The following is a 131,729-nucleotide window of genomic DNA, read 5'->3' on the forward strand; positions in this document are numbered from 1 at the left end:
AACACACAGGAGACACATAAAAGAGAGAGACAGGTAAACGGGTGAATTTCTCCTCTGCCTGAGATGAACAGTTAAACAAACAGTATAATATAAACAAAAATCTGTTGTTTATACCTTTATAATACCAGGATGTAAACAGTTTAAGTTGAAGATTGCTAATTATTTATATAAAAAAAGGCCTCCATTTGCAAACCTTGCATGAAGCATTACTAAATTAGCAGTGTTGAAGAAAACTGATGCATCTCATCACAGAAGCAGTTTTTCACCTTTCCATGTCCATTTTGGGCTGATCTTTCCTTCATAATGTTCAATATGTACCAATATCAATGACTAACAAAATGATGAAACATTTCACTGCACTCTGCATCTTAGCGGAATACATGCAAATAAACAAAAAACAAACATTGAAATGTCTTTCAGGATCCATATTTAGTTGCATTGTGGGTATTTGCACTTACTTTACACTGTAGTGTCTGTTTATTTTATTATTTATTGTCAGTCAGCAGAAATGACTAATTGCAATATCAGATGATGTTTTGCAATGTTTTTCAGCCAATTTATAATATGATTTAAAAAACCAAAACACAGTTTTATTGGCAGTTTTTCATATAGTTATCTACAATACTGTATCTATGTGTTTATCACTATAGATGTAAAAAGACACCTAATTCCACTCATGTAGGCTTTTATCAAAAGTCCAGGTCAAAAGGCAACACACACACCCTCAGTGTGGACGACGGGTGGCACACCAAACTTCGCCGAACAAATCAAATCTTTCCTGCTGACATAACAATCTGTTGATTAACTACAGGTTTGTCCTACTTTAACAGAATACCTGACTTTATGCTGTAATAAAATGTTTGCTTCTCAAAGCCAGGAAGCCTCAAGTTTTAATTTCAGGCCACCGTGAGTGACATTTCTTGTTGCTCATTAAGCTTCTCTGCCATGTAATCAAGAGCTGTGAGAGTTTGTGTGCACTCCTCTATACAGGATGGAGATAAAGGCCATATACATCAGTCATGCAGAGTAATTATATAAGGATATAACCCCAAGGAGCTTGACCTTTTTATCTATTTTTCATTGCTCTTTGACATTTGAGAAATGGGAAATGTGATGGAGGCCACACACTTGTTTGATGGTTACCAGTAAGAGAAGAGATTTTATACAATTTGTATTTCCAAAGGTAAACTACAGGGAAGGACCTGAAGCTTTCTCTGCAGTCAGCTCAGCCAGACGGGCTGACATAATTGATCAATTGGTCAATCAAATGACAATGTGTTTATATTATTTACCTATCGCAAAGATGCAAAAGAAATGTATTGCTTTTTTCCCCCCTGTTTGGGTATACAGAATAACACATTTTAATGAAAGAAATAATGAGTTTTATTTGTAATGCACTTGGTAGCAAGTCTCAACATAAAAAATCTATCAATCAATTAATAGTAGATAAAAGAAGATGAAAAGAGTAACCAATATAAAATAGCTGCTGATATGCTTTCCTAAAGAGGAAAAACCTTTTTCAAAAGCATCCACCATCTGTGGCGCCCTGAGGTGGTCTGACACAGCTTTTCCACAGCTGATGAGCAGCCGCTGCAAAGGTCCTGTTGCCTATAGTCTGGAGGTGAGTCCTGGGAGGCTGCAGTTGGAGCATCTGGACTGACCGGGTTCTGTAACTCGTGTGCGGGGTGAGGAGTTCAATAAGCTATTCGGGGGCATTTCCATGAAGACAGAGGTGAGTGTGGAGGAGGACTTTGTATTCGATGCGGAGGTGGATGTGGGGCCAATGCAGTGTGTAAGGATGGGGGGGGGGGGTGCTCGTATTTCATCATCATCATATCATCACCCTCATCAAGATCCTGGCAGCACAGACAAAGGCATGGATGAGCTTCTCTGCACCAATAACATTTTAACTATTGGTACTTGGTATGTGGACTATTTTATACATATTTCAGTTGTTAATGAAGTACTCAAAAACACAATCAGTAAATCAGATATAACTTGTGGCCTTACTCTGTAAAGTGTGACAGAACTGTAAAAGAATTATTGTTTTTGATTATTATTGTTTTTTTAACTGTATTTTCATCAAAATTGCTTTTTATATTTTTGTATTTTATTTTCCCTTGCAGTATTTTCCTGTACTAAAAGATATTTAACCTAATTTCAGCCTAACAGTGTAAGTTAGCATGGTGTATTCTCACAAACCAGGTTCAGGTCCAACAATATAAAAATATAACAAAACAAATGATCAAAAATTGGATTATTTTATCCAGCCATGTTTAATTGAGAAACATTTATCTAAAATAACTAAATAATAAAATTGATCTGTTAAAATTCATCAACTTCCTGTCACCTGATTGTTAGCTGATAGCTTCTCGAGCCCAGGGGCTTTAGGACCCAGATTCTCCGGCGGAATGGGGAACGCCCCACTCGCATCATCAACATCAACATCATCATCATCCTCCAGCCTCCACCGCTATGATGCTGCATCTCATCCCTCACACAGTAATAATGTGTTTTGTTGCGTTAGTCAGCGCTCAGCTGGAAGAACCCAAACTGACGGAGAGACCCTATGAGGTCCTGCAGAGGCAGAACTTAGGTGAGTCCTGCTGCTGGGCTGTGGAGACCAGTGTGAGGCCTGTTAGTGCAGGCAGAGATGCTGACACATTACTCAGGCTCATTATCAGTCCTACGGTGACAGCAGCTTACTGAAATCATAAACCAGTGACACCAGTCGATCCATGACATCAGGCAGCGTGTTAATCTGTTGTTACTGGCGGATCGGCGCTGTGTGTGCTTTTGTGTGTCCTCACAGTGGTACTGGGCATTGTCCTCGGCGTGCTGCTGCTGCTGCTGATCATCATGGCTGTATGTGTCTACAAACCGCTGCCCCGCCGCTGACACTTCATCGCAAAACCTGGAGGACATAAAGACCGGGAGACAGGCGTGCTGTCCGCCCGGTGCAAAGCTGCACCTGCTCCGCGGAGACCAGCACCGGCACACGGCCATCTACTGACCGGAGCAGGCTGAGGGGAAGTGGACGTCTGCCACCTAGCTGCCAAGAAGCCTCGCTGATGCACAACTCCTGCTGAACTGTTTAATCTGTCATTATCTCAGGTCACTTGAGATTTTTTTTTTTTTATGTTTGATAGGCCTACCCCTGCCCACAGTGGGGTCTGTGTCCAGCTAAACATGATGAGAGTAACATCTCAGCATCAAACCAAAGCTGGACAGGAGAGGACGAGAAGTGACACTGGAAGCACAGAGCAGGGGTGAGGCTGGTGGCAGTAACAGCACCTGACCTCACCCCCGCCCACAAACACATGAAACTCAGTGCTGCTGGGAAAAACATCAAATTCATGTATGTTAGTTATGACTTTATTTATGTTGAAATGCCTGATCCAATCATCTCAGCTACTTTTTTTATTCTTTTGATGGTGAAGAAATGTATTTTATTCTGTATGACAATAAAGGTGTTTACTATATCAGCCATTTTGAAGAGAAGTTTTATTTGAAAGACAATAAAAAGAAATCGAAACAACAAAGTTAGAGAATGGTCATCGCTGTAATTAAACAAGTGTAAAGCAGCTCTGATTGAGTCTTGTGTGGAGACTGAAATCAAGAAAACATCATTCTCTACACATTAAAAATATGCCCCAAGGTACTGAACTATTTTTTTTTATTATAATTTGGACAAGAACACTTTTTAGAAGTGATTCCTGCTGTGTAAAGTAAGTTTTACTTTGTAAAGGTTGACACTAATAAAATAATCTAAGGTGATGAAGACAACCTATACTTCATCAGCTGTATGTTTGTAAAGAAAAAAAAAGCACATGAGCTTTTTATGTAGTCCTTATGGAAATAAAGTGCTTTTATTTTAGAACATTTTGAAACCAACACATTCTCTTAAAATTTTAACATATTAAAAAAAAAATGGTTTGTGTCAAAAACATTAAATTAACCAAAGCTTGCCTTTTTAATGTCAACTGTTCAGCAGTTTGGCAACTTGTTTGTTACAGTTAGTAGCAGAGCTGACGCTACTGACGCAGCGCCGCAGACTGTTCAATGAGCGGCTGGTTGTCAGTGAAATCAACTATAGTGGTTAAAGTACATTAGACAGCATCACTCCATTAAAACTGAAACTTCACTTTGTTTTTTTTGTTACAAAGTCTTTAAAAAAATGTATTCAGAAAATTTAGTTTTAGTGGCACGACATAAAACAGTCCCCACTCCTCCAATTGTAATCAGAGCAAAGCATTCCTTGGCACATGCTGAGGAAACTGATCCTATGTACGGCGGCCATGCTTGACCTGTGCTGTTTTTTCTTCTGCTCAGAGGTTTCGGGTTGTTCGTGGCTACAAAAAGGCAGACTGTCCTCAGGAAGTGGAAGAATCTCTGCAGCAATAGTTGTTGAACTGCACCTAAACTGCAGACTGGTCTCTGCTATTGCATTATGAACTGAGGTGAAGTTGCTTCGAATGTAAAATGCAGGAATCAGGTCAGGAAAATTAAAACTTCCCGTCAATGTTGCAGCAAAGATATGTTACCATGCAGCTAATTTCAATCTTATCTTACAGCAACATGCTCTGTTTGTCCATCTGCAGCGTGTACATTCACAAGAAGTACAAGAAAGATCATTTACATATGAACATCTGACTCCAATCCAACTGTCTGAATGATTGTTGGTGTAGGGTGATATGAAGAATTGGTACCATCCAACCGGCTACAATTTCTGACAGCTTTAGCAAATAAAATCCAAAGTGAAGGGGAAAAAAATCTAAAGTTGGAGCCCTGAGATCCTTATAATTCAGTGAGCCTGTGATTCTTCACAAAGTGTCTCTGTAGGATGACTTTACGGTGAAAATACTCAAGTCTTCTCCAAATTGCTAGTAGCTTCATGTTGTGCTGGGTTGTTTTTTTTATTCTATCAGCATCACCTGTGTGGATCCTAAGGGCCACATTTGAGCGCTAAGTCACCTTGAGGAGCCTTTTGTTCAAAGAGCCTTAATTACACACAAAAAAACTGCTCCAGACCACAATATGATCAACACATGTAGGTTGCAGCTGTGAATCTGAACCAGTAAGGAAACTAAATAAATAATGATCTCTAACAGTCCATTGAAAGCCAGGATAGAAATATATAAAAGAGTATGCTCATACCAAAAATACCTGTAGGAAATGTTTGGATAGCGAGAGTTTGATATTGCCTGTGCAAGAATGATCTGTTACAGAAAGTAATCTGCAGTTGCATAGATGACTAGAGTGGTTAGGAAGGAAAATTGAGGTGCGGTGGTTGCTTCTGGATCTGGAAAATTATTATTTTTATTCCCTCTTATTCCTTTTACTTCTCCGTGAGCGACAGCTGCAATATCCTTTCAAGCTCCTCTTCCTCCTGTTTCCTCATCCGCTCTTCTTCCTCTTGAGCTCGCGCGGAGAGCTCCATGGCCAGGCGGAGGTCTGAGTCTGGGCTAGACACGGAGGGGGACGTCGCAAGGCTGGAGCTGTCTCCAATGTCTACCAGCAGCCCCTCTGGGATACTCCTAGAAGGACAGTGCCAGAGAAAGAGTTTAGTACAGGAACAGATCATCCAAAAAAAATCCCATGTATCAAGCTTCTGTTTGCACAGTTATGTTAACAAGCTGTACCTACCTGTCACTCTGGCTACTTGGCATTACATGACTGAATTCATCATCAGCATCATCCCAGCTTCCCTCCTACAACCACAAAAAAACAAAGTATAAAGGATGGGGTACATAAAGAATAAGGGAGGATGTGTGGAAATAATACCAGCCGAGTGAGAATCTGACCTGGTCCGGGCCTCTGCGAGACTCCAGCAGGCTCTGATGGATGGCATACTGCAAAAGCTCTTCATCATTGTTGGACATGGGTGTGTGGCGGCTGCCTCCTCTTCGGTGATAACTCGCAGGAACCTCAAACACTGAGGGACACACCTGAAATGGAGGTGGTGCTGGGCACACAAAGAGATAAGCCTGTAAGAAAAATTACAGGTTGAATTATAACACAATGGATAAAGTGGGTGACGTCCAACCTGCTGCTTCTTCGTCTTCTCCTGAGGATGTCGGAGTGGCCGCGGTCGGTGTGCCCCCGGTCGGTGTGGCCGCGGTCGGTGTGGCCGCGGTCGGTGTGGCTGCGGCGGGTGTGTCCGCATTCTCTTCAGTCCTGCATTTATTTACATTACCAAAGGTAATCCTGGCATTCAGCACATGGAACAGGGGAATCTCTGCAAGAGAGGAAGCAATATGATGCACAAAAACACAAGAGACAGTGCTGTTTAGCACATAGTGTGGAAATGTCACCGACCTATTTTCACAGGAAACCCAGGAGGAAACTTCAGGGTTACAAAGTCTCGTAGCCGTGCAAAATGGGAACTGGTGCGAGCCATGAGGTCAATAATCGGGGTTACCTGCTCCACCAGGGACAGAGGATGTTCCTCACTCATCCACAGCGTACCTTTGAACCTGTGTATCACAGAACAAACACAGACCATGTTTAATCTTTCAATGTAGATAGATCCAAGCTAAGAAAAACAAAGTATGCTTTACTTCTGCGTTCGAATGCTCAGTTCGATGGGGCGGCCAATGTCTCTGTTCCCCAAGTCAAAGTCAGGATCAAAGTATTCTTCTGGGGTGATTGCAGTGGGGTTGGTGGCAGTTGCATACTCAAGAGTAAGGTCCTACCAAACCAATCAGAAACCAGAACTCAGCTGCTGAGTGTAAACAAACAGCATCATTTTTGAAATTACTGAATTTACAACTTACCCCTTGTGCACTTATATGCTGCTCCACAGTCCCCAGCAGAGACTCCAAGACATTTCTTTCACCTTTGAACAAAAAGTCCAACTTCAGTACTCATGCAGAGTGTAGTTTTGTTGTTACTTCAGAGATGAATTTACTGTTTACATTACAGTTTGTAACGCAATAGGAAATGAGTTGTCGGTGCATGAAGTTGCAGTTTGCACTATTGTGCATAGAGTTTGATATCAACTACCTTTTCTGTTTACCATGATTGAAAATTACAGCACTGAAAAAGGCAGATCAGCCTTTGTACCCAGTGTTCTCAATGTAGGAAGTTCATAAAGACATAATACGTGTAGTGAAGGGCAGAAAAATAACAATGAAGAGGTTCAACCTACTTTTGATCCTGGCTTTCTCCTCGTTTGTGAGGTGTTCTGTCCTTGTCCTGATTACCACGTTTACATTGTTCACACTGAAAACCTGAGAAAACAATCAGGAGCTAGTGTCAGACAGTGTTATTAACACACTTTGCTTACCGTATATTATAAAAAGGGATCATTTCTAAATTCTGTAAACCTTGGCTTCAAATCCATTGACGACTTCTGTTTTGTCACTTCTCCAGCCCCAAATCCCAGACTTATTCCTGTGGAGGGAAAAGACAGTTTATATGCCATCTATAGGTCAAATGATGATTTGATCAAGGAACCTGTTTATATTGTAAAACACAGATGTTCAGCTTGCCTCTCAAAAGCAATATCCTTTGTGTCCAAGTAGGTGTTGACAACAGGAGTAGTCAACCTTTTGGCAACTTCCTGTTCATTTGGCTGCATTGACTCTAGAGTGACATCCTCCATTTCTTGGGATATGTTGAAACGTTCGGTGTCCACTACTTCATCATCATGGTTGATCTCCATTAACTCTGCACATGAATCTGTCAGAAGAGATCCATTTACATGACATTATAACACTGTAACTCAGAGGAGAACCTGTTTCTGTGAAACATAGCTGAAACACACACCATCTCCTCTGAAGATGTAACTTCTGCGCCCTCTAATCCAGGTCATGTTTTCAAAGCCTAGCAGAGTGGCATCCACTCGCAGGCAGGCGCCACTTTTCCAGATGCGACACACATCACTTGGACAAACCCGGGACAGAAGAGGGACTGTGAAGCAACAGCATGTGAATGTCCCACGATGGAAAGAAATGTATCCACACAAGGAAAACAGTATGACTCAAAACTAGGTATGTTGTTTTTCCTGTATGACCTGATAAAACCGGTTGGCTCTGAAAGACTGTAATGTGTGTATATATATATATTCAATATTTTCAACAGCTTTCTTTAATAATACATAACTTACTCCAACTGGTGAATTCCCATTTCATTTCCATATAGAAGTCTGGAGACTGTGGATGAAAACAAGAGCAATTATTTACTTTGCCAGTCAGTGTTTCCATGGACACATGAAGACAATGAAAAAACATTTAGGATAATACATAAAAGGAGCAGAACCTCTCGGATCTTTGACATCAGCTCAGGCACTCCTCCCAGAGCTGTGGAGGCTTTGAGGTAGTCTCTGCGTTGAAGCACTAACTGAACCATCTCTGGATCTCCGGTGCTGACTGCTTCCTGCAGCACTACACACAGACAGAGAAGTATATATAAACAAACCGCCCAGCCTTTTAGTAGCATCTGTTCTGCAGCAGCAGTTTCCCTTTTAAAAACCTCAACAATGATGGTAATAACCAAGGAAGCAGCAAAGGACATGCAATTTTTTACCAGAAGTTCCATTAACAGCCAATGTTAATTAGGCTACAAGGACAAGGACTCTAAGCAAGCGAAAAACCCATAGAATCCAACATCCACATAATAGGAAGGAAACACTGTGATGTCATAGCACTCCCACCTGTCCAATTATAGGCGTTTTCTTTAGTCACTTCAGCACCGTGCCGCAGGAGGACTCTTACCAACTCCAGGTGCCCAAGTGACACTGCCAGGTGCAGAGGTGTCCGACCTCTGGGATCCACAGCCTCAATGTCATTCTGAGGAAAATATTATAAGTGAACACACACACACACAAGCACAGAAATATGTGTACTGACATTTAGACGCTTGTCTAAATTGAATAGTGTAGCACTGCATATAATAAAAATGTATACTGAACTCATGCTGCTCACCTACTAATTTGAACAACTTGATAATGAAACAGAAAGCTAGTACGTGGGCATCGTGTCTGAGTCTCATGCGAGCCACAGAGTTCAGGTAAATGTATTACTAAACGGAAACAACTGAAGTCTCAGATGAAGCCACTGGTTGGCATTAATCAAACAACAATAGATTATAAAAGCTGTAGAACTATTTGTTTCCTTAGTGGCCCCTTATACAGTTATAACATAATTATCTCTAAAAAAAAAAACATTGACTGACACAATAAAACACACTGCGAATTACCAAGCGGACAACACATCTGAAATGTTTAGATTTAACAAGTAAAGCAGTCCTTTGTTATCATCACCTCTATGTTATTATATCCCCTCCATGTCTGGGCTGGCTTCAACTATAAACAGGCGATTGTTTTGTATTGAGACTTTTTTTTAAACAGTACCTGTTGATGTATGGATAGATAACTTTTGCTTTTACAAGTGTTATCAGTGTGTAACTACGGAGCATCTGTCAACACCGCTGGCCTACTTCTGGCTACGGAGATTCAACTGCTCTCTCCCCGCTTCATGCAGCTAGCAAAGCATGCCCGTGTGTGTTAGCAGCATTATCAGCCGTGTTTACTAACCTGTGGTAACTTTATTTGTTCTTCCAGTTTCCTGTAATCGTTCTCCCACACTGCGGAATGCAGAGGGAACTTCTCTCTGATGTCTTCGTTTACGTTAGCCGTGGACATCTTCCTCTTTCTGGAGCCTCTCAGTGCCAAGTTAGCCAGCCAGTGATTACAGCCATGAGAAAAGCTGCGATAGCCACACGCTAGTTAGGCCAACACGTACCATAAATATGACCCATGTCTTCAATATCTGTCAGCAGAGTCGAAATAATAACCAATCTGATCATCAACTTTTCCCCCCGAGCCTTCCCCTAAATAAAACTTTTGAACAAGGAAGTGCCCAGAGAAGTTGCCAGTGGCGACAGGGGTGTCCTACATAACAACAAGCTAGCACTCCGATTGTTACCATGTAACTAACCGCGTTTTCCAGCCGTATTTAAATATGAAACAGATTAGTGTGTAATATCATTAATGTCTTAAGTCGCTATTCGAAAGAATCAAGATTTGAAGATAATGCCATCGCCTTTAGAAAAAAATAGTCAGTTCCAGTGTGGACGCAACCATTCAACAATTCTACACAGGGGTGGCGGAACGCCCAGGTCAAAAAACATTTTCCAAAATTATGTTATTTCCTCCTACAGATTGTTATAAATATGAATAGTCGAAATTTTTCATTATTATAGTCTTCATTAATCAATGAAGAAAAGTTGTTTTTTTAAACAAAACTCTGTACAACACCGAAATGGGATCGGCGCGTTTACTTTCCAAGGAGGGAGGTTGAAAATCTGAATCGGCACCTCCAGTGCGCGCAACAGCGTTAACAGTGAATACCACTAACCTCTCGGTATAAAATGATAGAAAATAACATATTGTAGCTTCTTGTTTCACTCAGCTTAATTCACGTTTGGTGCATAATGTGTGTTTTTTTAACGAATTCAGAACCAATCATTTATTCTAAGCGGCTCATTGAATTTATTATGCCAGTTTTTTATTTATGTATTTTATTTATTAAGTGAAAGACGAGTATAGATACAAAGTTTGTTTTAAAAGAAGACTCGAATTAAAATCCAACAGGGTTGTTCCAGTTTCTGATAAAACATTCGCCTTCTCTACCGTGTCACACGGTGCATAGATCAAACTCACCTCTTGAACTCGCTTTAGATTTGTTCTCAAAGCCCTCAGTTGAGTCTGTCAGGTTGTGTAGCACTCATCCAAACCCCAGATCTCACCAGACATAATGCATTGTATTTGATACTTTATTATAGCTGTATAAAACAGTGTCGCGTTTGAGATTTGCACAGAGACACACGCTGATTAACAGGAAGTCTCCGTTTGTGGAAGTTTATTTCCTGAGAGGTAACACTGCGGGTTTAGGGCAGCCCTCTCAGTAGGTCAGTGTCGCAGCTGCCGTACGGATTGCCCTCGCTCTACGTGCTGCTGTCTACAGGAGGCTGAGGAGTAAACTACCATATGGGCACAGGCTAGTTAGCCAGTCAGGTGGGTGCTAACTCAGCTAACTTGCGGGGAAGCAGCATTGTACTCAGTCCAGGGAGGAAATGTTTTCATGAGTGTAATGCAAACGCTAGCCAAAACCAGACCGCTTGCAATAGTTCAATGAAGTAACGCCGTGGCTCGTTGTTTGGGTTGTTTTTTTCTTAATAAGCTAGGTCTAGACAGAGCAGAAGGCATCTCCACACAGGAATCAATGATTATCTTAACGTATATAATACTCTGCTGATTTTGAAAGGCATTTCTTCCCGATTAAAGGATGTCTAAACGTCTACGAAACACAGAGGTTTGCGCAGATTGCAGTCTTCCAGGTAAGCAAATTCACACCCATCTGCAGTGCTTAGCTGGTATCTATGTACTGACGTTTGGTGCTTCAATCTTCAAAGCTGGTTTCAATCAGATTACCAGATCTGGCCCACACTTCTTATTTTAAATGTAAGGTGCCCTGTTGCCTGGGTTGGCCAAGTCAACATTACAGCCTCGCTTGCGGCTGATTTTTAAACAGTTTTTTGTGGCTGTAATATAAGTGCACTGTTGACATACAGAGGAAGCTTTATCCTCTCTGATCTCTTTGTCATGTCTGAAGTGACATTAAAATGACTGCACCATTCATGAAGAGTCAGTGGGCCTGTTGGTAAAAGAGCCCTGCTTCATCTGCATCAAATGCCAAGGCCCCTTCCTCCTTTTCTCCTGTAGTTTGACCAAAGTTACTACAAAAAACTCCATGCTGACATCCTAAATCCAGATATATTTTTGTCATATTAACAGTTACTCCGTCATATCTGCTGCAGATTTATTTTCTTTTATAAGTTGTAGTTATACAGACATGACGTGATGTTTTTCAGCAGGCACCGGAAGCAAAACAGGATGCTGAGTGAATTGACTGCATACTCTCAATGCAGAAGAGATTTTTTTTTCTATTGTAGCACCCGGATGTGTTGTAAATGTGATTAACTAACAGTAGGATGTTGATTGTATTTTTAAATAAATTGTGAAAAGCCCCAAAAAGGAGAGATCTATGTAAGCATCTCGTCTCTCATCATGTCATTTAAATTACCTTGATGTCTCCACAGCAGCTGGCCTGGATTGCCCTGCCATATGACTGTTACCATTTGTTGGGTGTGAATATTTTTAGAGTTTCAAGATGTGGTATTAAATTTAGCAGCACTTCTTGAGGAAAGGGGTAAAAGAGGTATGTCAGCACTAACACAGAGTTGTCAGCGCTAACACAGAGTTGTTAGGAGGAGATTTAAAAAAAAATGTGTCTGGAACCAGGAGGCAGAATATGACCAGCAGCTCCTGCAGCTGTTGCTTCTGAACCTCAGCTGTTGTTCAGACATCTCCAGTCTGGATCAGGGTTTGTCAGTGCACCAGTTTACTGGCTGAATTTACAGTGTTTTTGTTCTTGAGATGTTTCCTGTCGCTACAGCTTGAGACATTTGTGTTAGATGAAGTGTACGAACTAGGTCAAGGTTAAGTAAACATATTTATTTGGGTCGTGGAGTATACTGTAACTTACACCACGTCTCTGTTTCTAACACCATGCTTTACCTACACATGCGGCTTTAAATTCTTTATTTATTTGTCATATTGTCTGCAAAGTTTTGAAAGAGGAAGCTGCTGCGTTAGAAGGTACTTCAGCCTACAATTGTCTTCACTTCCTTATTACACAATCTATGACCTCCGCCTAAATTTTCACTGATGAAGACATAAAAAACTATTGAAGCTGCATTTATTGATGAATTACCTGAAATTTGCAGTTATCATTAAAATATTTGTGTTATTGTTTGTGATATAAAAGCCTACACAGTGCCTCCTGTGATCAGAGCTAGGCACTGGGACTAAGAGGATAAAACCAACAATAACTTTTTTGTAACCCCTCAGGGGTTATTAGCTTTCAGCAAATGTTACCCAAAGCAGTAATGAATATTTTGGGACTTTTATACACAGTTGCTTCTCATATGCATATTTCAGGCTGCAGCATAATGTGTGTAGAGCTGACAGCAGTATAGTGCAGCAAGTTGACACTACTGTCTTTCCAGTAATTATTGGAACTGTCAAAGTCTGTGTAAACACATCCATATATCATATCCTATCTGTTATAGTACGTTTATGCCACCATAAAATGGATGCAGATTGTTAGAGTACCGTACAAGAAAGAAAAAGAGGCGTACCTCTCTTCTAGCTGCTCCTTCATTTAAATCATACATCTGTTGCAATTTAGCATTAGGATCACTCCAAGTGTCCGTATGCTGACATTGTGGTTTGTCTTGTGTGTCAGACCCTCGCTGGGCCTCTGTGAACAGGGGGGTGTTGATTTGTGACGAATGCTGCAGTGTTCATCGAAGTCTGGGCAGGCACAGCTCACAAGTCCGCCACCTGACGCACACACCATGGCCTCCTACGCAGTTACAGGTAAACAACCCTGTATTTATGTTCATCTTTGCTGCATATCTCTACTCTTTGGGCTGTGGATATTTTTTTTTGTAGGTTATCGGCAGTCTCCTGATATGCCTTCAGATTATGTTACACCTGCAGAAGATATATGTTGACAGCAGCTGTGTGTATCAGATCCATCTGAGGTGTATTGATTTGGTTTAAATATAGCAAGTGCTGTTCAGGATGGGAATTGTTAACAGCCGGTCAGCATTCTACAGTCTGCATCAATGGAGGATGCATTTTCAGGATGCCTTTTCATTTCACCTAGATGGTTCAGGCACTATACAGCAATGGTGCAAATTCAATATGGGAACACACTCTGCTGGACCCGGCGTCTGTGATGAGTGGAAAACGCAAGGCCAACCCTCAGGACAAAATTCAGTGAGTTATTGTTGGGGAGTAGTTGGATGTTGTTTTAACAAGAACAAAAAAAAGATTGTTGCTGTGTTCCACTGATTTATTTTGGACACTTTGTGTTTCACACTCCAAAGCCCAAACAAATCAGAATTCATAAAAGCCAAATATCAGATGCTGGCGTTTGTGCATCGCTTGCCTTGCCGAGAGGATGACAGCTCAACGGCCAAGGATTTGAGTAAGGTGAGGCGAAATTGCTCCTTGTATTTAGTTGAATAGCTTGTTGCATTTAACCTGATCTTTGGTGTTATGTCAAACTGTAATATTTCCTTTGTTTTCAGCAACTGCACTCAAGTGTACGCACCGGTAATCTGGAGACATGTTTGAGGCTGCTATCCCTCGGAGCACAAGCAAATTTCTTTCACCCAGTAAGACTTAACCATCTACTATTCAAAACCAGCAGTTTCCTTTTTGCCTTTACTTTGCTATGGGTTTAAGGACATAATTGCTAACTGTGTTGATCACTGTCTCCTCCAGGAAAAAGGAAACACTCCCTTGCATGTAGCAGCAAAGGCAGGACAAGTATCTCAGGCTGAACTATTAACTGTTTATGGAGCAGATCCTGGAGCACCAGACAGCAATGGCAAAACTCCCATTGACTATGCAAGGTAAGCCTACACAATCCATAGTTTTTGTCATCTAAAACGTTGTCTTCTAATTTCACTTTATAAAGTGCTAAATTATATTTGTATTTGTGTATTTTTTTTAGAGAATCTGGTCACCACGACCTGGCAGACCGGCTGGTGGAGATTCAGTATGAACTGACTGATCGACTGGCGTTTTATTTGTGTGGAAGAAAACCAGGTACTCGGTTAGAGGGCAGTTAAAATGGTTGTCTGTCTGCATTTCCTATAATCATGAACTTCTTTCTGTTACTTTCAGATCATAAAAACGGTCAGCACTTCATTGTTCCACAAATGGCTGACAGGTAAGAAAGCAGAAGTCACCATAATGCACCATATGTTAGCTGCCTTTGAATTAACATAAGCCCAACTGAATGACTTAAATTGAGCCGACAAAGTGGATGCAGAGAGTCAGTTTGTTGTTGTACTGTTACTCTGCGGCTTGTTCTGACATGCTGCTGAGCTCGGTACAGTATCGGTTATCTGTTAAAGAAAACAGACCCAAGAACTGTCTGAATGCGGAAATGATTAAAACGTACTAAACAAACTGGAACTGAAACATTTGATCTTTTTTTAACTGCTATCTTGTATCGGATCAGAAACATGTAAGTATCACTTGAGATTAAGTAAGCGTGATGTGAACCTACACAAAGAATTCATCAGCATATGTTTACAAAGGTTATTTTCTGTTTGTAGCAGTTTAGATCTGTCAGAACTGGCAAAGGCAGCAAAGAAGAAACTGCAGTCTGTAAGTTTATTTTGTTTTCTACAAAGAACTCTACCGAGTTCTCCTTTCTCGCCTCACTTAGGTCTTGACAAAGCATGATTCTCTTATTTTCCTGCAGCTCAGTAATCATTTGTTTGAGGAACTGGCCATGGATGTGTACGATGAAGTGGACAGACGAGAGACGGACGCAGGTACAGACAGATGCGGTGGCCTGAACTCACCGTCTCATGCTTTATTCACACCTGTAAATGCCACTCATCCCGTGCATATATTATTATTTTGCAGTGTGGTTGGCTACACAGAACCACAGCACGCTGGTTACAGAGTCGACCGTGGTTCCTTTCCTCCCTGTGAATCCAGAGTATTCATCAACACGAAACCAGGCGAGTACTCAACTTGACTTACAAACACTTTTCCTTATGACCGCACTGCTGATGTGTGTTTGTGTTTCTTATTCAGGGACGTCAGAAGCTTGCAAGATTTAATGCACATGAATTTGCTACTCTGGTGATTGACATATTAAGTGATGCTAAGCGCAGACAGCAGGGCAGTTCAGTAGCCAGTCCCAAAGGTCTGTATCGTCTATTGCAAGTGACTCTGAAGTGTAGCACAGATACACATTAACCGTGTTAACTGTTCTGTGCCTCTTTGTTCCAGACAATGTCGAACTTATCCTGAAGAGTGTGGCTGTCAGACACTGCAGTGACAGCCAGGACAATGATCAGCCTGACTATGATAGTGTTGCGTCTGATGAGGATACAGATCAAGAGCTCCCATCTAGCAAAGGAGATAGGACCAAGGTATTTTGGTGAATATTTACTCAAACTAAAACCCCGAAAGGCGCATCCTCTGTCTTGGAATTTTCACCTCTTTGGTGTGTTCCCACAGAGCCTGGACTCTGATCTCTCTGATGGCCCTGTTACTATGCAGGAGTACATGGAGATGAAACACGCGCTTACTGCCTCTGAAGCTAAGATCCAGCACCTCATGAAAGCCAACAACAACTTGAGTGATGAACTGAGGCTGATGCAAAAAAAGGTATCCACTGCGATCCGTCCATAAGATCACTAACACCTGAGGGGGGGGTGGACCAGACTGGGGTTGTGGCCTGGAGGGGGTGCACAGCGGTCAGCAGAGCACTTCTCCTGCCCAGTGTAAAAGCTTTCTGGTGTGGAGGCCCAGCAATGAGAGGCTGATCTGCCAAAATGAGGCTGCTCTGTTACAAGACGAGGCTGCTGTGACACCCTGCCGGTCCACCCTCTGTCTCGGTCGGCATGTTCAATGTTCGGGCTTGAATGTCAACTGGAGACTTTTATGTGTCTATGGTTTGTTTTTTTTGTGTTGATTGTAGTAGAGATAATGCACTCCCTTCCATTTCATAACATAACAGTCAGTTTTTTAATATATTTAAATTAGAGTGGAAGCTGTGCTGTCTGTTACTAACACGCATGTGTTAAGAAAAGGCATGTTTTTTTGAAAAATTCCCTTACAATACATAGTGACTAATCATATAATCATAATTGTATGTGTGCCTTGCTTCATCACATATATTGTGTTTACTGTGTAGAATGTTTTTGAACCATTTCCAGCAGTTTTTTGACATTTTATAGAAACTTTATTGAAAGTATACTTCTTAGCTGATGCAAACTTGGAATACTGGATTTATTGATTTGTCTTGCTAAATCCAAACTTGAAGAGGTTTATAATTTTTTTTTCTTATGATTATTGCATGTGTTAGAGTGACAATCATGGTTGCTCTCACTCCACAGCAGTAATGTAGATTAGCAACAGGCTACATTTGGTTGGAGAAAGCATGCAGAACACTTTGCTTGTTGTGACCTGTTACGATGACAACATTAGAGAGGAAGGTTGTAGTTAAACCATAGTGCATTTCCTCATCTGCTGACAGGACACAAGGTCTCACATTCTCTCTGTACTGAATGCAAAAAAAATTGCATTATCTGAAGGCAGTTCAGTGTTGACAAAAACTTTTTTTAGTTTTTGTTAAAGTCTTGAATGCCTCTTATCTTTTGTTATTCTCTGTCCTGCAGCTACACTTTACTTGACATGCACCTGTGTTGCTTACCTGTGCAACAGTCTTTTGCTTGCTTATCACTTGCTTTGCATTTTTGTAGACTAAAATAGAATCCTTCAACAAAACAGAATTTCTGTTGACTAGGCACGTGAAGTGTTTCAGGCAAGGCCTTGTCCATATGACAGGCCGTTGTCAGTAGTATAGTTTACCTAATCTGGAGCAGCTCCTTTAAGAAGTATTCTTGACAAATTAAATTCCAGCATGCTATCAAAGTGTACTATAAATGTGAATGCAAAGATGAAGTGATATGCTTGTGTATAATAGGTCAGAACAGGGAACACAGCTTGCTTTGCAGAGATGCACCTCTTAGTATGTCGCTGACCGTCTCTTCCAGCTGCACTCTCTGCAAAGCGAGAACACCTCTCTCAGGCGGCAGGTCACAGCCAATATCTATCAGATCCCCAGCGGTACAGAATACCCCGACCCCTCCAGCCCCTCAGCCCTGAAACGCCGGCAGTCCGCTCGGGCCAGTCGGCCCATGTCTATGTATGAGACTGGCTCAGGCCTGAAGCCCTATCTCCCTAAGGGTGAAACTCCCTACCCAGAAGAAGGTATCCCCACCCTGCAACCCTTCCCACCTCATGTAAGTAAGACCTGTTCCCTGCTCTCCTCTGCCACCTCCTCTCCACAGCCCTGTCTCCATGACTCTCCCTCATGTCTTCTCCTTGTCTGCAAACATTTCCCTCTCTGCCTTTTTGTGTGTCTTTTCTCACTCGTTCACCACTGGGTAGTTTTTCTGATTTAGGAGCATAGACACATGATCTGCATAGTATAGCTGCTGTTTACAGGAGTGCTTTGTTGGAGAAGATGCTGTGATTGTGATACAAGGTTTGTACTGTGTTTTTCTTATGTTGATGAAGCATTAAAACTACCATACAAATACTCTGTGTTTTTGTAATGCATGATAAATTCACACACTCACATTAACTCATCCGTGTCACTTCTCTTTAATTCAAATGAAATTTCTATGTTTATAAACTTGTGAATTATGTCTGTTGGTGCCTTTCATTGAATTATCTGCCAGGCTCTATAGTTGCATTGGGAAGTCATTTGGAGCTTAGGGAATAAATGTCAGAGGATTTTTTTACAGTCATTTCACAGCTTTCCATCAACTTTATTCAAGCAACTGGCTGGAATAGACTTGTGGGACTTCTAATATCCATGCAGAGGTTTTAGTTTATACAATCTGTGTCCTTAAAATGTGATTTGAACCCTGTCTTTAGACGGAAAGGGGCGTTTTTGTGACCACCTCTTCATCCCTCCCCTCATTTCCATCCACCTTGTCATGGTCGAAGGACGACAGTACCCTAAAGGTTAAGTACTCATCCTCAGTCGGCCCATGTATTGTGGGGCGCAGCAAACTTACACAGAGCCCATTATTCTACCTCTCTTTCTCTACTGCTACTTATCTGCCCTCCTGCTGCATGAGCCACCCCCTGCCCGTCCACTGGCTGCCCCACCATCAGACACCTGACTTCATCATCATCATCATTGTGTCGCTAAAGAAACAGAAAAGTGGATGTAAAGACAAAACCTCTGCCTGACTGAAAGTGAAAGCTGCGCTTGTAATGCGGCACTAATTTTAACATCTTCCTGTGCTCCCGCAGATGATGATGAAAGAGTTGCCTGTTAGACAAAGGGAAAAATGCACATTCTGTGATGTGATTTTATTGTTAAATGTATATGTATTTTTTAGTTGTAAGACCTTTTTATTTAGTATAAAAAGGTTATTCATTCATTCTTATTGCTCAATTTGCACTTTAAACCTGCAGCAGCATGCTCATTCTTCTCTACAGTGGTAGTAGTCAGAGATATGGATCATCTGTTAAGATTGATCAAAAAAAATATGAGCGAATGAGATTTTTTAAAGCAGGCTTAATCATACTGTGTTGCATTTTGCTGTGCATACAAGGATTCTGTGTAGATTCTTAGTCCTAGATTAACAGGGTATGACTATGTTACATGTACACATAGTGTGGTTTGACTGTTTCTGCTTCCTGTTGTGTAGCTTCGAGTCTGCATAAAGTTCAGTTATAGTGAACTCTGCTCTAGAGAGGAGGCAGTTTGTGTAATGGACTTAACAGAGATTTAGTTTCACTTATGAAGTCATCAGATCCCTGACTTCCCATCCTTAGATAATGACCCTCTGGGGTTTTCTTCTCTTTAGTTTGGAGAATGAGTAAAAGCTAGTTAGTCATGCTGCTGATGTCATGTTTCCAGCCACATTTGTTGCTCATTATTAGCATTGGCTTTTTGTTGCACATGACTCTAGCCTCATTTCAGTAGTTTTCATACATAAATCAACATGTTCATATCTGATGATGATCATATACAAATAGGTATGCATTTGTGATGCGTCAGTGCTGCTGCAAGCTATCCAAACCCTTGCATCATCTGTTTTACTAATCCATTATTGAATACTTGGAATTAAATATCTGCTCTTGCTTCACAGCTTTAAAGTCTTCTGCATTGCTTTGACTTGTTTACATTGTTAAATTGTTTCACAGCAGCCAGAAATGGCTTCATGTTTTTCTGTCGATTATTGTGACATGCGGTACTAAGACTGACACTTGACCACAGCTGAATCTGGTTCATAGCATCTGTCAGAAATGTGGGATGCTTTGCAGATGATCTGTTTTTGTCATCCCTTTGCTTTCCAGGCCTCAAAGTTAGAAAAGCAAAGCAGCATGCCTGAAAGTGATTATGACAACCCATTCATTGACTCTGAGACGGATGATTCGGGGTAAGAGCATCAAGCAGAATGACGACAAACTTTGCTAACATACAGATTTGGATGATCTTTGAGTAGATAAAAACTACAACCAGGGTTGTGACTGAAGATTTCTTTATCCCCTCTGCAGTTTCTGCAAAAGAGGGAGGCTGAGGAGCAGTGGCTGGCTGGGAGAGGGCAGCTCCATCCCTGAGCTGGATGATCTGGTGACGGAGTCAGACCCCACTCTTCCCAGCACAGAGGACGTCATCCGCAAAACTGAGCAAATCACCAAGAACATCCAGGAGCTGCTGCGAGCAGCTCAGGACAACAAACACGACAGGTCAGAATGTGAAGAGAGATGGGTCTGAATGTTCGCTTCATCTCTTTGCTCCTATTACATCTTTCCATTCACCATTCCTTGATCACGATAAGTTGTGTTTATGTCCAGTCATTTCCCCTTTGTTTTTTTTTTTACTACCTTCATTCCCCTCCTCCTCCTTCTCCCATTCTGCTCTGCTCATGTTGTTTTGGTGTCCCTATCCTTCACTCCTGTGAGCAGACCTTGTGAGCGTGAAGGTGTGCGTCGGCTCAGGCACAGCCTGGGATGTTTCAGCACTCTGGTGCCCTGGGCTGAGAAGCCCCCCTCTCCCCTTCAGCCACTCAGCCTGCGGGCCCCTGACCCCACCTCCTGGTACTCTGGCTTCTGTCCCTGCCTCCCAGGCACAGTTTTATTTTCCTCTCCCTCACACAGCTTCTTCTTCTGTTTCTGTCTCACCTGCTAATGTGACTGCATGTTTGAACAAACAGCTTGAAACATGTCACATTTGATTTTGTCTAATTTGCTTTAGTTTACAAAAATAAGTTCTATCTGTGTAGGGATTTGATAATGGCTGACGGTGTGTGTGATTTTTTTTTTTATATATATATACAAAATTGCGCCATAAACAGTTTTTAGTCGATGTTGACCTGAAGGTGAAGGTAATATAATGCATGGTGTGCGGTGAATACTAAATGATGTCTTAGCTTGTAAACTGACATGCTTGTTTTAGCTAATGGTTGATATTTTATGTGTGTGTGATTATGAGTTTTTATGATTGTATTTGTCATCCGTAAGTTGAACTCATCTCCAGATCTTTCCCCTTCACAGCTTCATACCCTGCTCAGAAAGAATACATGTGGCTGTAACAGAGATGGCTGCCCTCTTTCCCAAGGTGAAAAAATTGCCCTTTTCCAGGAAACACTAATGATTTGTCTGACTGTTTTAATTTAATTTGTATTTGAACCTTCCTCCGCAGAAGCCTCGCTCAGAGACTGTGAGAGGCTCTCTGCGCTTGTTGACATCCAGTGCGTGCAGGCTTCAGAGTGAGTGCCGGAAGGCGGTGCCTTTAGAGGGCTGCCCGGGACCGGACATGCAGCTGGTCACCCAGCAGGTCATCCAATGTGCTTATGACATTGCCAAGGCCGCCAAGCAGCTTGTTACCATCACCACCAAGGAGAATACCAACTAACAGCACTTAGAGGGCTGCAAAGCCGTCTGCATCTCAGTTTTGTTTTTATATGTATTTTTAAGAATTTGTTTGTCTTTTGTATTTGTGGTATATGCATGTGTTGTTTTTTTTTTAAATTGTTGTGTTGTTTTTTTAATTTATAAATAAGTATTGAGAATATTTAAGGCCCACATTGGACAAATTCTGAGTTTTTAAGGGTTTTAAAAGCCAGAAGCTGTCTGTTGTAGTAGCACAATTTCTAATAATGCTAGCGGTAATTAGAGTAAAACACTCTGTTACTTCCAAAATATCTGTAGGCAGTCCATGATGTCAGTAGTTTGCATTGAGAGAAGGAAAGTAAGCACAGCACAGCAAATCCACATGACGATCAGTCCAAAGCCACACATGGATGCTGAAAAGCCATAAATGATTTCATTATTGGATGCTATTACAAACACTCATGTAGCTAAATGAGCTTCCTCTATTTTATTGCACTGTGTAAGCATCAGCATACTGTAAAGTTTAGTATTGAAAGATAAAATGGTCCTTTAGTAAACCTCCATTAAATGTTGGGAACTTTGTGCACACACAGTAGCTCTGCAATGCTAATGAAAAAAAGCTATTTATATTGTCTGTCCCCTGTCCAAGTGTAATCCAGTCTACACTTGTTACAGCTATTTATGTATACCAATTTGTCAAGCCAATGAATGCAAGTAACACTCATTCAAGGGCCGGTTTATATTCTTCACCAGCACCAGGATGCATTATTTCTAATGATTTGATTCCACATTGCACTGTGTACTGCAGACTTATGTGTCATTGTTGGTGACTTTAGAGCTAACAGTCATAGAGTGTGTACGCTCATGTGTTTTGTGCTCCCATTCTGTTGCTGCTAGTTTTATTATTTAATGTGTGACATATGGGATAAAACTGTAGACACCCCCTGTGTTCTTGTGCTGCCCAGTGTTCATCCTCACCAAGTGTTTATTTACATTTTGAAATCTGATCAAAGTAATGTCCCTCTCTGTGCTTGAATGGAGTGCAGGGATGTACTGTATGTGATACAGTGGTTGAGCTGTACTTCAAAAAAAATAATTATTTTCTAAATAAACATAATTTATAACAAAAGTTCTATGTTTTTGTATTTTGTTTTATTTAAATAGATCTAAAAAATGCATAATAGAAAATATATACTTTGAATGAATAACAAAACGAAAACCCTGTCTGTTCTTCTGTTGGCAACACACATGCAGGCATTAAATAACATCAAGGCACAACAGAACCTGAAAACCTACGTACATGGTAATTCATCTTTTAAAAGGCACTAAAGAAATAAAGATTTTATGCAGACTGACTATGGAAACATTCTAACTAACTATAACAACTAACTACAGACCCACATTGAGGTATTACTTTACATTTGAGTGTTTGATTATTATTTCAAGACAGAAAAGGCAAATTTAAGCCCAACTACATACAGAAAATGTACACCGCACAATGCATTTTGACTTGAGCCTCTCTGGTCTGCTTATGTCCAGGCTGAGCGTGGTCTGCTGTGAATCTGAAAGAAACCGATTCAAGTATATTTTAATGCTGAGAAGCATTGTTAAATGTAAACTTGCAGAATCATTAAAATTGTTTATCTTTTACCTTCTCCTGGTACCCTTTTTTGGCCATCCTCTGCATCTCCTGTCTCAGCTCCTCCTCTTGGAATTGAAGGGCCTCCTTGTCCTCCTCTTCCTCCTGCTCCATCCTGCACTGCTCCTCCCACTGGTCTTGGTGTTGCTGCTCCACCTACATTGTGTATACACAGACAATGTTACACAAACACACAGTCTGATGCCATGCTGTGAGGTCAAAATCCTGCAAACACAAATCTCTCCCAACCTGAGCATTTATCTCCTGCATCCGTGCTGTCCTACGGGCCTCTTCTTGGTCTTTCTCGTGCTGTCTGAACTGCCTCTCCAGCTCCAGCTCCTGGATCAGCTCTTCTCGTCTCTTCAGGGATTCCTCCTGACCCTCACGGTTCTTTTGCATCTTTAGCTGCAGCTGCTGCTGTCTCCCCACAAGCACCTTCCCAAGAGAAACACAGCCTTTATTTTATGATCAAATTTTCTCAAAGCGTCAGCATCATTTAGAATGAAATTACCTCATGCATGAGCCGTTCCCTGGCTTTCCTCTCCTTCTCCCACTGAGCTTCTCGTTTCTCCCAAACACGCTGAGCTTCTTCTCTAAAACAGATGGGATGCACTGGTTTGTATTTGTGGAGTAGGAGTTGCTTCCTGTGGAGTCAGGGCTGAGTGATATTTGGTGCTCACCTGTGTAAGAGGTCAAACTCAGCCTCCCTCTCCTGCTCCAACTGAAGCTGCTGTTCAATCACCTGTTTCATCCAGGCAGCATCAGCAATAGCCCTTTCCCTTCGTGCAGTCTCCATCCTCTTGTCTTCCTGCTCGCCTTCAAGCAAAGCTGCCAGGATCTTACGGTCAGCTCCCTGGTGTTCACAGAGAAAAACTTACAAAACCCAGAAAACATTCAGAATACCATCAGAAGGTGAGATATTTTTTACCAGTTCCTCCTGCACTTGCTGAGCTCTCCTCTTCAACTGAGTTCGATATTGACGGATCAAGAAATGCCTGGTTGCACACACACACAAACCCAATAAGCTCGGTGTCTCAGCATCATCCTAAAAACTAATTAGCTATCTGGAAAAAGCATCCCTTACCCCATCTTAGACTTCCTTCTCCTTTCCTCTAGCATTCTCCTCTCCTCCTCAATCTTCTCCAGCTCACACTGCTGCACCAGCAGAGCGTCTTGTTCTTTTTTAAGCCGAACAGCCTGAGAGAGACATTTTTAAGAATACATCTGCAAAACTATTTTTGACATTTACAAATGTTTCATTGTTGTTGAGCTTTTAAACACCTCTTCCTCTCTTAGCTTCAGTTCCTTCATCTGATTGCGGAGACCCTCTGCCCATTTTTGCTCCTCTGCCTTTCTTCTCTCCTGGGCTTGCTTTATTCTTTCCAGAGCCTCCTTTCGTGTCCTCTCGTACTCGTTTTCAAAGCGTCTTTTCTCCTCCTGTTCTGCCTCTTCTTTCTGCACGTTTGACGAGAAGGGTCACTTACAGTGGGTGTCAAAACTTTCTTAATTATGCACAATGTTGAGAGGATTAACTTGATAAGGAACAGACTTGATACTGTGCTCACAGAACACATGAGCACAGTTTAATTAAAAATGGATTTGTTGTGTGAATGTAAAAGGATAAAGAAGTTTAAAGCCATCGCTGGCTGTGTGGAGGTGATGCCATATAGCTCTGTAGTGGAAGGCAATTTCTTCACAAACTGAGTAAAACTGGCATAACATATATGACAAAGGATACAACAGCTTGAAAGACCTTTTGTCCATGGATAGTGTTTTATTTTGCTTTTTGTCCTACCTGTTTCTTCTCAGATAACTGCTCCTGCCATTGGCTGACAACATGATCTTTATGCAATGCTGACTCGAGCTGCAGACAGATACAAAGAGTGAGATGTGACATAGCTAGGACAGAGATACTGATGAACTTGAACCCCAGTGGAAGGGATACCAGAACGTTTTATTCTCTTAAGTCAACACAGGACTCAGGTTCACCAAAGTCATGGAATATCTGCATCACAAGCCCTATAAGTTTCCAGATCAAATGAACATCTTGACAAAAAGTGTCTGTTTCTTCTAATTGCTGGGCTCTTCAGATATTTGGGAAGGTCTCTAGATTTCGAAGCCATTAATCATTTCATCAGCAGTCAGACTTTGAGGGATGAGGTTTGACAAACAACAGTTTAAGTCTGCCTACCTCACGCAGGTCTGGGTTGTTTCTCTTCCAGTGCTCCCTCAGCAGCTCTTGTGCAAGCTAGGGATAACACAGAAGAAAAACATTACACACTTTGATGATATAACACCTGGATACTCTTAACCATACAACTACCGGTACCTTCTTTTTCCTCTCCTCTCTCAATGTTTGAAGTTCTTTAGTTTTCTGCACTAACTGGCTTGTTAGTGTGCTCCTATCAGGAACTACTTTCCGGAGCTCCGCCTCCAGACGATCTTTCTCTTCTTGAAGCATGGCTCTGAGTCGATTCCTGCGCTGCTCCAGGTTGGCTTTTTTTTCCTCCTTCACTCTCTCTTTATGGTAGGCTGCCATACTAACAACATGTAGAAAGTAAAATATGCCGTTTATGTTTCTATGGGAGATTTATCTACTGATAAAATTGATAAAATTGCATACAAAATGAATTAAATGAAATAACTCTCTATATATTATTATACCACACATATTTATGTAAAGTTACAAAAATTTAAGTGCAGATGCACTAATATTTAAACACATACAGTACAAGGAACAAGCAACACTAAAAAATGAAGCAGTGGCTTTTATACCACTACTCTCAGAACAGCATTTGTATTACTGTTTTTTTCGTGTCTAAATAAATAATAAATTAGAGTAACAGCTCAACAAGCATGCATCTTTTTGAAGTTTTGACCACATTAATCCATTTTATATCACACAAGTACTGTAGACATAGGAAGGGCGATGTAAGTGTGCAGACAGAACTACTGAGAACAGAGAACTGCAGTGCTGTAGCTGAAATCATTGATAGCATTGAGGTGTTTTTATTGTCACTGTAAAGTTTCATTCAGATGGTGACATACAAATGCTGCCTTATTTGAAGTTACCTCTGTTGATAGGAGTTGCGGGAGCTCCAGGCCGCCTGTCTCTGGCTGTGGACACTCTGCTCTCGGAAGTACTGAGCATTTAGCTCCCACTGCTGCCGCCAACGGGCGTCCTGCTCCCGCCGCCGGGCCAGCTGTCCAGCCAGCACTCGGGACCGACTTGGCACGTATGTAGAGAACGTCGGCAGCGCCATGGACCTGAAAAACAGACAGAGCATGAGCGGTGACGACAGACAAGTCCCAACAAACTCTGCTTGTTGAAGTTAAATTGCCAAATTAACAATATCTTAGCTATAAGCACAATTCGCTACAAGGAGAGATTCGCTAAAGTATCGAGCCACCCTCACATGTTTGCTAATGTTGTAATGAATACGTGTCTTAAAACGTTAACAATACAAACAACGCGCTCGCAGCCTGCTATACTTACGCAGCTAAAGACACTGTAGCTTCACAAACACAACACTACGTAGGTGTCCGATGAAAGGGGGATTCTCCCTGCTAGGTGTTTATTAAAACTAGTCGACGTAAGGCTTATCCACAAAGAAAACTCACCTTTATTGTCTCCCTCAGTTTTCCATGGTTACTGATGTACTTCCTAGTTACTCCTACGCTACGGGAAGCAAGAAAGGCCAAAACTATGATCTCGAAGAAAACGCGAGACGTGTTAGGCACCGTGATGCCTCCCTTGAACGTGGATGTATATCATCCACTTGTTCTTTACTATCTAATATTTTAGGGAAAACATAGCTACAAACAACAACAACAATAATAACCCTGTGTATAATAATAATAATAATAATAATAATAATAATAATAATGATAGTTATTATTGTTGTTGTTGTTGTTGTTGTTGTTATATATTGTTGGTAATTTATTGGCAATATTGCACAAAACTCCATAGTTGGCATTATTATGGCAGCATAAAGACCAGTTCTGTTCGTGTGAACTGGTCTGCTCTCTAAGCATTGGTTATCTCTTTTTCTTTGCACTGTTTAGCTCTTTTACCCAACAGGTGGCGATGCTGCAGAGAATCTATCAGTGTCAGGTCAATCACATGAGTTGGAGACTGGGCACTCTTCTACAACCCAGGTTCAACACCAGTGTGTGTGTGTGTGTGAGAGAGAGAGAGAGAGAGAGGAAAAGAGAGAGAGAGAGACAGATGCAGTGAGAGAGGCAGAGAGAGGTGGTTCTCTGTTGTGTGTGTCTGTGTGTGTTGGTTCTCCTCCTGCTGTTGTCACTGTAAATCTGCAGTGAAGGGTTGACAGCCTGTTGCTATCATTTCAGACTTAACAGTGTGTCCAGACTAAAGAGATGGCTCTGCTAATGGAGCACCAGTTCAGACAGCTGCCAGCTGATAGGCAGGTGGAAACGAGACCGTTTCTGGAAGCCGTGTCTTACCTTCCACCATTCTTTGGTAAGTAAGATCTACACAGTGTGACACAGTAGAGACACTTCTGCTATACTGAAATGAACAAAAAGAAACATCTTCTAAAATGTCAGTCACAAATTCATAGTTAGTACTTTTTCTTAGATGCTTCCTAAGCCCAATTTGTGGCGATGACAAACTTATAGGCTTGTAGATATTTTCAGATAATGTCTAATTTAACTCTGCTCACTGTTTAGGGCACAAAATGCTTTGGATTTCATTCAATTCATCAGCCTCTTGCATTATTTTCTTGCATCGTTTCTTCGCACTTTGATCAAACTTTGTATTGATAGGAAATCTGTCACAGCACTTCCATAACACTTAACAAAACGCTGTTGCTCTTTCCAAACAATAATCTTTTTTGGATCGTATTTCTCTCCATCAACCTGTCCACAATCCTTTAGCATGCATAATTTAATCCACTGGCCTGGATTTTAAGTTGTGAAAATTGATTAGTACGGTGTTGAGTTCCCCTTGCCCATTCAGTAGTGGCACGGTGCACCAGGGCATCTTTGTGTGACTTCATTCTGTATTAATATGCCAACGTCCTTCTATTGAATTTGCCATGTGAAACCCTTGAGATGAACCAAGTCTGATCTCCAAATTAAACCCTTTCCTTCTTGTTACTATTGTTTTTTTCTGACCTAGAAATTTCCAGGCCAACTTTCCTACAAGCTATTACCATCCTGCACACTCATAGTGCAATCACATAGGTGTTATAAATTATTTTGTCTAATTAGACTTCTTGTGGACTGTGTGGACGTCTTTTGAGCGACACACTCACTCTTCTCTTAGCTGTGTATTGCAGTAAAGAAGGTGTTTTGTTTCTTCGGCAAGCTACCATCACAACATCCACCTGAGAGAAGGACCGATTATTCTTCTCAGAAATGTATTCATTTTTAAACTCCTTTTTTTATCTTGTGGAGAGAGTGGAAAATACAGACAGAGCCACATAAGCTGAGGACGTCTCTGAAACTGGATATGTTGCCATCAGTGTTGTGGCGATGCATCACATCGGCACAATAGAGTGGACTTAGCCATGAGTAGTTTCCTCTAACAGCTCCAGGGCTGAAAGCTGTCTGTTGTGTCAGCGGGTCAAACAGAAGCCGTGTGTGGTCGGGACTCGAGATGTCTCATTGTTCAGGAGTCGCTAAGGTCCCCTAGGAAAGGACAGCAAACTAACCACGGTGTAGGAAAACAGAAGGCCTCATCCAGATGGATTTGTTGCAATAGACTTTTTCACAGCGGCTTGTCACTGCAGACACTGTTCAGATAATGATCATGATTATATCATGCATAAAAGGTGATATTGTGTAAATATTCCTCCTCAGACTGCCTTGGCTCCACTATTTTTGCACCAATCAAGGCAGACATATCTGGAAACATCACTGTGAGTATTGTTATTGTTGTCTGAGTAAACTCTGTTCCTCCTTCTCTGTGACATTATCATATATAATTTTTATGCCTGATAGAAAATCAAGGCAGTTTATGACACCAACCCTGGACGGTTCAAGACACTCCAGCAGATCTTGGAGGCCGAGAAGGAAATGCATGGAGGAGAATGGCCCAAAGTCGGAGCAACGTTGGCACTGATGTGGTTAAAAAGGTTAGAGAGAGTTTACATTCCAGTTTGGTCTGCATGCATTCTATTAAGCGTGAGTGTCTTCTTTTCTTAACAGGGGCCTAAAGTTTATCCAAGTTTTCCTTCAGAGTTTAGTGGATGGTGAAAAGGATGACAGCAACCCAAACCTCATCAGAGTCAACATCACCAAAGCCTATGAAATAGCCCTCAAAAGGTATCACGGCTGGTTTGTGCAGCAGCTCTTCAAGGTGAGTCGGGTGTCTGTATTGTTTGTAAGTGTGTAAATTGTTTAGCTTAGCGTATAAACCTTGCAATTGGTCTTTCAGGCGGCTCTTTTCGCTGCTCCTTATAAGTCCGATTTCCTGAAGTCCCTCTCCAAGGGTCGGGATGTCAAGGAAGAGGAATGCCTCGAAAAAATCCGGAAGTTCCTCATCAACTTTTCTGCCACAGTGGATGCTATATACGACATGTACAGTAAGCTGCATGCTGAGCTGGACTACACGGTGTGACTGTGAGTCTGTCCTGAAGCGATCCACTTACAAAGTCATTTACCTTCTGCAGCTCTGGATGTTGTGGCTCCCTGCAGGTCATCTGACAGCTCACTGGGGGAGAGCATTTGTATCACTCTGTTGTTACACATGAAATATTTGTGCACTTTTAACTGGCTTCCTCACTTTGTTTGGCACCAATGCTGCAGATGGAGTTTTGGTCTCCTCATGTTCAGATTAGGAAAATATAATCACAAAGTAATCGTAATGTTACCTACTATTCTGTATGCAATCTTCTATTCTCAAACAAGAAACATACTTGTATCAGTTGCTTTGTATTTTGAGTCTTTGTACTTTGAAACCTTTGTAGATAGATTGTACTTTTCCATATGTGTGTGTGGAACAGTTTTACATGACGTTTTTTCTGCACTACAAGTTAAAGCTCACACAATTGTATGAGTTTGGCTTCTTCTGCCACACATTGAGTTTTGTTTGTGGCGCTTTTTACCTCTTTAATCTTTTGTAATTTTTTTATATGTCACCTTGTATAAACCAGGCAGCCTTGATCAAATAGGTGTGGTCAGCCTATTATATTCTTTGTATCTTTCCAAAGTGATGCATCATCATGTGTCCTCTCTGCTCTCAGGTGCTCACTCTAGCCCAAATGTGTATTCTCTTTGTCAAGAGATCATCAAGTTTCATCCTAGATGGGAAATTTAACCTGCAATAAAGAAAATGTTTTATTTCTCTTCTTCTCAAATTTGTGCTTTTATCTCCATTATTATGCTTCTATGTTTTGCTTATTTGTTTATTTCACTTTACTTTTTTCACACTATTTTCTGCTCATGATTATTTCTGCTCAGCCACATTCAGCAGTACGACTTATTCCAGTTTTTTGACATTGTTACACTCACTTTGAGTATTTTATAAATATTAGAGATACATAGTGTTAACATTATTGTATATTTGTGGGAAGAATAGGGCAACAGCAATAAAATACATTACAGACAATTGACACCTGTGACACCACTGAGCTGAAGCTTGTTTATGTTCTGGGGGGCAATGAGTAAATATTGGTTAATATTTTACCATGAAAGATAATTAACACTGGGTCATGGTTTGGTCACTGTTTGGCTATTTTATGTAAGATTTTTTTTACTCTTTTTTCTATTATAAGAGTATTATATATTCCCCATGGAAGGCTCTCATGAGAGACCTTAAATTGCACTGCCCTTCATTGTGTACTTCTAAATAGATGAGAAATAGGTCAGTATTTGTGAAACCGGTCTGAGTGGAGCTGGTCATTCAACAGTTCAGCCACCTGTAAAGGGCACTCTGGACAAGAAGACAGGGCAAGGACAAACTAACTGACCCTTGAGCCAACCAGAGCCAACATATACAAAGTGGAAAAAACAAACCACCATAGCTTCTCAGGCAAACTCACCTTTTCTATTGTTGTTGGTAATAATACCAGTTTTCTATGAAAGGTGAAATAAAGCCAAGAATTTTTTTTGTTACTTTATCCTTTCAAAGATAATTCTTTTCACACTGATCATAATCAATCCTGAGGACAGCAGAAGTATCCTGGTGTAAGCCAAGTTTCTTGTGATGACATGTAAACTGCTTTAGGCTTGTATTTTGACTTCCTGGAATGACGGAGAGTTTTCAGAGAACTGAATACACCTGGCTGAATGAAAGATTCGCCTCCACAGCCTGTGATTGGTTTTTGGAGCCAGCCCCTAGCGGCCACATGTGGTACAGCACCGGTACATCTGTAGCTACTTCCGCGTTGGCTCCAGCTTTCAGCCAAGGTAGTGGTCAGTGTAACCCACCCAACCCTGTGAAGGCATCCGTTGTTCTGCTGGCGGTCAGACGCATGAAACAGGGAATCAGTGTTCATTCAGTTAAAACACTCTCATCTGACTGAGAAGCAGCAGCGAAGGAGAGCCTAAAGACAGAAAAAACTTTTATGGAACAAAGCGGCGCAGTGAAGACATTTTTAGGAAAAAGCAAACGGGATCAGCTGCTCAGAAAAAGGTAAGAAGCGACGTTGTCTGTCCTAAAAAAGTTAGACAGGTTCCCATATAAGAAGAAAATATTTTATTGTGCTTTAGTTTAGGAGCCTAATTCATAAGGTGCGCGTCTAAAGTTTTTAACTAATGCGTTTTATTAATGCTCTTTTTTATTACGGTTTTATTTAATGTGTTAGTTGGCATTTTCTTAGTTGCAGTGTTGTTTTAATTAGTTCCACTCATTCATACATAAAAAAAATTGAATTGTATCTTTGGTGCCTGTGTTTCAGAGCCTGAGAACTCTAGAAGGTTTGTTTTCTTTTTATCTCAGCAGTTATTTGGCTCCAGGCAGCGCCTCCAGCCTGTCTTGTCCTGGTTCATGTCACATCAGCAGTGACAGAGCAGGAAGTCCCTCATCTCTTGAGGGGACATTAGAGTCACTCACATGCACAGACGTTCACAAGAGCATTTCCACTGTCTGACCCATGCAATAAGCAGATATAATGTGAGCTCTGGGTCTGTTTGATACTTTATGATGTCACTGTGTCACTCTGACAGGTTTAATACTTGGTGTGCTCTCTGTGCTCAGACACCAACACTAGCCTAAATAATGTAATCCTTTTGTTCTAGTCTGTTAACAGTTCGTCAAGGGCGGCCTCTTTTTGTCTGTCCATCTTTTCACTATCAAATGCCCGCTGAAGTGTAAAGGCATGATAATCTCGCCTGTCAGACAGGGTTGTGAGTCATTCCTTTCCCCCCACGGGTTCCCAACTGCCCTGTTTGTGTTGCTCCTTTGCAGCTTAGATAGGCTGTGAACAAGCTGAGGGAGGTTTTAAAGGAAGCGCCTGTTGTGTGTGAGCTTACTGTAGCAGTAAAGTGTGTTTAGAGGAGCTGTGTAAGTCCAGTGTTAAAAAAGACAGGTGGCGTGATCTTGCTTAATAGTGCAAACTCATCTCATCTGACCAATGAGAGTCCAGACTCATGTTGGTTTTGTTACGTTTTCCATATATCCTACAACTAAAACCACAGAGCGCTCATTTTATGTGCTGTTGTTACTGTTTTATGTTCCGCAGGGCGCCCACATGCTTCAGCATCACTTCCAGTTCCCCCTGAAGAGGAATTTTACACACCTTTGTGACAAAAGGGATGAATGAGGTACGCAGCAGCTAAACATACAGTCTCCTGAGAAGGGGATTCCCAAAGTCACTCTGGTCACTTAATACAATTTCTTGTTGTTCCAAGTTCCTGTGCCATTTTACCTTTGTGGGTATTTTCTGAAGTAAAACAGTCGACTTTCAGGTTGAAAAGAGAAGCACTATTTTTACAATCTTATTATTGAGGGTGGAAACATTTTAATAGTCCATAAATAAACCGATCATGTGACAAGAGGATCTTAGGATTTTCTGTATCTTGTACTCACTGCTCTTTGAATTTATAATGTGAGACTATACTTTGTGTATGTTAATATTAACTGTGATTTAACAGGTAAAATAGGAAGGCTGCATCTCATGTATCTTATTTGAATATCCTTCTTCCTCATGTGAACTAGAAGCTGCAAATCATTCAGCACATCTCAGTTCTCTCACACAATGCTGCTTGGATAAACAATAGCACCCGTGTGTGAAGTTTAAACTGAATATGATGAACCAAATATTTAATCTTCTTGACTATATGATTGACTGTATAAATATTCTATGTGACAGACTTTATTGTTTGACCTAAAGGTCATGCAGCTGACTCATTTTGTCATTGTTCTTACTCCAGAGCCGTCCTGCTCTCCTCAGAAGGTGCCAGCTTGCCTTAACCAAGGCTGCTGTCTCTGTCGATGGGGTAGCAGCTCAGCCTGAGAGTGATGCAGCCCTCGCCCTGTCTGAGCTCCCACACTTGTTTGACAGCGAGGATGGCTCTCCATCAACTCAGGACACCAGTCAGGATTCAGCCCTGGAGCAACCCGGGCAGCCTGTGGACGGCAGACAGAACCTGCGGATGAAGTTCCACGGTGCTTTCAAGAAGGGCATTTCAAACCCAATGGACCTACTGGAAACCACCATATATGAATCAAATGTGGTCCAAGGCCCCAAGAAAGCACCCATGGACTCTCTTTTTGACTATGGTACCTACAGGAACACAAGCAACCAGAAGAGACGTAGGAAGAAGCTCCCAAGAGGGTGAGCAGCACCTCGCTGTCTTGATGTCTCAGTTCAGGGGTTTGCTTTTCAGTTTTAACACTAATAAACCTATACTGGTATATTTTCCATAGCCTAGTTTGGAAAAAAAATGTTGTCATAAAAACAAAAACCTCCTACAGACTCTGTAGACAGAGCCTTGCCACATGAAGAGGTACACACACACACACTCAACCGTGGGCCAAGCAGTCCCTCATTCAGCTCACTGCCTGACCTAACAGAGAGCATGTTGTTGATTTTTCTGCTGCCGTTGAGGTAATATTTAGGCTGCTCCCTGTTCCTGGCTGCCCTACCTGTAACCTACACACAGAGGTCCATTTATCAGAGCACTCCATGGTGTGGGTGATTGTTTAAGTGACGGTTGCTTCATAAAACAGCATTTGAATTCTTAATTTTCTGTCATTTAAAAAGCAAAAAAATACATAGATTCAAAGAGAAATACTTCATGTGTTGCACAATGCGTAACATATCATCATGTTTCTGTGTCCTCTTAGTAAAACTGAGGCCTCCTGTGATGAGGTTGAAAGCGCTGACCCACCGAAGTTGATGAAGATATTCAACCGCTCTCTTCTCTTTGAATGTGTGTCACGTGCTGAGCCAGAGGCCCTGGAGGGCCTGTTGGAGTACCTGCAAAGTCATGAGAAAAGGTTAACTGATGAGGAGTTCAGAGGTGAGGATAAATAGAGCTTGAGATGCAGATAATTAAACATTTTATTCTTACCTATAACTCTGCTCTAAAGGCAAACTCAGCGTTATCTTCTGTCTGGTTTTCCTGTGACCTTTACCTCTGTCTGTTATTCTGCCTTTGGAGGATGTGAGAGGGAAAAGGTGGAGGGATGTCTTTGTCCCTCTGGAGGCAGGTCTGTTGACCACTTCCTGTGTGTGTCTGGAAAGTTTTTCCAGGCTTATAACAGGGAGCAGAGAGAAATCACAGCAAACTGTCGACTCCCTCACTGAAAAAGCTTTTTGAACTGACAGACTAATAATAGCGCTTGCTCGGCCCTGTTTTTAACAGTTTGTTTCTATTAAGCTTAAATATTTTCCTCTACGTGACACTTCCCGAAACTTCTCCTCTCCCTGCATTGTTTCCTGGTTCAAAGTGTTGAAGCGAGGCAACTGGACCTGTAGAGTTTTCTTGAAGATGTTACGCTGCTCTTCCAAGCAGCTTCACTGCATTCTCATCACCACACTGGACTGCATAATGTGATATATGCAGTCCAGTGCAGTGAGGAGTGCTCTGATCTGTACATTGGAGAAACTAAACAACCACTCCACAGAAGAATGGCTCAGCACAGGAGAGCCACCTCCTCAGGACAAGACTCAGCTGTTCACCTCCACCTCAAAGACAAAGGACACTCCTTTGAGGACAACAATGTTCACATTTTAGACAGGGAGGACAGATGGTTTGAAAGAGGAGTCAAGGAAGCATCTATGTTGAGCTGGAAAAACCTTCCCTTAACAGAGGTGGTGGCCTCAGACATCATCTTTCTACCACATACAATGCAGTGATTCCATCCATTCCCAGGAAGTTTCACTCCAACTCATGTGTCCACTAAGAACAAAGAGTCACCTCATCCACCACAGCTCCCCTGTAGTCTCATAGTTGTTAGCCAGTCGTTAGACACACCAGACACAGACAGTCAGTCAGACCAACACAGGTAAGTATGAAGACATTTAGAGCTATTGTTTGTGAGTTTCACACTGCCCCACCCTCTGCGGTGCGAAATGTCTTCAAGAAAAAACTACAAGTCCAGTTGTCTCGCTTCAACCCCTTTGAATGAAAATGACCTGGATGACTGAGAAGCTTCATCAACATTTTGTCCAGAGGACATCACGTGCTGTATGCCCGGCTAGATGGGCTACCTTCCAGGGATTTAAATTAAATACAACAATGAAAACTTGAGAAGTATGTTAAACCGTTTCTTTCATTTTCTTACCAGAACCATCCACGGGTAAGACATGTCTGCCAAAGGCTCTGCTCAACCTTTATGGTGGTCAGAACAACACCATCCCACTGCTGGTGGACATAGCAGAGAAGACAGGAAACCTCAGAGAGTTCATAAATACTCCCTTCAGAGATGTCTACTACAGAGGTATGATGATAATCATGATTTAGATTCAATAAGGATCTAATTCAGAGTTTGCACATGTGCATCATCTCTTTGTGTTCCACTGAGACCAAGTGTTCTGTTGAGTGTTACTGCAAGCTTGACAGATGGTGGATGAAGCCCAATTATGTGGAAAAGGAATGTATTTACAGTGTGAACGCTTACACTGCCTATTTATAGTCGTTCAGATGAGACCATCCAGGTCTCATTTAATTCGATTTCATCCTCTCAGATAATTTGTTGTGAGGTAGTCACAACACCTTGTAAGTTTTTATGTGGCTGTTAAAGGACACAGTTGCAGCATAAACAGCTATAACCCTCCACAGCTATCAGTCACCACCACCTTCAAGTTAGGATTCAGTTTATTCACTATGCTCTTGTGTAATCCCTGTCAGCATAATCAGCTCCATACACCTCAAATTGAGCAATTACCGCTCAGCAAATCCAGTCTTTTAGTTGATGTGTTTTCAATAGTAGTAATTCTGCTGTTTTCTTTCAGGTCAGACAGCGCTCCATATCGCCATCGAACGGCGCTGTAAACAGTATGTGGAGCTGCTGGTGGAGCAGGGCGCCGATGTTCACGCTCAGGCCAGAGGACGCTTCTTCCAGCCCAGAAATGAGGGGGGATACTTCTACTTTGGTTAGGGCCTTTGAACATCTTTCCATTTTTTATTTTTAGCTCATTTCATTCACTAATAGTCACACATTGAGTCCTGGGCAGCTGTTACTGTGTTTTCTGCCTCATATGTTAGAAATGATGTGGTGTGTCTGAGGTTTGTGTGGTCATATTTTCCATTTCCACAAGATTTTGCTTTTAAGCAGTGATTCTGTTTTTTTACAGCACATAATTGACATCAGTGTTTTGTGCTGTGTATGAAAACAGCTGCCAGCATCAAATAATTAAAACATTTTTCCTTGGTTGCCATGGAAATGAAGGGACTTTGGACCCCACCCTTTCACTTTTTAACGTGGCAGGTTTTGGCAGTTAAGGTACTGCGTTGGTGAGTCCCCACCTTGTACCCAACTTTTTTTTTAAGTCTCGTACAAGAAGCCAACGTCAGTAATGCTCCAAAAACACATAAAAAACCAGTGATTATGTCAAAGAGCATAAAATGAAAGAAGTCTGTGTTCTGCAGTTAAGAAGAGTAAACATCCTCAGCAGGCGGGAAGCACATCCCTGACCTGTAACACAGAGAATAAATAAATCAGAGCTGGTAAACTAAACTTAACACTGCCCTCTGCTGGCTCACTGCTCAGGTGTCACCTTTCAGCCATATCAGAAGGTACATAAAACATGTTGATCATTCTGCATTTAAAACTTTTGATGATAACTGTGGCATGTCATTCATTAAAATATTTACCTCCTAAAACATTAAAAGAGCCTAACCTATAAACCGGTTTATTTTTTTCCCCAACCTAAAATTAAGAAATTGCTTATTTGATTACAATCAGCTGTCATACCCCTCACTCATCACAGAGGAGATGATTTCTATTTGCACTTAGCATGGTTGTCATTCCCAAATCCCAGCGTGTCCGGGCGCAGTGTGAGTAATTTGCCGCGGAGCTTTGCAGTGAGGTGAACAGGAACCTGGCAGGGCTGATGGCTAATGGGATTTAGACTCACGTTAATACTCTGCATGCACCCGTGCAAATCCATGAAGAGAAGCGTTTCTATGCGAGGTGACAAAGTAATCTGTCACCCATGGCAACGGCTCATTTTCAGCAGCTGCTTTTGGCACTCTGGCCCCATTGCGCCCCTCCCTTAAACAACTGCTAATTGTGCTGCTTTCATAGTGGGGATTAAAGTCAGATCTTTGATCCATGTTTAGTACGCTTTGCAAAAACACACAGACGCCAGCTACAGTTCTTAATTAACCCCTTCTGTTGAGTTCCTTATTTTTAATCTGAAATACACTTAATCTCCTGTGTTTGCAGAATAACATGTCCACTCTCTCTCTCTTTCTGTTTGTCCAGGTGAGCTGCCCCTCTCTCTAGCTGCATGCACTAACCAGCCTAACATAGTGCACTACCTGACTGAGAACCCACACAAAAAGGCTGACCTGCGACGGCAGGATTCACGTGGAAACACTGTGCTGCATGCGCTGGTGCACATTGCAGACAACACCAAGGACAACACTCGATTCCTCACAAAGATGTACGACCTGCTGCTAATCAAGAGTGCCAAGCTCTACCCGGACTGCAACCTGGAGACAGTGCTTAACAACGATGGCATGTCGCCTCTCATGATGGCCGCCAAACTGGGAAAGATAGGGGTACATACATTTTATTATGAGGTGTTTAACATGCAACACAACTAGTCCAGTAATCATTACACATACAGATCCTTTCTTATGGAAGTTGGTATTTTAGATCACCTGAAAGTGGTCCACAGCACCAATGACATCATCACTGTCTAAAGGTCAAACACTGAGCTCCTTTCTCATCCTTTGTTAGAAGCCTGAGGGGGATGAATAGGTGTGGTCCAAGTTTTAATTCCACATTCTTGGATGACAGTTTTGTTTTACCTTAGACCTGCTTTCAGACTCACTGCATTTAACAAGAGCTGCACACCTAAACTCATTCAAATAATAACTCTTCATGTTATTGAAAATTCACGTTTCTTTACAAGTCCCAATGTCATTTTCATTTTCCTCCAGATTTTTCAGCACATTATCCGACGAGAGATCAAAGACGAGGAAGTGCGTCATCTCTCACGTAAGTTCAAGGACTGGGCTTATGGACCGGTGTACTCCTCCCTCTATGATCTGTCTTCACTGGATACATGTGGGGAGGAGCCATCTGTGCTGGAGATCCTCGTCTACAACGGTCGCGATGAGGTGAGTTAAGTTTATGCACTTTTATTTATTTAGTTGCAGGGTATCCGTGTTATGTTTCTGGTCCTGTTGTCAGAACCGTCATGAGATGCTGGCAGTGGAGCCCATCAACGAGCTGTTGAGGGCCAAGTGGCAGAAGTTCGCTGCTGTCACTTTTTACATCAGCGTCTTCTCCTACCTCATCACCATGATCATCTTCACCGTCACGGCCTATTACCACCCAACACAGGAAACAGTACGTGTGCCTTAAACTTTGTTTCCATGCAGACATTGTATTTCGAATTTCTACTAGATATTCACCACTGCACTGTAAAAAGATATCAGTCATTAAATCAGTAGATTCTCTTCCCAGTGGTATGTCACTCTCTTATTTGTTTTGTTAGCCCTTCCAATATTTAAAATGAAACTTCCACCTCTCTGTTTTTCTCATTATCACATCTGTATGCAAACTGCAATGTAAAGTGTGACAAATTGTGCTTTCACAGAAGATTACAGCTAAGAAGATAGCTAATACTAAGCTAAGATAACCAGCTGCTGGCTCAAGCTTCACTCTGATAGATTTTTAGATTGATAGCAATCTTCTCATCTAACTCTCGCCAAGACCCAAAATGATAAACACCTGCAGTAACTTCCTTATAAAATTTCTCCATGTGATATATTTCCTGTTGATGTCTGTTTTCCTTTCAGCCTCCGTACAGATACACCACATCCTCTGACTACCTGCGGATGGCAGGAGAGATTGTCACACTGGCATCAGGAGTCTTCTTCTTCCTCACAAACGTAAGTCAATACGCTCTGACACCTTGTTATGGTTTGATCACCGGGTCCTCACCGCTGTCTCACCGCTGTTTTTGTCACTATGGAAATGTTGCTCCTGTTTTTCGCAGATTAAGGACGTCTTCCTGAAGAAGTGCCCCGGGGTGAAGTCTTTATTTATCGACGGGTCCTTTCAGCTGCTGTAGTAAGTGTCCTCATCCTCACCTCCGCTATATCTTTGGCTGACTTCAACCCGAGACACATTTTGCATCTTCTTAATTGAGTCATCTAATTAATTTGTCAGCCTCCTCCCTGGCATGTTTTATAGTTTGGATCTTTAATTAAACCCATGATCCCAACATAAAAGAAGGATGTCGAGTACATCTCTGATCCATGTTGATTTAAATTACTAGCTGTGATGTCTTCATTCTATTAAAATGCCATCTTTCCAAAACTGACAAATTTGTTCTCTGTAGCTTCATCTACTCTGTGCTAGTTATCATCACAGCAGCTCTCTACCTGTCTGGCATTAAGGCCTATATCACTGTGATGGTCTTTGCACTTGTCTTGGGATGGATGAACACACTGTACTTCACCCGAGGCCTGAAGCTCACCGGCACCTACAGCATCATGATACAGAAGGTAAATCATGAAGGTCTTGAGAGAGCACAAATGTTTTGATGTGTCATAACGTTGTTTTTCTTTTTCGTTGCACAGATTCTTTTTAAGGACCTGTTCAGATTTCTGCTGGTGTATGTGCTCTTCATGATTGGATATGCATCAGGTACCAGCCTGGCATCACAGGTTAAGAAAAATCCACCAATACATCAAAAATGTTCACACATAACACAACCCTCTGTGTTTCCCCCCCTCAGCGTTGGTGTCCCTGCTGACAGTGTGTCCTTCATCGGGTCCAGAGTGTGAGGGGGGCTGCCCCAAATACCCAAACTGTAGGGACCCAGACACATTCAGCACTTTCCTGCTGGATCTTTTTAAGCTGACCATTGGAATGGGGGAACTGGGCATGATCCAAAGTGCACAGTATCCAGGAGTCTTCCTTATCCTCCTGGTTACTTACATCATCCTCACCTTTGTGCTGCTGCTAAACATGTTGATCGCTTTGATGGGGGAGACAGTGGGGCAGGTGTCCAAGGAGAGCAAGAAGATCTGGAAGCTTCAGGTGACCCGTTAGTTTATGATGGCCAGTGTCAGTGGGACTTGACCCACTTTCATGGTGATTTTTTAAGTTGGAAATTTAATTCAGTGGTTTCAATTGTTATGAGGATGTCCACTTACTTCAAATGTGTACTCGCAGTGGGCGACAACCATCTTGGACATCGAGCGGTCTTTCCCCGTCTGTCTTCGCAAGTCTTTTCGAGTTGGAGAGATGGTGACCGTGGGGAAGAACTGTGACAACACACCAGATCGACGCTGGTGTTTTAGGTATTTTGCACCACTCGTAATCTTGTTCCACTCGTAACCATTTCGAAAAACTTTCATTGTTAATGTTGTTTTTTACTGTCAGGGTGGATGAGGTCAACTGGTGTCACTGGAATCAGAACCTGGCGATTATCAACGAGGATCCTGGAAAGAATGAGACCAGCCAGGTCAACGGGCTGCAGCAGAGTGTCAAAGCCTTGAGGAGGGGTGAGAGTGTCACTGTGCTCATATGCACCACAATCTCATACATTCACTCAGACTAAAGGCAGTCTTTTTTTTTTAATTCCCCTTAGATCGCTGGTCCACAGTGGTCCCACGGGTGGTAGAGTTAAGTAGGGGGCCTCACGATCTGGTGGTAGAGATGGAGCCTTTGACGTCCAGGCACTGATGCCTGCAGAGGACTTCTTATGAAGAAACAGCAGAGAGCCCCCCTGCACAATGAGGTTGCTCTGCGGGGGCGAGTTGGCCAATAAGTGTACTAATTTGCACACATCCTATGTGCCTTTTGAATCAATGGAAGGATCAATGTTACAGGACAGAGCACTGGCAATCGGCAGTGACACTGGATATTCAATTTTTTTAAAGAATTAAAAATACATTTTAATAACCCTAGGATCAATCAAGAAAAAGTTGCATTAATTACAAAGTGAGCTGTAAATATTTTACCTTAAAACCTTTTATAAACATATTTATAGTATGTCTTCATTTTTATATCTGCACTCAGGGATTTAAGGAAGTTAAATGTTTCAGGATTCCAGTGTCATTATATTTTTTGGGAAAACCAAATCATGCCTTTTCTAATATCTGCCAGGAGCTACTTTATTATTATTACATTAGCAAAGTAAAGAAATCTACAGGCATGTAGATATCTCTTAGCAAGAAAAAATATTATAGAGAATATTCTAATAAATAAATTTATAGACTTATAGAATACAAATCAGCATTTACTTGCTTTGCATTTTATAAGGTCCCTATATACTGAGTCTATAAAGTTTTATCTCTACATGCTGATTTGAATGTGTATTTTTCAGGCAGCAGAGGATTTAGCTTATATAACAGAATATATATATATATTAAATTCTGTATATATATTCAGTGTTAATTAGTTTGCAAACTTTATAAGTCTCAGGCTTGAACTCAGCTGCATAGCTTCCATTTGAACTGAAACAATGCACTATGCCAATTTCTGATGTGTGCATTATTATATGAATACAAAGACATTATTCTGAACAAGATGGGCATGATGAGCAGGTTATGGTTCTCAAGCAAATATGCAAATGCGAGACAATAGCCTTCCGTGTTATGGTGTGTCTTTGAATTTCCAGAGTTATTGTTCCTTTGCAGCTGGGGTATTTGCATAATCAACTCTCGGTCCTTGCCATTATGTACTTCCCCTTATTTGCTGCAGTGTTTTCATTGCAGTTGGCTCCTTGCCCTATATGGCGTTTTTTTCCCCTGCTGTTTGTATTATTGTCCTACACAACAGAGTTTGATTAAGAGCAGATAGGCCATACATTCCATCCTGTCTAATTCATTACCGCTGAAGGTCACAGGTCGTTGTTCACCCTGTTTACATTTCTCAGACATGTCTATGCATTTTATAATGTTTTTGTGTAATACTGCACAAGGAGTAAACACTGACTATATTTTATACGGTTTCCTGTTTTCAGTTTGTTTTTATGAATTTATAAAATCATTACTTGCTTCATTAGTTTTGCAGTAAGAAATATTTTTGTCCTAAACTTAGACTTAAATGAAAGGGCTGAAAGCTAGTTTTCTGCAGTAAAACAGACACTTTTATATAGACAGATATGTACATTTACCAAAAGCTAAAATAAAGATTTTTACTGTAATAAAAGTGTGATGAGTGTCATTGTCTATACACAATTAACATTACACCCCAAATCTAACATAGCTCACAAGAATATATATATAGAAGGACCTCTGCATTCTTCCTTTTTATTGGCAACCATTGCAGTTCCCTGTCTGGCCTGCTGATGGCTGCAGAGGTCTAATTTCCTCACTGCATGCAGACATCCCAAGTACCATGCCAACCACGGTTATTTTAGGAGACACATACACAAATACTTATTAATGGGGGCCACAAATACTCAGTTGTTTGTACTACAACTGTAGAACATAGTTCCATATTGTTACTTCAGGTTTTGTTAACCTCTGACACACCCGGCCAGTAGTTATGGTGCGTTTACTTTTCAAATGAAATGACAAGCTGGCAAAATGTATGAACTGCTCCATTCACCTTTCATCTATACACTTCACCTTCAAAATGTTGCAGTAGTGATTTTCACCTATGATAACTGTGGCCTCAACACTTGCCTCCCATCCTCCTCCTCCTCCTCCTCCTCCTCCTCCTCCTCCTCCTCTCTTCTCCTCTCTCTCAGAGACCGGCAGCGCTGAAGGACACAGGGAATCTCTCGCCACCTCAGAGAAGAGGCTAATCCTCTTTGCCCCAACTTTAACTGGGCCACTAATCCTCCAGGTTTATCTAAGCAGTGAGCACCTAGCGCTGCTGACAACTTGGCCTGCCCTCCTCCCTGCAGCCTGTTAAGTAGGGCAGGGCTCGGTCCTGCAAGTGTCACTGTCAGCAACTCTGGAACCACACACTTACACAGGAAGTGTGAGCTGTTAACAAAATGGCTTGCTTGCTTGCAGCATGTGTGCGCTCCGTGCCACAAATGTGTCTCAACAAACAGACAACCAGGCGGGGTCATGTTGTAACAGCCCTCAGTTAGTAACCGCACATAAGGGAAAGTTAATAGCAGCAGCTATGAGGTCTTAAGTAAACTAACTAGCTTAGATATTGGCAGTACAAATTGTCCAGCCAGTTAAGCTTTAAGGTGTTTAGGCCGATGAGCCTCAAGCGTACACTAGACTGGACTCTGGCCAACTCATTCTTTATTCACTAAACAACACTCCTGACAGTCTGATGGCTTCAAGTGCAGCATTCATTGTCTGTCTGAGGTCCAGCAGGCTGACACACAGAAGGAAACTCACACTCTCACTAATCATTCTTCCTAAGAGATGGATAAATCATCACTGAACGATCCTTTCCTCTGAAATCAGACCTAAAAGATAACTCAGAGCTGAGTCTTTCTTTGAAATAATTCTTTGAAATTCCCTCCATGATCCCTGGTGAAATATGTCACCGACGTGTGGTATTTCTAAATGGAATGAGCAATCACTGGAAGCTCTGGGAGATGAGGAGCCAGAGACATATTGGTTAGGTGGTGTGTGAGATGACCTTTCAGTTCATCTAAGATGAAACGAGGCTGCTGAACCCGAAATGATTCAGAGTGTCTAAACTGACAGGCGAGGGCACGGCCGTGGCAGAGTCTCAGCCTGCCGCCCGGCCTCCGTAGGCTTCTCTCATGATTTATTGTGAAATTGCCAGGGACTCAATGTGGCGTGCAGGTGAATGAGTTTTGCTAATAAGAGAAGCATTTCTGCTCCACAGAGCTCTTTTTCTGTCTGAGCGAGCGTGTATGAAATCAGTGTGCAGTCTCCCAGTACCACACGCTCTGGTGGAGGCGGCTGGCTCATCAGTCTGCGGCTTATCTGATGTTTTAGGTGGGTGGAGATTGGGAGTGAGCATGGAAAGGAGAAGAAAAGGTGTTGATATTGAGTTCTTGATGACACCACTGTTTTGAAACATTTGGCTGTACATTTGTTAATTTCTTTTAGACCTTAGTGTAATTATTCCAAATAAAGGGACGTGGAGAGAGCTTCTGTGCTGCACTGGAGCCTAATATCAGCATCAAAGCACTATGATTTTTTTAAAAAACAAATTCAGTCTAAAAATGTCCTGACATGCCTGCTATTCCATTAATGCATGGCATGAGTTCCCAGCCTTCCAGAGGAGGAGCATTTGTTTGGCCGCTTTAGTAAATTGTGTGTAAAGTGTCTTCGCTTGCCTTTGCATCCTCTTAAGAGCAATTTCTGCAAAGCATCAGCCAGGAAAAATGTCAATCATTCTCACAATATAATATGGTTCAGTCTCCATTTTTTTCCCTTCTTTGTTTTGTTTCCCTCAAGGTGAGGTTGTTTAGCCGCGAAAGCACAAAGAACACATGCCTCAAAAAGTGTGATGTCACAAACGCAGTGCTGTAAAGGTGAAAAAGGTCAAGTGAACAACAGGATTGTGGAGGTCAACATATGGTGGTGATGTGCAAAGTGAATCCTTCCACTAATATGCTTACCTTGATTACAGGAAAAACCAGAGGCAGAGACAAAGAACGGCCGGATGGATGGACGGACAGATGGATGGACAAAGAAAGAGAGTGCAGGGCAGACATAGAAGTCATTTGCTTTATTTACTTAAGTCAAACAATAATACATAAGAGAGGAGAGGTCAAATGAAAACCAACCATCTACATTAAAATAAAGAAATTCAGTCCTGAGATTGACAAAAAGCAGGGAAGAGACAAAATATCTACTGTGATCGTCGGGATGAGGAAGGGACAGTGGCAGTTTCAGCAAATTGAAGATGATGGTTGTGGGGAGATTGGGGGAGATTGCAGAACTGGAGAGGGTAAGCAATCACTGGGATGCTTGGCTGTAGGCACATTCAAAAGTTGAAAACCCCACGACTAAAGGATTTTACAGCTTCTTTTTCTTCTTTTTTTTTTTTTTTTAAATATTCAGACTTCTTATTTCGAAATCTAAGACTCATATATTATCATTTTTTTCCCAAAAAAAGCAAGGTATTCTTTACATTTTCTCATCCTGAGGAGACAAAATCATTTTAAACATAAATACAACACTGCAGGGAGAACAATAAGAGATGCTTTATAGATTTCCCATTTCCATATATATTATTTTCTCAAGGTTGCAGCACCCTCAGACTTTGGCAGCGTTGGTGCATTTGAGATCATTTGGGGGGGAAAAAACAGCCCTGTTTGTCCACAGGAACATTCGAAGAGCCTCACAAAGAGTAAAAAAAATGGAATCAGGAAGAAAAAAAACAAAATCCCCAGACTTTTGACTTTATACCCACCGTAGATGAATATTTGGAGGCCATAAGCTTTTTCAGCTGAACATACATCAGTTGTGAGGGTGAAGAAATAAAGCGCTGTAAGCTGCTGGAATTATGCCCTGCTGCATTGCCTTTGAGGAAAGGGGCTCTGTGGCTGTGCCTTCGGGGAAAAGATCCTGATTTATTTTGCCTTCTGTGCTGATTTTTTACCTTGTGGAGTTTCTAATAAAAGCAGAAAGCTAAACTGTATGCACCCTGAGCACTGACACTAGAGGGACAGCAAGGTGCTCTAACTGTGTGCTAAATGCTTTCATGATATTGTGCAATACAGCTATAAGGCTGGTGGGTTAACCATACAAGCCTCCACATGGCCATCTAAGTATTGATTAAAGTATCTTTTTGCTAGGTAGGAGCCAAACAGAGAAGAGCAGCCTCTTGAATTTATCTTCTCTTAGATGTTAAGAAAGGATGCCGGTAAATACTCTGAGATGAGAGCCCCAGGGGCCCAAGGGCAGCCAGGGGACATGACTGAGGTTGACCAAAGTGAAGTGGAGGGGATGTCACCCCCTCCCTCCTGTCATCTATAGGTTATAGAAGCAACGCCAAGACTCTACAGAGTGAGCAGCTGCCTGTCTTTCTTTCCTCCATCCCTCCCTCCCTCCCCTCTCGTCCCCTCTGTTCTGACCCTGCTTTGAACGGACCCGTCTGCCCTCCTTCCTTCTCAGCAGTATTTAAGGTGCGTGATATGCGACTGGACCTTTACACCGGGTAAAGGTCTTCGTGGACTTATTGGGATTTACTAAGGGATTTTTACAACCAGCATAAGTCAATTCCCCTCCACTTTGCCCCCAGGCCATCCTTGTGAGTATCTCATTGCCCTTGAAAACGTGTTAACAGTCAATAGCGTTCTGTAGCCACAGAGATAAGTTATAGATCTAAATGTCCTCACTCAGAGGGTGGCGTAATCCATCAGTTTCCTGGAGAACAAACCGTCAAATATTTGTGTGTTAAGTAGTATTAAAAAGTTCAAAGAAATGCAGGGTTTGCTTACTAGAATTGAGGCACAATGAGTCTTTGAGTCAGAGAGGTAATTTCCTCCGAATATGAGACAAACCACAGAGCCAAAGAGGGGCATCTGAAAGCTGCACCAGGAACATGGCAATTATCCTGATTACTGATGCTTCGAGGCTTCTCTGACCCCAAAATCCCTCCCTGTATCTTTCTCTCTTTCTTTTTTTTTGCTGAGATCTGTCACATTGCACGGGGCCCCTCAGCCAGGCAGGGAGCAACCATGTATAATCCAACAGAAAACAAATCCCCTCGATCAAACACAGCCCAGCTTTTAAAGCAGGCCTCTGAGCCCAGGCGCCATGGTGCGGTGCTGAGGCCCTCCGAGACGCTGTGGAGGCTCTGATTTAGCAACCCCCCCCACCCCCCCACCCCACCCCTCAAACCCTGCTGTCCTCCCCTTCAACGCCAGCCAGCCAGTCCTAACCTTCAGTTTGTTTAAGCACTGCTGAACCCTGTTGGCCCTGGACAGGGGGAGGGTGGGCTTAGATAATGACATGCCATATGCCACTCTGCCTCTGCAGCTGAGTGAGCCGTGGCTGGATCAGCTCTTCACAAATCTATTTGAAATTTAATTCTATTATCCTAATATGGGCTAAGCGTCCATTGTCCAAATCAGGAATAGTGGAATGGACCCGAGTTGGAGGGCTAAGATGCATCCCATCAATAGGAGCTCATTAATGTGTGCAGGGGACCGGTGGTGGGGGGTGTGGCAGACACTTTGGAGCCTGTACAGTAGAGAAATAAATCTGCTTTGAATATAATTTATGCTACATAATAGATTCTGTTTGTGTTTTATTCAGTTGGAGTTGGCTCAAAATGTCCAGATTCCTCTCAGTACCTAATAGGAAATCCCTTGCTATTTGAACAGGTTTTGATTTCAACCCTTTGACTGGATGAATACTCTCCACTGGCAGTGTCCAGTAGCCAGACGTCACCCAATATTCCCATTAGCAGAGAGGCCTGGTGCCTCCTCAGACCTCCACTGGTGGGAAAGGCCAGACAGCAGAAACTCCACTGCCTCAAGTGTCTCCTCTTCACTTCAACATCATGTGACAGGGTTTAATGCTTGGATGCAGAAGCCAAACGGAAGGGATTTAGGGACGGGATGTATCTGTAAATCTGTCAAAATATTTCTACAAGACAGAAAATATGCTGGAATCAGACTGCGGCTGGGGCATTAAGCTGTTGAAACAACATGAAACATTTTTCACTGGAATGTTAAGGAGGCTTACTGTGCAAATTTAAGCCAAGGGGCTTGGTATTCTTTAGGGCTGAAATCTCTGTCAGCCTTCAAAGACAGTGGCATGTCTACAAACACCATTAGCTCAAAATTTAAGGCTCATAGTTTAGATACAGCAAGGAGGGGTTATTTGTGGAGTACAAATGATTGAAGTTTTTTTTTTAGCCTACTCCAATTTAATGTCAGTGTTCAGGGGTAAGTTACTTCTTTTCCCAGTAATGCTGTCTGTCATTCATCTTTGGATGTAAACATTTAAATAATAATCAATTAGGCATATAATATTTTCCACTCTGGATCTCAAAGAGCTGCTAAACCAAGCTGCTTCCCATTGACTTCTAAAGAACATAACATGTTAAAAAATAATCACAGACTTCAAAGCCAGGATGTGGCTCCTGAATATATTCTTAAAGAAATTTATTTTACACCTCAAAACAAAACAAAAAAAATAATGGATAAGGATTAGGGATGTGGTACATTGGGAATGTATTGACAACTGTAGTTTACATTTTTTTGGTGTAAGCTCAGAGAAAAAAAAATGTTAATACAGTAATAATAATTGCACTTCATATACCTAGACTGATGCCAGTATTTCCCCACAACAAAGCTCTGGTTCCCCCTCTCTCCCTCTCAACCAGTTAATAAATTCAATTTACCACTGAAATTTGACTGACAAAAGAAATGCTAATTTAAGACCAGAGGACTGCTGCACTGATCCAATTTTTTCTCTTTCACTTGAGTCCCACAAGGCAATAAAACATCGCAGTAATTTAAGTGCAGTACATTCAAGGGAATCTCACAGTCATAATAAATATTTCACTGCTCTGAATCACCAAGTTAAAACCGGCCCAGGCTAAATGCATCCCAACCTTTCAAGGGGCTGAAATGGACAAGGAAAAGCATCTGACGCCAGAGGACAGGACATGATTGTTTTCATTTTGTTTATGTCTGCAGGATTTGGGATGAAAGTCCCCCCCTCAAAATAATAATAATAATAATAATAATAATAATTCGATCTCTGTTTGCTTCCTGTCCTTCTGATAACACCTGACAGAGTGTCAAAACTACAGTTATAAAAAAGGAGTCACGTGAGAACTTGATCTCTGCTCCGCAGAAAATCTAAAGCCTCCGATAAAAAGGGAGCCAGATCTCCTGTACATTACTTAGATATCGTGTTTATGGGACTGGTGAATCAGTCTTTCAGTCTTGGTGGTAGAAATCTTGTAATCACACACAAAAAAAGTCTGAGGATTTTGAAAAAAAACAAAAAACAAAGTAAAATGCACACACACGCATGCACTCAGCCACACACACACACGCGCATTAACATACATGTAAGGTTATGCAGATAACCTCCCAATCACATTCTTCATTGTAACATTTCTTTTTCTTGTATTTTTTGCAACATTTTCTCTTTAAATACGTATTTCAAGATTTATTGTAGATTCCAGTGTTGTTAGGAAAAAAAAAAGAAAAGAGCTCTCAGACTGGGTTCTTACAGAACCAAAAGCAGCAGCTATGCCTCACACCAGGACATAAGAAACTGCACATCAGCTTGAGGAGGAATTATTAAATCATGAAAACAAAATCAGAAAATAATAAAACAATCCAAAAAAAAGCATTTGAGACAATTTTCCCCGTAGCAGCCAATACATAGAATATACCTACAAATATATCAAACAACAAAAAATAGGTTCAAGTTTTTCAAGTTTCTTAAATATATCATATCCAAACTACCCAATTCCAAACTTCAAAGTTAACAAAATTCAAGCAGTGCAATTTATGTATCAATTATAACAGCAATATTAACTAGTATTTTAATTCAACTTTATGATCCTTGTACATAACACTCAAGTCCGGCCTGCAATCTTATTCTTCTCAATTGACAGTACATTTCTGTGTGTGTGTGTGTGTTTGTGTGTGGTTTGGATTTTGAGAGCAGCCCCAGACTTTGGCCCTTTTGAGACCGATTCAGTGACAACCTACACAGTAGCTTCATCCTTAGTATTTGGAAGGGGACACAAGTGGCGTATGCACTTCTTGTCAAGCTATGATTCTCATCAACAACAAGTTCAGGCAAGTAAAACAAACAAAAAAACAAAATAGAAGAAGAAATAAATCACTCCAAAATCCTATTGGCAAACCACACAATGGAACATCAGGAGAATCTTGAAATCCCTTTTTCTTTCCCACTGGCAATCACTACCGCCTTTTGTATTTGGGATTCCCACAGCCTGCTCTTAAACCACCTAACCTAGGATCACACAGCGAACTGCTCTTCTCTAAGGTCGCACAGTAGTTAAAGCGGTGGCGCTCGCAACAACTCTGTACCCCAAGAAACACAGCTGTTCTTTAACTTTGATTTTTTTTCACAGATTCACAACTCTTGATTCCTTCCTCCTCTTCTTCCCCTCCTCTATCTGTAAACAGGGAGGCGGATGTGTGCATGCTGGTGGTCTAGCAGACGCGGCACAGACACTGTCTCGTAGCCTTTACCAAGCATCTGCTCCTTGATGCAGGGTGGGTGGATGTCGTTGATCAGGTACTCCAGAGACTGCAAGCTGCTGCTCAGCACTGATGTGTTGCACAAGCTTTTGCTAGGCAGGCTGCAGCACAGACCTCCCCCACTGTCTATGGCAGGGTGGTGATGATGATGGTGGTAGTGGTGATGGTGGTGAGGATAGCCCATCTCTCTGTGCCCAGTAGCTGGCCCTCCTGTGGAGGTGCCCAAAAGCTCCTGGGGGTTGTAGCAGTCACTGTCAGGTGTCACCAGCACACTATTCCACGGTGGTGCAAAATATTGACCCACTGAGAAATTTCCATGCATACCCACACAGTTCAAAGGGGATGAGCTGACTTTGTCAAGCACGCCTCCCCCACTGGCACTCGCTGTCAGGTGGTAAGGTCTAGAAGAAGAGGAGGACACTTGGGTCGCCATGATCCCTCCCCCTGGAACACATGTTTCGGGGGATTTGCTGATGGCGCCCCCTCCTCCACTGCCTGCGCTGTACATGCGGAGAACAGCCTGTTGCTGCTGCTGCTGCTGCTGTTGCTGTTGCTGCTTCTGCCAAAGGATATAGTCCATACCTTCTGCGTACACACCGGTCTTCATCACCTCTGTGTTTTGAGGTGGCAGCCCTGGCCCTGTGTACACCATGTTAGCCTGGGGACCCATTCCTACCACGTAGCCTCCACCTGAGGAACTAGAGGAGACCCCCATGACAGTCGTGCCCTGTTTGGAGGGGCTGGAATTTGACGGTGCAGTGGCAGCCCCCTGACACACCTGCTGCAGAGCTTGGGCCTGGCAGTGCTGGTTGATCTGATAGATGATGCTCTGGATGGAGGGGAGGTTAGACTGTGCGGGCAGGGCCAGGCCACGGCCCCCTGGTACCGGAATCACTGAGCCAGCTACAGTGACATTCGGGGGAACTGACAGTCCGGGCACTTCCGGAGGCTTCGAGGGCCCGGTGTGGTATACCATTTGGCCATGGCCACTGGCTAAAGTGCTACTACTAGGGGGTGGGTATGGAGCAACAGCTATATGGGCTGGAGAGAGCTTAGTCCGTCTACCTTCTGAGTTCTTGAGAACGCCTTTTGATGGGACGAAAGTGGATGCGGATGACGATGATGATGAGGCCTTGACAATGGCAAGGAGGCCATGATAGCCCCCTGTGTGGAGATGCGGGTAGGGACTATAGCGTTGACCCGTGGTGTCATATCCATTTACAGTCCGGTTAAGGTGCTTGTGCTGGGGAACCCTGATGTTAGTGGGGAAGATCTTGATGGAGAGTGGGCTGTTGGCTGTCTTCTGAGCATAGGCATCAAGTTCTGCCGCAGTGGGGTAGCGTGGGGAATGTGTGGGCACCACCAGTTCACCTGCAAGACAAACAAAGAGAAGTATTAGCAAAATGAACATATAAGAACAGAAAGAAGCTGACAGCAAAGCCAGATCAATCAATCAATTGCAATAACACCTACTGTACTGCAAGATTAAAATGTGTCAGCTGGAGGTCGAAAGATGTCACACAAGAGCAGGTGAATAAAACCCAACGCAAACAGCAGAATAAGCCAAACAGATTGAAAACTGTAATTGAGGAGTGGCGTTCATTTTTGTTCCATCACTCCCCTCCTCCATCTGAGCTTTTCTTCCATCTCATTTTCACAGCCTCCTGTGGAAGTTCATCCCTAGACAAATGAATCTTTTTAAAACTCATTCTGTCAAAGCCTGGTACCTTAGGCGCTGTTAAATCAGTGCATTGTGAAATTAATTCAGACTCTCTTTAGCATTGAATTGGGTTAGCCTTGGATACCAGGCAAGAAGGGATGGAGGGGAGAGGATAAAAGCTTGTTTAATTGCAGTGGCACATTTGAGATTTATAAGTGGTATCACTTACTGGGTCTTACCCTTGGCCACAGAATTTCCACATTTATTCAGTCCAGGAGTACATGGAGAGGCCCTTGCAAAAAAACCAATTAAACACCCATGGGGAATTACTAGCCTGGTTAAGGTGGGCTATATCAGCACAGAGCCAAGTCAAGAATGCCTGAGTGCTGTTATTTGTGAACCTGGTCAAGGATAAAAGTGAAAACTGGGCTCTGCACTGAACACGTGCAAATAAGAATGCAAACCAAGAGACACAACATGGTTAAAAAGGTTCATTATTTGGCAGAAAGTTGGCTTTAGTTAGCATATCTGACATTATACCTGATGAACCAGAGAACAAGAAGGTATACGTCTGCCTCACATGTAAATGATCTGTACTGTTTGCCATATGAAACCACCTCACTTCCAATATTCAATTCACCAGTGGAGCTGGTGAGTGAGACTGGCAATGGCCCTCGCTCAATGAAGCAAGGCTTGGCCATTGTGAATTGAGGTGGCAAACAGGAAAAATGCAATTTCTAAAAACCCCACCATGTGTCATTGTTTGGGGGCTGGGCACGGAGGTGAGGGGCCGCGGTGAGATTGGATTTAAACGACATTATTCAGGCAATTTCATGGCTACTTAGCTCAGTGCAACAAAAAGGGTGGGGGGCTGGGAAAAGAACTCAATTTACAAGCAATATATCAGCTGCCACAAATGACTTGCAACCCCTTCAAAAATGACATTTTTATGCAAAAGCTAACAAAACGCACAAAAATTAACTGCCATGACTGTGCTGTCAGCAAATGTCCTGGCGACCTGAGGAGTCTGCAGGGGTGCAGGCTGTGACTAGGACTCACTTCATTTCCTTTCCGATTGCGAAATCATTTTAAAGAGACTCCACAGCCAAGTAGTCACAATTCTCATTTCTTTGCTCCCATTACTGATAGCATGGGGAGTTCATTTCAACAACCCTATGGGTCTCCAACTGTGAAAATGATTAAATCTACAAGATCCATATCATAAAAGAAATAAATTGGGAATTTAACAGCAGAGGGGTGAAAATGTGAATATCGCCAGCCAAATTTAGAGCCAGACGGATTCCAGACAGGTTGCCTCATCCCAGAGACAGGACACATCCAGAATCAGAGACGCCATATTTCACATCTAAATGTGTAAAAATATATTGGCATTAAATTAATCAGTTAGGGTGCCATCCTAATGGGGTAGTCTGAGTGTGCCAGGCCGGCCTATCTGAGATCTAACCGACCTTACTGAGGCAAAGCCCTGCTTCCCTGGTGACAGCAGTGCCATTTGCTTTGATGTTCTGACTTGCAGTGGAAAATTGACAGAAGACTTATTTCATTTGCTCAGAAGAGAAAAACATGCTCATTTCAAAGCACATTGCTGGTCCACATGCAAATGGAATGGCAGCATTTTTTTCTGATCTTCTTTACATGAGGGCAAAAAAAACATCTTTGATCATCACATGGTCTAAATGAGGAAAGATACTTGGCTTTCAGGCATATCAAGGGCCTGTGCCCTGCCGCCCCTACAAGCCCCCAGCTGCAATATGCCCATCATTCCACCTAATTACTGCCACATGAGGAAAAAAACTATAAAAACAGCCAGGAAATTCATTAAAGGGTGGCTAATTCTATTCCTTCTCTCTGACTGAGCCCATATTTTCCATGCCTGCATTTCTTCTGAGAGTGAAGAGAAAGAACTCTCCCTCCGTCTTTTCCCAGCTTGGCCCTTGTTTGTCAATAGGCAGAGCCTTTGGCACACCAACCTGGCATCAAAGGGTTTCACACTTCACAGGCCACAGGGATTAGAGGCCTTTCAGGCCTACAAAACCCATCTCAGCTCCACAAAGGCTTCCGGTTATTAGAACCCACAGGCATAAAAGAAGAAGAGGAGGAGGAGGAGGCAAATGAGCATCTGGATGCTTCTGATTCCAGCTTCCTCTTTAAAAAGTTCCATGGTATAAATTTTATAGCAAAGTTGATTACAGTAAGTATGGCCACAAACCAGAGCATATTTCACTCCCATACAGACGTTCTTAAACACACGGTGTGTTTGATGTGCAGGGTCTCCACATCTCTCTCCTCCAGAGCAGTAAGTCTATAAGTGAGGACACGGAGGTTAAAGGAGAGAGTCTCTTTTTAGGCTGGCGCTCTGTGACTTATTGGTTTAGGCTGCAGTAGATCACAGCTATGAGCAGCAGCATACAGATGGTGCTGGCTGATAAACACCCTCTGAGGCAGCCAGCACTGCCTCCTTTGTGCGAGCCCTCACCTCCTCATAAGGTAGGGGGTTTCCTGCACCTGTGCACACACACTGGCGTGGTCGTGCATGCAAACATAATGCATGAAAACAGAAAAAAGAGTGAAAACATGTGCATACATGTACACACACACACACACACACACACACACACACACAACACAAACCTGCATCTGCAGTTGTGTGTCTCATTTGCCATCAGTGAAGCATGTTGTTATCCTCTGCTCAGCGCTCTCTCTTGAAATGTAGGGCAGGGACAACAACAGGTGCCTGTGCGGGCGACAGCCTGCAATGCCTCCTGGGCTAAATGCTTCACACTCGCTTCATTTCAACATGCGACAGCCTTGTAAGGATTAATTATTTCCCCTGGGGATGGAAGAATATGCTTTTTCCCTTCCTGAGAGCAGGAGGCTATGTGCACTCACAGGCACATGAAACAGCTTACAGTAAATGAACAGGGGAAACCTGGGCTGGCACTGCTTTTACAATAAGTAAGAAAAAAAAACTTTCACATGAAAGGAATGTAAACAAACCAAGCATATGATTGAACTGCAATGGAGATTAGATAAAAGCTCAGGCAAACACATGCATTAGTTCTGAGAGATCACGCGCCAGGGAGCGGAGATGGCAGGGAGGCAATTAATGGGCTGACCTTCGTCCTTAATCACCCAGTGCCTGGCACACAATGCCCATGTGTCAGAGCAGCACATCTCTAAATGCCACCCCTCATTAGCACGATGCACGCGGTGAGAGAGGCTATCTGTGCACTGTTACACTCTCCAGTGGTCAGACAGAGATAGCAAGGCAGGGATTGGATAACATGGCAGCACAGAGCCGGGCAGAGCTGCAATAGGCCATGATATGATCTAGAAATCCCATTTCACTTGGAGGATGGGCACTCTCCTTTCTCTCCATTTTTGATTGGCATGAAACTCCCCAAGCGCATCGTCCTTGGTGTACCCGGTGCTGTCACCGTGATTGCGTGTGAGCTTGTGTGTATGCATGTGTGTGTGTGTATGTATCTGTGTGCATTTGGTGAAGGGGCTACCCAATTCTGAACACTCAATTAACACTCCTTTAATTAGCCAGCAGTACATTTTGAATTCTGATGAACTAATTTTCTTGGTGTGAGGGTGGGAGAAGCAGTGGAGGGGGGAGGCCTGGTAAAGATGAGGTCCACTGGGTACAAAACAGCAATAAAGAGGGAACTGGTTAGATTAGACTGTAAAAAATCCATTAAATTCTGTGCACTTCTTCCAAGTGAGAGGTCAAATTGTGTTGATCACAAGAAGCAAAGGCAGACAGAGAGTATGAGAGCAGGGAGTTAGGTGAGGTGGAATGAGGGTGGGGGGGATGGCAGTGGAGTGGAGAAAAAAGGAGAGGAGATAGGGAGTCAGAGGCTGTGCGCGAGTGCAGCACCAAATCCAGAGGACCATGAGAATGCTTTGCATTTTAATTAGAAGTTTAAATGAATAAGCAGTGGAAAAATTCTGAGCCTGAAATGCCCTTGCTCCCATTTATTAGTGTTCCAAGTGTTCTAAAATTATGAGCAGGTTGGAGAAGTTTCTTCTTATTAGTGGAGAAAACGCTCCAACACATCAAAAAGCCCTCAGCGTTTCCTCACTCACTTCTGCACGCCTGTATTCCTACTTACCACACGCTTTGATCCCTTCTGACCATGTACATTGGTGAGCAGGGGAAAAGAGTGCTTGTTTAGATGAAGGCAGAGGACTGTTTGGATGAACTGCAATTAGGTTTTCACAGAGCAACGAGTGCGTAATATACATTAACCCCAGCCAAACAAACAGGGCCGTCTGTGTGGAGGTTAGGGCAAACAACAGCAGCACAGTTTAGCAGAAAGATGAAAGACAACAAGGGGTCGGCTTCCATTTAGAATACGCTACGCTCAGACACACTCATCATGAGTCCTCACCTGCAGCCATGAGAGCTACTTTTTTCTCTTTTCCATCCTGAACTATAGTAGCATCAGTTATATGGTATGGGTTTAAGACTACTGGGTGAGCAGGGTTTTCTTGTTTATACACATTCCTGTTGCACATTCCACCACTAATGGACAGTTTGCCCTTAACCTCACCATAATGAATTTATTCAGATTAATAATTCATGGCTAAAATCCTCCACATCAGAATCCCTCAGCTTGGCAAAAGCTTAACTGGTCACAAAAGGGCAGATTGAACTGCATTGTTCCTCGAAGGAACCCTTGACCCTTGGCTATCATTTAGCTCTTAGCAGATAGGATCAGGGTCTATGACATCCTCTCCCCACCTCCGTCAGCCTGCTGTAAAAAGGATGGGCAGGCAGGGCGAAGCCAGAGGCAGCTTCGCGTCCTGAACAATACCTGCCTTGTGCTAATGGAGGTGTCATCTGGCACAGGGCTGATTAGTCAGCGATTACAGCCAGGCCTCAATTGCCGTGACAACTGCTGCAAACACAATGGGCCCTGATAGAGCCAGCTGTTTGGTCCTCTGCAATTAACCCTGCATCCCACTCGTCTCCGGCAGTGCGCTGCTTCTAATTGACTATCGGGCACACAAAGCAGGGGCTGTCGGCCAGACCCCCTGGACATAGCCCCCCGCCCCTCTGCCGAGGTAGAGATGATAATAATAGAGGCGTCCTGTGGACTCAGCCGCCAGTCAATCAAAGACTGAGCGCCCCACAGGAGCTTCCTGAGGAGAGAGGGAGCAGAGGAAGCACATGTATGAGCCAGTGATCAACAGGGTAGAGCAGCCTTGCAGGGGGGCAGACATGTTGAATATGCCCTCAGCCAAAGTACTAATCAATTCAAGTGCACGTGAGGGGAAAAAGAAACCCTGCTGCTTGCTTGATATCAGAAAAGCCATTTTTAGGAACACTCATCTCCCTCTGTTCATCTCAAGGTTGATTTTCTATGCAACAACACAGGGGGAAAAAAAATCAAGCCAATTATTTGTCAGGACGTTGCTATCTATAATTGCAAAGATAAGAATCAAACTGCAATGATTTCTCAGAGGATAGAGCCGTCTGCATTCAGCTGCTGCCTGTGTCATCATAATTATCAAACAAACGCATATTGTAAGTTGGTGGAAACAAAAATGTGCTCGCCACACAACCATCCGTCTTCTGTAAATGCTGCACCACTCATGGATTGGAATTTTTAATAAAACTTAATTGAATGAAAAAACACGTTTTTTTTAATCAGACTTCGGGTGCTTTGGCAGTTAATCAAATATATATTGCTATGTAAATAAAAGCATTAGTTGGACAATATTTTTCAATACAGGCTGCCATACTGCATCACATATTGGGTTTTTAACCTGCCAACATGTTTCACAAATAGCAAAGAGGATAATCAGAATGTTAAAGCAATCTGCACACTGATCCTTCACAGGCACGCAGACATGGCACCATGTCAAAAATGGATTTAATCATTAAAATAGATTAAAAAAAAAAAAAAAAACTTGGATAAAATTCCCAAATCTAATCTTTCATTTCATTAAAGCCAATCTCATCCAAGATTTAATCTATCTATTTTCTGCACAAGCAGATGGAAGAAATACCAAACTGAGAGCCTAATTTGGGCGTCCTGCTCTCAGTGACTGCAGCATAAGGTCATTTAGTTAGCCTGCAGTGAAGAGGTACACGTGTGCTGTTAATACAGTGCACTGAGACAGAGATAAGGTCCACAGGTGCAGATAACACTACAGTGGGAAGGAGCAGCAAACAAAATTGGATTTTGCTTCCTGCACACACAAAAAAATATGAATAATTCCTTTACAGTTTCACATATGTGAATATTGCATATGTGGACAATGCGTCCAATCAAACCTGCTAATTAGGTTTCCATAATAAACGGGTTCTACCCAAAGAAATGAGAAACATTACACCATCAGGACGCTGTCATGTTTACATTTTCTCATTAGAATTTATCTCCAAAGCCAGATGTTACTGAATCAGCTATGAAAATTAATTAGCTGGTTTGATGTGGCAGGCTCATGCTCCTTCCAGACAGACCTGGCTTTTATGGGTTGTAGGGGAAATTACTGAGAACTGATTGATCCTGAAGGACTCCTCTGCACACATGACCTGTTATACAGACACACACACACACACCCTGCACACAGCTAGTGCAAATATTTTACCCTCCCAATGAACCTAATATTCTTTCTCTTTACAGCGACAACATCAAAATCCTAATTCTAGATGCATGCATGTCCTTTATTGCACTTTCAAAACAACAGACAAATCAACGTGATATCCTCTTAAAATCAGGTGACATGCAATAACAAATCTCAGATAAGTTGCACAATCTGACCAATAAAACAGTTTCTGTTCTCCCTCTACACGTCACTGGATCGTTTTGCTGCTCTCTCTCTCTTTACTTCCTCTCTCTTTGTGTTCTTCTCTTGCTTCATCCCTCCTTATCAATCCCTTCACTTCCCTTCTGCCCCCCCCCCCCCCCCCCCTTCCCACCTCCCTCCTCTCCGTCTTTTCTGTCTCTCTCTCTGAGTAAGTGAGTTTCATCTGTGGTGCTTGCCGGGCGAAATCACCTCAGGGCGAACACTTTATTATCTGTAGTCAAAGCGTCACCACAAATACCATTCTACACACACAAGTGTCACTTTCCATTTGTCTGCACTCTGGCTGCATTAGCAGAGCCTAGCCAGCCCAGAGCCTCATCTCAAACGCACCCAGCAGAAAAAAACTAACAGCGTGGGAAAGCACTCGTCCTGCATTCCTGCCCCATTAACATCGATAGCAGCACCAGAGCAGACCTACAGCCTCTCAGAGGAATTAAAGCAGTTATCAGCTCTGACCTTTGAGAATGAATCTTATGAAATAACAAAAAGAGACATGAGCAGGGAGATGATGACACGCTTGATGTGTTGTGCTATGTTTAGAGCAAGAAATCTTGACAGAGAACTTCATAGAGGATCCCTCTTTAGCTCAGAGGAGATGACTGAGCGTGTTAATTACTGATGATCTTGCGAAGTGTCTGGCAAACACAACACCAGTGGCTAGTTTATGTCCTCGTTGCGCCTCAAAGGAATGCAGGCCACTAGCAGCCATGTCAGGCCTTTTGTAGGACACCCATGCACCAAACAAACACAGAAACTGGGGCAACATGTTTACCTCACACTACACATTGCACTTCATAAACAAAACAGCCAAACAAAGAGAACGAGCTGCATGTTTGTTCCCAAAGCAGCCAACAACAAACATCAACAGCAAAAAAAAGCCTTTCAATAGAAAAATATCAACGCTGGATATTTCACCCTCTCAGCCACGACCTCATTTCAGGCACGAGTTTCACCAGGCTCTTTCCATTCGCAATAATTTATAGGCCTGGATGGGCAACATAATAGATTATAAATGGAAAAATAGAACTATATTCACCAGAAAATTCACTCTGTTTAATAATGAAGTCCTGCCAAAGGGCTTAGTGGAGTGCATGGTTCTGTACAGATGGGGGGACCTCGCCCCTGGTTTGTGGGCTGTCTGTGATGATCCAGCCCTCAGGCCTGCCTGGGCCACCCTCATTGTGCATACAGCATGGTCTAGAAAGCAGAGCTTTATCAGCAAATACCCCGAGTCAGCACAAGCAGCGGGGTGGTTATGCATTGCGACTAGCACACCAGCCGATATTGTCATGTGCGATTAGGCCTGTGCTCATGAGCCTGTGAACTCATTCCTATGGCATCAAAGTCAACCCCACCTCCCACTCTTCTCCATTTATATCCCTGCCACTACGCTGCCCTCTCCTCTGTCCCTCGCCTCTTCCATTTTACAGTCAGCCCTGCCACTTCACCGTGCACCCTCAGTGAACCTTGTGAAAAGCTGTGCTCTGCCGAGAACAGATACAGAGTGGAAATATAACAACAGGTCGGACTGGTACAATCCCAAAACAAATCTCTGCAGCTAAATTAACGTCACCCAGAGGGGGTCATCCACATGTTAGAGCTAGTAACAAAGAGGCAAGCAGTGCCAGTTGTTATGTCTTGGTACACCTCTACAGATGACAAGGCTGATAGAGAGGAACAAAGCAGGGCTCAGAGAAGAGAGAGACACTGTGAGGCCAGTTATGGGAAAACATCAGGAAGAGGAAACAGAGATTAAACCATTCAGTGATGAGGCAGAGAGAAACACAGGACACAGAGCCAGGAAAAAAACACAACAAGCTAAAATCTTGACCTAAAAGATTTATGTCAGGCCTTCCTCTCCTCTTAGAGGAGAATATGCCATGCTGTGACACTGTCTTCTCAAAGGGCTACATGTACAGCCAAGAGCCAGCAGCTTTCACAGTCATGCACAAACTCAAATGGACACAGCAACAACACAAACACACACATACACACACACACACAGGTTTAGAGTAAAAGACCCCAGAGGTAGAGATTGTAAACGCATACAGAGATAAGAAAAGGAACCAGCGCAGAGAGCAGAGAAGGGGAAGAAAAAGGGGAAGAGGGAGAATGAGAGAAGGCTGGAGGTGCCTGGGCAGGCCTGTCAGACCGGAGGAAGTGCTGGTGCGCAGGCCTGCAGGTAAATGGAAGAAGAAAGGCGCCTGCAGGCTGCCTGAGGCAAGCCTGGGCCCTTCTGTTCTATCATTTAGGAGACAAGTCCTCCACTGATTCCCAATTAATATTTAACACTGCACAGACAACAAGGCACTCCGCTGCAGTACACATGCCAGTGATGAGAGGAGAGGAGAGGAGAGGAGAGGAGAGAGGCATACTGTAAATGTGAACATTTTCAGCAAGATAAAACAAGTTTTAGAAAGATTTCATGTCAGTTGAGTTTCTCTGAGGGATCATGTGTTTTATGTGTAGTTATTGCTTAAAGCTGAAATCTGTAATGTTTCCGAATTCACATACATCACCCATCTGTGGGACTGTAGTGAAGTCTAAAAGCCGCTGACTCTGTGTGTGACTGTTTCTGTCACTGATAAATGTTGCCACACACTCTTCATCATTTAATTTCTTTGCTTTCATGTTACCTGCACTAAGTTAGTAACATTCCCACTGCCTAGGAACAACATAAAAAGATAAAAACAACCATACAAATTAGGCTCTCTCTGTGCTTCATGATGGAATTTCCAGATATATGGCGGCATGGGTTTGTAGATTTTCCTTCGGGGTTATGGTTGGGTTGTTCAAAGGCCTTGAGGACCAGCAGGAATGAGTTAAAAATTGTTGACAGTGGTCAGCAAAAAAACAAACAAACAAACAGAAAACTACTCCAACGATGCACCCCGTGCATACAAATATGGCTTTCATGAGAATGAGCCTGAGCAGCAAACCGCAGGAACTGTAGTTAAATGTCCCACAGGAGCAATGATTTGAACATTGTGCTGTGGTCAGTTTGCACTCCCATGCTTTCTCTGCCAAACTCTTTTCACTATTAGAACAGATTGAAAAGACAAACCTGGGAATGAAAAGTTCATTACTGACTCAAACACCAGCCTCTGCTGCCGTTTACTGCAGAAACCACTCAGATGGACTGTCAATGATTCCCAAAGCATCATGGTCAAACCTTTCCCTTTAGTCTGTTATAACTTCTGCTGCTGTTTGGTTAGGAAAAGATCATCACTTCGTTCACAACAGATCCCTTCACAACAAATGTCACAAGGAAACCTTCTTTTGCATTTTTGGGCTGCCATCATGAGTCTTTTTTTTAACTTGCTGCAGATATTAAGGACTGAGTTTTGATTGGTTCTTGTTCAACAACGTTTTGTGCAAATTCCCAGTATATCTGCACTCTTTACAGAGGAGGCCTTGCAACAACATACTGATCAATATTTCTGTAAATTTCCGTTATGGCTTGGAGGTTAAAATGGGAGGGCCAATTTAGTGAAATGGAAACAGAAACAGCTCTGCCAGATGTAATTTATGTAACAGAAAAAGGTCGTAAACCGCTGTGACCACAAAGTAACTGTTGCTGAGTAATCTCTTAAGCACCAAACAGGATAAAACGTTACACAATTTCTGTTCAGAAAATATGCAGGATAGAAATGATAGATATGTTTTTTATGAGCTATCAAGAATATCTAGATAATGTGGATGAACTGGATAAAAATAGTAATTAAAGACTTTCTACCAGCCTGAACACTGTGTTAGACCAAATGTTGGACCAAAGTTACGTTTTTATTTTGAGATTTTTTTAATGAAGAGACAAAATATCCGGCCAGGAGCATGCTACACCTCCTGAACACCTCTCACCGTCAGACTGTGGTGGGCTTAGATCAGTGAAGACTACATTTCCTGTGGGACAGCAAGGGACTGCAGACACTCTGTGTACCCTTGCTCGCATCGTCCAACCCACCCCCACTCTCTGGCAGGCGAAGACAGAGGGTGTCGATGCCGTGCACCTGGGACGCCCAAATGCCAGCTCAGAGGCTTTGGAACAAGGATCCTGTTTTTGAACCCAAGTCATGCTGTGACCAAAACTACAGCAGAGTCCCTCTTCCTCAAGCTCACCTCTCAAGGCAATAAGATTGCTTCACCCCCCATGTTCACAGCAGAAGGCAGAGGGCAGAGGGAAGGCATGGCTCTGCGGGAAGCTACCAGCCGGAAATGATTCTCTGTGTGCCAGTGCTGAGACGCCAACATGACAGAAGAGAATGTGGTAAGCATGAGGTAAGACTGGTTCAACCAATATCACATGGTTACTGAAATAAACCGCACCTCTAATATGTGTGATAGGGAAGTGCAAACCCAGCAATCCCCTCCACCCCCTCCAGAAAAAATGAATTGCTTAAGTAGGTATTCAGGAGGCGGAATGGCGGCCGCAGATAGCCGTCAATCACCTTTCACCATAAAAAATACCTCATGACCTCTGCTTCCCTGCTGCAGACTGTAGAATAATGACAGTCTCTGTGGGCCCTCTGTGGAATTCCAAATGGGAGTTAGAAATGAGGTAGTTCAATCAGTGGGAAAAGGTCAAGTGCATGCAGATTCGCTCTCCCTCGCTGTCTCCGTTCCTTTTCCCCCAGTTCCACTTTATGCCCCCCACCTCCAGGGTACTGAGGCAATCAGGGTAAAGGTTGTTATTTCTGACCACGGTTAAATATTCAACTGAAAATGCTCCCTTTTTCCCCCAGATAGCAGTCATTGAAGTATTGTGCTGCAATTTGATATGGCTGGATAATTCCACTGTTATGTCTGCCACTGCCGTAGACAACAGTGGAGAAGAGGTGGCTGGAGGTCATTACCTGAGCGTATTCCCTCTCGAAGGTGCTGCGGCTTAGGAAGAGAAGCGGCTAAAAGCAAAGCAAACTAATGGCTCTGGCAGCTCTGCCTGCAGAGGCACAGGGCTATTAGGAAAACTACAATCCCCAGGTGAACCTCTATGTCATGTCCTAAGGCTGTGTGTGACAAGGCCAGGTTGTCTCTGTCCATCAAGCTGGAGAAGGCCTGAACTTGGCCTGACATAGTATGAACCTGGGATACCAAGCCTTCTGGGAATTTTTTGTCTACACCTGGCTGATTGGCACCTCCGGCCTCCTGGGTGGTGTCAAAAAGGGTTATGGCTGCAGGTGTGCTTCTGTGTATGTGTGCGTACATGTCTCTGCAACAAGGGAGCACACCAGTTGATTGGAGTCTGGATTTACTGAGCGATAACGCCAATGTTTTGTATGTTTGACATTACGGCAGGTGCATTCATCATATTGTGAAATATTTTCTGTTTTTGTTAGGGTAATATATGCCAGTGTAGTGTAACCACAAATATCCTAAATCACTGTGTGAGTGTGTGTTTAGGGAGTTGAAGCCAGGCCCTGCTGGGGTTAGAGACACATGGGAACACCCAGGTTTAGCCCAAAGTCTGATCCAATCATAAGACAAATATGGGAGTGGCTGTATGCTGTGTGGTTAAATAGAGCAGTATCAACAACGGCCTGTGAGTGAGACGACCACATTGTTATAAAAATGTCATGCTGGCACAAACGCAACTGCTAAGTAATGAATAAACAAATAAAAACCTGCTGAAATTTGAAAATATATTTTGGAGAACAGCTATACAGAAATTTCCCTGTCATCAACCAGTGAATTGACAGATTCTAGACCTGTTATTCTTTAGCTGACATTTGCCAGAGTAATTGCTGTCTGGGCTGCTGGGCCTCCTGTCCAGCCATCTCAGCGTTACTCATCACTGGACGAGTACCTCCCTTTCCCCTCCAGGAGCAGCGCTTTAACGTTCACCCATGCTCCCTGGACTTTCCGTCCCACAGCAGAGGATGGTGATCACAGAGAGCCATGGGTGGAGAGGGAGGTTACCACTGGCCGAGGCTGGCCGGGGTCAGTGGCATCTATTCACCTCGCTCCCCCTGCAGGGCCTTTCTCTCTCATCTATCTGGATGGGTGCCCTCTCTCTGGGGCACAACACGATGAGAGGCCCTGGCTTTGCTGCCGTCTCTGCCTTTCATGTCTCCATCTAGGGCAGTGGTAGAGAGATGTGGAGGGGAGGACGAAGGAGGGGGCAAGCTACAAATGTCACCCATAAGGGGGGATTTAATTAAAAATGACAGGGGCTGGCGCTGGAGAGTGCAGCCACATATGCGCGGAATTTGGGTGCAGTGAAAGCAAGTGCCTATGATTTATAATTCAAGTAATGCTCTGCACTCCTTTTAATTCTACGGCCAAAGAAAAAAAATATCAAAAGGCTGCCCCTGTGAGGCTAATCCAATATGATATTTTTAAGGGCAGGCGGTCAATAGCTTTTTGAAAAGCCAGCTTCTCTGTCTGCCTTTCTGCCTCTCTCTCTTCTGCACTTGTCTGTCTTTCCCCATCTCCCTCCTTTTTCTCCTCTGCTCTCCCTGCTCCACAGTACCTCACCCCACCCTCCCAAGCCCAGACACAGAGCGGGCTGTGATAATGGAAACATCCCGCTCTCCGCCTCCCGTTTCTCCTGCTAAGCTCTGTGCGCTTGGGGGAAATTGATTGTCTGGCGAGCCGATCTGAACGCTTCCAGCTGATGGTAGAGCCAGTTAAGTCCTTTTTTATTGAGGGTATGAGGGATTTTTAATGGGAGTCGCATCAATGAACTGTGCAGCCACTCAGCATCTGCATGCAGGGGGCTTTTTCTAAAACCCTCTTTGGCCTCTCATCCCAACTGCTCTGCCACCCCTGTCGTCACACACACACGCACATACAGCATTTGTGTAAAGGACAGCAGATGCAAATGTCATAGCTCACCTCCACCTCACTGCCAGTTAACCCCCTCCTCGTCCATTTGAGGGGTGTATTCTTGCATTCAGCCTCCTGATGAGAGCCTAGGTCACCTTACCCACAACCCCCTTCCATTATGGCACAAAATGGGCCATGACCAATCAGTCATGGGGACCTACTCAGCGTGGTGACCTGAGTGTGCCCACTTCTGCAGCCAGACCCACTGTCTGCTTCTCTGCACTGCTTCTGGGCCTGGACGAACAATCGCCTTATTGAGGCCAAGTGCTGCACAGTGGTGGAAATCCAACACTTGCTACCCCCCCCCCTCCTGTCCAAGGACAGAAAGGAGGCTATTATGTTCAAACATCCTCATTATGAACCTCAAGTCAGTCGCTGTGGTAGTGCTTCAATCAAAGGGTTTAACAGGTGGACAAGGGGACTGGGAGGGAGAGAGAGGGTCAGTAAGAAGGAGGGCAAAGGAAAGACTGGAGACTGTTCTTTTTCTCTATTGATTTGAGGCCCGACTCCCACTGGCTGCTCCTCAATAAAGGACCTTGAGAGGAAGTGGGCTAATCCTGCGAAATTGGAAGTAGAGAATCGATTAAGACGACTGTTAAGGACTCCCTCCATTTCTCTCCCTTCCTCTCTGTGTTTACTTTCACTAATTTTATTTTGCAGTTTCTCCTTTTTGCCCCTTGCTCTTCACCTCTCTCTGAAACCTCATTAGAGAGCATGGTTGAACTCTACTCAGCTAAAGAGATAACCCTTCCAAAGCATCTGGAGCTCTGTTTATAGTTTTCTCAGTATTTCACAGACACACACTGATACAGCTCCGTATGAAACATTCACACAGAACCACAAAAACAAATCCAGATGTGAGGACGGAGGCAGTGCACAGTCACCTTGTTGTTGGTGACTCTTCTCTACTCTGTTGGAGGCATTTGGAGTGTGATGTTGAGCTGAGAAGTAGCTAATTGGCCAGGGAGGAGCTGAGAGAGAGTGCGGGCAGTGCCTTATTTCTACACTCAGAGCCTTGCTTTAAAGCCTTTCACTGGGACGGTTACAGGCCTGATACAATGTCCCACTGATGAAGGAGCACAGACCCTGCTACTCCCACTAAGCCTATGTAAGCTTTGGTAAAAACTGCTAGATTAGCGCTCCCCTGCTCTCCATCCACTAGTCCATTTAATCTGCCTGAGGTAGATCGTGGGTCTGCCATGTAAACAAAGGCCACTAAAAACTCAGCACATTCAGAAAGGAGGTAAGACTTTCTTTCACTCTTCAAAAAAAGGCTTATCCAAAGCTCTAACAAAGTTTGAGAGAAATACACCTTGCAGACGTCTGACTGCTGCATAGTTCTCTCTAATCCCAAACTGGTTAGAGCTAGTTCTGCCAGCTCTGTAACAGTTTTCAACCCTGGCTCATCTCTGTCCCTTTACACCATTTTGTGAGTGGACAGAGGGTGGTGCTCGGGGAGCAAACAGAGCAGCTGTCACACTTTACATGCGGCCGGCACAGCCAGGGCCAGACACTGTAAATGTTTACAGACCCTCAGGGTCACCCAGGGCCAGTGAGGCACGTTAAACACTGTCTGTTCAGCCCTGTTGCCACGACTGCACAATCAGCACTGCTAAACAGCCTCCCTCACAATGAGTAGCCAAACAACATGGCAATCCAAGGTCTAAGTGCAAAGTGAATGAAACTGTTTAGAATTCCTCAGAGCGGTGAGGGAACACAGCGACAATAGAAACTGAAAAAGTCTATTTTCATTCACTTTGCAGTCAGGGTTAACTAAGCGTTTCCATCATTCACCGTGATGATTAAATACAAATGACAAACAGGCCTCTCATTCCTCAGCTTTAGGGAAAGCTGAGGACTCGTGACCTCCATGGCACCTTTGCTAACTTACATTTCCTTCCGAGCGCTTGCGGTGGCTCCAAGGTCTTGCTGGCACACACCGGGTGCTGGGGTGGAGGGTTTTGCCTCCTCTGCAGACAGGCCAGCATGGCGAGGTGGGCACAGTACTACAGCCGGGGGAGTTCTGCGGCCAACCTGGAGGAGAAAAAGAGAGAAAAAAAATGTGAACACTGCAGTGAGTTAAGTTGGATGATTTGAGGTCAAAGCTCCATGGCTGTGTCTGGTAAGCCGGCAGGAGCTGGCTCTGGGCTACATGGACTAGGTTTCTCACCCAGCATTTAATTGGGAAAGCATGCCTACAGCTGCCTGCCTCTCAGCTCTGTGTGCTGAATGATAAACACACACCTGCACTGGGGCTGCAGCACGGTTGACATGGGTTCAGGGCACAGTCCAGGCCAGTCACTCTGCAGCTTCAAACAGCACATGCACACACAACCATTCAACTGCATCTCCTGTGTGTGAAACCATCCTTAAAACAAACACACGGGCTCACACAGAAAGTAGCAACACTCAGGCACACCGAGGCACATTCTTTCCAGGGCAGTGTGTATGTGGTGATTGATGGCGTTATCTATGGACAGCAAAAAAAATGGTAATGCTGAGAAAACAGCAGTCTGTCTGCTACAACTTAACATGCAACAGCTCTGGGGGACTGTCAGGAAAGGCCTGGGGAACTGAGCGGTGTCTGGATGTATGTGTAGCTGTGTGTTGAACCGTATGGTTGCGTTTGTGTGTGTGTGTGTGTGCGCTATGGGTTGGGAGGGGGAGACTGCCAACCGTACATCAGGAGTAGTGACGGCACTAATCAATCTCCCTCTAGGCCATAAATCTCCAGCTCTACACTCCCCCTTTTCCCCACAGCCACCTTCACTCAGGAACGGGGAGGTAGTTGCTGCTAGTTTCTTCTCAAAAAGCCCATCACTGTCCCAGAGGAAACACAGGACACAGTTATATATATATATAAATATATATAACAGAAAACCCATAGCTCCCTCACTAAGAACCCTCAACAATCAAGAAGCATGGAGGGTATCATTCATCAGCAACATACCAGTGTCACACAGCACAATGATGACTGATTACAAAGTCTTCTACTTGGATTATGTGCCAGATGAGAACAGCTGAAGCCAACCATTTACGTCCAGAAAGCGTTTTTATATGATAAGAATCGAGATTCACTCATCTATTGTTTACTCAGCGGATATTGTTGGATTTCCAGGAACCACACGCTCTTACCGCTCTTACCTATACCACGGATAATGCTTGTGCCTGTAAAAAGGATTGTGGTCTTAATCTGAGCTCTGCATGTGTCTGAGTCTCTGGTCCAAAATGCATCAATATGAAACACTATTGTTTCCATCTGGGCTGGTCTCCTCCCATATTAAAACAAAGAACAGAGGCAAATATTTCATCTACGCTGTCAGCTCCAGCGTCTCCTGCCATGATGCGTGGCAGATTATTGAAAAATGATTTCTTATGCGCCTGTCACAGGCTTGTCCCCTGTTATTTATTTTCTCAGTGAATCACTAAATGAACATTTAGCCACCTGCCATCAGTCCATTACTTAGTTTTATAGATTATCATTTTAATATGAAAGAGAGCAATTACAATGATTACCAGATAAATTAATGGCAGTCCATAAAAAGCCGGCTACTGCTCTCCTCACTCATTTAAGGAATAAAGTTAAATATACACCACACCAGAGAAAATATGAAACCACATCAATCAAACCAAACTTTAGAAATGACAACATGTCCCCACACTGGAATGATGGAAAACCACTGAATTTACACTGAGCTTAGTTAAAAAGTAAATTCATACAACAACTAATTATGATTATGTTTTGACTGTATTTTGATTCTGTGCATGTAAATTGATTATTTGTGAGATAATCAGACCATTGAGTGTTATGATCAAGCGTATAAAAAGGCTTTGCATGTTTCATAGCCAGACATTTAATAAGGCATGAAGTGTGCATGTAAAACCCTCCTATACACTTAATCAAATTATGTACATTTTCATATACTGAAATTATAAAATGGAGCATCATCTGACCTTTAATTTTAAAAAAATGAAATAAAAATGTTGGTTTCAAGAAGAGAAGTTAATGTTCCATTTTAAATGCTTTTAAATGCTTTTTTTATTAACAGGTGTATATACATAAAAACTTTGAAGGTGTAGACTACATTTATTTTAAAAAAGTGATTTAGCTTTTCATATCATTAAAGCAAGGTCTGATTAAAGATGTTGTTTGACAAATATATGAAGGGAGCACGACAGACAAACTGTGCCTGTAATTAATGTTGAATGACTTTTCTCCTTTGAATAGTTGAAGATTAGAAGCAGGTGTTACACAAATGCATCATACCCACAAAGAATTCAGTCTTTCACCCATAAAAAGCCTTTTTTAATAAAACAGTTTCCTCGAGACATTTCATTTGACCTCAGACCCGGAGGCTTGTATAATGCACTTAACACTCTAAGTCACAAGTGTATTTTTATAGCAGCACAAAACAACACTTTTAGCGCAGTGTGAAAAGCGTGTTCGCTAAAAAATGCACCTCTCTAATAAATACGAATAATTTCAATCTTTAGACAGTAGTTCACCCTCTTTTTGTCTCTCTCTGTATCTCAAATACACACACACACACATGCACACAAACACACACACACGCTGCAGATGGAAGAGAGGGGCCACTCTATGTCTCGCCAGGTGCTCAAGCAGGAAAAAAAAAAAAGGTCGCTCACAGTGCCATTTCCTCTCACACACAGGCAGGCCTGGCCCAAGCACACTGGCACTTTGAGCTCATTACTGGCTATTCACATAATCCTTTCTCTGTGTCCTCTCTGTGAGGATACTAATTTCACAACGAGCCTGTGCTCACAGTCCATTTGTTCAAAGATAGTGGTTTAGAGAGAGGAAGGGGATGCACAGTGCAGATTGAGACTAAAAGCTAGTCTTAACGGGGGGATACCGCCACAGTTTTTCCCCCCTCTCTGAAATGAAAGACAATCGCGTAACTACCCTCCATTTTTCTCCATTTGCTGCTCACCAAATGTATTCGGAGGCATTATACTTCGCTGAAAGAGACCCGCTTTTTTTCAATTCAATTTCAAGAACCAATTTTCTCCTATTATTGCCTTTAAGAGCGAGGCAGAAGGAGCAAGTCTTCAGCTTGTTTGTCATGTCCCCCTTTCCCCTCATCTCCTCCTATTAGGTTATTGTACTACTTAGCAGATGTCTATCAGTGGCAGGAAATAATCTTCAAACCAAAACCCTGTGACCCATCATCCAGCTGGGCTGTCTTGCTGAGGTCAATCCCTGTGAAGGTGCTGTAGAATGTGTGTGATCACACACACACACACACACACACTGCTTAAAAAAAAACCTGCACTCCACTCACTCATCAAATCCAGTCACAGGTCTCATATTACAGCAGCACAGGGATATCTCAAAAGCTGGATGTCTATCGGCTCTTTCCCGTTCTGCTAACGCTGCTGCAGGGTTTGCAATGGGGGTGGAAGATCAGTCCCATGAGATGAGGGAATAAGCCGGAATCAAGAGGCGGTGGGCTTGGCAGAGGGCTATTTCTTAGTTAAAAGGTTCTTAGACTGCAGAGGAGATCAGAGGAGATGGCTCCCCGCGCCCAAAGCTGTCTGCTCAGATAAGCATCCTGCCAAGTGCGGGGTGTAACAGGGTGGTCATGGGTGAATAAATGTGTGTGTGCGCGTGTTTTGAGCTACACATGTTTTAAGGTGAAAGAAAAGACTGAGGCAACGGATACTGAGGGCCGGGCATCAAACCTAAGTGCTTTTTTGATGCAGACTGAACTGTTAGGAACCAAAACAGAGCATTTATTGGATGGTCAGACTCATAGTCTGCTGACTTAGTCTCTGTTTGGACAACTCCTAATATATGTGAGCAACCTATTTGTACAGTTCAATATTTATGAGCTATAACTCAGCTCATTTTCATTTACCATGTTTAAAGTAAACGAAAAAAATACCAAACCGTTGTCAAACAGCATTTTGGCATTTGACTACAGAGCGACAGACACACCAGTGATTAGGTGTAAACGCTCAGAGCGGTGCTTGCGAAGAGCCTTCGTACAACTTTAGATCAGCCTTAATTTATAGAGCTTGGTGTAATGGTTGGGACAGTGCGTGGTTTACTTACTGCTGTTTGCTATAAGCACACTCTTCATAAAGAGTTTGAAAGGAGAGAAATGGTAAAATACAGAAAACCAGCCATCAGGCTTATAATAAGTGTTTCCAGTAAAGCTCCCTCCCAGTGTTGGACCAGCAGTGGTTCAGGAGCCTGGCAGACAGCCTCCACAATGAGTGAGGGCGGGGCTTCATCCTAATTGAATGGTGACCCTGCCGTCTCACTATGGGACGCCCCATGCAGTGCTTTTAACAAGCTGCTGTGTCTCCCCTCTTAATAAGCCCAAACAAGTTAATCCAATCGACACACTCAAACCCTTTCTTTTTCTTTAACAAGGCACTGCCTCTACCCCGTTAATCCCTGGTCCCCCCCTCCACCCCCTTCTCCGTCACCATACCGTCACATGAATGGAAGCAGAGTGAAAGGCTCCATTAGGAAGGACTGGCAGTGAAGCCTTTTCGGCTCTGCTTTCCACACACCAGCACTAAATAATTTGTACTCATACTGTATATTCAAAACATCCACACACTAATGCTCACATGTGCCTGATATAAAAGTGGTCTGTTTGGACATGGCACACAATGAGAGGGTTATGTTCGCTGACCCTGATCCACATACACACACCAACTGCAAAACCACACACAAACAAAAAAATTCTGAGGGGACGTTTGCCGACAGGCACGCACTCCGGGACATAAAAAAAGCATTGTTAACAAACCCTCCCAGCTCCACAAACAAGAGCTACTGATTCCCTAACAATACAAGCCCCTGGATGCACTCACCCACCAGCTCTGCACAACCTCACACCAGCACAATAAATAACCTGCACAACAAAAGGCCATTGTGTGTAAAAGCCTACAGTTTGGCCATTATTGCCATGATATACAGTGTTAGTATAACATATTGGCAGCTGAGCCTTATATATATGATCCAACATGGCACTGTTTATTGGGGCTTATACGGTCTTGTATGCGGAGCGGTCGTATTTATAAGAGCTTTCTCTACAGATGAAGGGCATCTTGGCAAAAACACTCAGCTGTTAGTTTTCCATATTCCAGTCAGCTTCAATAGCTTCACCCATGGGATGAAGGCTGAGGAATGTCTGGCAGTCCAATAGCAGCGAGTCGTCTGTCATCTTTAATCAAAACACGCATACCTACACTAATGTCAACCCTGTAATAGCCATGAGGACTAATTGACTTCACAGCCAACTACTGCATCTTTGTGCTGGGCCAGTTATTTATGCTAAATAGCAGGCTCAAGTGACAACCAGGCTCAGAATTTTGAGGTTGTGTGCTGTGTTTAACTCACCAGATGTGTGTTTAAAGTCACCAAGTTTGGGTTAGTGCGTCACAAATACAGGGAGTCGAGGCAAATCGTCTTTCCTCTGCCTGAGCTAACTTCCACTTTGTCTGGCCTGGGATTCATAACAAGGTCTGCTCGTTGACACAAATAGGTGAGCACTGTACAGTGGTTACAGTAAGCTAATCCCAATTAGTCTGACCGTCCCATCAGCTAATCACAGGTGACACACTTAAGCAACAACAGGTTACGGCACTGTGTAGCGACACAGCTATCTTTGTCCTCAACAGGCCTGAAAGCTTATTTAGAAGCTACTGTAACTACTGGCAGCCATTTTTACAGAGCACAGTCTAAACTTAGAAACAGAGCTAAAATTCTATGTGTCCTCGCCATCACCTTCTTTTTGACTGAATTTATTTATTTTTTTATCTTGAGCATAAAAAACTTTTCTTGGATGCTTCCATATTTTTGGTCAATCTTGCCTTTTCTGTCTGTTGCTACTGTTGCCCAATTTATTTGCATTATTTACAACAGAGATCTTCCTCAGATTTCATCAACATTGCGTAACTGTATTTGGCAAAGACATCCATTAAGTCTTGCAGTATTGTTTTTAAAGTCATTAAACTCAAACAGAACAATATGTAGTAGTCCATGTTTTCTTTGTATTGTAGCATTAAAGGCGCCACACAGGGAAACAACACATCTCAGTATAGTCTGTTCATTCCCTGCGCTGTTTAACCAAACTCTCTCTTACAACATGACTGAGTCTCTGCGCTCCTGATCATGCCAGTGTGGGACTTTGAGCAATGACAGCATGGCTTAAGACTGTCAGACAAACCACAGGGGAAACACATCCTCCTCCCTTCTTATTGCCTCAGCCTTTGTTGTATTGTTTTACAGGGCAGCAGCATCAGTTGTCATCTAACACCAGAAACCATGTGAATGTCGTGACCACTGTGGAGGTTAGCTACGGAGTTCATGAACTGAGCTGATGATACACCAGAACAAACTGAGATCTGAGAAAAGACCTCCAAAGAATAATTTAAATCAACAGATTAATCTTAATGAAACAAAACAAAACAAAAAACATTCATTTAAAAAAAAAAAAAAAAATCTCGGGTACAGAATCAGCCTCACCATGCAGGAAAGGCTTCCTAACATAAATCACACACCCTCCACAGTAACTTCAGCCAGATGTGAAAAATGAGCCGTGCTTTGAGGTTTTCACGCTGGGATTTATATTTTCCTCTGTAAACCTTATTACACACCATTTGTAAAGCATTGTTGATATTGCAAAATTTCTTATCCCAATGTGACACAATCCTTTATTGTCCCAGACAGGTCCATTCATGGCTTAACACAACAACAATAAAACAAGGCTCCTTTTTTTTCTTCCTCTACCCATCCTATGGCAGCTCACTTGAATATTCAAACAGTGTTCATTGTCTTTTTTGTGTTTTGTTCATTGTTTGTTGTGCTGTCATTCCTCAGCTTGGCTCCTGAACTTCAAAGAAAGGCTTATGTCAATTTATGATGAAATGGAGTGAGCAGGCGAGAGAAAAGACAGAGAGAAGAAAACCTTCACGCAAAATGGCCCTGCCTCAAAATGTATGCTTATTAATGGGTGTTCAATAAATCAATGGAATATAATTAAATTCAAACAATGTGATTTCTTTTTTTTTCCCCACTTGCTGAAGCCTGACTCCAAGCATTGCTCTCTGCAGGGCCTAAGGTGACCCCAATTCCTATGGTCCAAAGGACAACTCTCTGTCTTTCACTGGAGGGTGTCACAGATCCAATAGTCAGTCATGCATAACATTAGTGTGTTGTGAAGCCACAAGGCAATCAAATAGTGCACCGTTGAAATGTTGACACTGATCTCATTTGATATATCTCAAGTGTGACAAAGCCATTCTTGCTCTGCTGGATATTAAGGACTCTAAAAGAGAGGATGACACAAGTGCTCACAGCTAAGCTAGTTGGAGGAGAGGAAACAGGCGTTTTTTTTTCTTCTCACTGCAGTTTCCATCACTGAGACTCAGCAGCCTTTCCTTTTACTCCATAATATGAGCTATCCAGCTGTTGTCATCCTTCTCCCTCTTGAAGCTGGCCCTGACCATGCCGGCTGAGGGAATCCAATTGGACAGAGTGGGAGGTGAGCCTGCGGTTGGTAATCACCTGCTGGCTAAAGGCACAGATGGCACAAACATCAGCAAGATGTTTGTGCAGCAGCGATCCAAGAAGCCTCTCTGACAGCCTGACAGACAAATCCAGAAACCTGAGAAACACACAGCAAGCTGAGGAATTACTGCATGCAGATTTGATGCAGAAACCTGGCAACCTGGCAGTGAGCGAGCCACCTGAAGTTACATCCCCGTGCTGTTTTTGCAGGCAATGTGATGGTGCCAGGGATCGAGGATAGGGGAAGTTGGGCAGGCTGTAATGATTTAAAATAGTAGATGCTTTCCATGACAAAACCAACCCGATAAGGCTTTATGTTATCAGCGAGTTTGACCAGCCACAGAGAGAATTGAGAAGCGAGGTCATCGCAGAGATAACGGCATATGTGGAGACTGATTATCCCGTCCCCTCTCAAGGAGGGACAATACATTTTGATACCTTTCAATTCTCCTCCTGTAATTTCTTTTATCGGCTTGCTCTCTCAGGTTTCAGCCTTCAAGGAGAACATCACCATTCCTACATCTGTTAAGATCTAGTCTTGACTTCTTCTGACAAACCAGAGAGTCGATTTAAGCCTGTGCTGGGATTAACAGGCGATATATTTGCTGATATATTTAACAGTTTGCAGAGGCATGCTGCTATCACTGAAATCAGGTGCAAAGCCTGTTAGCTTTTTCTCTCTCAGCTCTAGATGAAGGAAGTTGGATGAAGTCATTTAGTTTATTGATGTTGCTGGCAGAGATTTTTTATGGTAGTCAAGGCTCCCAGCACATCAAACATATCAGAGTAAAAAGGCCCTGGAGACATCCTTCTTCTTGAAGACTCCCCAGCAGATGAGCTCCTTCTGCTCTGTGTGTTGCTGCTTGGTGCCTTGGTTTGTCCTTCACAAGAGACAGGTAACACTGCCAAGACCCAGTAATTAGTGCAGATGGAGACTGTAATACTCTCTTCCCCTCCCTGCAGAAATGCCAAGGGAGGCAATCTATAAATTCCTGCATATTAATGCAATTTAAAACCACTTCCGACACCTTGCTGGAGGGAGGTGATAAAAAGGTGAAAGGCAGACTACCTGGTACACAGCTGCTGATATGTCAGTGACATCAGTCCTGTCTCAGCAACTTTCTGAGCCAACACCCCACCCCACCCACCCCCCAAAATAACTTGATAATCTCTTTCCTTTCTTAGTAAATGCTCAAATCCTGACCTCAGGTCTTACAACTGGGTCTCTATCAATAATTAAATGGTAATCTAAAAACCCATTTTAGTTGGGTCATCTTTCTGCGCCATTGTCCCCGCTTCTCTTCTTCCTCCGTCTATTTTTTCCTCTTTCTGTAAGATCTAGTTAGAGATTCCATTAGCATGAGAAAGCAGGCTGGTAATTGTCTTCACCCTACTGAGTGATCCCTGGATAGAGGATTAGGCAGAGAGAAAGCCCTATTTCAACTCGGAGCACAGATGCTGCCCACAGCCACCCACTCCAGATTAGATTAGACTGCAGAGGGATGAAACCGAATGGTAACTTCAAGAAACATTAAACATAAAGCACAGACAGGATGTGAAAGCCACAACTTTTGTTCACATTTCGGCACCAGCTGTGACCCTCTTGTTTTACCCCCCCCCCCCCCCCCCCCCCCTCTCTCTCTCTTTTTGGAACTGTTTCTTTTTAATCTACTAATATGCTTTTCTGTTGAAAATAGGGATTGGGGGAAGGCAGCTTATAGTTTCTCTCTCCCTCTCTCCCTGATATACACAGAGTATTTAGAGCTGAATCTCCCTAAATCATCCCCCTGGGCCACCCTGTCCGTCACTAATCTGCCCACCACCGCCCACTCATAAGGAGGTGTCACATTTCTGGCACTCCTCCACGGGATAAGCACTTCAAACACCAGAGCTTCTCCACTTGACCTTTCCACGGAGATGATCGATTAAGCCTATTGGATTTATTCCATAAACAGGCAACCATTACATCAAAAAGGCAAGGAATTTACCTCTGAGGCACAACTTAAAATCCATATAAGCTTCATGAGGATTCCAATTTTTATTGGCTTTTTTAATCCACTTCTTGCATCACATTAATAAGCACAGAGGCTGCTCAGCGGCTGTTAAGGCATTTCAATAACCTACCTGTAATTATTGAAACAAATCATAATGACAACAAAGTGAAATCCATCCATGAACTATTTAATGCACTGCCTTGACAGACAAGGATAAAGTGTAGTACAAATAAAAAAAAACAAAGAACAGTTGGTACTGAAGAGTTAAACAAATGTATGTCATCCACGCTTTGTTAAAAAGAGAAAAAAGCAAACACTGCAGAGTGAGGCAGGGGCTTCTTTACTTTGCTTTTCACCTGTTCAGGAAGCTCTGTGGGGTAAAACAAGGAGCATGGAGGCCAGCGTAAAAAAACAACAGCAACAACAAAAAAAAACTCTTGCTTGCAGCATGAGCCATTAAGTTACAACACTGCAGGCTTCCTGTTTTCATGCTTGAACACCTTCTACAGGCTTTCAGCAAGGACAAGAAACAATCTCAAGTGAAACAACAGGCAGGAGTAACCGAAGAAGACAGAGAGTATGTCAGCGACAGAGTGCTTTTAAACCACAACAAATCACACATCACTTCAAATCCCATTTGTGAAAGTTAAAACAGGAAATCTAAACCCAGTTTCAATTCACCAGAAAAAAGGAGGATATCTTTCTCTGAGGAGCTCAACCAGACTCCTCCTGCTGATGATCACAGTGGCCGGCGAGCTCGGCTTCATCTCTGAGGGACGCCTGCTCTATGGTAATCATATCCTATTTGAATAATGAGGCAATACCGCCACTCCTGCTGCCCATTCCCCTTGCATCCTTGACTGGAGTCTTTGATAGACACTAATTCTAGCTCCATCTATAAAGCTCCTCTCATGCATTTTTAATAGAATCTATTACTTTAGGATTAAATTATAAAAGACTGTCCTCCTTAAATTTTTAATAGTTTGCATAATTGGTATCAGGGCCTGAACGCGAACCATAAAAACCCAGTTTGTACGGGACTGAGCTCCAGATCAAGTCAGGCAAAACCGCTGCACAAAAATGACCCACATGGCAATATGACACTATTACACACAGACACACATCTGCACATGCTCATGGACACACAAATGAGAAAGGCCATTATAGCTTTTGTTTAACTGGCGGGGGCTCTGAATGACAGGGACAATAAGGTCAGGGACCATGAGAGAGAGAGAGAGAGAGAGAGAGAGAGAGAGAGAGAGGGAGGGTTGCATTTGGCTGCTGAGCTCCTGCAGGACCCTGAAGCAGGAGGAGTCACCTGATGGAAACAGGAGACATAAACCAGGTGTCCACGGACACCTGCTTCCACTGATGTCAACTGTGACCACAACACTCACCAGGGCAGACAGCAAAAACTACTTAGCAGGTTTACAGCCTGCCTTTGTCCCCACAGTCACTGATAACCATGTTCAGTCAGCTTAAATGGAAATGTATTTCCCCTCTCTGGTCCCAGTTCCAGGCAGATCAGCCACAAGTTAAATGTCATCTGCTCTCTCTCTCTCTGCATCTCCAGCCTCGGCTCTTTCCAATAACAGGCAGCATACAGAAGAGCAAATGTGTCTGAGGCATCTCCTCTAAACTAGAGCCCCCTTAGAAATCTATGCACGTCACCATCCCCCAAATTAGCACCACAGGGACACCCTCCTCACCGCCCCCGCCTGCTGGCGGCAGCTCTTTGGCATATCTGTACCGGGGAAAATATTTCACACTGTATGAATTATTAAGTGCGGGGCCAGTGCTAAGCAGTGTGGAGATAGACCAGTTATTCACAGCTCTATTGGGACGGATGCGTCGGAAACCCGGGCCGCTCGCCTATCAGATCGTTTGTCACGAGCGATAGACAATTTACAATGAGAGAATTTTTCAATTTATTCATTCTGCTGTCACTGCAGTTTTCCACCTCCACTCATTTCACTCAACAACCCCCCCCACTTTAAGTCTGTCTCCTCTGGTGAGGGGCTCCGTGCCCGAACCAGCCGCCTGCCTCCCTGTCTGATCCTGTTGCTCACTTTGTGTTTTCTAAGCCTGAGGAGGAAGGTGTGGGGTGAAACATATGTGCAGAAGGCACGAGGAGAGCGAATCCGCTGCTTTAATCATCTTAACAGAGGTAAAGGTGTGCTGGGGACATCTGAGACAGCTGAAGAGTTCAGGCCACAGTGATGAAGCTGTAACTCTGTGATAAAACCAATGAACAGAAAGCCAGGTATGAAGGAGCGGTAGACACAATAAAAACAAAACAATATAGAAGCATGTAAAAGATTGCATTTAAACAAAATCAGTCCTTTTTTTAATTGATGGGAATTTTATTCAGGAGAAAGAGAGGACCCAGGGGGCAGGATCCTGCTTGTTCTCACTTAAGAGGAAATGCCAAATAACAACTCCCACGCAGATAGTTAGAGGACCTCAGCACAAATGTCTGGCAGGCTGCAATTTCAACATTAATTACTGAAGGTGAACCAGCTGTCAAAACAGCCATGGATTTCATTTTTGTTCACAAATACCCTCTGTTAAAAGAGGACCAACCAGAGAACAGACCAGCCACAAAAGCCCAGAGCAGCGAATCACTTCATGAGATGGGAATTCATGGTAGACAAAACACGGATAATGTTTTGTAATGTTGTTTCTCTCTCTCTCTAAGCTGAATATACAAGAGAAATAGAAAATGACATCAGCAGCTTTATAGGTCTAAACGCTCAGTGAGAGCAGTTTGACCTGTAAAGCAGCCCAGAGTGTTTCTCTATCTGTGATGTCCTTTGAAAGCCTGACGCAAACAGGTTGCACTGAATAGGTCTTGATGTGAAAGGCAGAGATGTTAGATAAATGTCCTCACAGCCAAGGCATCTGCCCTCTTCCTGATGATGCATTCTTATACTCAAATACCCACTCCCCCTTTACACACACATGCACACACACACACAGACATGCAGTGCCAACAATCCCACTGAGGGCAGCGTTTGTTTGGGGACAAGGTGACCCTGTTGCCTAGGGGCCTGTGAACAGGCACAATGAAGGCCTCTCATCCTGCACACACCCAGCCGGCTGTGTTGGACTGATGTCGGGTGGAGGGGAGAGGCGAAGGCAGGGGGGGTGGGGGTGGAAGAGGGTGTGTGTGAGAGGCATCACAACACCCTTCTACTGCAGTTTTAAAACCCTATTCAGGAAGCCCCCTGAGATAGCTCCTTTCACACCCTGCACAGACGGAGCAAAATCCCCGCTTGTAACCCAGAGTCACGCAGTCAACAGATGGAGCAGCTATTGAGTGAAGGATCGCGCCGGCAGAGGCGGCTCCCCATCCATCCCAGCTGGAAACAATGGGGCAGCAGGTCAAGAGTGCTGTCTCCAAGAGGAGGGGGTCGGGGAGGAGGGGGCATGCTTTGACACGGTCGAGCAATGCGAGCACTTTGAAACTGAAGGAACTGAGAGAATCTTTTTTGGATGACGGGTGACGGAGGGGGAGGAGGCTCGTGGCTGCATGCGAGGAGCTCGGGCCTGGTTGCCGGGGATCAGACTCAGGTGGGGGTGGGGGTGGGGGGGTTTGTGTGTGTGTGTGTGAATCTGGGACAGCAGTGTTTAACCTGCAAACAAGAACAAAAAGACATCCCTGCACACACATTTGCATGTTCAGAGGAAAAACACAGACGCACAGTTTAACATGAATTTCAGGGACCAACTGTTACAGACGCTCGCTCGTCTTTGTGCATAGAAAGCAGCACATGAAGCACAGAGAACTTCATTGTAGATACTGCAATGAGGCTATATAGACAAAAAGGAGAGAAAACCTTTACCTCTGTGAACAGTTGCACTGCCCTGAGGACATTTTGGAGTGGATACACTTAAAATTTGAAGTCAAGCATTACAAAACTAGGCCACAAAACTTTTTTTTGGTTTTAAAGGATATCATTAAACAACAAATGCTACACTTAAACAATGCCTGACTGTTCAAATATTCTCCCAGAAGCATCGCGTGAGATAAACTGCCAGACTGAAGCCTATACTGTGCAAGTTAGATCCCCCTGATCGATGTTTTTTTAAAGGGTATGAGAACTGTGCGCCACACAGCTATCAATAGCCACATGCTCAATCGCTCGTGTGTGTGCGCATACATGGTTGTATGACCACACAGATGATCACAAAGCAGTCGTAGCTCGCCGTAGGGGAAAGTATATCCATTTCCATTGACCAGCAGTCTTGCTATCATGTGGCTCTGACCTGGGAGTCAATTAGTCAGCTAGGTTGCCGTGCCTCACTGGGTTTCCATGGCCAGACAGGAGACAAAGACACACACATTGATGAGGGAGGCATGCAGCAATCACACAACCTCTCTGTCTTTATAAGGCTGAGAGTGAGATGCCAAGTGCTGCTGCCACATGTTCCTCATCCTTGAAAGGTTTGGTTTATGGGGCTTTTTTTTTTCAACAGGAAGGCACTCATTACAAAGCAGAGGGTGTCGGGAGCATTGCAGCAATTCTCCATTAACAACCACTTGACAAGAGTACAGAGACTCAAAAAAGACTTCCTACCACTCCGGAAATGTTCACAAATCACACCTAATTAAACACAAAAGCTTAGTCCATGAAATCAAGAACGCAGAAAGCCTTTCAGCACAGAGGTAGGACGTTTTTTTTCCCTTCTGTATTGTGAGAAACATACATTACAAGGAGAACTTTATTTCACTGATGTTTATTTCTTCTTTACAGAAATAGTCAGCAAACCACAGTGGAACAAAAGGATGAACTGTTATTCTATCTTCCCTAGGTCACATCACAATACATAAATGGTTTGCCATTTCAGAACATGCTGCTGTTATGGTATTTGAGCCCAAAATTAAAAAAAAAAGCCTATTCAACCACACCACACGGTCAGGGATCAATAAGTGCTCAGAAAAAGAAAATGCCCATAAACAGAAAGGCTTTTATTCAGAGTGCCACAATGCAGATGAAAGCACAAAATGCACCTGGAGAGCAGCCGAAGACAACAGAGCCCACAGAGTTATAGAGGTGGGTCCAGAGAGCACCATCTATCTCCACAGCAGCTATTAGATTTCTAATATTGTTGGTTTTAAAGAAGCTCAACTCTCCTTCAACAATGAGACAGATTCAGCCCCAGTTGCCCCCTTTTCCTTTTCAGTGTGGTCTCACAAGGTCCTCTTGGTTTTCTGCAAACAATGCTGCTGGGTTGTGGCCCTTATTTAAAAGATTAATAGGATGCTGTCTTGGCAGAGAAGCAATCAGTGAGGTTTCTGTGACAGCAGAAAATGTGTGAAAACAAGGCAAAGAGGAGAGACCATTGTCACGGTTACCAACTGGCTGCCGCAGCTCAATTGAGATAGCTGAGGCTTTCAAGCCCAGCTGTCAATCAAGGCAGCGAGCATCAATGGGGCAAATTTAAATGATAAAACGATAAGTCATGAGCAGGCGATTTCGCTGTCATCAGCACAGGGGCTGTTTGAGAGTAACTCACCATGGGTGCAGAGATTTCACTGCAGCCATATGGAATTTGGTTTTGCATCGACTTGCTGGCTTCACCCCTCAATCATGACAGAATGTGTAATCACCAAATGTCTTCCTCTCAATCCCTGTTACAACTGGCAGCACATTGCTGCCACTAGAGATGGGGAACAAAATGGAAAGCTGACTAAAAGACAAGCTTTAAGTGACACTTAATTTGAGATACCCAGGCATTCTCTCAGCTCCAGTAAACAGGATCCATCAAACTTCGCCCACAGCCTGTATGACTCTGCAGCTGTCTGTGGGGAGACACGCTGCAAGCCTGAGAGACCCACAGTTATCAGGAAGACTGATAAAGAAATCAAGTCCTTTAATAGTTCCTAAAAAAACATCCAGAAGAGACATTTCTTTGCAGCCATGTCTAGAGTAGCACTTAAAGCATCTCTCCTTTAAAAGCAAATCCATCAAAATAACAGTGGGACACAGTGCAGCATCCATGGCTCAGCTACTGGCCTGAGGACCTCTTCCTCAATTTTTCTTCACTAATATCTCTACTGCTATGAGTGAAGGCGAACACTGCCCTAAAGATGGGGAAAAAAAGCAAGAAAGAAGCTAATGACAGCCTTAGAGAAGATGACAGCCTGGAAAAAAACACAAGTGAGCTGGTGAAGGAGTGAGAGAAAAACACTAAACAGCTGCTTTCTCCCTCCTTCCCTTTGCTCATCCCAGGAGAGAGTCCCATGCGATCTCCCTGATCCTAGTTTGTGGCTGACAGAGGGGACCGCAGCTCTGTTCATCTCCCCACTCACAGCCCCCCCCCTTGCCGACCGCCTCAGCATCGCTCTGCTGCCAGAAGGGAAAGATGGTAGGGAGGGGGAGCAGGACTGGGGAGGGGGCCGCTACATCAAGGAGAGACTCTCCCAGTGGGTTCTCGTCAGTTCCAGGCCATTGCACCTTACTCGCTGGGATTTTGTTTACACACATGTGTGCACGCACACACACACACACATATCCATGCAGAAGCAGATGACTATTAATGGATACAATAATGTGGCCGTTTTTTTTTCTTTGGCTGTACAGTCACATGTTTTGTTTTGAAAAACTGCTGTGACAATATGAATCGCTCCAGTGACAGATCACTGCAAAAAACGAAAGCAAAAACAACAACCATTTGACGCCTCGCAGAGCTTATTTAAGTGGTGCAGGAGCAGATAACGTTCAATCAAAACCCAGCGATACGGTTGATGTGGTCAGTGGTAATGTGCAGCCAAAAGGCCTGACACACTTCCACGGTCTTTGGGGACGAAGGGAGAACAGCAGGCTGCCCCTGTGCGTTCAGTTTTTACAGATGTTGCCTTGGAGAGCGGCTGACTGGCTGGCTGTGGTGACAGCTGGACAGCTGTTCCTATAGACGCAGCCACAGAAGCATGCCATGGAGATGAAGGAGGGGGGTAGGGGAGAGTGATGTATGTTTAGTTTATCTGTATGAAGTTCCCTGGACGTGCAAAGCTGTCAATTATAGCAATGGTGCATGAGCCTGATTGAGGAAAGATGGTAGGATATGGAGACGGAGCACAGATGGGCAAATATCAGACACGGTTCTTTTAAAAAAAACTCCAATTACAAACCAGTCAATTGTAATTGTAATTCTTCTACCCTGAAGTGACTACACAAGGATGAGTAAAAACATTTAATTTGAGACACTTTTTTTATCATTATAAACAAGTAAAAGTTTAATACAAACTTCACAGGGAATTTCAAATTAATTTTTTACTTCAGCATAAAAGAGCAAAGGAAAAAATTATTTTTTAAAAGCAGGGAGGATAATTGGCTGAGCATTGAAACGACTCTGGACTTTGTGCCAACATCAGTAGCTGCTGGTGATGAAAGGCAGTTTAAATTGGGGTCACGTTAAGATATTATACCTTTATTCTGACACTTTAAAAACAGAAGTTATCTAAAAATTATATATACCTGCCAGAGAACAGAGCACGAAGCCTATAGCAACCTGACGAAAGACCAAGATTTGAGCTGAAATGTTGAAAAACACTCTGCGGTATTAAATGTTGTCACCTGCTGAATAAACACACCGCAAATCATGAGTTAAAGAGCCTGGACTGATGCCAGTCACTTCTGCCAAAACTCAAATTTGTCCTAAGCAGGCCAGGCTATTCATTATGCCACAAAAAGGTCAGCAATTTGTTCAACTCAATAAAAATGTTAATAAAACTAAGAGCTCACAAGAAGGAGCACTCACACAGCCTCTGAACAGCCATCAAAAAAGCATGAATGTGAACGTGTGTGTGTCTGAGCATAGCGCTGCCACTGCAGCATTACACAGGTCAAAGGTTGAACAGCAGCAGCCATCTAGCAGGAAATGTAGCTTTGGCCTAGTCATAATCCTGGTCAAACTCCGCCAACAAAGCATATAAACATTTACTGACAAACACACGTACACAAGCACAATTCTGCATTCTACAGAAGCCAGGAGTAGATAAGCAGCACAAAAATCTCTAATTTCACCTCACACCCTCATCCCACTCTGTTAAATAAAAGAAAGGCCCCATTATAATTATATATGAAATCTTTTAAAGGAAAAAAGTGATTACTGTGGATGCAAGTCTGGAAATGGGTGGGGGTGGGTCATTGCTAAGCAACCAGTCATTATCCTCCAGAGTGGAGCGAGGTGACCGGCCATCCGTCTAACTCTGGTGGCTCGACTGGCTCCTGTGCAACACCCCCTCCCCACTCCTTCTTTCCTCCACCACTCTCTCTCTCTCACTCTCTCCTTCTCCCTCACTCTCTCCCTCGCTTGCTCTCTCTGCCATCTCCCCGTCCGAATACAAACAGAGATAAAGAACACTGCAATCGCTCTTGACACACAAATAGGTTAACACAATAAAGCCGGCTTTGCCTGGCTCACTCGAGGGAGGAAAGCAATTCCAGCAGCAGGCAGGAGGTAATAAAACAGGGCTAGGAGTGTGTGTGTGTGTGTTTCCATACATGTCCTCATGTCAATGTTTCTATGTTTTTGTATGTGAGTGGAAGCAGGCACACAGAAGCTCTTTGGCCTCAGGGTCTAATATACCAAGGATTTTCAACCCTTTCTTGACACAAATAATAACATGGGAGAAAATGACGGAAATTCCAGGATACTCCTCCATTTAGATTAAGGAAATGGTGGCCTTATATTATACAATATAGCTGACCAAACACATAAACATTTCCCTGTGGGTCACATGCTGGCTCTCTCGTAAATGGTCTCCGGCTTGGTTAAAATTCAACAAATAAATTGAATGAGTTTTATCTGTGCACGCCTCGGCTTACTCTCCCTGATGCGGCTGCCAGGCCTGGCAATAAATGATAAAAATCTCCAGAGTTTTATTAAATCGTGTTGCATTCACGCTGAACTCAGGAAAACGGTGAGGTGGCTTCTGCAATTACAGTCCACACCAGACAACATTGTTTTCTCCAGTCAGTGGAAATTTCATTACCTTACAGCAACCGCCTTAGAATTGGGTAATAGCCTCTTTTTGTCACAGACACAAACCGTCTGTGGGAGGTGTGACACCCCATAAGTGTTATCCATTTGCAACAATATGCATCGAGCCACTCACAGACCGGATGCTGGTCGGCATAATGTGCACCGGTATTCTGTGAGATGGAGAAAGTGAATGGGCGAAATAGCGGTCAATAGCTAATTCCTGAATTCCTGAAAATGACTGTAGTGTAATCAAAAGCATTGAACCTTGATACATCCATGCAGCTGACGTGTCTCTCCTCGGGCTACACATGAACCCTTCTCTCTCGTGTGTCAATAAATACAGACAGGCTGGCACGTTGGAAGCCTGTGGAAAGACTGAACTGTGAAGAAACCCCAATTAATGCTTCTGGAAAAGTTACACAAGACGGCCAATCAATCCCCCTGCTTTCGTCCACTGTTGCCTCAACCAGGTAATCAAACAGCGAGAATGTAAAGTGGTGGCCATTGTCAACAGGGAATAAATTACCAAAGCATGAAGAGAAAACATCTTATCTGTCTGATGTATTTCCTGCTTCTGCAGAAAGCTACAAAGCCCAGGGGGGAGCAGTCAACCAAAATGCAGGGAGATGGAGATTAGGATGATGTGCGGTTCCTTGTTCCATTAAAGTTTGATCTTCCTCAATAGCCGAGGAGAATCAGATATCTCCCATTCAAGATTAAAGTACACCAGCATAGAGGGAGAGATTAATCAGAGGCCTGCATGAGATAAAACAGACTAGCTTCTGGCATGGAAAACAGTGGCAATAAAGAGTTCAGCTGATAATGTGAAACATGGTGAGGCACAATAGCAAATCAAACAGCATGTACGGGCCTCCAAAACAAATCAAAGCGCCGGCTAGACTGTGCCACGGTGGCTGAAGAAGTACAGCGGGGGCTGATCTGATAGTAACCAAGGCCTTCATTTTATTACTGGTTAAGGTTGAAGAGGGCACTGTGCGGATTTTCCCATGTTGCTCTCTGTCGCCAAGCTCTCATTCCCTCTCCTCCTCTTCTCCTTGAGATCAATGGCGCTGGGGTGATTTCACAGCAGCCTGCACTGTCACCCAGAACAAATCAATGTGACCATGAGGAAGGCAAGAGCGGCATTGTTTTTAAGGAGAGCAAATTCGCTGTTGGAGAGCTTGTCAGATTTGCTTTATTCTCTTTCTTCCCTCAAGAACTCTTTGCAAGGAGCATGCCTCCCCTCACTTTTCTGGCTGGGTTATGGAACCAACTATAAACTGCACAGCATACTAGGCTTTCACATCCTAGTATACTCGTTAACCACATATAAACTGCGCTGTTCCTCTCGACTATATTTCACATGCACATGAGCGTTTTCAAACAGAAAAAAAATGAACTAGCTGCCGCTAACCTTTCCAAACGAAAGACTATACATTAACCTCGAGGCCTGCTGAGACGTGACTTCCATTCAGCCTGACAGGGGGTGAGAGGGTAAGAGAGGGAGGAGGTCGGAGGATCGCTGCTGTCCGTCACGCACTAAGTGGCTGCAGATAACCCTGATGAGGAGCTGCCTGGGTGTCATGAGCGGAGCAGCGGTCAGGTAAACCTTTGACTGCAACCAAAATAACAGGAAATCATAAGCCACGCACTCACTCAATATATACCACTCATCAGACACACTAAAGGGAGTGCATGTGTGCCTGCAGTATATTTTAGTGCACTTACTCAAACAGAAACACACTTGAATTGAAATGCTTCTGTTTGTGAAGCCTGCCCGACAGAATTTACAGCCACGTCTCAGTCAATTTAAAGAACACTTTTTAAATGTATTTGTAGGATATAAACTTAATCTGCATAAAAGGAAACTCATTTTTAAAATTACATCTAAAGCGCCATGGATTTCATTCATTTTCACATATATATATTTGATCACATGTTAAAACGGAAGTGGCTCTGAATTATTTAGATGTCTGTGTTGGGGGTATTTGACCGTGACATTGTGGAAACGTCAACAGAGCGAAGAGAAAATGAGAGCTGCTCATATGACTTTGTTGGTACAACTATTAAGACTCAAGAGTCAATCCTTCACCTCTAAAATAGTTACACTTTGATGTTACCAAGCCTAAAGTGCATGTAGTGTGTGTTAGTGCTGGATGGCTGAAGGGTGTGTTTGTTTCTCTGCTATCATTTGCATGTAATGCCTTTTGTTTTATGTGCCTCTTGCTGTCACCGCACACAAGATGAATCTCAGTACGGTGACAACAGGGTTTATATCAAATCATGTAAAATTGCAAAATACAAGAAAAAGGGCACATCTCCTTTGTTTTGGCTGCACATGAAAAGTCTTACAACAACGGCTGTTATAGACTTTTTCTGATATGAAAGACTTTGATCAGGTGCCTAATGAGCTGCTACTGACGTGGCTTTGAGAGAGAGCGTTCATGTTCCTTTAAGTGTCCGGTGATATTTCCATGTAAAAAGCTTTGTGTTTCTCTGCAGGTTTTTTTTTTCCTTTGACAGGAAAGTATTTTTTTTTTCCATTTACAGTATTAATGGACAATGAATTGGTTTAAAAATACTGTTTCACTTGCATGAATAAAAAGCTACACTTTCAGTAATAAAGTCCACACGGGAATTGACATGCAGGGTTGTCAAGCCTTGAGACACACGCGCACACACATCTGTATCTACTATTTTAGTAGATGTGCCAAAATGAGTTTTGCTGCCTCTGGGTAGGTGTTGAGACAATCAAACCATGCAGGGATTAAAAAAGATTAATACACAGCACAGGAAATTAAACTTCAGCGACTTTAACGATATTCATGAGTGCTGCTCACTTATTCACTTCAGGCGGCCACTTTAATAAGCAAAGAATACAGGACCCCAAATGCTATCAATCACTCAAACTAACATACACGTTGAGTTTGAGAAAATTGATATAATGCCAGGCTTCTCTTAACATATTACTTTTGTAAATGTGTTGCTAAAATATGTCGTCTGCCTTCCCACTGCAGGCGGTTTAAATTAGTACAGCAGATTAGACTTTACTTAAGTAATTTAGATGATCTTTAGGCCATCAGTAAGTAAAGAGTGGAAGAAATTGCTGTTGTGATCAGTATTCAGGTAAAAGTGCCAGATTGTGGGATGACTGCAGAGAAAAGAGTGAAGGAATTAAATGTGAGTAAAGTCACTTGAAGGTCCACTGATACAAAAAAAGAAGCAGAAAAATAAGGAGGCAAAACAAGATCTACAAACTACAAAAGGTAATTCAGTGACCTAGATATTAAAGCTTTTCTGCCATTCTGTTCTCCCCCTGCCTTGTCCAACCATCATGTTGAGTTAAGGCAAGCATTATGCTGGGAAGACTATTTGTTTAGGTGAGGAGCAGGCGCAGAGCTAATATGAGCACAATTTGCTCAGCAGGTCACAGGCGCAGGGTGGAGGAAGTAAATGAGGCAGTTCTGCCCCCTCGGGTGCAGCTCCTGCCTCATACATCACTGGATGTTTTATTCAATACAGTCAGGAAGGCTCTATGGCAGGTGCCCCGACTGTGGGGGCGCCTGCCCTGCTGTAGGGGCCCATATTACATTCGTTGAGCTGCCTATCTGCGGGGCTGCTGGGGAGAGAATGACTGGAGCCGGCGAGGAAGATAAATTCTGAGGATGCTTGTAGTCTAATGATAAAACATACTGTGTGCAGCTTTTCACTGCACAGTCAGCATAATGTAGAGGCTCATTTATGTGCAGTGTGAGCAATGAAGCTAAATATTGCAAAGCAACCTCAGCAACCTATGAGGCTCAAAGTTCACACAGCCTAAACTTTTAACAGCACATACACACATACATATTCAAGACAATCAGACCTTTTCTGGCTGCCTTCTTGGCTCTGGCTGCTAGAGGACAAATGTGCTCAAGAATTCACAGGACAATGACAAATTGCCTCCAGACCTCAATGCAGCACAGAGCATCATCTATGTCGCCGAGCATAAAGTGAAAAGTTTTACGCACACATCTCCATGAATTTTATGAGTTCCTCGATAAAAGCCTGTCGCACAATACAGGCACGCTATAAAAAAAAAAGATTGTATATCATTAACACTCCGGGGCGAAAATCACTAATTGCAGCAGACACTTCAGTCACCCCCTCCTCCCCCACGCGGTGACGCACGGGGGCGTACAGATGAGAAATTCGCACCTTTTGCTCTGAGCCGCAACTCCTCTAGTGCCACATCTCCCCGTCAGCGGTGCCTGCGGTGCATCCCCCCCGACAATACACTTAATTGCTACCCATACTTGAAAAGACCAATAATACACATCAAAGCAGTTCCTAAAGCCATTCTGCGGCGGCTCTCTATCAGGTCGATTTTTACAACACTTCCTTTATTGTGGGTCACGCATGGAAACAAAGGGTTTAAATCTCAGACATCGTTATGTGAGCTGCATCCTGGGAATAGGGAGCATCTACAAACATTCATTATTTTCTGCCATTCCACTATTTACCATCTCAAAAGAACCCAGCGAGGCTCCGACAGGAACTACAGGAACGCTTATAAAGAAATGACCCCAAACATTCAGAATGTGCACAACTTAAAGAACAACACGAATTGGAAATATATTTACCATAAATTGCTCCGTGGTGCAGACTAGAACTCCATGCAGATTGTAGCGTTCACTGAGCAATCTGTCTCATACTTCTGTGGTCCAAATTAAACAGGATTCATTCTTGTAACCCAAAATCCAGCTGCTGCTTTGTCGATGTCAAATGTTGATTAAGTTTATCCTCGTCTTCCGATGGTATGCAAATATACCGGTAACCCTGCAAATTAGATTCCACACTCTAGCCTCTAGCATGCAAAGTTAATAAGATTTGCCTTTTTTTTTTCTTCTCTCGACTCGGCTGCCAATTTCTGTCGAGGGCAAAAGCGCAGGTCGGCAATTTCAGAAGCGTCCTCAGAAGGATTGCGCACCAAGTGCGCTTCGGCTTTTCAACGGTTTTAGCCTCCGACACAAAGTAAAGGCTCCTGGATGCTCTTCTTCTTGCTTGAAGAAATCTCCAAATAAAATAACTCTTAATGATGGAATCACTGGGTGGTTGAACGGCTACGCAGTATTCCAAAACCCCCCGCTGTTACGCATGGGTTTAAAGTGGTCCGCCTGCTCGCTAGACGACCTTATGTGAAATGTAACATGCGCACGTTAGTAATATTATCTAGGCAATATAGTGCGGAGGTACCCTGAAAGACATCAAGGCTGGGCCAAAGTAGCTGCCTGAAATATCCTAAACTGATGCGCTGCGTAGTAAAATCCCGGGGATCAGGCTCTGCTCCGTTCGTCACTTTCTCCGTGCTGTCGGCAGCCTCTCCGAGATGTCTTGCCTCCCGATTCACACTCAGATTTCCAGCTGAGGTTGTGGAGTAGCCTCGACAGTAGAGCTCCGTGAAGCTCTCTTTGGTATTTTTTTTTTTACCAAATAAGAAATGATTAGGTCTGAATAAAAGAGCTAGCTACTTCAGGCAGCTCCGGGATGCGGTCCTGCCCTTCTGCCGAGCTGCCGAGACTGACAATAACCCGGAACGCTGCAGACTGTCAGGCTGCACAGACCGCCCACCGACCAATCACTGTACTGCGGGAATAGAAACATTCCCACGGGCTGGCCAATCATCGGTAATTGAGGACTGTTACCATAGAGATGCTCGGCGTCTAAGCGTCTGAAACCACGTTGTTTATTCGCAGAAAAACGGAAAAACCGCTTGATATAAATTGGCTTGACAGAATGCAGATTGCAGTGTTTAATCACTCTTTTATCCGTCACAGCGTCGCAGCCCTTTTTTCCTCCTCAGCAGCCCAGTCAAAGGTTAAAGGAGCCCTCCTCCTCTCGGTTCGACCCTGCAGGCAGTGCCTTTGAGCAAGAATCAGTCCAAAGCTGCTCTGCGGGGAGAAGTGAAGATTACTGTCCAACCTGAATATCATGATTCATTAGATAATGAATCCACTGTTTATGACTTAGTGCAGTGATCACTTTACAATTTTCAGTTTGCTGCATAAAGAGCAGCTGCAGAGACATGTTTGTCTACAATTATAATGGATGTAATGCTTTTGAACACTCACACTGCCTACTCTAATGCTAAATCACCTAAATAGCCTATATTTCAGCATGACAGCATCTTCTAAACAGTGTGACAAATCAGTGGCTGTCTACTTAACTTTTTTAGAATTCCATCACTGACACCTCCAGCTTACATGAGTCACAGGAAACCTTGCAAAAACCTTTTTTTTCTCTTCAAAATATTGAAGAAGAGGATGGTTTACTTGGACAGAGGCCCTTAGTATTCTTCTTCTTCTTCTTGTGTCCACTGCACACAGACCCCGGGACACACAAAAGCAGTACAAGCAATCACACATCATGGACTCTCATAATAAGCTGACGCTGGGAAGTGGGTGATGCAGCACTCAGCTTATGCCAGTGCTGATAAGAGCCTGAAAGTATTACCTCGGTCTGGCAGCCCGCTCCAAGAAATCCATCCTGAGCCAGGTCATCAATTCTGCCCTATCTGATTGCTCACCAATCCCTGGCAGCTCCATGTCGCTGTCCTGGCTTCTGCCTTTGAAATTTTCTCTATGACTTGCACTTTCATGCTTGGTCTTTCCTAGGAAAACAGGTACATGCTGTATGTACACACACAGGGTATATTATGTGGTCTTACACCAGCAGTGAACAAACGCTTCCAGAGAAATAACATTTCCAGAACAATGGAGCGCCTGACTTTGTCAAGCCCTAAATGCATTAGCTGTAATCACACCCCCCTCTCTTGTTGCTGCAGTGGACCTATAGAGCATACATTAAGGCCTGTGGGGTTCAATCATATCACCTACTCTGTGTGGCTGCATAGTCAATCAAACAGATGAACAATTAATTGAAAAATACTCAACCAGAGCTGTGTTGTGCTCCACTGAGGCAGCCAGGCAGGCAAATAAGCCATTTGATTAGCTGATAAGCAGATGACTCAACAAACATTCAAGGCATGTTTACTGTGGTTTGATTAGAGTACGCCCAATACGCAGAAGATTGGACACAAATACGTTGTGAAAACACTCAGCTGTTCCAATCCCCAAGGCAGCATGAGGGCACATAAAAACAATGAATTATTTATGGGGGAGGCTAGCGAAATATCACAGTGGATAATTTTCTGTGGGCTATATTAAATGTAGTTTTCAAAATAATATGTCTGAGTCTATGCATTTCCCAGAAATCATTCACAGTGACATGATCTATAGAGCCTGGAGATTGGATATGAAATCATATTTTCCTGCCAAGAAACCTATGAGTGTTTGACTAAAAACAGCAAAGCAAGGGTTATTCACATGCTAATTGGGCCTCCTTCTTTCTTAGTAAATATGATCAAAGGATATTTGCTTTGTCTCTGTTTTACATGTTAGCTCTGGTTCAAAATGAAAGACCTCACAATTAAGGGAAGCCTTTTTGCATTGCTCATCTGAAGGAGGGTTCACAATGCCAGTAAATTCAGGTTTGAGCTTCAGTTGAAATCACTGCAGCATCGCTTTGAATAGGGCTTCTCATAAATGAAGCTCTCCATCGGCCCCATCCAGCGCTAACATTAGTGCCTGTCTCTGGGCTGAAAGCCTGACGCTGTTACAATTTGTTCCTGAAAGTGAACTCAGTTTAATTGAGCAAAGTTCAAGACTCCACAAACAGCAAAGTAACAGAAAAAAATCAATGGCAGCAGAGGCATGGAAAAAAGAGATAGCATTGATTTATCTGCCATTGATTCACCAGGATCGCTGCATTGTGCCCTGCGGGTGAAATGCACGCTGTCTGCCAACTGATGGGGATGAATCTGAAAAGGTGTCAAGTGGTTAGAGGACACAGAGGTGGTGGATGACATCGGGGGCAGTCAGAGGTGGCAGGGGAGGAGGAGTAGACTGGAGAGGGAGCAAGGGCATGGAGTATCAAACAGAAGTAGACAGGCTTGATAGGAGGGCATAATGTTGCAGGAATGACAACACCACTATGCAGGGTTTGTGTCTGCAAAGGGTTAAATGTCTGAGAACACAAAACGCCTAAAGTTAAAACACCCAAAGTCAAAACTATAGTCAGTGATATTCAGAAAGATTAGTCCAGCTCTGTGGAGCACCAGATCTTCTCTTTGTAGAAGCTGTTTTTTTACTTTAATGAAGTGTTCCACATCACAAGCTCATCATCACTCTCTTCATGCTGGGGAAGAGGTAGATGTCTGTGAGTGATAAATCAGCTATATAGGCCAGGTGTTGGATAAGTTCAAATCACCATTCTTGGATGGCAGCCATCACCACTGTAGACTTGTTGACATTTGTCAGCTTCCCCAACTGAATCTTCTTGATTTTATGCCATAGTTGTCTCAAGAGATCAGCATAGTGGGCCGCAGGTAGGCTACACTGAAACAACACACTATTATAAGGCCTGGTATGCTGAGTTCTTTAGACAACTACAGCATAATATCATCAGTCAATTTGCAGTGCAAATCATGGGATCCAACACAAAAATGCCACACTGTTCTTTAAGGTGTTGAACTAAATCGGATGATAATCTGGACCAAAGACTTGAAGGACCATGTGATCTGACTCCTTGGTCATCTGGAGTTTGTATTAGACCGTTGCATAAGATAAGATAAGATAAGATAAGATAAAACTTTATTAATCCCGAAGGAAATTCTTGTGCCAGAGGTATCAAGTTACATTAAATGCAGTTAAGTACAGAGTATAAGAGTATAAGTGTCACTATAATCCAAAATAAGAGTACAGTACGCAGTATGAGCACAATATATGATACATGGATACAAATATGGAGATGTAAGGTGCTAAGTAAACATAAATATAGACCAGTGGAGGGAATGACAGTGATGCCTGACATGATTATCTAGCGCTTCTCCCTACAGAAAGGGGAGGAGTTATACAGTCTGATGGCCACTGGCAGGAAGGACCTCCTGTGGCGTTCTGTGCTGCTCCTCGGTAGTCTCAGTCTACCACTGAATGTGCTCCTGTAGGACAGCAGTGTGTCGTGCAGGGGGTGAGACGTGTTGTTAGGAATACTGAGGAGTTTCCGCAGTATCCTCCTCTCCGTCACCTCCACCACAGACTCCAGCTCCACTCCCAGCACCGAGCCAGCCTTCCTGATGAGCTTGTTGAGTCTGTTGGTGTCGGCCGTCTTCATCCTGCTGCCCCAGCACACTACAGCGTAGAAGATGACGCTGGAGACCACCGAGTGGTAAAACATCTGCAGCATGGTCTGGCAGACGTTAAAGGACCTGAGTCTCCTCAGTAGATACAGGCGACTCTGTCCCTTCCTGTATATTGCCTCTGTGTTTGTGGACCAGTCCAGTTTGTGGTCAATGTGGACACCCAGGTATTTGTAGCTGTCCACAATGTCCACGTTGGTACCCTTGATGCTGACCGGGTTTGGGAGTGTCTGGTGCTTCCTGAAGTCCACCACCAGCTCTCTTGTCTTTGTGACATTCAGCTGCAGGTGGTTCTGTCCGCACCACTCCACGAAGCTGTCCACCACACTCATATACTCCGCCTCCCGACCTCTGCTGGTACAGCCCACAATGGCAGAGTCATCCGAGAACTTCTGCAGGTGGCAGGACTGTGAGCAGTGTCTGAAGTCCGATGTATAGAGTGTGAACAGGAATGGAGACAGTACCGTGCCCTGGGGTGCCCCCGTGCTGCTCACTATCGTGTCCGAGACGGTGTTCCTCAGCCTCACAAATTGTGGTCGACCTGTAAGATAGTTAGTGATCCAGGTGACCAGTGGGGTCTCTACCTGCATGTCCAGGAGCTTCCTATTCAAAAGGGCAGGCTGCACGGTGTTAAACGCACTGGAAAAATCAAAGAACATGATTCTAACAGTGTTACCTGCCTCCTCCAAGTAGGTGTGTGCTCTGTGCAGCAGGTAGATGATGGCATCCTCCACTCCAATACGGGGCTGGTAAGCAAACTGCAGGGGGTCCAGCGATGGTTCCATAACAGCACGCAGGTGTTTCAGGACCAGCCTCTCCAGAGACTTCATCACATGTGAAGTCAGAGCAACTGGTCTGTAGTCGCTGTGTGTGCTTGGATGTTTGGTCTTGGGCACAGGAACAAGGCATGTTGTCTTCCACAGGGCAGGGACAGTCATCAGGCTCAGACTCAGGGAGAAGATGTGCTGGAAGACCCCACACAGCTGTGTGGCGCAGTCCCTGAGTACTCTGGGGCTGAGTCCGTCCGGTCCTGCAGCTTTTCCCGGTCGTAGGCGACTGAACTCCCTCCTCACATCTTCTGTGGTGATGGTAACTGTGGACACAGAGGAGCAGAGAGAGAGATCTGATGGGGGAGGGTGGGGGGTTGTTAATGGAAGGTGGGGTAAGGGGGGCAGGGTGATGTTATTGATGGGAAGGTGAAACTGGTTAGTATGGTTAGGGGGAGGGGGAGGAGGAGGTACATTGTTGTTATAGACAGGTGTTGATGGTGCATCACAGGGAGGGGGAGGGTGGTCAGGGAGTGGACTATCAAACCTGTTGAAAAACAGGTTCAGTTGGTTGGCCTCCTGCAGATCTCCATCCATCAGCTGGTCAGAGATCCTTTTGTGGCCGGTGATGGTTCGCATGCCACTCCATACCTCCCTCAAGTTGTTGCATGGACTCTTTCCTCCAGAGATACCCAGCACTGAGGAACATTTAAATTCAGCTGCCTGCTTCCCCCGGTGTAACCACCATGTCCTTGTGGACATGCGCTTGAAAGCAGCAGATGACTGCCAAAGGCCGGGGTTGTCAATTTTCTCAGACTTTCAGTGCTGACTTACAATTTTCAATTACCTGCATCAGAAATACTGCAAAACTTACTGACTTCAAACTTTCTGCATAACCACTCAAAGAGTTGAATTTAGTGTGCATGTAGCTGCATAACTCATCCTGTTCTGCCCCAGGCCACAAACGTAGTACATATATACTAAATCAGCTGTGGAGGTAGCAGTATGACAGCAGGCCATCTTCACTTTAATCAGTGCGAAGTTAAAGGTTGTTACAGTAATGCTGTATGCGTAGGCACTCATCAAATCCCGCTGTTGCAAGTGCTTGACAAGACAAGCATCTTTTGCAATATTTTAAGTCTCAGCTATTGGCAAACAGACGCCTCCTGAGAGACTTTACACTGACAGCCATATGTTGTTGAGAAGAGGGGAAGCCAGGACAGAGATCAGAGGCCAGAGCAGCCAGACAGACCCAGACAGAGAAGTGTTACTCCTGAACTTTGGTTTCTTTACAACATCCCTTGTCTGTGTTGGCAGTCTCACATGTTCACTGATATTAAAGTGCTTTCTTGTGAGGCAACCTTCACAAAATCCTTCTTTGCTGTTGTGAACATGCCAACATTTTAAATTGTGTTCCATTTCACTTTGTCAAGCTCTCTGTAATCAGTGTTTTGTGTTCAAGGTGCAGTAAAAAATGAATTTGACTTGACGGGAAGTCTGTTTATGTTTAAAAAGGACGACGTGTTCCTGTGAGGTTTCGAGCACTTTGAGACTGAAGTGTTTTGTAACCTTGTTTTTGCTGCGAGCACCAGTTTAAATGACACATAGACTGTCACTTGTTTATGTCTTTAGAAGGCTGTTTTCTTGAACGGTGTTTAGGTTCAACCCTGGAAAGCATCTTGGTTTCCTGTGTGTGACCAGACAGAGATATCTACATGACACACCACCCGGTGCCTGAGCGCACACACAGGAAGCTGGTTGCAGACAGGCAGAGTTAAGGCTGGGTTATGTGGGTGCCCTTTGTGTGTGGGGTGCTTTTCAATGAGGACTGCTATTCATGACACTGTAGATTATTTACAAAAAAGAGAGCAAAATCTAATTATGGCAACACCGCATGGAGGGGGAAACGGACGCTGATCTAGAAATGAGACATGTTTATCTAATAAAAACAGATCGGCTGAGAGGATCAGAGTAGAAAGGCTGTTTATGTTACTTTGTCAGGTCCATAAACATCTCAATTAAAAGTGCTCGGGTGTGGAGGTCAATCTCGCTGTGACCCCCTCTCACACCTGGGCTTGTTAAATCACATGGCGGCTCTACCTCCTCATAAAAACTGCAGATTGTTTGAATTCACTACACCTGATGCAGAATGCCATGTTCCAGTAGGTAAAAGCTTTTGAAGTAGACGCTCTTCCATCTGTCCATCACTTACTTACTTACCACTTTTTGTGATGTTTGTCAGCCCCCCCCATGCTAGCTGCAGCTCCCAGCAGAATTAAAGAAAGACACATTTACACATATTCTTCTATTTAACTAACACCATTATAAGTTTATGTATAGTCTTTCAGAAGTACAAAAACTGATACTGCTGTCGAACATGAAGGCCTCTCTCTCTCTCTCACACACACACACACACACACACACTACACAGAAAGCAGCTGGTTAAGGCAGGTCTGCCAAGAACACAGCTATTCTTCCTGTTGTTTAAGAGCTTCACATGTTGTCTCTTCATACAATGCAATGTCACATCAGCACTGGTGTCTATGACAGCCAAGAGCCCACTGAATACACTTTTAGTTAAGACCTGCTTTAACAAAATGCACCCAGGAGACCAGATAAAATACACATACATTTAACCACTAGGCATGTAAATTCATTACTGTTATATATAAATAAGTGAATAATGATTTAAAATTTTGTAATGTCTAATGTTTACTGTGAATATTTGAAAAGAATGACTCATTTGTAATGTTAATTGTTAAGTTTATTATTGTTAAATTAGATTAACCTGTGCATGACATCACTCTGCTGAAGCAGCAAGCTGAGTGAGTGATGCATCTCTTGTTGTAGATATACTAGAGAGAACCTTTAATTTTACTATGTTGTTCGTATAACCTGATTCCTTTGTTTTAGTAAACCGCTGAAACATTAAGCAAGTCTAGCGTGACCTAAGCTCAGAGAACTGGTCATAAAAACAACATTTAAGAAACTGCACCTACATTAACAATAGGAAAAACCTTTTTAAATGTACACATCGACACATACTCGAGGACTATTTCACCTCAGAGTAACACAGAATGTTCTCTCCAATAATTTAGAGTATTTGTTAAAAAGAGTTTTCAGTAGAATTTGAATGAAAGTCCTTCACTGGCTTCCAGACGTCAGCACGTATGCTGAATTACTTGATTTTTTGTTTGTGATGCTGAAGGACACCATTGTCCCGCACAGTACTGTAATGCAAAGCACACTGAAAGAGCTGCTCACAGCTGACGAAAACAAAACAAAGAGTGTGTACACAGGAGTGAGAATGCTGCAGAAGCATACAGAAAAAAAAAGTTTTCAACCACATCAGTTGTCCTTCAACAGTGGTTGGAGTCTATTGACACAGGATTGCACATCCTTGGTGGCTCATGAGCAAAACATGGATGTTCATCCCCGGCTTAGGAAATAGTCTAAAACTAATTCCTTACATATTCCATGTAGTTCCAGTAATCAGTACAGTAGGACACACTGGATGCTAAAGCATCTTCTGTGGACTCGACAAACAAGCTTTATTTTTTTTTATGTGAATCCGTTAGCTTAGTTTACAAGAAATACTGCAAATGAGGGGAAATAGGCTGTTGGCTGCCTACCAGCACCTACTGACCTAAATAACCCACTGAAAACCCACCAACATCTTGCTTTGTTTTCAAGCAAACTTCTCATGAGCTATCTTTTGTCCACTTCACAGAGACAAAATTCTCTACTAAAGGGATTCAGACACATTTTAGCACGTTTATCTGTACAGAGTTTGCACTGCCCACAGACATGCATCAATCTTTTCATCAACTGCTGCTTCGGTATGGTGGAGCACACTGTTACAAATATTAGCCTGCTGTCAGCTGTTTACATTAGTGGAAAAAGCACATCAGAAAATTCAGAGAATTTTGTCTGTTGCCTGTTACCTCATTCTGAATTCTTTGTGTTGCATTTTGAATTGCTGAGGCTTGTTCATTTCAAGTTGTGAGGTAGCTGGTTGAACACTTTCCATGTCTCTCCATCTCAGTCAGTCAGGCTCCAGTGGACAGAGGGACCATCATCCTCTGCTTTGCGCAGTGCTCAGCTCTGCCCAATTTTGCACCTCCGTTCGCAAGTGATAGAGCACTATCAGTTCTGACAGCTCCCCAGAGCCACTGGGATTTGAGTACTCCCTCCTTTCACCCACCCTGCACCCCCCAAAACACACACACACACACACACACACATACACATACACAAATGCAACCACACACACCCTTTCTCTACTGTCTGTCTCTTAAAAGGACAAGGGCTGGAAATGAAAGGCGGAACAAAAGCTGTCAAAGGAAAGAAAGAAACAGAGAAGTGAGGATATCTGTAGGGATGCTAAGGACAATGTGATACTTTGTCCCTGGTTTCATTATTGGCTTGTGTTTAATTTGAAACAGACAGCTAATCACATTAGAGACAACCTCTCCACAACACTCGGGCACTGCTGTCTCCTGGAAGCAATCACCACACTGAAACTGTCTCATTGGATTCTTGGTCCAATTACTTAACTCCATACAAATCGCCCTTGATGCAACTGAGCACAGATGATTACAATTCCTTCATACTATAGCTGCCAGAATAATAACATGATGACAACCATTACAATAATGATGATGTTTAGCTTTACTGTTAGCCTTTACATTGTTTATATTCTGACAGTTGCATAGACAAGAAAATACCAACCTATTATTTGCACCAATTACTAAATGTTACTGTTGAATTCATACAGCTTTGTAAGCTGGGTGCAGGATATTGTTTAATTAATATTACACAGTTGGGCAGATTTGTGGTTCTAAAGAGGATCCCTTAGTGTTATTGTACATTTCAGCATTTACTGCTCCTTCCATTCTTGTGTCTTGAGGCCACAGTGATAGTGAAATCACATAATAACAGAAACTTCTCAGTGGAAACATGCCGACACTTCAACATGGACATATTAGTCTTTGAAAACAACAGATGCCTATTTACAAATCCAATACACAGAGAGACAATCACCTGTGATTACTTGCCTTGGTTGTTGCTAACATTGTATGCAGTGTAGTGCTCTTCCTTTAATCAAAGCTATGAGCTTAACTGTATGAAGAATTACATGCATTTTTGCACATAAATACTACATGCTTTCTGTGAAACAAAGCGCCACTAAATGTGCAAGTCATAGCACACAGTATGGCATGGCGTGCAACTCATATGTCCTTCAGTGATACCAGGCTGTCATAGTATTGATTACTGGCTGTTTAAAGTTAAAAATCATTTTACAGTGCGATTGGGACTATTCACAGACACACAAAGAAACACACTGTCTGGAAAAAAAACATCAAAATATTTAGGGATAACCGCACAAGAGAGCAGGTAAAAGTCGTAGTTAACGCTCCCAGCAAGATATCTTAGCTCAAAGCTGAAAGAATGAATGAGATCAGAGGACTATCTGGAGCTGAAGTCCTGGGAGCAAAGAGCGGGATGGAAACATGCAGTCACTTCACATGGGAAGAAAAACCGGCTGATATAAGCGGTGTGCAATTAGCTGGACTTGCTGGATGCTTTGTAAAAATTAAATAGTCCATTTCCCATTTCACCACGACATAATTGACTTTCGGAGTGATTTGCATTTATTCGGCAGTAAGAAACTGGATCCAAAGACGCTCTCAGGAATCCAGGTGTTCATTTACATGTCCGTTTGCTGCTTCACGTCTGCATGTCAGCCGCTGGTTAAAAGGTGCACCGACAGAGGTGAACACTCAAACTAGACTGATTGCTGGATGCAGATTATCATAACACCTTGACCTCTGTCTAGCACTACACACTCTTCTTTTTTTTCTCCAGCTGTTCTGGCTCCACTACGCTTCACTTCCCTCACAGACTTTCTTTCTTCTACACCCACCTGATACATTTCTGTCTTTCTCCACAACTGCTTCTAACCTTTGACTCTTCCTACCACTCTTAATCCCTTTTTTGTTTCGCAGAAAGGATCTTGACTGCATTATTCAATATTCATATTTCCATCTTCATCATTCCTCCTCACTCAACTCTAACCTCAGAAAAGCTGCCTTTCTTTTGCTTGGTGAATTATTATCCCATCTTCTGTGAGACCTTGCCAATCTATTAATCTAACTTGCCATTTACTGTCTTTTCTCTGCAGCTCTGTTAAAGGTTGGCTGGCTCTCCTCTCACTCTATCTGTCAGTCAGTCTTTGTGTGCAAATCCCACATCTTTCTCCCCCAGACTGAATTATTCAATTTAGATGCCATTTGTTTCACAGCTGGCAATAGGGACTGTGTGCACTCTCTGCTGTATACACTGAGGTTCTAATCGCCAAATGCACGCACCCCCTCACCCGTACCCCTGTTAATATTCTCTCACAATGCAACCTCTTTTCTATTTCACATTCATTTTCTCTCCTTTTCTCTGAATTAGCAGCACATATGTGTGAAGAGTGTTTTAGGAGCTGTTGTCTCGGGGGACAACTCTCTGTTTCACACATAGAAATCAATTTGTCAAGACGAGCGTTTCACTGAAAGGTGCTATCAGGATTCACTAATATCAGCAGGGAAGCAGTGGAGGTGTCTGCGGCCACAACCTCTCTGTTTTAAAATGGATTCCCCCAGAGGCACCAAATCTTTAAAACAAAAAAAAGGTGATCAGAGATCAACATGACAAGTTTACATAAGTGTAAACAGTATCAGTCCTTGAAAGAGGATTAATTAAAGCAACAAAACAGAGGTGTAGCACATGACAAAGCATGAATATAAAGAAATAATTTAAAATATGTACGCGTTCTTTTTTAACATTTGAAAACATCACTGACTTGTTAACGAGTACAGTTTGCAGTTGTTGCTGCAGGACATGACAAATAAAACTGGCTACTACCAGCATGTTCCCACCTTCACCTCTGTCATGCAAATTATACCACAGCCAGACAGTGAGAAAGTTAGGTTGCTATCCTCACAACATGAAGATAAGGTTTTATGGGTCTCGAGGCTCTTCACAGGTTTATGTTCAACCTCGGGCGACCATGACAAAAGCATGAAATCCTGCTGAAGAGAGTGCCAGAGTAAAACAAAGACCCTGTAGATGATATTGTTACACATAAAGGCACGAAAGTAGAGGTTCTCCTTTTCTACTTTGAATAAATTAAATACAAAAAAGTCTATAGATAATCATAAGCATTTTGTCAAGTTTATGAAACTTTCATTTCACAGATTTTCATGTAAAAACCGACTAAATTGATCAGATTATTCCATTTCCGCAGAGAGTGCCATCATGCTTTTTGAGGCATGAATATCTGTGCTGATCCCTGCCAGCTAAAATGGCCAACAGTTGACCTAATGCACCAGTAACACTTCAAAGATTCTCTCCTCCAATGCTATATTTAAAATGTGAATCAATGATAGTGGCTCTTTCTGGTGCCAATAATGCACTCTACTACCTTAGCCCTGACAAACATGTATCCTTTGGGCCCATCTAATCTCTGATGCCATGGTTTCCAGCTCCTCTAGTAACACCTCTGCTCCAACTGCAAATGGAGGCAATCCGTTGCCCAGGCAACAAACTTCTCTCCTGGCTTCTGTCATGCAAATCCCTCTGAAGAAAGGGCAAAAAGTTAAGGAAGCCCATCCAGCCACTTTGCAAAGTGGTATGACAAAGACAGGATTCAGTGAAGGTGGAGAGACTCCTCTCTCAGTAGAGCTGCAGGGCTTTCTCGATTTCATTTCCATTCTTTCTTCACCAATGTTCCAATCTCTTCTAGAAAGACGGTCAATATGCCATGGAAATATTACAGGCCAAATTGCTTATTGGATCATGCAGACACATGAATCCAAGAGCTACTTTTGTAAGGTACATTTCGAATTTTCTAAAAAACCAAAATGCATTGTTCTTTTATTTAAACACACACACACACAGACACACACACAAAGAGAATCAAGGTAATAGCATTCAAAGCTGTAATAATACAGACAGGAAAAGGGAATGAGTAGTCTGGCAAATTAAATCTACGAGAGCCTCTGTGTACCTTGAGACCCTCACGGGGGCATTTTCTCCTCGGTGGCCTTAGAGCACCCTTCCTCCTAATGGAAGGGAAGCAGAACAGATGGGACACAAATTGCACTTTCATACACCTCAAGGTTCAAGGCAATTTCCCCTCTGTGCCTGTGAAGTTCTCGGATTGCCTCTCCATCCTTTGAGCCTTTCACTCTTCAAAGGGGTTTGGGTTTGTTCAGTGCCCTGACTCATACACACACACTAAAATATACTCTAACACCGACATGTGAACACACACACACACACACACACACACACACACACACACACATTGAACTATAAAGGCACTTTTCACATTGGTCACCCTATACATTTCATCACCACACAGTCATTTCTGTGAGTAATTTTAATGATGATGATAGCAAAACACTGTCTAAATAAATAGTAAGATTGCTATGACTTATCAAAGAAGCCTTTGTTTGGCTTAGCAGATGTAAACTGAGTGCACTTATGTTTGTGTTTTGGTCTAGCTTTAGTACTGTAACATCATCCAGTTGGGTCACTATCAGCCTCTGTTTCACAATTTTGGGAAACACAAAACAATAAAGGATTTATGAGAGTGAGTACATTTCCTCTGCTTCATTTGATGTTTGGGGTACGGTGTGCTGTTGAATGGCCCAGGTGCTAGCAGAGCCTCTGAGGTAATAAAAGACCTCCAGCAGTATTGTTTACGGCGCCATTAACAAACAAACATTAGGGCCCATTTGACTAAATACTGCTGACAGAGAATATGGTGATCAATCACCATAGCAACCATCCCCATTAATTAATATTGCACTAGGAGATTTAGGAATGCTTGGATGATGAGGATGGAGTATGCACAGATTTTTTTTTTTTTTTTTGTCTTTGGGATTGGGGGGGGGTGTGGGTGGGGGTTAGGATTTTGTGTGTTGGGGGGTTTCCACTGCAGAATTTTTCATTTCTGGCCTTTGTCCGACTAGCCTTGCTCTGCATACCAACCAAGGGGTTAACTGTGTCCCCAAAGCAATTACAGCCAATTGTGGCGCTAGTTAGCAATTAGTGGATTAAATGTAATGAGTCTGCCGTTGCCACGGCAACTGAATTTTTCAATGATACTTGTCAAAATGAAGAGCTCTTTAAAAAAGGCAGTGGTTTTAACAGATGGAGCCAGATAGGTCCAGATCCATTTAGTGTGATCATCACTTTAGTTTGTTATTGAATGTAATTAGCTGTTTTTATGTACATACCTAAAATGAAAAAAGCAACAAAAAAACATAGTGATTAACCTTTGGGATCAATGTAACTAGCATAGAAGAATGAGCCCTTGTCTGTGAATAAGAGCACCTGGTGTGGGTGGTTTGAAAGCAACCACAAACTCATTTTCAAAATCTGTTTTACTGTGCGTTCCAGTGTCTTTGAACAACATTAGCTGCAATCAGGCAAATTTTAATGTATACACAGGATGAGTAATACCGTAGCAGGCTTGTATGATGAACACGTTGTGTGCACTCAGCTTGTATGTTGTTTCGCTCAGCTGTCAACCATAGTTATTAGACTGTTCAGTCATATGCATGTTGCATATATACAGTGCCATCTGTGCTTTTGTCCCTTCAGGGCCAGAGCTGACATATTACAGTGCAAAGACTCTTATTGAGTAGTATAATGGATTCCAAACTACAGCATTTCATATCCCATGTAATTTGATCGCTATTTAGTCTGGATATCTGATGCCCATTCCTCTCCCTTTATGAAACCGTCTGTGCAAACGGGGCCTGAATCCAAAAATGATTTATGACAGATTCATGAAGAGAGGCCAAGGGGAGAGAAACAGATTAGGTAAAAATCTGGAGAGATAAAGATGAGACGTCTGTCTGCTGCTGAGGGCAGCGAGACAAGCCCTGTCTGTATCAAGCTCAGGGAAATGTGCTCAGGGCCCTGACAGACAGCATCGAACCATCTCAGAGCTGACACAGACATCATCTTTCTTTTCTTTTCCTAGGGCAAGGGGAGAACTGTGACATTGCCAATTATAGAGTCCTTAGATGGTCGTCTTGTACTTTATTTAGCAGTTTCTGTGAATGTATACAACACCGTTGAAAGCTCTTGTAGAGTTTTCTTCTCTATAAACATGTCATTGTGTGTCTAACCAGTAGGTGACACAGGAGAAAAGTATATCATGCACAGAAATGTGTGCAACTGAAGCACCTGCTATCAGCTGGAAAGGAAAGGTCTGATCCTGTCAGCTGAGCACATAAGGAGTGGACAGCATGATTTATCCAGTGTGCTTCTCTGCTCTACCTGGCTACTAATGCTGTGGCAGGAACTGGAATCCACAGCAGAGACTCGTGTGGTGTTCAGATGGAGTAAAGATAACCTGTCAAAACAGCAAAAAAAAGCTTGGCATTCAAAAACCTATACCATTCAGGGACTGTCTGTTCAAGTCAAACCACCATTACATCACCCACAGCACAGGGTCAGGCGGACTTCTGATCAGCCTGAAAGTGTTGGTGTTTTCTCGTTGTGTACCCCTGCATTTGTCTGATGAATCAACAGTAAAACGGAGCTGATTCAGCCAATTTCTCCAGTTTTCAGCTTCCATCTCCTTTTCATTTCTCTCCTCCTCACAGGTATGATGACTGTCAGCCATAATGCCAGTCAGCATGAGCCCAGCTACAGTAGAACAGAGTGCTGGAAGGCCTGTGCGATTGCCCCGGTCCCCCCTGCTGTGAGCACTGCAGCGGTGGAGGGACTGAGTGGGAGAGTGGTGAGCTTTTAATACCACGCACAATAGGGCACCTCAACCCCAGACAGGCACCATATTTACACTGAGCTAAGGCTCTCCCTGAGCCTTATGACAGAGCAGGCAGAATGATCACCCCTCGCCTTGCAGCCAGGGATCCATAATTCATGAGAAGAGGTGGATGGGGTGCAAACAGGGCATGCTTACAGAAGGAGGGGGGGCGCTGCCTGAGGAGTGTGTCCTGAGCCCTGTGTGTCTAAGTAATTAAATGGGATTAGGTATGCGCTGAACCCATTTTCAGAGAGATTGGCTGGCAATGCCATTATTATTGGAAAGGATCAGAGGGGCTTATAGGCAGTGAGGAGAAAGGTAACTGAAGAGAGAGGTTTGAGGAGATTTATTAAAAGAAAAAAAAACTACTCTCAAATGTGGGTGGCAGGTTGGAGACAATCATCTTTTACATCCGTTTTAAGGGAGAAAGAGGTGAGAGAGATTCAGTCGTTCTCTGGTTGAGCTTCCTGTGGAGGTGTGTAGAGACGCACTAACATGTCAAAGAAACCAGGCCTAACTATGTCCACAGACTCTGCACCTCAGCTCTGCCCAAAACATCCGTTTCTAATTTGTGTGACAATGCCAGTGTGGATGGCACCTGATTTGCAAGAGGGTGCCCGGAGCAGAACTCATTTGAATAAGCACACATCCGAGTTATCAGGGATCAGGAAGAGGAGCTCACAGACAGACAGGGTGCTACCTCTATCCTCTGTAGCTCAACACCTCAACTCACTAAGCTAACAATGTGATTCTGTGTGCACCTGGACTGTAATCCTAACAATACCGCTAACACACAGGTCCACACACAATCATGTGTTGTAACCCAAACATCTTACTCCTAATCTGAATGGATGGTAAATCCCAGCTTGCATGCCCTACTGAGGGATGATTTCTTCTTGCCAGAAAAGCTGAAGCAACTTCTTGTTTGTGCCTCCCTTTTCCCTTACAGAGAGAACCTTTTGGCGACAGCAACCCTGGGAGAGATGCAGAAAGCACGTCCCCTGGGGAGAAAAGCTGCCTCAGGCTTCAGAAAGCCTATTTACAACAAGCTGTGCTTGTTACTTTCATCAAAATAGAGCACTGAGCTTTTCTCTTGCCTTGTTTTTTTGTGCTTTTGGCAGGAGGTTGTTATTGTAAAGCACTGACTCCATTGTGCTCAGCAGCGCAGTGAAAGTCTAGCTGTCCATGGCCATGGAGAAGACAAGACAGGAGAGATGGTGAGATGGAAAGGAGAGAGGACATCCTTTTTCATCAAGACCCCCAAGTGTTTTTATAGACCTGGAAGGAGTGTCGGTGGGAGGAGCAGAGAAACCTGCTATGTCACCGAATTTCTCCAACCTTTGATCCTCAGCTGTACTCCATCAAGATCAATTAGAGGATCGGTGGTCTCTGGCGGGCACGTTTGTCATAATCTATTGGGTATGGTGCATTCCACATATTGAAGGAGAGGACAGAAAATCAATAAACTGGATTGGGCTGCCAGGCCCAGAGGGAGGTCTCCTTACCCTGGCTCGCGTGGCTCTGGCTCAACTCTCCTCCATCAAGCCTCTCTTTTTACTTGTGTTTGGGTCATCAAATTGAATTTCATCAAAAGGTCTCCACACACAAAAAAAAGACAGGAAATATAGCATACAGCTTTTGTATTCTACAGACTCTCAATTTGCCCTCCAGGCAAATATGCAATCACATATAGTCAATGTTCAGGAAGGGCTGCTGTTTGCTTTTGATTTTATAAAAAGCAAACACCATCTGATTTATCACTTCACTAGACTTTACTCACCAACGGAGGATATGCACTCACTTTTGTTTGTCATCATCAAACACACTGGTGCACACTGCATGGTATGGGTATAATTCTGAAATATTTCAAAAACAGTGCTACATTTTAAATGTGCAGTGAGACAGGAGCATTGATCTGACAGATCTTTTGAACCTGCACATTCTTGTTTGCTCTTATCAACCCCGAGCAGAGAAGGAACGGAAAAGAACCCTGGTAGGAATCAAGGTCAATGACTCCTTGACAACCGTTCCATCTGTGAGGTATTACCATTTCATTACCTGCCCACGTCAACGGCCACTGCTGTTTTCTTTTTGACTCCATTTCCATAGTAACTATTGATTCGTTGTTTGTAAGGGGCCAATCATTCTTGGACAATTGCCTGTTAATGGTGCAGTATTAGCAACAGATTTTAGGTGTGTATGCGTTGGCCATGGCTAAATGCGATACATACGGTCTATTGTTCCCGAAAGGTAATAATCATTGAGGCAGTATGCCATTCTCCCACAAGGTGGAGATTTCCATATACATGACTGACTGCATTGCTGATCTGGTTATTGTCACTGTCACCATAAACCTCCGTGCTTGCTCCCACTCTTACATTTCTTCATCCTTTCTCTCTCTCGCCTTCCTCAAGTATGTAGAACAAAAGAGAAAAGAAATATCACCCAAAGGAGGTGGTCCACCTACAAAATCTATAAAGTCCTCCATCAAAATCAGCTCCCTCGCTTTATGAGGACATTAATCTGCTGCTGCAGTACTCTGCTCTTCAAAGCACCTTGACAGTGTGATTGTCCTTTTTTTTCCCCCTCCTCATAGCTGCTTTTTCTTCTGTGCTTTGTTATACAAAATCTCAAAAGTTTATCAAACGGAGGGGAGGCTGTACGAAAGAGACAGTGCCTCAGAGAGAAATAAAGGATGGAGATGAAGAGAGGACAGAGATAGATGGAGAGGAAGAGAGGAGGGAGGAAAGAGCAGCACTTCTGAGTAACAGCCCTGCCAAAATAAATCCTCTACGGGAAAAAACAAAACATCCTGTGAAATAAAACTCTAGCATCCCCATCCAAAAATGCTGCAACCTTCATCTATTACTCTCAAGTGTCAGATAAATGTCTGGAAGAGATGGAGAAGTTGTCCTTGCAGTTGTGCTTTCTCTGCCTAAACTCTGCATGCGCCTACTCCCCCACCAATATGCCACTCACACTTCTCACACACACACACACAGACACTCACCTGCATACTGTAGCTGGGTCAGTCAAGTGAGAGCAGACTGTATACTGATTTAATTGGCTGTCTGTACGTGGGGGAATGAGTGATATCTGTCAGACTAGCAGGCAAAAAGTGGAGTTAAAAATCTATCACTCCTGCAGCATATTATTGTCTTCACATCGGTCATGATGAATGCAGCTCACAGACACTCCCCATCCGCTATTACAATCAGATTCATCCCCGGCTGTGCTCAGTGGCCCCAGTAAAGTCTACCATGGAGATTATTTACGACACGCGAGGAGAACACGGCTCTGTTCTTTAACAGCCTGTCAGAGCGCAGAGTGTTACCAGGAACATGAGCAGAGCTGAGCCAGTGGTGCAGCTCTGTTTAGTAAATAAATTAAATGGGTAAATGAGGGTGGCAAGAGTGGGACCCCACTCCTGTTAATTATGGCCTCGGCTGTAGCTCTGGGACTCCTGAGTTAACAGGTAAGGTCTGGGATACTTTCCTAAAGTGTCAAACTAGAACCCCTCTGTCTGCTTTAGGGAATGCTGGATCTTAGACACAAATGAAGTCCTGTCAATGGAGAGGAGACAAATAAAATGCATGCAGAATAATCTTCACTACGAAGGCTCCACTCCAGTCGTTTCATTTAACAGCCTGTCTTTTTTTAAAGATTCATTTAGTAATCACAGATGAGAGATGTGCACATCAAACAAGAGGAGCGACTTTGGTCTACACAGCTGCCTTATAAAAAGCAAACAAGCTATAAATAAAAGAGAATTTTATAGAAGGGTGTCTGTCGGGCATGTGTGGTTGAAATGGGGAGAAGCAGAGAGGAAAGGGGGATCTGTGAGACATCAGAGACCACAGTGCATGACATTACCTATTATGAATACAATGTGATGCTATTTAAATGTGATGGTAGGAACAGGTTGGCTCAGGGTGGGGCTGGTGTCACAGCTCGTAATGAGATCCTTTGATGTGTCAGATAAGGGAGAACTGAATAAGGGAGAGGGCCCTCGGGGGAGGAGAGGCGAGAGGACACCCGACCACCACCAATAAAGGAGAGGAAAAGAGAATAAAGAGGAGAAAGGTGTGGCTGGAGGCAGGAAGCAGCTTCACACTATCCAGACAGGACTTGAGAGACAAGCGATTGTTCACTGAGCTGTGATACTCCACACCTGTTAAGCTCTCTGTTGATAATGGTGCTTGTATACCACTCAAAATTTGTTGGTTAAAAAGTTTAAAAAATGTTTCACATGTTGTCAATATGGTCAAATATGGTTAGCCTTGTATTCAAGTACTACATATTCATATAACAAGAGGGACTAGTGAGTCAATCCTTCCATGCAATCCTAAAACAGCCCACGTGTTTGACAGCACTGCTGAAAACTGTAGGACCTCTGACTTAACATCACAACCTTCTGATTATAAAAAACAAACAACAACCCAGCAAGAGGAAGGAAGACAATGGGCAAAGGAACAAAAGAAGAGATTCCATCTTATCAGAAATAGTGATAAATGGTCCGACGACGAGGTAAGGCTTTGTTGGCTTATTACACCGTGGATGAAGGAGAGAGATTGATTTAGCCTATTCCACCTCATGAGCCAGGAGGATCCTAAGCTGCGAAGGAAACACAAACGCTGGACAGACAAACTAAGGGAGACACTTCTGTGTAAACAGCCGCACTACTCGAGCCAGCCCTGAGTTCCTGTGAGGGAGCTTTCCCAGAAGGGCTGTTTTTAAGGGGAGCATGACACAGGAAGCAGGTGAGGCTGAGGGATAGAGGCAGTAAGCCCAGTCTGTGTAGCTAATCCAGCAGATCCTCATGTAGGTTGATTGCTGGATCATTAGGTTAGACAACAATGTCCCTGTGCCATAGAGATTACAGAAAGTTGGGCTAAGAAATCAAAGCACCAGACAGGATGCAGCAGCAAGAGCAACCACTCAATAAATATAAATACAAGACGGTGGTAGAAGTCTCTTTTTGTTTTTACAGTCGCAGAGAGCTGATAAGCACCAACGTTCAGCTTTCTTTTTTGTGCAACAACAATTGATGATTTTTATTATTCACTACTGTGGCTATCCAGAGAAGGGTTTTTAGCAAATGATCAATGATCTTTTATTCAGGAAATATGACAAAAGAGACATCGTGGTACAGACGTTCTCCTGTCCTCCATTATCCCTGCTTGTGTGTGTTCAACATGCAAAAATACACACCCACATGCTGACCTTAAGAGTGTTATACTCGCTGCAGGTGTCTCAGTGGAGTCTGTCTAGGCCGCTCTGCCATTAACAGAATTCTCCACCCGCTGTCTCAGTGCAGCCTCAGCTTGCTTTATTTTTGACAGAAATCAATTGGCCCATGATCAGCTTTACTATGTGTTTGTGTGCACCCACTGTGCACATAAAACCCATGCACTCACATAAACAAACAAACAGCAGCCTGAAAGCAACACACAGGCCCTGCTTGATGTTTTTTTGATGGCAAACAAAGTGCAAAGACAGGGAGGAATAATTTGACAGAAAGAGAGAATGTGACAGTGTGCATTCGGAGGCCTTGTACATTTGACACCTGCGACTGAGGCAGTGTTATTGAAGCTTACTTTGAAGGCAAGGGGAGAGGAATAATCAAGACCTGTTTCAGAAAACACAGACAAATCTCAGCACAAGATGTTCTTTCTGATTGAAAACAAATTGGTTTTATTGCCAATGCCACCCCCACGTGTATTTACATACCAAGAGGTGCATACGAAGCATAGGTGGCCTTTGATTTTTGGGAATGCACACACGCACTATTGTGCTTCAGATGATTGTATGCTGGGGTATCTTGAACTGATCAAGGCTCCTTTTGTTACTATCTCACCATCAGGCCAGGTGTGGGGTTATCATGTAAGCTGGTCACCCAACAGAGCTTGTAATCTACATTACTGGTGTAGACGAAGCTCAAATATTGCAATCAATTATCAGCCATCTTAAAATCATCAGTGTGGATCTCCACACAAGACAGTCCAGAGCACACAAAACAGAGGATAAAAATCTCCCGAGCTCCTTCCTTAGCTATACAACAAAGCAGCAAAGTTCTCCGGAAGACTGTGAACGACACATCAAGTGAAATAACATGAAAGGGCGAAAAGGGAAAGTCAAACCCCTGCTCGTGCGATGTAGACAACAGTACGTTATTTACAGTCAACGTCTGGGGCAAGGAGACCCATGAGCTCACAGAATCATCAAAGCAGCAACTGCTACAACCTGGCGTGTGTGGGCCCGTGTGTCACACCTCATTTCCCCCGAGTCTTCATGTCTGTTGGCAAGCAAATGACTCGGGGCAAACATTCACATTTACACACCAGAGGTTACGTACCTTTCCTTTATTTCCCATCCAGAGAACTCCATATGGAAATCTGACTCTTACACACTAGTTAGAGCACTGTCAGATCTGATTTATACACCAGGTGGATATCACAACAATAAACAGGAACATTTGTTTTACACCCCAGTAAACATTTATCACATGGAGTGAATTAGCTGTTTTAAAGCAAAAGCTAATTATGATCATTTTCATCAAAATATGATATGTTTGGACCATACTAATAATCCAGGTAGCAAGATCTTGATGTTTGAAGATGAGATTTTGCAGAGAGGATGTTAATTATTGTTGTACTATTATATAAATAATAAATTGTAGAAACCAGCTAATTGTCATAAAAGTATGAAAGAGTTGAGTGCATCCATTAGCTTTTGTTGTTTAGGGTATTTGATCGTGTACAGACACATAAATGAGTTTCATATTCTCAGGAAGCTTGATATCAGTCTCATTTCTGCATGAACCTGCCCCGGACCCTCTTTCCCAGAATAAGATGACAAGATACAGATATAATTTTTTTTTTACAACTACGTAGCTAGCAGGTGCTTAAAAAAATGTCACTTTAAACTCACAAAGCTGGTAAAAAAATGTTGAAAGGACACCACATTTGTAAATATGTCAGCTAAATGGCACAGAGTTGGAGTTAGCTCTTCCCTGAAACAAAAATCCCCTGAGTTACCTTCGTATCAGGAGCTCTGACAGCTGGCTGGGATTTCAACACTGTGGAAATGGCACTAAATTAACACCTAAAGCCTGCACGGACTAAACTGATAAAATTGTTCTTGGCATTGATAAGAATTTACCCTTCGAAACATAAACACTTTCCATCCATATTTTTTTATTCGGTTCTGTTTCTACTGTAATTCCATATTCTTAAAAATGCTTTCAGGTTTGGGCTCATGTCCCCCTGTGTGACTATGGCCCTTGTTGTTTCACTTTCATTTGCATTGGTAAAACATTTCTGGCTCTTCAACAGCAAAGCAAGCATCTCCAAATGTATTCCTTCAACAAACCCTCTCGTCTCGGCCCAGGTTTCCACCCGGCCTGCCCTGACATCCCCCGCATGCTGCAGCTGTGACCTCAGAGCTCTCTCTGCTCCACATGGTGGGAGGAGGTTACAGCAAGTGGAGAGCATGGCATGCAGGCTTGGTCTCTGTAATGTAACCTATTTTTGTACATCCAGACTCTCAGACCTGCATTTATGAGAAATGTCACAGATATGATTCTCTAATATGAATTCACAGGAACAACATTTATTTTATTTTATTTTATTTAAAAAAAAACCTTCCCTTATGTATGTGGGCAGCATTTTTTAAGTCATCTACATTATTGTAGGTATTTTGGTTGAATGTGAGTGAACACAACAGTCAATGAAACCTGCCTGTTCGCCTTTTTGTGACAGAGCGTCTCTGGAGTTAGTGACCTCTGCTACTAGATTTACTGCGGCGAGGTGAAAAAACAAGCTCCTCCAATTCCCACTGATCACCAGAGGGCACAGCATACCCCTCTCTGATGGGTAGGATCACAATGCATAACAAACAGAAAAAATCCAATAATTCCTCAAAGGGATTGTTTTAATGTTTTTGCTAGGGAGGACAAAGGGCTCTGTAAATCATTACTAATCAGACACCAGAAAGCAAATTAAATCGGTGGGGCAATCAATGGTCTCAGATCAATCTGAGTAAAGGACAGCTGATTTGGCCCCAGAGAGCTGTGGAATTCCAGAGGCCATACAGAGATCTGTTTCCACTTTATAGCCACAGCTGTCAGAGCTTATTCCCATCAAGATGGACCACCGGTTCTGAAGGTAGCTCAGCTGGGCTTAACTAAAACAAAACCTTAGAGGTCAGAACAATATGGGGCACAGACCGGCCTGATGGAATCGGACCAGATAGACAGGAGATTAAGGCAAAACTCCCCTCAGTCTCTCTCCTTGCCCTCTGCAGCCGCTCTCCTGAAGTGGATGAATATTTAACCTACAGATGTGCAACAGATGGCTTCAAGTTCACTGATGGCTCATTTCAACATCTTTAAGGTCGTGGACGACCGCCTCACCAACTGCAAGTGCAAATATTTATCACCATGAGTGATCTCATAATGGTCATAACACATAATCTAGACAGACTGGGATATTTTGGCCACATGGAGGCTAACATTAACAATTCATTCTTTCTTCACGCACATGTCTACCTGCTGTCTGTTTTTCATTTAAACTGCAGTGGGTAATGAAGGTCTTTAAGGCAAATCCATCCGTCCATCACTTTGATTCAAACTGAAAGATGTATTGCTAAATTTTATATGAATATTTGTGGTTCCTTGTGGTTCCTAAACTTTCTGATTTTGGCGAGCCACATTGGTGGTTTATTGTGTTCTCTGCCTCACAAATTACTGTGGCAACAGAAATCAGCTGCCCTGTGTCGCAGCAGCATCATGACATGTTATTTGGTAAAGTGCTTATAGCTTTTTGCTCATAATGTTTGTTGACAGCAAAATGGACACACAAAATTTCAAATGTAACAACCAGGTTCTGGGGAGCCAGAGTATGCACACCATGAACACTGTTATTGAGATTCCAGATTTAGTTCCAGCTTGGGTTCTTTGCTGCATGTCATCACCTGCTTCCTGTCTTTCTTTACTGTAAATTTAGAATTTTGTATGTTTATGTCAATAATACAAAGTGTGCTATGCCATTTTAAACAATACTCTATCAAATACATTGCATTTTATTATTGACAGGACAGTTTGCTGTTTCCATCATAAAAACTAAATTATTCGTATTATGTGCAGAGCAGAAAAATCATATTCATAATTGCATGCATTAAATTTATTTAATTAAAAACTATTATTATCATTAGTAGCATAGAAAATACAGTTTGTACAACTTATAAAATATATAACAAGTAATATAATGATTATGATTCACCTGGTAGCAGCAAATAAAATCAAATAAAAAATCTTTTAGCTTAGTTTTCTCCTTAATTAAACCTGTAATATTACGCCTGATAAACATCAGCATGTAAATGCTGCGATTGTGAGTGGATGTCGTACATTTAGCTCAGAGCATCACGCTGCCTAAAAGCACACACAGCTTCCAACATGGCCGCTCTAAAGAAGACTCTTTAATCAATATATGTGCCTTTGTAATTATTTGCTGACTATTGAATGGCAAACGTTGTGCAGTTTTATGATTAGAAATGTTAAATTAAAACATGCTAAACCTCAATAATCACCAGTGAAGATCTGCCTCAGCATTAACCACATGCAGGACATGTTTATCCACATCTCCCTCGCTGCTCCCTCTTTTTTTTTTCTCTGCATCTTCCGTGAAAAATATAGTTGTGAATTCCATAAATGTTTCACCTTGTTAGAGGCTTACAATTATAGCACAGGCCCCTGAGGCAAACCTAATCTCAAAGTGAAGGGAAATCTTCTATCATATCAAGTGAAATTACTGTGAGCTTTTCTCAGCCTATTCCGATAAGATACCGATCAGCCAAATAGATTGGCTTTTCCATTATCTGCCGGGAAGATCTTGGAAGGCATTGGGTAGATAATTTGCTAATGTTTCCTGTGACCTCCCCAGATTTAAATTATGTCTTTGGTACATGTCAACTCAATCCTTCTGTTTACCAGGGAGCAGGCACTCAAAGAGCCATTAATATTCACTGCAATATGACTGTCTTTTCACATATTTCTCTGCAGCATTTACAGACTCAAAGGCAGGTAGTCTCCATGCTACTCGAAGGATATGGATTGAGCTGCCTGAGTGCTTTACAGACCTTGTGGGTGTTCAGAAAAGAAATGACAGAGTTAGAGAAAAAAAGGGAAAAATGGGAAGAGTACAGGAGGATGGGGACAAGGGAATAATAATATAATTTAAAAAAGTGGAAAATCACCTTTAGCTGCCTCGGATGTTGCAGAAGTGCAGTCTATTCTATTCCAACCCTTAGTTTAATGAAGAACAGAAACCTGCTCTCATATTCCTACATTTCGATGTAAGGGTCAATTATTCTACGTCTAATTAACAAAATGTAATGAGCTGCTTTGATGTGGGAATTTACTGAAATGAACAAATACTTTAATAACAGAGTTACATTGTCATTTCTCATTAAAGCACTTGCTTAATTCCATGCCTTCAAAAACCACAGCAGCCCTTCACAAACAAGAAAGGAGGTTAGCTGCTTAAATGTTGCTCATAAACAATTCAATTTGATTAAAATATGCAAACATGCACACATTAAACACCAATGCTGATTTGTTTTGTCATGTTCAATTGCTGCACTCCCCCACCTCAGTATCAAAGTGATGTGAAAAGACTGTAAAGGATTAAATTAAACTACCGTTCAGCATCCAGTCAGTAAAAATTTACATTACATTTGAACATTTTTGATCAGTGTTACAAGAGGAGCCTGACCTGCTACTGTTGTAATCTGCAAATTGTGTTGTAGCAGCTCAGCGCTCCTGGGAGGGGACAAGTCCTGGTGGAGCACGTTTTCTGCTCCTGCTGTACACCTAAACAAATCACACTTAAATTATAACAAAAAAGGGGGGCTAGTTGCTCACTAGTTGTCAAAAACATCAGCACGTCTATCTGCTCCTTTAAAGAGAGTTCCAGTGTCTTAGACCCCAGCAGGAAGAGGGAGAGCAAGTATCATACAGAGAGAAAATAAAGTGCTGTATTGTTACAAATCTTATTAAACCTGGCCTGAACGACAATGACTGAATGACAGCTCAGATTCAGCTGACTACAACACAGCAAGCAAAAAGAACACTCACACACAGAGAAATGAGGGCAACTGCCATTTCATCCTGCAATCATATATTTTAAAACCTTGCTCAAATTTTCATTTAGCCCGGCGCCACCCCCTCCTTCTGGAGTTATTAAATCAGCTGGAAGCAGTGCGGCTCTGTCACACACAGTATTAGAACGCCACCCCCCCTCCTATTACCAGGTGCAGCCCTGTGATTTAAAGCTTTGATTCTGTTCAAATGACAACAAAGGTGAGCCCAGAGCTGACGCTCCTAATTCATCATTCCCTGCTTGATAAGAGCGGGATTAATGCTTTTAATGTGACGGTCGCAGGCAATCATCCATTTTAAAGCTGGCTCCCTGGAGGATGCAGCTAAAAAGGGAAAACACCTGAAACACAGGGTATGAAGAGGGCACATCACAGGGATATACTGAGCTCTATAAGGCCTCTTTATAGGTCCTTAAAGAACCAGAACCCTGCCCTGTGGCCTTGGACTGCATCCCAGGAGCAGATGGTTGCAAGACCCGAGGTTAAGTTTGACCTAAATGCTGAAATCCAAAATTCAAAAAGCACCCGAATTGCCCTCCTCAAAATGCATCCTTCCCATCCTCTCTCCCCCTGCCAGGACCACCGCAGGGGTTCAGGATTGGAGCCTTTTGACCAACTGGGATCTATGTGCAAAATACCACCATATTTAGGACATGTTTTCCTGCCTTAATAACTCATTATGTATTCACTCCATGCCTAATTTAACATCTGCTGACTCCTCCACCCTTGCTCTATAGCCCCTAACAAACGCATGGGAGCTGGAATGAAAATGATCCATTATCCACATGTGTCTGGGCAGAGTGAGCTCTATCACAGCTGTTTCATTCCGCGACTGTGATGTCTGCTTTAATATACACAGAATAGTCTCCAAACCAAAGTGGTCATGATCACAAAGTAACTGTTGATGTTGACTGAAGGTGAAATGCACAATCGTCTTTGCCTGCAGTTGCTTTTTCCACCCTTTAACCAGGAACCAAAGTGCAACGTTACAAAAGTCTGTTCAACATTATTATATTCTATGTTTAATAAACTTTCTGCTTGGGTGAGGTAGTAGGCTATGAAGATGGAGGAAGTCTGACTGGAACTGGTATCGGTGCATCTTACTTTTTGTCTGTGGATGCTCTCATTCACCCAGGCCATGTTATGTCCAAGAGTTTAAACCGAGGACTTGTGGGTTTTTTTCTCAAGATGTTTCACCACACCATGGATAAGCGGACTAACAAGAACAAAGGGGAGCACAGGACTTAAATACAGAAGGGTAACAAGACACAGGTGAGACACATCAGGGCGGGGCAAGCAATCCTAAAGGTGGAAAACACAAGGAAGTAAAACACACAGGAACACAAGGGGAAACATGGACTTTCAAAATAAAACAGGAAACACAAGACACAACTGCAAACACACAGATCACAGACTCAGGGCAGGAATTAAAACTAAACAGGAAACAAATCAAGAAACACAGAATCCAGTAATGTTTAGAAAAACGAAAACCTACAACACGTTACAAACTTTTCCAATCTTTAACAATCATCTCTTCCATTTTCTTAGTTACCATGGTGACAAGTCCTGTACCAACCAGAACCAGGAAGTGATACCGTGACATGACCACATTTTGTTTCTATGGCCTTAAAACTTCAACCACCACTGTTATTATTCTAATAAGGACTGGTTGCAGTGATGAGCAAGTTAAGGATACAAAAAGTACACCATGCTAATCAAGGACAACCCTGTGATTATGAATTCTTTCATCTTTGATCTAATACATGTATCTCTATATATTTTACATTGGTAGGAGTGAGAGAGTGGAATGAGCTGTTTTGCAGGTTATTTATCTTCATGTTGAAAATCAAAGCAAAAACAGGAGGTAGAGACCAGCATTGATCAGCATTTGATCCTGATGAATATGGAATATAAGGATTTCTTTTCTGGGACCAGCCAAAGCACAAAATACAGAACTAAAGCTGAATACATTTGAATAAATGCAGTGAATAGATTTAATGTGGATTCCACACTTGGAATTGTAATACTGTGCTCCCTTTCAAAATCAACCTCTCTGAAGTAAAAGAAATTCAACCTACAGTCGAAAAGTATTGTTCCTATTTTTATCTATGTTATTGACCCATTTGTTAACAGCAGTGTCTGACCACTGTCTCAGGTTGTGATTTATTATTTACTGTATTCTCTGTAGCTCTTTGACACTACACCAACAAATCATTAGAAAGACGAGATGAAACAGAATCTTTCATTATTCAGGGCTGTTATAAGGCAGTAACAGACTGTCAGAGGAAAACAAGACTAGTGGTTGAATTTCTAAGGCGACTGAAGTGACAAGAGTCGACGTATATGTGCCTTCCTGTGAACATGTGAGTAAGTGTAAGTAGGTATGTAACAATCTCCTGGAAATGATGCAGATGGAAGAAGCTGGCCTGGTATCATATAGGCTCATGTGTCCATTTTAACCCAAACTATGATCTTTTCCTAAAGCATTAAAATCAAAACCAAAACATATTTCAATGACCTGAAAGAAAAAATAAAACATTATAATCCCAGTGTTACACTCAAACAGGGTCACGTCTGCAGGCAGGCATCTGATAACTGTAGTGTTTCTCTGGGTTTCAGTAAAAAATTTCAAAAGAGGACACAGAGCTGATGTGACCCTCAGTAACGTGCAGACAGGGGAGCGCAGGTGTTGGGCTGACACTTGAGCTCAGAGTCTGGACACTGTGTGTGAGTCAGTCATCCATTTTATCCCATGCTGTATGAAAGATACACTTTGTTGAGCACACTGACATGTTTCAAGATGCACGCAGTGGCATTTAGGGTTTGCCAGATTATCTTAAAGGAAGATAAGAAGTGTCACAGTGGCGATGAGGATGAGTCACAGACTTTACACAGTTTTATGTGTAATTGGCCTGTGAGAAAAAAGAGCAACTGCAGATAACTGTGACGGTTAACGTTTGTGTGAGCTTAGCTGAGGCTGAAACTCTGTGTCAAAATGTCAGACTAGCCTGTGATTCCCTCAGCTCCTCTCTGTGTGTTTACCTAAGAAAACCAAACATCTGAAAGCAGTAGGATGATGGTGTGCGTGTGTATTAAGTATCAGGCCTAGAAACAACCTACATAGTGACTGTGCTTTAATCAGAGCTTGAGGCCAAAGTGTGGTGCTGCAGGCCCATGCTCTATGAGCTGTGATGTTTCATTATTATCCCCCTTTAGCTGCATCGACAACACAGTAGGCTGCTTTAATTACTCTCCATCAGTAGGGGAGTCAAAGCCACTTCAGAGACACACTCTAATCCCCCCTCCCTTCTTTTTCTCTGCAGGGCACTCATTGTCTCCTAAATATCATTTCCCTGAGCTCTATGCACACTATTGGATTAAAATGTGGAAGTTTTGCTGAAGGGGTGAGGAGGTGGGAACGGGGGGGTTGGCATTTGGGTATTTGAGCTTAGCCTGAGGACCAGGCTGTCTCTGGTAACAGTATTTTAGTTGCATCTGCTCTATAGCCCACAGAAGAGATGCTGACTCGCATCGCCGCTCCCCTGTTAGCCCCACAGATGCAGATTACGGCTTTTTGTGCACAAACAATCATTATCATTATTATTAGACTCCTCGTGTTTTAAACTCAGTGATCTTACAGTAGACTTTCAGTTTTGGGCAATGACATTTACTGTACTTCCTGTATCGTGGTGATTTGAGTCATATTTACTTATTCAAATACACAGGTGATATCTTTGCACGATATGTGGGAATGTATGTGGGAAGGCTGGTGGAAGCAAGTATACAAAATACACTGTGAATGCCCATGACAGTGTTGTTAGTGTACTAACCTGTTAGTACTCGTAGAAGTATGGTTTAGGACTTATTTATTGCTACAGACAGGTGTTTTTGTTAAGTGTGGGTGGAGACGAGAACTTATTTAAGTCAAAGAAGACACACAGGTGGGCAGTCATCTTCATTTTAGCAGGTTGCTAAGCGTCATCCCAACAACTTTTTGAAATTAGTGTTGGAACAATCAGAGATGCTGTGAGTGTGTATGATTATTCAGATGATTTAAGTGCATTAGCTACAGTCTATCCCCAAGACAAAGAAGGGCTTACTGGTTGCCATTTTGACTGTAATGGTCATTTTCTCTAAATCCTACTACTGCAGACACTGGATTTTGTTATATTGTTTAACTTGACATTTATTGGTAAAAAAAAAAAAGAAAAATCAATTAATATACAAAACTGTTGGCACTTGGATGTACAGAGATAATTGTCTTGTTTAAAATGCACAGCATGTGGTACTGCTATATTTTATTTAGACAAGCCATTCAAAGCAACTACCAGAAAAATATCTCCTCTGTGAAATGACTTGCAGGGAGTGTCTCTCCACAGAAGATAGGGACGTGAGTGTTCACTAAACCAGTTCAGAGGGGACAGCTCATATTGTGTTCCTTTATTGCCCATGATAAAGCAGTATTAGAATTCCCACTTCCTGCTCCTGTATGCATGCCAAGACTCTTTGTTAGCCTGAATGCAGAGCCTATTCATCTCAGAGTGCACAACAGAGCGCAGTTATAACACAGTCATGAGTTTTGACTGATGTCACTGAGGCGCGGGCTGCTTCTGTAAGCAGGAACCAGAGCCTGTATACAGGCCCCCTCACCTTCTCCTCATTGGTCTGCTGACCTCCGCATGGCCCCGCTCCAGCTCTAAGGCTTCTGGGTCTTACAGACTCAGAAAACCCAACAATAACAGCCAGGCTATTTAATAACAAACTCGGGTTAACCTCCTGGCCCCACTTGGCCCCTGCCTTCTGTGGCTAAAAAAAGAGTAGGGGTTGATGTTTCTTGGTTCTTTTTTTCACAGCTAATGATGTGGAATAATATTGCTATTACTTGTCGTGTGAAGCATCAGCAACTTCATTTTTGCCTGGCAGTGTTGATTGTCACATAGAAACAAAGAAATTACAGCTGCCCCAATTCCTCCTCATATACCCTGTGCTGCTGTGCATTGTATTCTACTGTGTTTTGTTGCATAAATATGATTGTACGGCAGTAAGGTAGCAGATGTTGCGCGGCATCAAACAATGCAGAATGGGTTACGAGCTGTCATTACATGGGAACTAGGTCACCATTCAGACCCACTCGCTTGCATTGACTGTTTCGAGTGACTATTGATTTTCTGACTAAAGCAATGACTTCATTAATATCACCATTAGTCTGCCATCTGACACAAATGGGTAGCTCGGCTGCTGGGCCAGACAATAACTCAAGTGGATATGAATCAGAGATTGTATGAATTAAACATATAGGACATTTCACAGCAAATGTGCGTTACACATTGTAAAATTGGAATAAGGTTGCAGAGCTCCTTCACTCAACCGTGCTCAAACAGAATAAACAGAAACGGAGCGCTACCACCGTCTTAGCGTGCGCAAACATAAAAAGACATTAACAGCAAATTCTCCTTTCATCGTTCAATTTAAACTTAATCTTTGAAAGATGAGAGAAAAATCAACAGATCGCTTTTCAGCAGGTTTTCCAAACAAAAACAACAATGAAAGAAGGATTATTTTCCCTTTAATCCGGGGGCACCAGCTTAGCTAAAACAAAAGCAAGACCATGGGAACGCATAGAGGAATGAGAAGGCTTGCTCTACCCACCAAACCCAGCTCTCCAGCAAACCACAAAAGAAGAACAATGAGTGTGTGTGTGTGTGTACCAGTGGCAGAAAGGGAAACAGGATTTGAGATCTATATTAAAACTGCGAATAGCTTTTAAAGATTAGTGATGGGCCGAAGGAGGTGACAGCAATGGGATATGTGAAAAGTGGATTGCCCCTCCCTACTGTGACTATTTTGATAGCAGGAGGGTTGACAAGCATCGACTTGATTGTGAGGAGGCAATGTGCGCTGAAAAGCCTTGACAAGTTTCTTTGAGGCATGTACAGATCTTTTGGTGACTGAAAGGAACACAAATCAGGATTATGTATTACATAGCCATATTCAAACAGCTGGCATTAGGAGCTCTGAAGTGTCTGGCAAGACACTGTTGTTCAAGGATGTGCCTCCCTCCCTTTCTGTGTGTGCACTGTAATTACCCAGATCTGGGCTTTTAGAAAGCCATTCCTTCTGAAGGCATACAACTATGGCCTGAATACTTACATTCCACACAACCTAACTGTTGTGGCCGTTTAATGAGTAAAAACATCTTCTAAATTTGTCAAAATGTAATTCTTCACTTGGCCACAAAAATGTGCATATTTTTCACAGCAGTATACCTGCAGCTTTTCATGTTGTGAATGCACAAGAGTACTGTACCATGCACTTATTTAAACCGATCGCCATGGTCATCGCAGGCTATGTAGTTGCTCTGTTGTCAGAGATGTGTCTCACTCTGCAGCATTTGTCAGGATTAGACAGGAGTAATCCCTTACCAAACTCCAGAGGATGTAATTTGGAGATATGCGCTGGAACCGAAACTGTGTCGGCTTACTCCCACAAACCCCATCTTCTACCCCATCGGAGCCTTTTTTTTGCCAGCCCTCAGACACATCCAATATTTGAGAAAATGTAAAATATCAACACACACAAAAAAAACCCCAGAGTGGAAGTGGAGCCACCAAGTGCCCTTCAACTCTCTTTCTCATTCCACTTCTGAACAAACCCTCCTTCAGGCAGGTGAGGCGCACATGATGTCAGGCCCCCATCACTGATATCCATTCTAATATATCTCAACACTTGGCTGTCACGTCACCATCCACCATTAAGTCATCGCTTGTGCCCAACACGGGGGCCGATCTGTGTGCTCTGGCCCACTCCCAGCCCTGTGCCTTTATCATACCCCAGCCTCTCTGTGACAGACAGGACTGATCTCCCCTGCAGCAACCCTCCACCCCGCCAGTAAAAGGACAGCAGTGGAAAAAGCCCCCTAGGGCCCACTGAGGATGGACTCATGAATCAAACATGCGCCCGAAGCTTCCTTCTTATCACCGAGGTCAGCACAGGCATTAATACGCCATGGCTCGAGGGAGCTACCTACTGTGACCTCCCCCAGTTTCCCTGAACAGAAGGGCACAGTCCTCAGGAGTCGGTCCAGTGAGAGAGGGCCTCCCTCCAACACAGTCACTTCACATTAAGTCCACACACTGAGAGAGGGGACGACAGAGAATGATAGAGATGAGAGAGAACAAAAAGAGGTGCAGAAATGAAGCATGAAAGATCAAACAGACAAAGAAGGAGAGAAAAAGAAAAACAATATTCCTTGGTGGAATACTGGGCAGGGAGTAACACGTGGGTAAAATCGACTGTGTATACAGACCCTTTCAAACACCACCAATCTTCATTGGCCAGACGGGGTGTGATATATGTGACTGTCTGCCAGCGTAAATTAGGCAGTCCAGCCCGCTGTGTGGTAAAGCATGACGGGGCCGGACAGTGCACTAACTCAGGCGGCCTGGTGCCATGCACACCAGCTTCTCTCTGCTTTGCCGTGCCATAAATCACCAGCTGGGGGAAATGAATCGCTGTCCGTCCGAGCTGGATGCACCAGCTGGCACCGCCATCACCTGACCAGCAGGAGCCCATGCCGACAGTGGAGCGGCTGAAATCAAGAAAAATGAGGCATGGAGGCAGACGGAGCCATACCCCTGCGCTCTCTCATTAGTCTCCTCTGGGCTTCCTCCACACTGAGCTCGTCTGAAGTGAAAGGGCACACAAAATATATTTCAGAGTGTCACCTAAGGGGAGGAAAAAAAGGGGGGAAGAAATGATCACCCATGGTCTCCTCACAAATCTATGTAGAACTGAACTGGCAGACAGTATTAGTGTTTCTGAACCCAGAGCTCTGAGAGACAGCAGGAGGGACTGCGGCTCGGGGGGAAAGCAGAGGCAGTTTGTGGGGGACAGCTTTGTGTTCGCTCTTATTTAATGGAGTTATTTTACTGAAAGTAATGACTCAACCCTATTGGGGATTCCTCTCTGCATTCAGATGTAGTTAACAGAAAAACATGTTGATGAATAGATTTTCACTTTTCAATATTGCTGAGTTGCTGGTGGAGAGCCCACTTACATGCTGACCGCTGCGATTATGAGAAGCTGTGTGGGCGTCAGAACTGAGGCACTCATCAGGAAAATGGGTTGAAATTACATCAATACAGCCACATAGAGAGTTGGAGAGATCTAAAATAATATATACTTGATCCTCTACTATGGACATAGGGTTGCTGTTTATCTTTAATGTTCTGTATTATGGATTCAAAACATTGTGTGCCTTTATCTCTACATCACGTTGGAGAAAGCAACACCTCCCCAGTGGAAGTCAGAGATGGATTCAGACGCATGATGAAAATAGGGCAGTGTAAATGAACAGATGCCAGCTAGATTGACATTAAATTTGAGATACACCACTGGGTTGCTGCGTATGATTGGCAAGGCCAATTTCCTGTGAACCCCCACAGCAGTTTTAGGCTAAATTTCATTGGTCCTGTAGCAGTCCTGTGGAGCAGCAAGTCTATCACTGTCTCAGATATAGAGGATTAGCTCCTCTTTCCTGCTCAGATGAATTTGCCCGTCACGGTGTGGTGATGAATGGCAGGAAGTCTGAGGAAATGTACTGTGTGCTCATTGGAGGTGGCAAGGTGAAGTCTGGCCTGGCAGCCTGCCCCAGGCTCAGGCCTCACCATGGTTGTGACCTCCCACAGATGTCCAGGTGTACGCTCACATATCTGCTGCCAGCTCATCAGTCGGCTGGTCAGTCAGTAATAGACCACAGCATCAGTTTGACATCTGTTTTGACAAGGAATCTGATTCCATCAGTGTGTCTTAGGGTCCCTGGATACAGCAGAGAGTGTCCACTGCTTCTCATCTATTCATATGAAAAGGGTATGTTTAAAGGTCAGAACAGTTTAAAGCAACCGGCACACCTGCCTCCTGCTTTAAAGCAACACATTTGATTTCATGCTAGATAACAATCTATTCAATTAAACTTGGTTCAACTCGGTTGTTATTAAAGCTGAGACTTAATGAGAAAAAAACACTACCCGTTATGGAAATGTAATTACATCAAGAAAGGTTTTATTACATGCTGCTGCAGAGGTATCAGTCGGTTTCTATCAAAACATTCCCATCATGCCTCTGTGGACATGGCTGAATGGCAACAAAAACAACTGCTCTCCATTTCCTCTCCTCTTCTCTGCAGCTGTTACTGTCTCCACCTTCCACCCCCAACCCTACCCTCACCACACCTCCTCCATTTCAGCTGTAATCATGTAGCCATGCAAATGCTTTGCACTGAGAGGTTCATGTTGCCCTCTCCGGGACATCATTCCCAGCTGCCTGAGCCCTTGAGCTGACCACCCAGGGGAGGGAGAAGAGGAAGTCATTACTGCTATCACAGTCAGGCACAGTCCCTACACTGCCAGACAGCCCCTCCAACTCATAAAGTCCTTGACGACTTCACTAAAACATCCAATTTCGGTCGGACCCCATTTATAATGACAAATAGAAATCAATCACTCTAACCACTGCTCACTCCTCCTTCTAAAACTTGCTTATTTGACTGCCCAAAATGGCTCAGAAAAAAAGGAATCTTTTTCCCCTAACGCTGGTATCCTATCCACATCTCCGGGATATTCATAATTCATCATCTTCGATTCCTGACATCTGCCACTGATTGTGCCAACGGGTTGGCTGGAATTAGGCACTCCTGGGAGCAGCGTTAATGTGCTGGTGGGCCCGCACATGCACCCCGGCTGGGGAGGGGTTGCGGGTTGGGTGGAGGATTGAGGCCGGAGCGGCAGGAGCCTTTCACACTCCTAATGTGTAATTAGGAGCCATTTGGAGCGCTGCCTTCCTCCACTGAAATTAGCTGCCTTTTATTAATCAGGCAGACCAGTTCAATGGCACGATGGGTCTCCCTATAATCTAACACAAAATGTTGTTCTTAATTACAGAGGGGGAGAGAGAGCGTGCACAGAGAGGGGCCGCAACTCCTGCACGATCCCCTTGGGTTCAATTTCTGAACTGCAGAACACAGACAAATTGAACATCTACTGCAGCATAACACACAGTGCTATAAATAATAGCCAATATTTCATCAATCATTCTTCCAGGCTGAGTGTAACAGCCTGCATTAGGCATGCTTTAAATAATATTAATATACTGTACATTATAGTGAGCATACAAAGAGCAAAACTCTCAGAGCTACACAGTCCCTGAAATCATTTGCATTTGCCGAATGTCAGCTCCACTTGAATGAGAGATCATACATATTATGTGATTACAAGCACTGGTCCTCCTTTGGAGAGTTAAGTGCTCTGACCCTGACCATGCTCATCAGTGCTGATGCCCTCATGACTACAGATGAGGACTAAATACTTCAGCATTCATCCTCAGTGGTAGTGATTTTTTTTCTTGTCATTATGCATTTAATGGAAGAGATCACAAGTACATGAAAAGCAGCCCATGCAGGGAAATGCAATCACTGGATTCCTGATATGGATTTAATACCCAACAGCTAAAAGGAAATCTGCATGTGTTGAATAATTTCCTGCTTAAAAAAGAAAAAAAGAAATTCTGTGATTTGAATTCACTTGCTTAAAGAGTAAAAGAATAAAAGTAGTATTTGTAGTGTCAAAAGCTGCTATTGTTTCCTGTTGTTTCCTTCACAACAGTGACAGATTTTCATAGTTGCTTTAATAGTTGATTTATTTCACAGTTCTTTAAAATTGCTTGCCCCTGCAATATTATTATTCTCCTGTAAGTGAATGCAATCATGCAAAGCGGCCACTTTGCGTGTTTCTAGTGTTTCAGAAAGCCCAATGCATATTTATGAACAGTGTTGTAGTACCAGATATTCCTATAATCTTCAAGGGAAATGCATCAAATAAAACATGTCCACATCCTTAAAATAGCTACTTGACTTAAGTTTTTTTTTTCCCCCCCAACCACAAAATCTAACTGCTGATTAACAAACAATCATCACGCAGAGCGGACACACAGCTAAAGTGCAGTGGAGGATAAAGACCCCCCTCTTGTCTCCTGATGGTAGTGCAGCAGGACAATCACAACACTTAGGTCACCTTTCAAGGCCACTTTCATAGCTGCAAACATTCGGGTTAACGGCTGAGAGGGCAGTGTGATGGACAAAAAAAAAATCAGATGCAGGGTTAATGAGTGAAGGCCCTGTTTTACAACAGCTGCCCACAATATGTGGAAAATGTCAGCAGCAGTTATAGATATGCAAAAACTGAAGGTAAAACGTGACTAAAGTATATAACACTGTAGAACATATGAAACCCAGAAAGTAAGGTGGGAAATGTGTTTCAAAATAAAACAGAAAACAACTGATTGTAGTGTCAAAAGTAAAAAACAAAATTCTGTTTTTGATGTTAGGACTCAGTGATATGATTATATACAGTGATATACTGATTAATGTATGAAACCAAACCAAACTTCTAAAGGAACAATACAGATGACCGAAATTGAAAGAATGGTTAGTTTTACTACCAGGAGAAACATACCAACACCCTGCATGGCAACAGAGAAAAATTTCCAAGGACAAGTCCAGAAGAAGTTGAAACTTTCAGCTTTTCTGAAGCTTTTGTTGGTTATTTAAAAAGGAGGAGAAAAAAGGAAACTCTCATTTTGAGTGCTATTCAATCATGTTTATGTGCAGATAAGCTGGAGCTAGAGTTTTTATGTTACTGAAAGTATTTCTTAATAAACTTCGCAACAAGTCTGTCGCTTCAAGCTGCAACAACAGATTTTTTGGATACTTGAGACAAGAAGTAAACAAAACCCCGTTATCTTCTTTCAAGTTCATTTAGAGAACTTGTTACCTTTACTTATCGAGTGTGTTAACCTCTGAGTATTGTGAGACCGATGTTTACTTTCCTTTTAGCTCTTGAGAGCATTTTGCTCAAAGCGGCTTCATTACTTGTGAAAACAAAACAAAACACAGAGATTGTGAGCCAAAAATTCAAAACACCTCATTCAGAGACATTACAAAATAAAGCTCCATGCAGTAATATAAAAAAATACAAATTAAAACTCTTAAAACTGTCAGATCAATCATTTTATTCATACACTCTTGCCTACATCTACACCAACTGATACATTTAGTGACAAGCGCCAATTCTTTGTTCCTGAAGGCAGCATTAATAACCATTATAATGGCAGAAGTAGCACTGTAGCAGTTGGTGTGTTATAATTAGCATTCAGAGTGAGAGAAGGATCATGTGACCACTGGCAGAGTTTCTAAGTTCTGGCCCAATGGACAGAGAGTAAACTCCACAGGGGGACTCCCCAGGGAGCAGGACATGCTGGGTTTGAGAAGGGTTATTGGACTGTGCTGTCTCTCTGACTGTGAGCCACTAGGGACCCGAGCAGAGGTGCCTGATGGTGCACTGAAGCCTGAGTGTGACACCTGGGCTGTCTGTCACGGCCACAAACACTGACAATGTGACACTTGACAGGATAGGAGTTGAGGCTGCAACACCAGAAGTCAAGACCCAGCTGACAGTAAGGATGAGAGGCATGCAGTTCAACTCAATAATTTCCCCGACACACTTAAATCCAAGCCTGCGCGTCTCCTTCCTGCTTTCTCTCTCTTCTCCTTTCTTCTGTGTTCATGGCCCTTTAAATAAATCAGGGTCCTGAGGAGGCTGAACCCATCAATTAGAGTCGTCTGATGAGACTGTGTGTGTATTAATCAACAGTGTGAGGCATGTGACAGGCTGAGAAGAGACAGGATGAAGGGCTGCAGTGCCAGGGAGCTTTAAGAGGAGCTCTGACGAACAGGCTCTTAAGATGAATTTCCCAGTCTGCATCGCTAAACTAAACTGATATCCAATTATGCTCCACACATCGACAAGCTAACGGAGCAGCTGCGAGCAGCAAAGGCTTGCAGTGTCAGAATTGGCCAGGCGCGAGGCAGAGAAACCCAGGACCTTGAAGGAGATGTCACAAGGAGGCCGGAGTCAGCCGCTTGAGTGAGCGATGGTCCACACACTTGC

At 43.1% G+C, this 131,729-nt stretch overlaps 6 protein-coding genes across 20 annotated transcripts; 3 read left to right on the forward strand and 3 right to left on the reverse strand.

Moving 5' to 3' along the window:
• Nucleotides 1-3,826: 3,826 nt before the first annotated feature.
• On the reverse strand, nt 3,827-10,061 carry ankrd13a (ankyrin repeat domain 13A). Its single transcript, XM_028414864.1, has 15 exons — nt 9,539-10,061; nt 8,657-8,792; nt 8,263-8,387; nt 8,111-8,156; nt 7,771-7,914; nt 7,494-7,683; nt 7,329-7,395; nt 7,151-7,232; nt 6,777-6,838; nt 6,561-6,691; nt 6,319-6,476; nt 6,047-6,238; nt 5,805-5,965; nt 5,647-5,711; nt 3,827-5,537 (listed from the first exon to the last, which is right to left on the reverse strand). The coding sequence occupies exons 1-15, from the start codon at nt 9,644-9,646 to the stop codon at nt 5,339-5,341; spliced, it is 1,866 nt and encodes a 621-aa protein (XP_028270665.1). The 5' UTR covers nt 9,647-10,061; the 3' UTR covers nt 3,827-5,338.
• Nucleotides 10,062-10,854: 793 nt separating this feature from the next.
• git2a (G protein-coupled receptor kinase interacting ArfGAP 2a) lies at nt 10,855-22,658 on the forward strand. Of its 12 annotated transcripts, none has more exons than XM_028413278.1 (22): nt 10,865-11,020; nt 11,291-11,343; nt 13,314-13,447; nt 13,740-13,852; nt 13,963-14,068; nt 14,167-14,253; nt 14,363-14,493; nt 14,595-14,689; nt 14,768-14,813; nt 15,205-15,256; nt 15,354-15,426; nt 15,521-15,618; nt 15,695-15,806; nt 15,893-16,035; nt 16,124-16,273; nt 17,665-17,913; nt 18,554-18,643; nt 19,991-20,073; nt 20,192-20,383; nt 20,603-20,734; nt 21,191-21,254; nt 21,339-22,658. In XM_028413278.1, the coding sequence occupies exons 2-22, from the start codon at nt 11,292-11,294 to the stop codon at nt 21,549-21,551; spliced, it is 2,415 nt and encodes an 804-aa protein (XP_028269079.1). In that variant the 5' UTR covers nt 10,865-11,020; nt 11,291; the 3' UTR covers nt 21,552-22,658. The 12 variants fall into 12 exon arrangements, with proteins under 12 accessions (XP_028269087.1, XP_028269081.1, XP_028269080.1 ...); XM_028413277.1 differs by having other exon boundaries at nt 10,904-11,020; nt 11,271-11,343; XM_028413280.1 differs by having other exon boundaries at nt 10,859-11,343; nt 16,166-16,273.
• A 4-nt stretch (nt 22,659-22,662) lies between these two features.
• Nucleotides 22,663-26,852, reverse strand: tchp (trichoplein, keratin filament binding). Of its 2 annotated transcripts, none has more exons than XM_028413290.1 (13): nt 26,790-26,852; nt 26,241-26,435; nt 25,498-25,708; nt 25,360-25,416; nt 24,964-25,032; nt 24,450-24,623; nt 24,253-24,365; nt 24,097-24,163; nt 23,849-24,021; nt 23,680-23,761; nt 23,418-23,603; nt 23,181-23,324; nt 22,663-23,091 (listed from the first exon to the last, which is right to left on the reverse strand). In XM_028413290.1, exons 2-13 carry the CDS (start codon nt 26,429-26,431, stop codon nt 23,059-23,061), a joined length of 1,500 nt encoding a protein of 499 aa, XP_028269091.1. In that variant the 5' UTR covers nt 26,432-26,435; nt 26,790-26,852; the 3' UTR covers nt 22,663-23,058. The 2 variants fall into 2 exon arrangements, with proteins under 2 accessions (XP_028269091.1, XP_028269092.1); XM_028413291.1 differs by lacking the exon at nt 26,790-26,852 and adding an exon at nt 26,665-26,789.
• Nucleotides 26,853-27,248: 396 nt separating this feature from the next.
• gltpa (glycolipid transfer protein a) lies at nt 27,249-29,992 on the forward strand. The gene is made up of 6 exons (XM_028414774.1): nt 27,249-27,326; nt 27,522-27,651; nt 28,995-29,053; nt 29,136-29,269; nt 29,343-29,493; nt 29,572-29,992. The coding sequence occupies exons 2-6, from the start codon at nt 27,549-27,551 to the stop codon at nt 29,752-29,754; spliced, it is 630 nt and encodes a 209-aa protein (XP_028270575.1). The 5' UTR covers nt 27,249-27,326; nt 27,522-27,548; the 3' UTR covers nt 29,755-29,992.
• Nucleotides 29,993-31,539: 1,547 nt separating this feature from the next.
• On the forward strand, nt 31,540-42,826 carry trpv4 (transient receptor potential cation channel, subfamily V, member 4). Of its 2 annotated transcripts, XM_028414588.1 has the most exons (17): nt 31,540-31,770; nt 32,819-32,900; nt 33,510-33,913; nt 34,426-34,601; nt 35,872-36,024; nt 36,539-36,679; nt 38,014-38,312; nt 38,697-38,876; nt 38,950-39,108; nt 39,561-39,653; nt 39,761-39,834; nt 40,106-40,271; nt 40,347-40,413; nt 40,505-40,809; nt 40,945-41,072; nt 41,155-41,276; nt 41,363-42,826. In XM_028414588.1, exons 2-17 carry the CDS (start codon nt 32,892-32,894, stop codon nt 41,455-41,457), a joined length of 2,571 nt encoding a protein of 856 aa, XP_028270389.1. In that variant the 5' UTR covers nt 31,540-31,770; nt 32,819-32,891; the 3' UTR covers nt 41,458-42,826. The 2 variants fall into 2 exon arrangements, with proteins under 2 accessions (XP_028270389.1, XP_028270390.1); XM_028414589.1 differs by lacking the exons at nt 41,155-41,276; nt 41,363-42,826 and having other exon boundaries at nt 40,505-40,863.
• Nucleotides 42,827-49,751: 6,925 nt separating this feature from the next.
• Nucleotides 49,752-92,275, reverse strand: fam222aa (family with sequence similarity 222 member Aa). 2 transcript variants are annotated; one of them, XM_028415209.1, is made up of 3 exons: nt 91,355-92,275; nt 68,092-68,234; nt 49,752-52,246 (listed from the first exon to the last, which is right to left on the reverse strand). In XM_028415209.1, exons 2-3 carry the CDS (start codon nt 68,186-68,188, stop codon nt 50,787-50,789), a joined length of 1,557 nt encoding a protein of 518 aa, XP_028271010.1. In that variant the 5' UTR covers nt 68,189-68,234; nt 91,355-92,275; the 3' UTR covers nt 49,752-50,786. The 2 variants fall into 2 exon arrangements, with proteins under 2 accessions (XP_028271010.1, XP_028271011.1); XM_028415210.1 differs by lacking the exon at nt 91,355-92,275 and adding an exon at nt 68,371-68,423.
• Nucleotides 92,276-131,729: the final 39,454 nt, after the last annotated feature.

This window comes from Parambassis ranga, chromosome 9, assembly GCF_900634625.1.
Source record: "Parambassis ranga chromosome 9, fParRan2.1, whole genome shotgun sequence".
In the NCBI taxonomy this organism is placed as follows: domain Eukaryota; kingdom Metazoa; phylum Chordata; class Actinopteri; family Ambassidae; genus Parambassis; species Parambassis ranga.

Bases quoted from the DNA above. Each gene is read 5' to 3' on its own strand.
- gltpa (XM_028414774.1), top strand. From the start codon at position 27,549: ATGGCTCTGCTAATGGAGCACCAGTTCAGACAGCTGCCAGCTGATAGG. The intron at 29,054-29,135 runs GTGAGTATTGTT...TATGCCTGATAG, and splicing joins ACATATCTGGAAACATCACT to AAAATCAAGGCAGTTTATGA. The intron at 29,270-29,342 runs GTTAGAGAGAGT...TTTTCTTAACAG, and splicing joins GCACTGATGTGGTTAAAAAG to GGGCCTAAAGTTTATCCAAG.
- git2a (XM_028413278.1), top strand. From the start codon at position 11,292: ATGTCTAAACGTCTACGAAACACAGAGGTTTGCGCAGATTGCAGTCTT. The intron at 14,690-14,767 runs GTACTCGGTTAG...TGTTACTTTCAG, and splicing joins TTTGTGTGGAAGAAAACCAG to ATCATAAAAACGGTCAGCAC. The intron at 21,255-21,338 runs GTGAAAAAATTG...CTTCCTCCGCAG, and splicing joins TGGCTGCCCTCTTTCCCAAG to AAGCCTCGCTCAGAGACTGT.
- ankrd13a (XM_028414864.1), bottom strand. From the start codon at position 9,646: ATGTCCACGGCTAACGTAAACGAAGACATCAGAGAGAAGTTCCCTCTG. The intron at 7,915-8,110 runs GTAAGTTATGTA...GTTGCTTCACAG, and splicing joins ATGGGAATTCACCAGTTGGA to TCCCTCTTCTGTCCCGGGTT. The intron at 6,239-6,318 runs GTCGGTGACATT...CCTCTCTTGCAG, and splicing joins TGGGTTTCCTGTGAAAATAG to AGATTCCCCTGTTCCATGTG.
- tchp (XM_028413290.1), bottom strand. From the start codon at position 26,431: ATGGCGCTGCCGACGTTCTCTACATACGTGCCAAGTCGGTCCCGAGTG. The intron at 25,417-25,497 runs GTACCGGTAGTT...TGTTATCCCTAG, and splicing joins GAGAGGAGAGGAAAAAGAAG to CTTGCACAAGAGCTGCTGAG. The intron at 24,624-24,963 runs GTAGGACAAAAA...TCAAACGTGCAG, and splicing joins AGTTATCTGAGAAGAAACAG to AAAGAAGAGGCAGAACAGGA.
- fam222aa (XM_028415209.1), bottom strand. From the start codon at position 68,188: ATGCTGGCCTGTCTGCAGAGGAGGCAAAACCCTCCACCCCAGCACCCG. The intron at 52,247-68,091 runs GTAAGTTAGCAA...TTTGTCTTGCAG, and splicing joins GCAAGCGCTCGGAAGGAAAT to GTGAACTGGTGGTGCCCACA.
- trpv4 (XM_028414588.1), top strand. The intron at 34,602-35,871 runs GTGAGGATAAAT...TTTTCTTACCAG, and splicing joins AACTGATGAGGAGTTCAGAG to AACCATCCACGGGTAAGACA. The intron at 40,810-40,944 runs GTGACCCGTTAG...GTGTACTCGCAG, and splicing joins AGAAGATCTGGAAGCTTCAG to TGGGCGACAACCATCTTGGA.